Source organism: Hylobates moloch, unplaced genomic scaffold (assembly GCF_009828535.3).
Source record: "Hylobates moloch isolate HMO894 unplaced genomic scaffold, HMol_V3 SCAFFOLD_12, whole genome shotgun sequence".
NCBI classification, from domain to species: domain Eukaryota; kingdom Metazoa; phylum Chordata; class Mammalia; order Primates; family Hylobatidae; genus Hylobates; species Hylobates moloch.
The window spans coordinates 8,925,838-9,068,271 of NW_026652287.1; the positions used below are offsets into that span (position 1 = coordinate 8,925,838).

The following is a 142,434-nucleotide window of genomic DNA, read 5'->3' on the forward strand; positions in this document are numbered from 1 at the left end:
GACAACCTATACAATGAAATAAACTTTTTGTAAATCATGTATCTGATAAGAAACTAGGGTCTGGACCAGTGGCTCACACCTGTAATCTGAATACTTTGGGAGACCGAAATGGGAAGATAGCTTGAGCCCAGGAGTTTGAGACCAGCCCTGACAACATTGCAAGACCCCATCTCTATTAAAAAAAAATTTTTTTCTTAAGTAGCTAGGCATGATGGTACATGCCTGTAGTTCCAGCAACTTGGTAGGCTGAGGTGGGAGGATAGCTTGAGCCTGGGAGGTCGAAGCTGCCATGAACCATGATTGTGCCACTGTACTCCAACCTGGGAGACAGAGTGAGATCTTGTCTCAATTTAAAAAACAAAAATAAGGCCGGGAACAGTGGCTCGCGCCTGTAATATCAGCACTTTGGGAGGCTGAGGCAGGCGGATCACCTGAGGCCAGGAGTTCGAGACCAGCCCGGCCAACATGGCTAAACCCCGTCTCTACTGAAAATACAAAAAAAAGAAAAAAAAATTAGCCAGGCATGGTGGCGGGCACCTGTAATCCCACCTACTCCGGAGGCTGAGGCAGGAGAATCCCTTGAACCTGGGAGGCGGAGGCTGCAGTGAGCCGAGATCACACCATTGCCCTCCAGCCTAGGCAACAAGAGCGAAACTCCGTCTCAAAAAATAAATAAACAAAAAAAAGAAACTAGGATCCAGAATATATAGTGAACCCTCTTACAATTCAGGAAAAAGCCCAATTGAAAACATGAGTGAAGGGTATAAACAGACATTTCTCCAAAGAAGATATACAAATATCCCATAAGCACATGAAAAGATCTTCTACATCATTTGCCACTAGAGAAATACAAATCAAAATCACAGTGAGGGTGGGTCATGGTGGCTCAGGCCTATAATCCCTGCACTTTAGGAGGCTGAGGCCAGAGGATTGCTTGAGCCCAGGAATTCTAGACCAGCCTAGGCCACACAGCAAGACCCCACCTTCACAAAAAAACACAAAAATTAGCTGAGTGTGGTGGTGTGCACCTGTGGTTCCTGCTACTTGGGAAGCTGAGGTGTGAGGATCACTTGAGCCTGGGAGGTTGAGGCTGCAGTGAGCTGTGATTGCACCACTGCATTCTATCCTGTGCGACAGAACAAGACCCTGTCTCAAAAATTTAAAGAAAAAAACAAAGAAGGAAATCATGAAGAAATACCAGTTCACAATTACTTGCATGGCTATAACCAAACAGACAAATATAACAACTGTTGGTGAGGATATAGAGAAAGTATAACCCACATACATTGCTGATGGGAATTTAAAATGGTGCAACTGCTTCAGAAACTAGTTCCTCAAAAGGTTAAACATACAGTAATAACGCAACCCAGCAACTCCACTATATATATCCCCAAGAGAAATGGAAACATATGTTCACACAAAAACCTGTCCACAAATATTCACAGCGGCACTATTCATAATAGCCAAAAAACAGAAACAACTCACATGTCCATTAGCCAATAAATAGATAAGAAATACGTGATATAGGCCAGGCATGGTGGCTCATGCCTGTAATCCCAGCACTTTGGGAGGCTGAGGCAGGCGGATCACAAGGTCAGGAGCTCAGGACCATCCTAACCAACATGGTGAAACCCCGTCTCTACTAAAAATACAAAAATTAGCCGGGCATGCTGGTGTGAGCCTGTAATCTCAGCTACTTGGGAGGCTGAGGCGGGAGCATTGCTTGAACCTGGGAGGCGGAGGTTGCGGTGAGCTGAGATCGTGCCATTGCACTCCAGCCTGGGCAATAAGAGCGAAACTCTGTCTCAAAAAAAAAAAAAAAGAAATACGTGATATATCCATACAATGGAATAGGATTCAACCACCAAAAATGAATGAAGTGGTAACAGCTGCTACAAGGTAAAAGAACCTTAAAAGCATCATGCTAAGTGCAAGAAGAAAGTCACTGAAGATCACATATTGCATGATTCCATATATGTGCAATGTCCAAAATGGGCAAATTCATGGAGACAGAGGCAGATTCACGGAGGCCTTGGATGAGGGATGGAGATAGCAATGGCTACCGGGACACACGATTTCTTGCTGGGGTGGTAGAAATGTTCTGATGACAGATTGTGGTGATGGTTGTACAATTGTGTAAATTTACTAAAAATCACTGAAAAACTGTGTTTTTTTTTTTTTTTTTTTTTTTTGAGAGAGTCTTGCTCTGTCGTCTAGGCTGACATGCAGTGGCGTGATCACAGCTCACTCCAGCCTTGACTTCCTGGGCTCAGGCGATCCTCTCAGCTCAGCCTCCCGAGCTGGCACTACAGGCCTGCACTATCGTGCTCAGCTAATTTTTGTAGAGATGGGGTTTTGCCATGTTGCTCAGGCTGGTATCCAACTCCTGAACTCAAGCGATCCACCCACGTCAGCCTCCCAAAGTGCTGGGATTATAGGCGTGAGCTGCTTCGCCAGGCCTGTTCTTTCTTATTCTTTTTTTTATATTTCTTAAAGGCTTCTAAATAAATAATATTAAAACCATCCCCTCTGTATGATCTTCACAATCATGTTTCTATCCAAAGAGATGCTCTTTCCTTCTTCCAAAGACTAGACTGACTCTGCTAGATGAGAAAATACTCAATTTGGGCCCAGTGCGGCGGCTCACGCCTGTAATCCCTGCACTGTGGGAGGCCGAGGTGGGCAGATCACCTGAGGTCAGGAGTTTGAGACCAGCCTGGCCAACATGGTGAAACCCCGTCTCTACTAAAAGTACAAAAATTAGCCGGGTGTGGTGGCGCACACCTGTAGTTCCAGCTACTCGGGAGGCTGAGGCACAAGAATCACTTGAATCCAGGAGGTGGAGGCTGCAGTGACCCGAGATCGTGTCACTGCACTCCGGCCTGGGCAACAGAGCGAGACCCTGTCTCAAAAAAAAAAAAAAGAAAGAAGAAAAAGAAAATAGAGTTTATATGTTGTACCTGCTCTAAGCCTAAAAGAAAAAAAATAAGGCTGGGCGTGGTGGCTCACACCTGTAAACCCAGCACTTTGGGAGGCCGTCTAAAAAAAAAAAATGTACTCAAAAGTTGTGTGATCTTTTTTTTTTTTTTGAAACAGAGTTTTGCCCTTGTTGCCCAGGCTGGAGTGCAGTGGCACAATCTCGGCTCACTGCAACCTCCGCCTCCCTGGTTCAAGCGATTCTCCTGCCTCAGCCTCCCAAGTAGCTGGGATTACAGGTGCCCACCAACACGCCTGGCTAATTTTGTATTTTTAGTAGAGACGGGGTTTCTCCATGTTGGTCAGGCTGGTCTCAAACTCTGGACCTCAGGTGATCTGCCTGCCTTGGCCTCCCAAAGTGCTAGGATTACAGGCGTGCACCACCGTGCCATCAAAATTTTAAAATTTAAAAAAATACTCAATTTGGGCTGGGCACGGTGGCTCACGCCTGTAATCCCTGCACTTTGGGAGGCCGAGGTGGGTGGATCACGAGGTCAGGTGATCAAGACCATCCTGGCTAACACGGTGAAACCCCGTCTCTACTAAAAATACAAAAAAAAAAAAATTAGCCAGGCGTGGTGGCGGGCGCCTGTAGTCCCAGCTACTAGGAAGGCTGAGGCAGGAGAATGGCGTGAACCCAGAAGGCGGAGCTTGCAGTGAGCTGAGATCGTGCCACTGCACTCCAGGCTGGGTGACAGAGCGTGACTCCGTCTCAAAAAAAAAAAAAAAAAAAACCTCAATTTGAAACAATTTGCAATAGAAAACATAAGCCCAGTTTTGGAAGACCATCCCTTAAAAAGCTGCTGGGGCAAGGCACGGTGGCTCACACCTGTAATCCCAACATTTTAGGAGGCCAAGGTAGGAGGACTATTTGATCCCAGGAATTTGAGACCAGCCTGAGCAACACGGCAAAATCCCAACTCCACAAAAGATACAAAACGATTAGCTGGGTGTGATGGTGCCTGCCTGTGGCCCCAGCTACTCAGGAGGCTGAGGTGAGAGAATCGCTTGAGCCCGGGAGGCCGAGGCTGTGGCGAGCCATCATTGCATCGCCAAACTCCAGCCTGGGGGACAGAGCAAGACCCCATCTCAAGAAATAAAAAATAAAAAAAGCTGTTGGTGGAACTGCTGGTGTTCTCACAGGTAGCATAACTTTTGTGCCCAATAACCAAAGAACATACCTGGTCACAGCAGCAGCGAACATCACAGGCTCCAGCTGTTAAATTACAAGGACAAAGGCCAAGGGGCTGATACACCTGGTTAGGAATGACAGTCACGTTCTCTGGAAAGTACACACAACAGAAAAATTCAGCTAAGAAACATTCCGACAAAGCACGGTCACATTTTTGACATTCAAAAGAAAGCTGTGGCCGGACGCGGTGGCTCACGCCTGTAATCCCAGCACTTTGGGTGGCCGAGGCGGGTGGATCACGAGGTCAGAGATCGAGACCATTCTGGCTAACACGGTGAAACCCCGTCTCTACCAAAAATACAAAAAATTAGCTGGGTGTGGTGGCAGGCGCCTGTAGTCCCAGCTACTCGGGAGGCTGAGACAGGATAGTGGCATGAACCTGGGAGGCGGAGCTTGCAGTGAGCCCAGATCGTGCCACTATACTCTAGCCTGGGTGACAGAGTGAGACTCCGTGTCAAAAAAAAAAAAAAAAAAAAAAAGAAAGCTGAATTATCTTGTTTTGTAAATCATTATTAGCAAATATTCGACATTAAGGAATACACGAAATATCCACGAAATATATGAGGCCTGCATCTACCACTCCAACAAAAACCCAAATATAAGAAAACACACCAATTACAATGAACCAAAGAAGTCATAGTTGATCTAGAAGATAATCAATTGACTAAGAGTCACAAGTTAGTATATACACAATGTACTGATTTTAGGCTGGACGGGGTGGCTCACACCTGTAAACCCAGCACTTTGGGAGGCCAAGGTGGGTGGATCACCTGAGGTGAGGAGTTCAAGACCAGCCTGGCCAACATAGTGAAACCCTGTCTCTAATAAAAATACAAAAAGTAGCCCAGGCTACAAAAAAGAAACAGATAAAATTAACTTAATATATTTTACTGAACCCAACATATCCAAAATAATATCATTGCAACAGGCAATCAATGTAAAAATTATGAATGAGCTATTCCACATTCTTTGTTTCACATTAAGTCCTCAAAAACTGGTGGCTGTTTAACAGTTACGGCACATCTCAATTAAGACCCATCCCCTTTCAACTGTCCAGTGTCCAGACATGGTTCGTGGCTGTGGTACTCAATAGTGCAGGTGGGACAAATGTGGTCTGACCACGAGAGTATGGGGGGCTGGGTTATGCAGGGATGATACAGTGAGACACCGCAGCTTCCCTGAGGGACTCGCACTCTCAGAGGGAGAAGACAGGTAAAGAGATCATGTGACCATAAAGGGTAAACACTGAAATGGATCTGTCATGGGAACCCAGGGAGGGCACGTGGCTTAGGCTGGGCGTCAGGAAGACTTGCAGAGAGAGAGAATGCGCTGAGCCTGAAACACACGTAAGAGTTTGTACAGGCAGCCAGGCGCGGTGGCTCACGCCCGTAATCCCAGCACTTTGGGAGGCCAAGGCGGGGGGATCACCTGAGGTCAGGAGTTCAAGGCCAGCCTGACCAACATGGAGAAACCCCATCTCTACTTTAAAAAAAAAAAAAAAAGAGTTTGTACAGGTAAGAGGGGCTACTGGAGAGCTGTAGGTGGAAGACAGAGGGGGCAGATGAATAGGGGGAACACTGTGGTGCAGGGGAGAAGGTGGTGGGTGTGAATGGGACAAGGCCAGAGAAAGCAGCTCAGGAGAAATGCTAAAGAGGTAAACATTGGCAGGGCCCGTTGTTTATAACTCTTCAGGATATTACAGGTTTCCGAACTTGTTTTCCTCTTTGAAGAGGAATATGTTACACGACATTTCAGCCTCCTAATTCAGAATCCAGTGACATTAATACTTTGGGTTTCTCTCCAATCATTTATCAGATAAAAGTTTCATTCTGCTGAATTTTACTTTTGCATTTGGTACACGTTAGAAAACCATGCAGGAACTATTTGTTTAAACCCCACATAGTAGTTCACTGTAATGACACAATAGGTGAAGTATCTAAAGAACAACTAATGATCTGTTCTATGCTATAACATAGCAGAAGGTCAATGATACATCAATGGTATCCGGAACAAGGAGAAGGTCCACATCGCAGACCACGTTACGTGGGTAAGGGTCTGACCCTCAGTGTTATCAAACCCATGTGACACAAGCAAGGCACTTTATTAATTGATTTTTTTTTGAGACAGGGTCTCACTCTGCTGCCCAGGCTGAAGTGTGAAGTGGCACAATCACAGCTCACTGTAGCCCCAACCTCCCAGGGCTCAAGTGATCCTCCCACCTCAGCCTCCCAAGTAGCTGGGACCACAGGTGTGCGCCATCATGCTCAGCTAACGTTCATATTTTCTGTAAAGACAGGGTCTCACTATGTTGTCCATGCTGGTCTCAAACTCCTGGGCTCGAGTGATCCTCCCACCTTGGCCTCCCAAAGTGCTGGAATTACAGGCATAGTATACATGAGCCACCCACCCCCAGCCACGAGGCACTTCAGAATAGGGTAATGTGTTATACAAATAGATGTTTGTGTGTTGATTTATGTTTTCTACATTGTTCACTGGCTTCATTGTTACTGGGTATGACACATACCTCCTGTCTGTGCTTCCATTCTTTTCCTAGTTTTAATCACTGGCTAGCTGAGTAAAAAATTTTTCATGCCTTCATTGGGTCAGAGGGGACAACTCAATCACTCATATACAAAGATGTTCAATTTTCTAAGTTTGGTATTCTAAAATATTAAAATATTACCTAAATATACTCAAGCATATTTTCCTTTTTTTTTTTTTTTGAGATGGAGTCTCGCTCTGTCGCCCAGGCTGGAGTGCAGGTTCACGCCTCCCAGGTTCACGCCATTCTCCCGCCTCAGCCTCTCGAGCAGCTGGAACTCCAGGCACCCGCCACCACACCCGGCTAATTTTTTGTATTTTTAGTAGAGACGGGATTTTACCGTGTTAGCCAGAATGGTCTCGATCTCCTGACCTCGTGATCCGCCCACCTCAGCCTCTCAAAGTGCTGGGATTACAGGCATGAGCCACCACACCTGGTCTTTTTGGGACAAGGTCTTGCTCTGTCGACCAGGCTGGAGTACATGGAGCAATCTTGGCTCACTGCAACCTCCACCTCCTGGGCTCAAGCGATCCCCTGACTTCAGCCTCCCTCGTAGCTGGGGCTACAGCCACCCACTACCACACACAGCTAATTGTCGTATTTGTTTGTAGAGACAGGGTTTTGCCACGTTGCCCAGGATGGTCTTGAACTCCTAGGCTCAAGTGGTCCGCTCGCCTCAGCCTCTAAAAGTGTTGGGATTACAGGCATGAGCCACCATCCGGCCTCAAGCATATTTCTCAAAGGAAAAAAAGTCAGTGCTTTGAATGGTACAGCTATCATGAAGCCCTTCTGTTGTTTTGGGGGGATTTTTTTTTCATGATTGAATACGGTTTTTTTGGCTTTGTTTTGAATTTTAAGCCATAGAAAAATTTAAAACTTTTAAGTAGGTAACACATTTGCATGGTTCCAAAAAATCAAAAGCATATTAAAAAAGTCCTCACTGTCAGCCCTTTCCTGTTCCCACATCATCCTCCAACTTGGTAGCACATTATTAGCTTCTCCAACATCCTTCCAGAATTTCTTTATGCAAATGTTTTCATTTCTGCCTCCTTTATGCAAAAGATAGCACACTGTAGGCAGCCATCTGCACTTGCTTTTTTCACTTCATTCATCATGGAGGCCTTCCCATGCAAGTACACTGAGGGCACAGTAGTCTGCTGAAAGGAGCTGTCAAAACTCGTCTTATCATCCTAAACTTCCAGAAGCACAAGGAGGACCACAGTTTGGGATGTAATAAGGGAAGCGGCAGTAAAGGAGTCTCCAGGTAACAGACTTTTGCTACTAAAGTCTGGAACTCTTCTCCTCCATGCCACGTGGCCATAAAGGCAAGAGATGTCAGAGTTCGCCACAGGGGACGGGGACATGGCAGTAGCACTCATCACAGCAGAGCCCTCTACATCGGCACATCTAGTTGAAAGCTCTTTTGGTTTAAGAACACTAACATCATATGAGACGGAGATGAACACAAAACCATTTTCTCATGTCCAAAGATTCATGTACATGGGCATAATGATCTTTGCTGTAGCATCAAAAGCTGGGAACAGACCAGGTGCAGCGGCTCATGCCTGTAATATCAGTACTTCAGGAGGCCATGGTGGGAGGATCACCTGGGCCCAGGAGTTCAAAACCAGCCTGGCTAACATAGTGAGACCCTGTCTCTACAAAAAATGTAAAAACTAGCCAGGTGTGGTGGTGCACACCAGTAGCCCTAGCTACTATGGAGGCTGTGGCAGGAGGATCGCCTGAACCAGGAAGGTTGAGGCTGCAGTGAGCCAGGATCGTGCCCTTGCACTCTAGCTCCAGCCTGGGTAACAGAGTGAGACCCCATCTCTAAAAAAATGAAAATAAAAATAAACTTTAAAAAAAGCTGGAAACGATGTAAACTTCATCAGCCTCAAACTCCCACACTCAAGCGATCCTCCCACCTCAGCATCCCTAGTAGCTAGGACTACAGGCAGGCACTATCATGCCCAGCTAACTTTTTACAATTTTTTATAGAGACAGTATCTGCTGCTTTGCCCAGGTTGGTCTCGAACTCCTGGGCTCAAGAAAGTCCCCCGCCTTGGCCTCCCAAAGCACTTACAGGGTGGGAGCCACTGCATCTGGCCACCCTTCCTTTCTTCTTCTTAAGACGCAGTCATGAGAATCAATGCACGTGCCGAGCACAGTTGCTCACGCCTGTAATCCCAGCACTCTGGGAGGCCGAGGCAGGCGGATCACAAGGTCAGGAGATCAAGACCATCCCAGCCAACATGGTGAAACCCCATCTCTACTAAAAGTACAAAATTAGCTGAGCGTGGTGGTATGAGCCTGTAGTCCCAGCTACTCGGGAGGCTGAGGCAGGAGAATCACTTAAGCCCAGGAAGTGGAGGTTGCAGTGAGCCGAGATCACAACACTGCACTCCAGCCTGGTGACACAGTGAGACTCCATCTCAAAAAAAAAAAAAAAAAAGAATCAATGTACATAAACAAATTTCACCTTCTCCCAAAAAGGATTCAAGGTGGCTTACAAAGATGCAAATAGTAGAGCAAGATCAAATAAATGTTAAATAAAATAGTACAAAATGAAATTTTTTAAAAGAAAACTAAACAAAAGAAAAATCAGTTTAGAAAAGCAAGACAGACTCAAGTGAAGTATACTTTACAAATTGCATGGCATACACTTATAATCAAACAGGTAAGCTTGACACAAATTTTTCTTTTTTTGTTTTTGTTTTTTTTGAGACAGGGTCCCGCTCTGTCGCCCTGGCTGGAACGCAGTGGCGCGATCACAGCTCATTTGTAGCATCAACCTCCTGGGCTCAAGCAATCCTCCTGCCTCTTCCTCCTAAGTAGCTGAGAACAACATGAAAGTTTTGACAGTCAAAGACTTTACTTGCCTGAAGCATTATGGGTCAGAGAAGAGTTGGCATAAATTTCCACTTGAATGAGTAGATGTGCTAAACAGGATGAATTACGAGATGCTGAAACCAGAAGGGTCTGGAGGATACAGGGGGACTCTGAGAAGGAATCTGTCTCATTGGAGGAACACCAGTCCAGACCTCTCTTCCACCTTACTGTCACTTCCAACACCTTCTGAAAGGAAAAGATTGCTGTATTTTTAAAGTGACTCAAAACAGGGTCTATAAGAATACATAATAGAAAACACAATAAAAGCACACATCAGCCTCTGTTCATTTTATAAAAGGGAAACGTATACAAAGATGACACAGTTATCTTCAGTTCCACCCCATAAACCTACGGTAACAAGCAAGCCCTGATTCCTCTTCCTTACCATAAAAGCAAACAACTTTGGGATACTTAGAGAAAGCTAAACACAGATCTGATAAATAAACTCAGTTTATTGTACACCTTTTTAGTTTCTTGATCATCCTATCAGTGGAAGAGTAAATACACAAAAAAGTCAATGAAAACAATCCTCAGTTTATCCCAGAATGACTTTATAGACATGTACATGTTCATTCCTGGGGTACAAGCAGAGTTTGTCTTTCTCATCCTTTTATCTCCAGAATTGATGTTGCATACACTAGGTACCCAATAAACACTTATTAAATAGAAGATGCTTAGTCTCTCCATGTTTGAGTATCCTTACACATAAGCTCAGAGTTGGGCAAGATCAGTGGTTATGAAGCTTTTTTTTTTTTTGAGACGGAGTCTCGCTTGTCACCCAAGCTGGAGTGCAGTGGCGTGATCTCGGCTCACTGCAATCTCTGCCTCCCGGGTTCTAGTGATTTTCCTGCCTCAGCCCTCCAAAGTAGCTGAGATTACAGGCACCCGCCATCACGCCCAGCTAATTTTTGTATTTTTAGTAGAGATGGGTTTTGGCCAGACTGGTCTTGAACTCCCGACCTCAGATGATCCGCCCTCCTCGGCCTCCCAAAGTGCTAGGATTACAGGCGTGAGTCACTGCGCCTGGCCAGCTTTTTCTTTTTTTTTAAGAGACAGGGTCTTGCTCTGTTGCCCAGGCTGGATGAAGTGCAGTGGTGCGATCATAGCTCTCTGCAGCCCTGAACTCCTGGGCTCAAATAATCCTCCTGCCTCAGCTCCCCTACCCCCCTCCAAGTACCTGGGACTATAGGTGTGCGTCACCCAGCTAATTTTTTTTTTTAATTGTTTTGTAGAGACGGGGTCTCGCTATGTTACAGGCTGGTCTGGAACTCCTGGGCTCAAGCAATCCTCCCGCCTCAATCTCCCAAAGTGCTATGAGTACAGGCTTGAGCCACGATGCCTGGCATAAAGCTTTTTTGAATCACTGACCCATTTGATGATCGGAAGGAAACTGGTGACCCTCTCGTCAGAAAAATGCACATACACACAGAACTTTACACACAATTTCACAGAGTTCACAGACCCCCCTGAAATGCATCCAAGGACTCCTAACCCCAGGGTAAGGAACCCTTGGGCTGGGTAAGTGTCTACCAGATCCAACACCCCACAATTTCATGATTGTTGAGAGCATGGAGAAAGCCATGCCTTGTTAAATAAAGAGATCACTGCAGAAACCCTAGCTGGGGGCCTCTTCACAGGCTACAGAGAAGGTTTACTTCTGGCCTTACCGCACCGGGGGTCACAGTCACACTCCAGTCTTCCGTCTCATTGCTCAGCACTCCACACGTCAGAACTGGCAATATTCCTAAGGAAGAGAAGACCAGCATGCAAAGGCAGCAAGGCCCAGCAGCTCAGGGGGTGCACTGAGTCAGACTGCCTAGGATGGACTCACATTACAGCCTAAGATTGGGCCCTTTATAAGCTGCTTGACACTGGGGCAGTGACAACCTCTCTGAACTTGTTTCTTCATTGGTCAAAAGAGATGAAAAGATATTACTGTTCTTACTAGGAAAATGGGATGACGCACGATGTTAGCTTAATGAATGCTAGCCATTATTATTTCAAGCTTTCTTCGAACCTGTCCGTCTGTCCTCTTTGGCCTACAGCAGCCGCCCGATCCTTTTCTCCCCATGCGACTTTGCAGAGAACAGAGGCAGGGGTCCAAAGGATGCCACCTCTCCAGGCTCCTTGGGAGGTCTGGATCCAGTCCAACCCCCACCCTCCCCAAAAGAAGGGCCTGACTTTACCCGCCTCGTCCTGCAGCACTGCCAGGGACACGGTCACACCCTCGGTATCTCCGACCAGGGACGCGCCGACCGCAGGGCCGGACATTCGGATGAAAGGAGGGATGAAAGCTAGGCGGGAAGGAAAGGGGACAAGGAGGGGTTAGCAGTGGAAGAGTCACCGCCTAAGGTGTGTGTGGCGGCTTGCTTTGGAGGTCTCGACTATCGAAGCTCCCGGGGGAGTCCAAGTCTGGCCCTTTTAACGCCCAGTCCCCTCAGCCCCGGCCCACCGAGGTCCCTGCCGCGCCGTACACACCCAGGTCCCCCCACAGCAGCCTCAGGACGCCCTGCAGAAGGAGAAGCCTCAAAAGAAGAGCGGCCGGAGGCTGGAAGCCCATGCCTTAGACCTCGGGGGCCGGGCGCAGCAGAACTGCGCCCGCCTTAGAACCCGGGAAGGACTCAGACACGAAAACTCGGCAGCCACCGCCCCGCCGCCGCCATCTTGTCAAGCGAACGCCCGGAGCTATGGCAACCACCAATCGGCGGCCGGCCAGGAGGAACGCCGCGCTGTGATTGGACCAGTGGCAAGAGCGGGCACCCCGGCCCCGCCCACAAGGCCTCGTATTTTTGCTGCTCGACTCTGGTGGGGAGAGTGAGGGCCGAAAAACTACCTATCCGGTGCTCCACTTAGTACCTGGGTGACGAAACAATCTGTGCACCCGAACCCCCGTGACACGCAATTTACCTATATAGCAACCTGTACATGGACCCCTGGGCCTAAAAGTTGAAAACATCAAAATTAAAAAGGTCCTGAAAAGCAGGAGTGCGTGTCCAGCTCAAAAACTGGAGTTTTCTCCTACCCTGGAATTAATCCAACAACAGCCAAGAACGAGCCTGTAGACACTGGCTTCAAATAAAAAGGGTGGGATTTGCTCCTTAATAAACGTGATTTTTATAGGTATTTTTAGGGGGTGAGTACAAAAAAGGGGATGGGGCTGCCGCGCTGTTATTATTATCTTTACTATCATTTATGAGGTATTATTTATATTTTATATTTTTACAAAATATATATACTTTGTTTTATAAATATCAGATATACATACTTGATATATATATATCAGATATACATACTGATAGATATATATCAGATATACATACTTGATATATATAAAATACATATAGGCCGGGTCTGGCGGCTCATGTCTGTAATCTCAGCAATTTGGGAGGCCGAGGAGGGCGGATCACGATGTCAGGAGTTTGAGACCAGCCTGATCAACATGGTGAAACCCCGTCTCTACTAAAAATACAAAAAATTAGCCGGGCTTGGTGACACGCGCCTATAATCCCAGCTACTCAGGAGGTTGAGGCAGGAGAATCGCTTGAATCTGGGAAGCGGAGGTTGCAGTGAGCCCCGATTGCGCCACTGCACTCAAACCTGGGTGACAGAGCCAGACTCCATCTCAAAAATATATTTATTTATTTATCTTATAAAATATATGTGTATTTATATTTTATCTTATATATGTTTATCTTTTATATAAATATAAGTATATATTTTGTAAATTTTGTACTTATATTTTGTAATTTTTTTATTATACTTTAGGTTTTAGGGTACATGTGCACAATGTGCAGGTTTGTTACATATGTATCCATGTGCCGTGTTGTTTTGCTGCACCCGTTAACTTGTCATTTAGTCTTTGACAAACCTTATATTTTATAATTTTATAAAATTTATATTTCTATAATTCTTATCATTATTATCATTTATTATCACTATTGCTTTTATTATCATTCTCCTAGGTTTTTGAAGGATTTTCTCCCCCACACAGAGCTCTCAGCACTCTGAAAGCAGATCCAATCACAAAACACACAAGAGGTTTTGCCCAGCAATAGGACAGATGTGAAAGAATCAAAATTCTGTCTGGAAAAAAAATTGTTTTTCTTATATCAGTAGCCTCAGAACATTTCAAGCATTGTCACGGCTTGGGGACTGGAGTGCAGGCTCTGAGGTCAGGCTGCCTGGCGTGGGATTTCGCCTTCCCTCTACAGATATTCTCAGCTATTAAGTGACTTTGGGCAAGTCACCTCTCTAAGCTTCAGCTTCCTCATCTATAAAAAAGGGATAGTAATAATCCTTCCCTGGGGATTGTGTGAGGATGAAATGAGGTAACATATCTAATGAGGTTAAACCAATGGCTGGCATATAGTAAGCACTCAGTTAATGATCAGTTACTTGTTAACTATCAGAGGTGTGGTGTGTCCTTTAGCTGAGACAATCATGGTGTTCAGCATTGTGGCTGACTGACGGTAAATGCCAAGTAAATATTTGCAATTATTACTCTTTTTTTTTTTTCTTTTTGAGACAGGGTCTCATTCTGTCACACAGGCTGGAATGGTGCAGTGGCACAATCATAGCTCACTGCATCCTCCCACCTCAGCCTCCCAAGTAGCTGGGAATACGCCACTACGCCCGGCTAATTTTTATATTTTTTGTAGAGAAGGGGTTTCACCATGTTGCGCAGGCTGGTCTCAAACTCCTGGGCTCAAGTGATCCTCCTGCCTTGGCCTCCAAAAGTGCTGGAATTACAGGTATGGGCCACCGTACCCAGCCCCATTATTACTCTTAATGTTCAGTTATATATTCATTGATCAGCAAATCTAACATTGTGAAAGGATTCTCAAAGTTGAGGCTTTATAAGGGCCTGACACTGGACGTTATCTTTTTCTTACACTCCTTCAAAAATTGTGGGTTGCTACAGTTGTAACATGAGCATGAAACTTTCCCGTGTACCTCAGCTCCTCTCTGGAAGACTGCAAAATGTTTATCTCTCTTGATATCTTGGAATGAAGCCTAGGAGAACGTTACTAAGAGGAAGCTGTCAAACACTTAAATATTTCTGTTATTCCCCATCTGTCTTTGGGGGGAATTAATTTGCAAATTAAGTTGGCAAGGCCAAGCGGTAAAGATTAGGAGATAAATCCTCCCAAAAGAAAAAACTTCTGGGCCAGGCTTGGTGGCTTATGCCTGTAATCCTTGCACTTTGGGTGGCGAAGGCAGACGGATCACTTGAGGCCAGGAGTTCAAGACCAACCTGGGCAACACAGAGAAACCCATCTCTACCAAAAAATACAAAAATTAGCTGGGCATGGTGGCACGTGCCTGTACTCCCAGCTACTCGGGAGGCTGAGGCAAGAGAATCGCTTGAACCCAGGGGTCGGATGTTGCAGTGAGCCGAGATCGTGCTACTGCACTCCAGCCTGGGCAACAGCGTGAGACTTTATCTCAAAAAAAAAAAAAGATAGAAAACACTTGAAGCTGGTGATCAGCAGCTTCCCAATAAGATCTCAGGAGCTGGGCAAGCAGGCTCACGCATACATAGTAAGAGGCAAGATGGCAGATTTTAACTGGTATATAACCTTCCTCTGGGAACACGCGACTGTTAAAGGAAAATGCCTCAAATGAGCATGCGCACAACTTCAATAAACACACTGCACATGCGGCCCCTCCCAAGTGCTGGCAGGCCACTGACATGCAGACAGCCCACCCCAAGGAAAAGCCAAGGGAGGTCACAAACCTCAGAACCATGCTAATGTATAGAAACCCCAAGTGAAGGGTCGGACGGGGCACTTAAATCTCTCAAGTCGCCCACTTGGCCCTCTTCCAAGTGTACTTTACTTCCTTTCGTTCCTGCTGTAAAACTTTTTAATAAGCGTTTACCCCTGCTCTAAACTTTGCCTTGGTCTCTCACTCTGCCTTATGCTGCTTGGCCAAATTCTTTCCTCTGAGGAGGCAAGAATCGGTTGCTGCAGACCTGTACAGACTCGTCACTGCTAACGGTGATCCGGGGAATTCTCCAAGATCGTACCCAAGATCACCAAGGTGGTACCTCTGCAAATATGTAAACTGTTCATACCTTGAGTAGTAGACTAAAAGGCAAACCTATCAAAAATAATAACTACAGCTTTTTAAGACATAGTATAATAAGATATAAATATTATAGGAACAATAAAAAGTTAAAAATCAGAGGGATGAAGTTAAAGTATACAGTATTAGTTTTCTCTGCTTGTTTTTGCAGAGTTGTCATCACTTTAAAATAGTAGGTTATAAGATGGTATTTGCAAGCCTCATGATAAACTCATGTCAAAAAGCCTACAACAGATACACAAAAATATCAAGCAAGAAATTAAAACATACCACCAGAGAAAATCACTTTCATAAAAGGGAAGATCAGAAAACAAATAACAAAATGGCAGTAGTAAGTCCTTACTTATCAATAACATTGAATGTAAATGGACTAAACTCTCCAATCAAAAGACACAGAGTGGCTGAATGGATAAAAAAAAAAAAAAAAGACCTAATGATTAGCTGCCTATAAAAAACTCTTCACCTAGAAAGACACACATAGACTGGCCGGGCGCGGTGGCTCACGCTTGTAATCCCGGCACTTTGGGAGGCCGAGGGGGGGGCGGATCACGAGGTCAGGAGATCGAGACCACAGTGAAACCCCGTCTCTACTAAAAATACAAAAAAAAATTAGCCGGGCGTGGTGGCGGGCACCTGTAGTCCCAGCTACTCGGAAAGGCTGAGGCAGGAGAATGGCGTGAACCCGGGAGGCGGAGCTTGCAGTGAGCCGAGATTGCACCACTGCACTCCAGCCTGGGTGACAGAGCAAGACTCCGTCTCAAAAAAACAAAAGAAACAAAAACAACAACAAAACAAACAAACAAAAAAAGACACACATAGACTAAAAATAAAGGGATGGAAAAAGATATTCTAATGGAAACCAAAAAAGAGCAAAAGTAGCTATATACTTATATCAGATAAAATAGATTTTAAGACTGGATGCAGTGGCTCACACCTGTAATCCCAACACTTTGGGAGGCCGAGGCAAGAGGAATCCAGGAGTTGCTTGAGCCCAGGAGTTCAAGACCAGCCTGGACAATATAGCAAGATGCTATCTCCACAGAAAAAGAAAAAAAAGAGGCCAAGCGCAGTAGCTCACGCCTGCAATCCGAGCACTTCGGGAGGCCAAGGTGAGTGGATCATCTGAGGTCAGGAGTTCAAGACAAGCCTAGCCAACATGGCGAAAACCCATCTCTATTAAAAATACAAAAATTAGGCTGGGCTTGGTGGCTCATGCCTGTAATCCCAGCACTTTGGGAGGCCGAGGTGGGAGGATCACGAGGTCAGGAGACTGAGACCATCCTGGCTTACATGGTGAAACCTCATCTTACTAAAAATACAAAAAAATTAGCTGGGCATGGTGGCAGGCGCCTGTAGTCCCAGCTACTAGGGAGGCTGAGGCAGGAGAATGGCGTGAACCCGGGAGGTGGAGCTTGCAGTGAGCTGAGACCACACCACTGCACTCCAGCCTGGGCGACAGAGCGAGACTCTGCCTCAAAAAAAAAAAAAAAAAATTAGCTGGGCTTGGTGGCAGATGCCTGCAATCCCAGCTACTCAGGAGACTGAGGTGGGAGAATCACTTGAACCCGGGAGGTGGAGGTTGCAATGAGCCGAGATCACGCCACTGCACTCCAGCCTGGGTGACGGAGTGAGACTCTGTCTCAAAAAAAAAAAAAAAAAAAAGTGGTAAAGAAGGTCATTATATAATAAGAGGCTCAGCAAGAGAATATAACTATTGTAAACATATATGCACCCAATACTGAAGCATTCAGATATATAAAGCAAATATTATTAGGGCTAAAGAGATAGACCCCAGTACAATAACAGTTGGAGACTTCAACCTCCCACTTTCAGCACTGGACAGATTATCCAGACAGAAAATCAACAAGGAAATGTCAGACCTAATTTGCACTATAGACCAAATGGACCTAATAGATATTTATGGAACATTTCATCTAACAGCTATAGAATACATTCTTCTAAGCACATGAATCATTGTCAAGAATAGATCATATGTTAGGTCACAAGTCTTTACAAAAAAAAAAAATAATAATAACAAGCATCTCTCTCTCTCTTTTTTTTTTTCTTGAGATAGAGTCTCACTCTTGTCCCCCAGGCTGGAGTCCAATGGCACGGTCTTGGCTCACTGCAACCTCCACCTCCCAGGTTCAAGCGACTCTCCTGCCTCAGCCTCCTGAGTAGCTAGGATTACATGTGTGCACCACCACGCCCAGCTAATTTTTATATTTTTAGTAGAGACAGGGTTTCACCATGTTGGGCAGGCTGGTCTCGAACTCCTGACCTCAGGTGATCCACCCACCTCAGTTTCCCAAAGTGCAGGGATTACAGGCATGAGCCACCATGCCCAGCCCCAGATCAAGCATCTTCTCTGATCATAATGGAATAAAATCAGAAATCAGTAACAAGAGGAACTTTGGAAAGTATACAAACACAAGGAAACTAAACAGCATGCTGCTGAATGATCAGTGGGTCAATGAAGAAATTAAGAGTTGTTTTGTTTTGTTTTGTTTGAGACAGAGTCTTGCTCTGTCACCAGGCTGGAGTGCAGTGGCGCGATCTCAGCTCACTGCAAACTCTGCCTCCCGGGTTCAAGCGATTCTCCTGCTTCAGCCTCCTGAGTAGCTGGGACTACAGGCACCCGCCACCACACCCAGCTAATTTTTTGTATTTTTACTAGAGACAGGGTTTCACCATGTTGGCCAGGATGGTCTCATTTTCTTGACCTCGTGATCTGCCCACCTCGACCTCCCGAAGTGCTGGGATTACAGGCATGAGCCACTGCGCCCGGCCATTAAGAGGGAAAATTTAAAAACTCCTTGAAACACACGAAAATGGAAAAACAACATACCAAAACCTATAGAATACAGCAAAAGCAGTACTAAGAGGAGAGCTTATAGCAGTAAGTATCTTTATCAAAAAAGTAGAAAAACTTCAAATAAACAACCTAATGATGCTTCTTAAAGAACTAGAAAAGTAAGAGCAAACCAAACCCAAAGTTAATATTAGAAAAGAAGTAATATGGTGGCTCACGTCTATAATCCCAGCACTTTGGGAGGCCGAGGCAGGTGGACCACCTGAGATCAGGAGTTCATAACCAGCCTGGCCAACATGGTGAAACCCCATCTCTACTAAAAATACAAAAATTAGCCAGGCATGGTGGCGCATGCCTGTAGTTCCAGCTACTTGGGAGGCTGAGGCAGGAGAATCGCTTGAACCCGGGAGGCAGAGGTTGCAGTGAGCCGAGATCGCGCCACTGCACTCCAGCCTGGGGGACAGAGCAAGACTCCGTCTCAAAAAAAAAGAAAAGAAAGAATAAAGAGCAAGAGCAGAAATAAATGAAACTATAATTTAAAAAATTCAGAAGATCAACAAAATGAAAAGTTGGTTTTTTGAAAAGAACAAAATTGACAAACCTTTAGCCAGACTAAGAAAAAAAAGACCCAAATAAGTAAAATCAGAGATGAAAAAGACATTACAACTGATATCACAGAAATTCAAAAGATCATTAGAGACTACTATGAGCAACTATATGCCAATAAATTGGAAAACCAGCTGGGTGCAGTGGCTCACACCTGTAATCCTGACACTTTGGGAGGCTGAGGCAGTGGAGACTTGAGGTCAGGAGTTCAGACCAGCCTGGCCAACATGGCAAAACCCTGTCTCTACTAAAAATACAAAAATTAGCTGGGTGTGGTGGCGCATGCTTGTACTCCCAACTACTTGGGAGGCTGAGGCAGGAGGATCACTTGAACCTGGGAGGCAGAGGTTATGGTGAGCAGAGATCGTGCCACTGTACTCCAGCCTGGGTAATAGAGTAAGACTCCGTCTCAAAAAAAAAAAACAAAAACACTACAGGCCAATATCTCCGATGAACATTGATGCAAAATACCAGCAAACCAAATTCAACAACACATTAAAAAGATCATTCAGGCCAGGGATGGTGGCTCTCACCTGTAATCCCAGCACTTTGGGAGGCCGAGGTGGGTGGATCACTTGAGGTCAGAAGTTCGAGACCAGCATGACCAACATGGTGAAACTCTGTCTCTACTAATAATACAACAAAATTAGCTGGGCATGGTGGCGCACACCTGTAATCCCAGATACACAGGAGGCTGAGGCATGAGAATCGCTTGAACCCAGGTGGCAGAGGTTGCAGTGAACCATGATCAGGCCACTGCACTCCAGTGTGAGTGACAGAGCAAGACTCTGTCTCAATACAAAAAAAAAAGCCGGTAATTCAATCAGGTGTGGTGGCTCACATGTGTAATCCCAGCAGTTGTGGAGGCCAAGGGGGTGGATCACCTGAGGTCAGAAGTTCAAGACCAGCCTGGCCAACATGGTGAAACCCAGTCTCTACTAAAAATCCAAAAAAATTAGCTGGGCATGGTGGTGGGCACCTGTAATCCCAGCTACTTGGGAGGCTGAGGCAGGGAAATCGCTTGAACTCAGGAGGCAGAGATTGCAGTGAGCTGATATCACACCATTGCACACCAGCCTGGGCGACAAGAGTGAAACTCCATCTCAAAAAAAAAAAAAAATCGTTCATCATGACCCGGTAGGATTTGTCCCAGGGATGCAAGGATGGTTCAACAGGATGGTTCAACATAGGCAAATCAATCAATGTGATACATCGTGTCAACCAAAGGAAGAACAAAAGCCATCTGATCATTTCAATGGATGCTTAAAAAGCATTTGATAAAATTCAACATCCTTTCATGATAAAAACCCTCAAAAAACTAGGTATAGAAGGAAGATACTTCAACACACACACACAAAAGCCACATGTAACAGACCCACAGCTAGTATCATACTGAACAGGGAAAAAACTGAAAACCTTTCCTCTGAAATCTGGAACACGATAAGGATGCCCACTTTCACCAGTGGTATTCAACATAGTGCTGAAAGTACTAGCTAGAGCAATCAGTCCTGAGAAAGAGATAAAAGGTATTCAAATTAAAAAGGAAAAAGTAAAATTATCCTTGTTTGCAGATGATACGATCTTACATCCAAAAAAACCTAGACGCCTCCAAAAACCTATTAGAACTGATGAAATTAGTAAAGTGGCAGGATACAAAATCAACATACAAAAACCAGTAGCATTTATTTAGAGACAGGGTCTCACTCTGTCACCCAGGCTGGAGTTCAGTGGCATGATCATGACTCATTGTAACTTGCGCCTCTTGGGCTCAAGCAATCCTCCCACCTTAGCCTCAAGACTAGCTGGGACTACAGGCATGCACCACCTCACCTGGCTAATTTTTATACTTTTTTTTAGAGACGGGATTTTGCCATGCTGCCCAGGCTGGTCTTGAACTCCTAGGCTTAAGTGATCCTCCTGCCTCAGCCTCCCAAAGTGTTAGGATTACAGGCGTGAGCCACTGCACGCAGACCAAGATTTGAAATTAAAGTTCTTCAGAGTTGAATAAAAAATTGTCTGGCATTTGACCAAATGCAGTTTAAAAGTACACATTTGAAGAAGAGTTGAATGAGCATGAGATAAACAATGAATGAAAGGAAATAATTCAACCAAATATGAAAATCAAATTATTTTATTGTAAAAATTTATATAAAATAACTCATAAGGACAACAGTTAAAAACAAGTTAAACAGAACTAACCAAATATATAAGACATTTCAAATTAAAAAGTAATAATAAAAGCCTTGCTAGCTTGTCTGAAAGTATATCTCTTTTAGATATATAATACTTTATTTCCTAGACTTAAAATTGTGATTTCCATTACACTTAATTAGTATACAAAATATTAAGTATTATTTTTAAAAGACAGGTTCTCAAACTCAAGGATTAACAAATATTTGCAAAGTGATCACCAAAGTCTTTGTATATTTGTTAACAAAAATACAAATCCAGAATATAAAATCTATCTGAAATTATCTAAGCAAACATCAAATTATTTAAATATGACTCAGCTCGTATAAAGAGAAAATTAAAATCTTATTTACATACAAAGTTTTGTACACAATGGGTTTTGTCAGTACACATCTTTTTTTCTTTTTTTTTTTTGAGACAGAGTTTCGTTCTTGTCGCCCAGGCTGGAGTGCAATGGCGCAATCTTGATCTTGGCTCACTGCAACCTCCACCTCCTGCCTCAGCCTCCCGAGTCGCTGGGATTACAGGCACCTGCCACCACGCCCAGCTAATTTTTGTATTTTTAGTAGAGACAGGGTTTCACCATGTTGGGCAGGATGGTCTCGAACTTCAGCCTCCCAGGTTCAGTAGAGTAGTAGTCCCAGCTACTTGGGAGGCTGAGGCAGGAGAATGACATGAACCCAGAGACGGAGCTTGCAGAGAGCCGAGATTGCGCCACTGCACCCCAGCCTGGGTGACAGGGCGAGACTCTGTCTCAAAAAACAAAACAAAACAAAACAAAAAACCCATCCTGACCACTCCTGACCTCGTGATCCGCCCGCCTCGGCCTCCCAAAGTGCTAGGATTACAGGCGTGAGCCACCGTGCCAGGCCTTTTTTTTTTTTTTTGATACAGAGTCTTGCTCTGTCACCCAGGCTGGAGTACAGAGGCGCTATCTTGGCTCACTGCAACCTCTGCCTCCCGGATTCAAGCAATTCTCCTGCCTCAGCCTCCCGAGTAGCTGGAACTACAGGTGCCTGCTACTTTGCACGGCTAATTTTTGTATTTTTAGTAGAGACAGGGTTTCACCATACTGGCCAGGCTGATCTTGAACTCCTGACCTTGTGATCTGCCCGCCTCAGCCTCCCAAAGTGCTGGGATTACAGGGGTGAGCCACCATGCCCAGGCTCGTCAGTAAACATTTTTAAAAAACAAACCAAACCAGCCACCATTCCTTAAACTCTTTGTACAAATGTGCTAGAAGCTAAAAGGACTTTTAATAAATTCAAGATTACATAGAGAAATACAATTTTTGTTTGTTGAAATTGCAAACACTTTTGCTTTTGAACTTATAAACATTTTTGGGATTCAGTCCAAAGCTTCTAGAGAACAGTTTCGATAAATATATTTAAATTTTTAGTAGAGATGGGGTCTTACTTTGTTGCCCAGGCTGCTCTCGAACTCCTGGGCTCAAGCAATCCTCTGGCCTCAGCCTCCCAAAGTGCTGGGATTACAGGTGCAGTTTCAATATTAATGTGGATTTTTTTTTTTCCCCATTAAAAAAGGAAAGAATTCTATCTGAAAACCATACTTAACACAGTCCATTTTCCCCAGTAAGTTCTCCCTCAAAACCAGTCATAAGCTTTTACATACAAGCTCTTCCCACAACTATTTTGAAGAAAATTTGCTTCTGCACATGTTCTCTTTACTCATTTAAAATGAGATTTTGGGCTGGGTGCAGTGGCTCACGCCTGTAATCCCAGCACTTTGGGAGGCCGAGGCGGGCGGATCACGAGGTCAGGAGATCAAGACCATCCTGGCTAACACGATGAAACCCCGTCTCTACTAAAAACACAAAAAATTAGCCGGGCGTGGTGGCGGGCCCCTGTAGTCCCAGCTACTCGGGAGGCTGAGGCAGGAGAATAGCGTGAACCTGGGAGGCAGAGCTTGCAGTGAGCCGAGATCACGCCACTGCACTCTAGCCTGGGTGACAGAGCGAGACTCGGTCTCAAAAAAAAAAAAGAGAGAGATTTTGTAGTTATTTGGTGACAAACTATTATTTAGATGACTTTGTCCAAACATACTGATATCAGACAAAAAGTAAATATCTGCAAATATCTGAGGCTGTCGCAATTTAGACAGTAAGAATTTTATTTACATGACTATTGAAGTTAACTATTGATTCAAATAAGACGTTCTATGTTGATTAATGCCATTACTCCACAAATAGTCCCTTTTTCCAAAGCTACATTCAAATTTCACATGGCATGCATTTCACAATGAGGACCTGGATTCAGGTAGTGGGTTAGAAAGCCTATGATCAGTCATGACAAGCTGACTTTGACTAATAGTCATCCCATTAGAAAAATGAAAGCCACAAACATGTGCTTTCTTGCCCCTTTCTGGACAGAAACCAGTCATAGAATATTTTAGGATTTTAGGATATATTGCATAGAATGACTCCCTCAAACAAATCAGTCCTCCAGAAGCACAGGAGGAAAAGGATGTTTGGGAAATACTTTCTGTAAGGTCACCACATTAAAAATTATCCTATACCTATCTTTATTTTTTTCAGTCTTCCCAACAAAAAATCTGCTATATAGGCCGGGCGTGGTGGCTCAAGCCTGTAATCCCAGCACTTTGGGAGGCCGAGGCGGGTGGATCACAAGGTCAGGAGATCGAGACCATCCTGGCTAACACGGTGAAACCCTGTCTCTACTAAAAATACAAAAAATTAGCCGGGCGTGGTGGCGGGCGCCTGTAGTCCCAGCTACTCGGGAGACTGAGGCAGGAGAATGGCGTGAACCCAGGAGGCGGAGCTTGCAGTGAGCCGAGATCGTGCCACTGCACTCCAGCCTGGGGGACAGAGCGAGACTCCGTCTCAAAAAAAAAAAAAAAAAAAAATCTGCTATATAATTCCTATTAACAGCTCTGAAAGATGGGGAAAGTATTTTATCCTCAGGCAGACACTTTCAGTTTCTTTTTCTTGGCTTTCAGTACCGGAGGCAGAGAAATTTTAAAGGCTGTCCTGAAATTACAGAGAGGAAAACATTTTTTAATGTTCTACAGCTGTGAAGTATTAGCCACCCACACAATCTCAAAGATACTTACTCGCACGTAGTACAAATGGGGCTGAAATTGCAGAATACTGTAAATTTAAAAAAAAAGAAAAGAAACAATAGGGTGGCTGAAAAACAACACAGTTGAGAAACTGTCTTCCTGACCCCCAACATAGAAAAAAAAGAAAAACTAGGGACATCAACTTACTTGACAAACACACAGAACAGACATAACCAATTTCAATGAGATTTCGATGACAGAAGCAAGCAGCTCTGTAGTCAACATGAACTGGGGGTGGGAGGATTAACTGAGATCTCTGATCTTGATCGGGAAGAAACACCCACTATAAAACAAACAAACAAAAGAAACTTTTATTTAAAACATGGGAAAAAAATAACGTGAAGCCCACACTTCTAGGCCTTGGAACTCCAAGCCTCCATTTATTCCTTCCCGAGTACTAGCACCAGCCATCTTGCTTCCATTCCTTTCCCAGGACACAGAGGTCAGTCATCCTTCCCTCCAGGCATCAGGGTCGCGGCTGCTGTCTCCTTACCAGCAAATACTGCAGAAGGGAGGGCATCTGAGGCACCTTCAGGTACAGTCCTCCCGTGATGTCACAAGCCTGCAAGACACACAGGGCTTGCTGCCAAACTCACACTTACCGAGGGTTTCCAGAGGAATGAGATTCTCACCAGCAATGCCTCAGGTCTACAAAATCAGAGGAGGATGTGACACTGCAAATTATTATTATTATTATTATTTTAATTATTTTGACAGAGTCTTGCTCTGTCGCCCAGGCTGGAGTGCAGTGGCACAATCTCGGCTCACTCCAACCTCTGCCTCCTGGGTTCAAGAGATTCTCCTGCCTTAGCCTCCTGAGTAACTGGGATTGCAGGCATGCGCCACCATGCCTGGCTAATTTTTGTATTTTTAGTAGAGATGGGGTTTCCCCAGTCACATGGTACTTCTATGCTTAACTTTTCGAGGAAGTTCTGAGCTGTTTCCTGAAGTGGCTATACCATTTTACACTTCCAGCAGCAATGTAGGAGGGGTCCAATTTCTCTATATCCTCACCAATATTTATTATTAGCTGACTTTTCCATTACATTTGCCCTAGTGGAGTGAAGTAACAGCTCATTGTGGTTTTGATTTGCACTTCCCTGGTCGGTAATGATATTCAGCATCTTTTCATGTGCTTCTTGGCCATTTGCAGATCTTTGGAGAAATATCTGTTCAATCCTTGGCCCACTTTGAAATGAGTTATTTGTCTTATTTTTGAATTTTAAGAGTTCTTCATATAATCAGAATACTAGTTCCTTTATCAGATACGTCATTTGCAAATATCTCTCCCAGTTGTCTTTTTACTTTCTTGACGGTGCCCTTGGAAGCACAAAAATTTTTAATTTTTATGAGATTTGTTTTCACTGTATTTTGTTAATTTTCTTACGTAAAAAGAAACGTGAGATGGCTTTATTCTGTTCTCTTTAAGAAATAACACTTTTTTGTCTAGGTGCAGTGGCTCATGCCTGTAATCCCAGCACTTTGGGAGGCCAAGGCTTCAGGATTGTTTGAGCCCAGGAATTCAAGACCAGCCTGAGCAATACAGTGAAACCCCATCTCTACAACAAATTTAAAAAATTAGGCCAGGCGTGGTGGCTCATGCCTATAATCGCAGATCACTTGAGGTCAGGAGTTCGATACCAGCCTGGCCAACAGGGTCAAACCCTGTCTCTACTAAAAATACAAAAATTAGTTGGGCGTAGTGGCGGGCACCTGTAATCCCAGCCGCGTGGGAGGCTGAGGCAGGAGAATCGCTTGAACCCAGGAGTTGGGGTTTCGGTGCACCGAGATCGCACCATTGCACTCCAGCCTGGGCAACAAGAGAGAAACTCCGTCTCAAAAAATTAAAAAATTAGCCAGGCATTGTAGTGCATGCCAGTGGACCCAGATACTTGGGAGACTGAGTGGGAGGATCATTTGAGCTGGGGAGGATGAGGCTGCAGTGAGCCATGATCATGCCACTGCATTCCAGCCTGGGCAAGAGCAAGACTCTGTCTCAAAGTAAAATAAAATAAAAATAAAACTCTTTTGAATTTGGTCCTCTTTTTCTAAACTTTTGCTATCTTCAGAGTTTTCCAAAGACACAAAACACTCAAGTTCTCCTGGTTGCTGACACTAAGGTTTCCTGTCCATGTTAATGGTTTTTCCCAACAATCATGCATCTATTCATTTCATAAACACAGCTTTCTCACTTTGACACAGCAGTGCTTCCATTTACACTGAGAACCCTAGCTCTGATCCTAGGACCTTGAGGCTCCTCTGGTAGTACAGTCTTGGTTCAGTTGGTCCGTTAGATTCATTTACACATTTAACAACTGTTTTAGAGCACTGTGCAGGGTTACAGCAGTAAACATCACAGTGTCCATCCTCGTGAAGTTAAGGTTCTAGTGGAGAAGGCAGAGAGTAAATCAGGTAAGTAAATGCAAAAATAATGTTATAGGTTATGATCATTTCCATGAAGAAAAACAAAGTAGGCTAAGGCGAGAGGGAGTAACACTAACAATGGTGGTCAGGGAAGGCTTCTCTGAGGAGGTGGCACAGAAGTAGAGACCCGAAGGCAGGCAGGGAGTAGGCCACGCAAACACCTGCGGGAAGAGCTTGCGAGCAGAGAGAACAGCAAGTGCAGTGCCCTCTGGCCGGAGCAGGCCTGTTTCAGGCAATAGCAAGGGGGCAGTGGGGCCGGACTGAAGAGGGAGAGTGTGGAAGATGCGGGGCAAAAGGTTCCCAGGAGCCTCAGCAAGCAGCATCTAGAAGGCCCTGGCAGGCCCTGACTCTGGGTTTTAGTCGACGTGTGATGCTAGGCCATGGGAGGGTTTTAAGCAAGTGAGCAACAGGTTCTAATTCATATTAGGTTGGTGCAAAAGTAATTGCGGTGTTTACTGTTAAAAAAAAGGCAAAAATCGCAATTACTTTTGCACCAATCTTGTATTTTGAAAGCTTCATTCTGACAGCTGTTCTGAGAACCAACTTTCAACATTTTTTTTTTCTTAAAGAGGGAGACAGGGTTTCCCTAGAGTGCAGTGGCATGATCGTAGCTGACTGCAGCTTCGAACTCCTGGCTCAAGCAATCCTCCTGCCTCCACCTCCCGAACAGCTGAGACTGCAGGTGTGCACCACCATGATAGGCTAATTTTTTTGTATTGTTTATAGAGATGGTGTCTCGCCATGTTGCCCAGGCTGGTCTCAAACTCCTCAGCTCAAGCCATCCACCCACCTGAGCCTCCCAAGTGCTGAGATTATAGGTATGAGCCACTGAGCTCAGCCAGGATATAATTTAAAGGCACAATCAACAGGATTTGCTCATGGTTATGAAAGGAAGGAAGAGAAGAGACAAGGAAGAGTCAGGTTTTTGCTTGAGTTGCTGAGTGAACTGCACTGCCACTTAGGGAGATGTGGCTACCCGTGGGGCAGGAAGAGGCTGAGAGGACAAACCAAGAGCTCTCTGCTTTGGACACATGACGCTGAAGACGCCTGCCAGGCGTCCAAGAGGAGGTACTACGTACACGGCTGATTCTGCAAGTCTGGAACTCAGGAGAGTCTGGGAGTGGACTAGAGAAATGAATGTGAGGGCCGAGGAGGTAGAGCTGGTATGTGAATTCATGGCAGAGACAAGATCGTCTTGGAGTTAACAGACAATGTGTAGACTGAAATGTGTTGCTAATAAATGAATTCAAACTTTTTGAATTTTTACTACTGAAATATAATATGTACAAGAGTCTGTATACATAATGTGTAAGTATGGTTTAAATAATAAGATGAACATCATATACCTACGATCAAGCTGAAGAAACAGTACAATCTCAGAACCTTTGAAGCCTGTGAATTTTCCCATTGGACCTTGCTCTCCCCATCCTTCATCCCCAGCACTAACCTAAATTCAGGGTTTGTCATAGTTTTGTGCTTGTAACTGATCCTTTAGGAAGCAACATTTGTGGCCAAAAAACATCTAACAAAAACTCAGTAATTTCTTCAAACTTACTTTAGGGTTTTGTTTCCCTTTTGGGTTAAAGTAACATTCAGTTTTTGTCCTTTAGTGCTGCCCAACGGAAATACAAGGCAAGCAATATGTAATTTAAAATTTTCTAGTAGCTCCATACGTAAGGGGGAAATAAATAGATAAAATTAGGTTCAATAACATATTTTATTTAACCCAATATACCCAAACCACTTTCATTTTAAATTGTAATCAATATAAAAATCACTAATTGTCATAACCACAAACACAAAGCATGGTTTTAAAACATACCTGTTGGAGGAGCCCTGAGTCGGAGTCTAAAACACAGGCATCAATCAAAATATTCTAAAAGAAACATTTTGAAAATATTACAGGAATAATAACAATAATGATTATCCTATACTGAGAACCTACTACATGCCATACTCTATGCTTAAAATAGCTCACTCAATATGCAACGTGACTCTGCACAGCAGATATTTGCATTTGGCAGCTGAAGCACCCAGGACATGGCTGGGCTGTGGTCACAGAGCCAGCAGATGGGAAAGCTGTCACCCCACTCGGCATGTCTCCAAAGTCCAGGCTCTTTTCACTACATCATGCTGCCACTCCACAACAGAGAACATTATGCATGGCTATAGCAGCATTTTACGTTAAACCTGAAGTTTTAAGGAGGTTTTCTTTCTTTATAAATACATCAAAGAAAAAAATGTATTATACTTCATCTGAACATTTCAGCTCTTTGCAAAGTAAAAATACTGAATTTTTACAGCTTCACCACAGCAAAAAGATAAAGAAATTGAGGCAAGGTTTATACAGCAAACTGTCAAACCAGGGATTCTTGGCATGGGGTCCAAGGATGGGCTAAAGGTTACCTGAATACCATGAAACTCTATGCAAAACTAGTTGAGTGCACATTGTTTTGGGAATGCATCATTCTCAAGTGGTCCAGGACCCAAAATAGAGAAAAGACTAGAACATAATACAGATTCTGGATTCCTCGCCCATTCATAAGGCTACATAGTCAGAATACCTCAGAGTAGAGCATTCAAAAAATGAAATTGAATTCTTTGTTATGAAACAAATACTTTAAATGGCAGCCTCTCAGTTCACCTGCTTCTGTGCTGCGAAGATGACATTCATGAAGTTCATATACTGCAACGCACTGTCTTCTGCAGCCTTAATCACCTAAAAATCACAGTCATGTTAATTCCGCCCAGGCACATCCCAGTCCTCTCACACCAGTGTCACACGATATACTGCGAACCACAACCAACATTACTCCAGTTTGTCTTCCCATTTATCATTGTTAAATGATACCTAAAGTATAAAGATGACAGTAACATTTCCCCCCAAATCCTGCCACCCACGGACAGTCCACGTAAGGGTTTGATGAACTCATTCTGGAGAGCACCTACGTGGGCAGGTATATACATGCACACCCAAAACACAAACACACACATACACAAAATACACACACACACACACACACCCAAAATACACACACCCCCCCCAAAATACACACACCTACCCACCCAAAATACACACACACTCCCAAAATACACACATCTACCCACCGAAAATACACACATGCCCCCAAAATACACACCTACCCACCCAAAATATACACATGCACCCCCAAAATACACACACACCCAAAAATACACACCCCAAAATACACAGCCAAAATACACCTATACCCAAAATACACACATCCCAAATACATACACATACACCCAAAACACACACACATATACAAAATACACACACATACGGCAAACAACAATACCCAAAATACACCCAAAACACACACACCCAAAACACACACACAACCAAAATACACACCCCCAAAAATACATACACCCAAAACACACACACATCCAAAATATACACACATACACACACCCAGAATACACACACATCCAAAATACACACACTCACACACATAAAACACACACAAATCCGAAATACACCCAAAACACACAAACACACCCCAAATACATACACCCAAAACACACACACATCCAAAATATACACACATACACACACCCAGAATACACACACATCCAAAATACACACACTCACACGTGTCAAGATGATTACTTAGCATTCTGCAACCTGCTTTTTCAGTCCACAATATATGTGGGAAAAAATATTCTAACGTCAAGGAATTATAATATATACTATGCTTCTTGCGGACTTCATAAATTTCCACTATTTAAGCAGTTTCCAATTCTCAGTTTTAAACAATGCTCTGATGACACCCTCATATACCCTCTGCACAGCTCTCTAACTACCTCCGGAAAACAAGCAGTGATTACTGAAGTATATGCACATTTAATTTTGATACAGATTACCAAAATGCACTCCAGAAAAATTTTTTACCAATTTATCCTCCTATCAGCAACGCATGAGAATAAGTAATCCCCAACATCACCATCAACCCTGGGAACTGCCAGCTTTTTCATTTGTGCTAAGCAACAATGAATATCTCATTACTTGACATTTATTTTATTTTATTTATTTATTTTTTTTTTTGAGACAGAGTCTCGTTCTGTTGCCCAGGCTAGAGTACAGTGGCACAATCTTGGCTCACTGCAACCTCTGCCTCCTGGATTCACGCCATTCTCCTGCCTCAGCCTCCCAAGTAGCTGGGACTACAGGCACCCGCCACATTTTTTGTATTTTTAGTAGAGACGGGGTTTCACTGTGTTAGCCAGGTTGGTTTCGATCTCCTGACCTCGTGATCCACCCGCCTTGGCCTCCCAGAGTGTTGAGATTACAGGCGTGAGCCACGGCGCCTGGCCAATTACTTGACATTTCTTTGCTTACTGGTAAGACTGAACATACTTTCAAATGCTAAAACTGACCTTTTGCAGACTGCTCATTTTCTGCCTGTTTTTCTAAAGCTTGACTTTTAACAATGAATTTATAAAAGCTGCCTTTTTTTTGTTGTTTTTTTGTGACGGAGTCTCACTCTGTCACCCAGGCTGGAGTGCAGTGGCGTAATCTCGGCTCACTGCAAGCTCCGCCTCCCAGGTTCACACCATTCTCCTGCCTCAGCCTCTCCGAGTAGCTGGGACTACAGGTGCCCGCCACCACGCCCAGCTAATTTTTTTGTATTTTTAGTAGAGACGGGGTTTCACCGTGGTCTCGATCTCCTGACCTCATGATCCGCCCCCCTCGGCCTCCCAAAGTGCTGGGATTACAAGCGTGAGCCACCGAAGAGCTGCCTTTTATTTTGGAAACATTGGATTAATTTTCTGTCAGGTAGCTCTGCTAGAAATACTTTTCCTAAAACTTTTTCCTTCATCCTTGTTTTGGGAGTTTTATATTTTTGAGATTTTAAGCTTTCCTTTGAAGTTTCACATCATGCTTAGCAAGGCACTCACCTTACCAAAGTTATTTTCTTCTAGCACTTTTTTTTTTTTTTTTTTTGAGGCACAGTCTCACTCTGTCACCCAGGCTGGAGTGCAGTGGCGTGATCTCAGCTCACTGCAACCTCTGCCTCCCGGGTTCAAGCGATTCTCCTGCCTCAGCCTCCCGAGTAGCTGGGATTACAAGTGCCTGCCACCATGCCTGGCTAATTTTTGTATTTTTAGTAGAGACGGGGTTTCGCCATGTTGGCCAGGCTGGTCTCGAACCCCCGATGACCTCCCAAAGTGCTGGGATTACAGGCGTGAGCCACTGCACCTAGCCTTCTTCTAGTACTTTTATGACTTGAACTTTTACACTGAAATGTTTGATCTTTACTAGAACATATTTAAGTGTAAGCGGTGAGACAAGGAACAAGCTCTGTTTTTCCCCAAATGGCCAATCAGTTGGCCCAGTACCTTTTACTAACAACTCATTTTCTCCCCACTAATTTGAAGTGCTTCCTCTGTGACAAGTCCAGCTCTCCCACGTGCATGGTTTGATTACTGGACTCTAGTCTTTCTTATTTGTTTGTGTGCTCTGTGCTACTACCACACAGTGACTGTCGCTCTACATTGTGTTGTAAAGACTAATGGAGCAAGTTCCTACTTATTAATCCTTTTCAGAAAGTTCCTGACTATTCTTTTAAATTTATTCTTCCAGATAAACTGTCGAATTTCTTTTTTTTTTTTTTTTTTGAGATGGAGTCTCGCTCTGTCGCCCAGGCAGGAGTGCAGTGGCGCAATCTCAGCTCACTGCAACCTCCACCTCCTAGGTTCAAGCGATTCTCATGCCTCAGCCTCTTGAGTAGCTGGGACTACAGGTGCCCACCACCACGCCCGGCTCATTTGTTGTATTTTTAGTAGAGATGGGGTTTCACCATATTGGCCAGGCTGGTCTCAAACTCCTGACCTCTTGATCTGCCCGCCTCGGCCTCCCAAAGTGCTGGGATTACAGGCGTGAGCCACCACGCTCAGTCTTGAATTTCTTTTTTAAATCTCCCCACCCTGCCAGGGAAAAAAAAAAAAACCTCCCTGATATTCTGACTGAGACTGTAAATTGAATTTACAGTGTGATTTTGGGAAAACTGACATCCAAGAACAAAATACGGCTTTCCATTTATTCTTCTATCTCTCTCAGAATTTTTAGTTTTCCTTATCATCAGTTTTACACATTGCTTGTTAAATGAATCCTGGATAGTTAATATTTTTTGCTCCTACTATAAATGGGTTTTATTTCCCATTATGTTTTCTTTTTTTTTTTTTTTTGAGACGGAGTCTCACTCTGTCACCCAGGCTAGAGTGCAGTGGCGCGATCTCGGCTCACTGCAACCTCCGCCTCCCAGGTTCAACCTATTCTCCTGCCTCGGGCTCCTGAGTAGCTGGGACTATAGGCATGCACCACCACACCCAGCTAATTTTTGTATTTTGAGTAGAGACGGGGTTTCACTATGTTGGCCAGGCTGGTCTCGAACTCCTGACCTCAAGTGATCTGCCCACCTTGGCCTCCCAAAGTGCTGGGATTACAGGTGTGAGCCACCACACCCGGCCTCCCATTATGTTTTCTAATTATCTATAGTTATCATATAAAAAAGTAATGATTTTTTTAGCTTACCAATATCCTTGATTTCATTTCCTGATTATCTATAAAGAGAAAAAAGCAGAAAAAAATTTAACTAAATCTTACTAATCATATATGGTTTCCTAACCAATTTTTAAACAATCCAGCAAAGACATACTAGTAAAATAAATAGGATTACGGTTCTCATAGAAAAACGCAGGCTCTTACCTTTAATTTCCTTGTTCATTCTATGAATGTCTTAATTTCTTAACATTAAGGAATACAACAATATTATTTTACTTCATAAATATAGTAAAAAGAAAAATAACCTCCAATTTTAAATAAACCCAGCATCTACCTAGCTAAGAAAGGAAATGCTCCACTTACCAAAATAAATACACGAGAGTGATTGGGGGTTTTCAGTTCCTAACTCTGCAGTCAACTGGGCTTTGTAGTCTAACCAAGATATAATCTCTGTCCCAAAAACTTAAAATTCCCAACACTTGACTGTCCTATTATTATCTACCGTGTCCTAAATTTGAATCCTGGGACAAATATTGATTTACAAAGATGTTCAGGCAACCCACATCAAACTCTAGGACAAAATAATCACTCAATACTGCCCCTCCCCCCAAAAAATTAATGCCATAAGACTGAGAAAACGTCACACAGATAAAATGGAAAGGTATTGCCCTATGCTACATGCAAAACAACCTGTTCACCTATGGAGAAGTGGCCACTCATTTATTAAGCTTCAGGGCTCCTAAATGGCTTTTAAAAATCAAACACTGTTCCCAAGTCAAGAAGAAAATGAAAATGTTTAAGAAGTCTGAAAAGTCTGAATTTATCAAAATAAGAAACAGGAAAGCACCCTGAAGTAGTGTTTCCTGCAGGCAGAAAGATATAATGGAGAAGCTAGAGTTTTCTCACCCTTCCTCACTTCCAGTTTTTACAGCTTGTCTTTTTTTTTTTTTTTTTGAGACGGAGTCTCGCTTTGTCGCCCAGGCTGGAGTGCAGTGGCGCGATCTCAGCTCACTGCAAGCTCCACCTCTCAGGTTCACGCCATTCTCCTGCCTCAGCCTCCCTAGTAGCTGGGACTACAGGCGCCCACCACCACGCCCGGCTAATTTTTTTGTATTTTTAGTAGAGACGGGGTTTCACTGTGTTAGCCAGGATGGTCTTGATCTCCTGACCTCATGATCCGCCCACCTCTGCCTCCCAAAGTGCTGGGATTACAGGCGTAAGCCACCGCGCCTGGCCTTTACAGCTTGTCCTAATAAACATTTCAAAGCCAGCCACGCACAGTGGCCTGTAATCCCAGCACTTTGGGAGGCCGAGGTGGGAGCATCACTTGAGGTCAGGAGTTTGAGACCAGCCTGGCTAACTTGGTGAAACTACATCTCTACTAAAAATACAAAAAAAATTAGCTGGAAGTGATGGCGGGTGCCTGTCCCAGCTACTTGGGAGGCTGAAGCAAGAGAACTGCTTGAATCTGGGAGGCGAAGGTTGCAGTGAGCCGAGATTGCGCCACTGCACTCCAACTTGGGTGACAGAGTGAGACTCTGTCTCAAAAAAAAGAAAAAAAAATTCAAAGTCAATATAAACTGTTTTTTTAAAAATTACCCTCCACTTCAGAGTACTCGCACGTCCTATTAATGAGCACCCAAGGTCCTAAGGAATGTCACAAGTTAAGATATGTTTATTACAGAAGACACCTTCTAAATGATTCAGACACCGAGGATACAGCAAAGGGCTTTGGCCAGGGATCCTGCCAGCAAAGTTTCTGTATGTTGACCCTTTATGTCACCTGCAAATAACAGAAAACATTTAAAAGGGAATTTTTAAGTACTTTCTTGAACTAAAATCATTGGTGCTTTCTTGAACTAAGTATGCTTTCAAACCAAAGCATTCTTCATAAATGAAATCAAACAAGACATTTTCAAACTAGGTTTAAAAACATAGCAATGTGTTCTTGGTAATGGTTAACTAAGCAACTTTTTAACCTTTTCTCAATGTAAAACATCCTGGTGTTTGTTCAGGGGCTAGCGGGAGGGCGGGGGGAAACAGGGAGTTAGTGTCTAACAGGTACAGAATTTCAGTTTATAAAGATGAAAAAGTTCTGGCGATGGATGGCAGTGATGATTGCAAAACAAGGCGAATATACTCAACATTACTGAACTGTACACTTAAATATTGTCAAAATGGTAAATTTTATGGTAAGTAAATTTTACATTAAAAATTCTAAAAATCGGTAAAATGGCTAATTTTGTTATTTGTATTTTACCATACATACACACACAAAAAGATCCTGTTTTTACTTGTAAAGGTTCCAGTTTATTCATGATCTATGTGGTACAAAATGTCACGCATAAGTCTAGCAGCCTGGACAGGGTACAAGGCTCTGAGGCCCCCTTGCCCTCCCTCTCCCACCATCCCCTCCTTCCCATCACTCTCTGCACTCAGCCAGTGCGGGGAAGACTGGAGAAGCTCTTTCCTCTAGCCATGAGAAGCAGGAGTTTGCCACTTGTTTGGTGCCTTGGGTGAAAAAAGTCACTCAAGATATCAAAATCCTAAAACTGCAGTTCAAGAGGGCAAGGAGCTCAGATTGACACTCCGTGCAAGCCAGCTTAGAGCTGGTCCAGGAGAACTGACACCCCATGGGTGAGGTCAGACCAGAAAAGGTCCTGAACACTATACTGTAAAGCTGAGCTGGGACTTAATCCTGGAGGCCAGTGACTCTCAAAGTGAGATTCTGGAACCAGCTATAGGGGCACCACCTGGGACTGTAATAGAAATATAAATTCTCAGGACCTCTCTAGATCCAGTGAATCAGAAACTGAGTGGGGCCTGACACTGTTTCAACAAGCCTTCCAGCTGATTTTTTAACAGATTTATAATTTACAAACCATAAATTCTGGTCTAAAAGTATTTTTAGGTATGCAATTCAATTATTTTCGGTAAATTTACAATTATGCAATCATCATCACAATCCAATTTTAAAACAGTCTCCATTACCCCAAAAGATCACTTGGGCCCATTTGCAATCACTCCCCGTCTCTGCCCAGCTCTGGGCAACCACTAACCAACTTTCTGTGTCTATAGAATTGTCTTTTCCCCCAGGTGATTCTGATTCAGGCTAAGGTTTGGAAACCATCACCTGCAGGCAGCAGGGAGCCAGGAAAGGCCTATAAGCCCAGGAATGGCAGCTCTGATTTTTAAGATGATAACTCTGGAGGCTGAGTGCAAAGACTTGACTGGGGAGACAGGAGTCAGAAAACCAGTTAGAAGCTATAACAATCATCTAGAGTAGTGGCTCTAAATGTGGGGTGAATGTGCCCTACAGAGGGCATCTGGCTATGTCTACAGACATATGTGGTTGTCACAACTGGGGGATATTATGGTGTCTAATGGCCCAAGGCCAGAAATGCTGCTAAACATCCTACAACGCATAGGACAGCTGCCACAACAAAGAATTACTCAGACCAAAATGTCAATAATGCTGAGGTTGATCAAGATGACAATAAGGGATGGGGCCTGGGTGTGGTGGCTCACACCTGTAATTCTAGCCCTTTGGAAGGCCAAGTCGGGTGGATCAACTGAGGTCAGGAGTTGGAGACAAGCCTGGCCAACATGGTGAAACCCCATCTCTACTAAAAATATTAAAAATCAGTCAGGGCCGGGCGCGGTGGCTCATGCTTGTAATCCCAGCACTTTGGGAGGCCGAGGCGGGCAGATCACGAGGTCAGGAGATCGAGACCACGGTGAAACCCCGTCTCTACTAAAAACACAAAAAATTAGCCGGGCGTGGTGGTGGGCGCCTGTAGTCCCAGCTACTCGGAGAGGCTGAGGCAGGAGAATGGTGTGAACCCGGGAGGCGGAGCTTGCAGTGGGCCGAGATTGCGCCACTGCACTCCAGCCTGGGCGACAGAGACAGACTCCATCTCAAAAAAAAAAAAAAAAAAAATCAATCGGGCGTGGTGGTACGCGCCTATAATCACAGCTACTTGGGAGGCTGAAGCAGGAGAATCGCTTGAATCCGGGAGGCGGAGGTTGCAGTGAGCTGAGATCACGTGCCATTGCACTCCAGCCTGGGCAACAAGAGCGAAACTCCATCTCAAAAAAAAGAGATGACAATAGGGATGGGGGCTGAGTGTGGTGGCTTCTGCCTGTAATCCCAGCACTTTGGGAGGCAGAGGCAGGAGGATACCTTGAGCCCAGGAGTTCAAGACCAGCCTACGCAACATAGCGAGACCCTGTCTCTATAAAAATTTAAAAAAATAAAAAATAAAAAGATGACAATAAGGAGTGGGATTCTGGAGACACTTCTGAGGCTAAACGACTAGGATTTTGTAGCTGATTAGATGTCGGATGTGAGGAGGAGTTAAAAATGAAAGCTTTAAGTTTTGAAAACTACTTGGATGGGGGCTGACAGAAATAGGGAATGGAAATGGTGGTGTGATTGAGAGCAAAGATAATGAGACTAGCCTGGGCCATGTCAAGAGACTGTGGGACGCTGAAATGGAGGCATTTGAGCGTGAAAGAAAGTCTGGGTTAGAGACAAAGTTGGAAAGTGTCCATATGTAAAAGATAATTAAAGGCAAAAGTGGATAAGAACATATAGAGGGAGAAAAGATGAAAATCATGTGCTGAATTAAAAACATATTTTAAGAGACAAGATGAAGGAAAAGCCAGAAATAGAGACTATGAAATAATGTTTCAAGAAAAGAGGAAAAACAGGTCACCGGGCATTCATAGAAGCCAAAAGTCATGTTTCAAGAAGTAAAGGCTGGTCAGCAGTGTCAAATGCTGTAGAGGCTAGGCAAACAATGAACCGACTTTGATGAAAATTATTTTTAAAAAGTGAGAACGTGCAGGCATACAACATAAAGAACCTCACATCTTTGAACTTAAAGCCTAAAAGACCTCCAAAATCAACGCTATTTGCAAAATAACAATTTTTAAAAGTTGTTACCTTTGGTCATTAGATCTTTAATCTCTTCAACAATAACTTCATTTGCTGACGTTAAAAGTTCGTATTTTCCATCTTTACTCCCAGAGGGATTAAATTCAGGAGGGTTGCCAGGGTCTCCGAAGAAGTCTCCAAGTCTGCCATTCTTTCCAGGATATAAGAATCGGCTGAAACAGCAGGGGAGAAAACCTGGTTACACCAGGCCTCACTGCCCATTCTCACTCATGATCAGAATGAAATTCAGCAGAGGCAACAAACAAAATTACAACAATGTGGGACTCCCAAGATTTCACAGTAAATTTCATTTTTTTTAAAAATGTGTAAGATAAAATTAGAAAAAGGATATAAAAACAAAGAAAAAATGTATAAACTAGGCAAATTGGCCAACATTTGTCTATCACCACAGAATGTTTTACTGGTTCCAGTGTTTTCTGAAAAGTGTGGGGAAATACAGAGGGCATTGGGTTATAATCTCCGAAATGCTGCAGAGGGGTGCCCGTGCCTTCCTTTCTCAAAGGACAACCACAACAGGTTCATACCAAATTCTAACTCACTACTAGTTTATTATTTGAGGTACACATCTATCCCAGTAATAAAAATCTGGCCTAACGGTCCCTGAAAAGATTTTCCCAGTGATTCACGACTTTTTGTTTTTTTTTTTGAGACACAGTCTCACTCTGTTGCCCAGACTGGAGTGCAGTGGTGCAGTCTCAGCTCACTGCAACCTCCACCTCCTGGGCTCAAGTGATTCTCGTGCCTCAGTCTGCCAAGTAGCTGGAATTACAGGTGTGTACCACCATGCCCAGCTAATTTTTTGTATTTTTAGTAGAGATGGGGTTTCACTATGTTGGCTGCTATGTATGGCTGGTCTCAAACTGACCTTAAGTGATCTGCCTCAGCCTCCTGAAGTGCTGGGATTACAAGCGTGAGCCACCGAGCCTGGCCTCGTGACTTTTTTTTTTTTTTTTTTTTTTGAGATGGAGTCTTGCTCTGTCGCCCAGGCTGCAGTGCAGTGGTACGACCTCAGCTCACTGCAAGCTCCACTTCCCGGGTTCATGCCATTCTCCTGCCTCAGCCTAATGAGTAGCTGATGCCCAGATAATTTTTTTTTGTATTTTTAGTAAAGATGGGATTTCACCGTGTTAGCCAGGATGGTCTCAATTTCCTGATCTAGTGATCTGCCCGCCTCGGCCTCCCAAAGTGCTGGGATTACAGGCATGAGCCACTGCGCCTGGCCATAGCCTCGTGACTTATAAGATAATCAGGTAGAGGATACCTTTGATTTAAAAAAAAAAAAAAAAAAAACTTTGACAGGTATAGTTTTTACTGTTATTTTAACCAAACTAGCATCATCTTTTCATCCAATTCTGAGAAAAAATATGCAATGAGGATGGGAGTAAGAGTATGTGTTTGGTGGCCCATGGGCTCTTTCACCCCACCAGAGGAAGCAGGCAGCCCTAAGAATCAAGAAAACCTGAGAGCTACCATATGAAATATGTTGGTAAGCAAGAGTCACTTCTTTTTTTTTTTTTGAGACGGAGTCTCGCTCTGTCGCCCAGGCTGGAGTGCAGTGGCACAATCTCGGCTCACTGCAAGCTCCGCCTCCCGGGTTCACGCCATTCTCCTGCCTCAGCCTCTCCGAGTAGCTGGGACTACAGGCGCCCACCACCATGCCCGGCTAATTTTTTTGTATTTTTAGTAGAGACGGGGTTTCACCGTAGTCTCGATCTCCTGACCTCATGATCCGCCTGCCTCGGCCTCCCAAAGTGCTGGGATTACAAGCATGAGCCACTGCACCCAGCCGAAGCAAGAGTCACTTCTATTGTAATGTGGTGATAAAGACACAGAAGAGCCAGGGGTGGTGGCTCATCCCTGCAATCCCAGCACTTTGGGAGGCTGGGGTAAAAGGATTGCTTGAGCCCAGGAGAGCAAGGCCAGCCTGGGCAACATAGTGAGACCCCATCTCTACAAAAAATACAAAAATTAGCCGAGTGTGGTGGTGCACACCTGTAGTCCCAGCTACTTGGGAGGCTGAGGCAGGAGGATCACTTATGCCCAGAAGGTCAGGTGCTACAGTGACCCATGATAGTGCCACTGCACTCTAGCCTGGGTGACAGAGCAAGATCCTGTCTCCAAAAAAAAAAAAGACATGGAAGAGCTGTGTCTTACATGGTAATTCAACTCTTCTGTCAGTGCATAATGTGAGAAGTAAATATGGCCCAAATTATTCACAAAAACTTTGCTGTATCTGAGGTCACATTTACACATCAGCTGCAGGCTATGCACCATCTTGCAGTGAGTCTAACACAGCCAGTTTTCACACTAGTGTTAGAAACGACCACTGTTTCTTCTGCCAAGCACCAGATGGAGTAGTTGGCTTGGGTTTAGAAGTCAATGTTATAAGAAAAATCCTTATTTCTAAGCACCAGGTTCACTCACAGAGCAGGGAAACAGGCCATGAGAACTACACAGAGCTAAAGGAAAACAGAATCACATCTCCCATCTCACTTGCATGCTGGGGCAGACACAAAATGGGAAGACAGGTGAGGGAAAGTAGCTGCCAGATTTGATAGCTCTCTTTCCCTTTTTGCCTAAATAATATAGTTCAATCTGTGCAAATTACATGGGCCATTGTGTAACTCTACTATCTACTAATAATAAGCTTTGCAAGTTTCATGGATATCACAGTGTACATGTACTGGCTCTTGGTGCTGTGGCTGTTCACTGGTACAGAAAACATTTTCTTTTGCAACATGGGAGTAGGAACAATACATGCCAACTGGCACAAAAAACTCATGAATATTAAGCACTGAAGAGGAACAGCAATCACAATGGTCATACCTTTCTTGGATGTGACTTGCTATCACAGCAAGTTTGTTGGAACGATTCATGAATAAGTGCGAATTTCCCAGCACCATCACAGCATCTATGCATTTGGATAAAGTGAACTGTTGAAAAAAAAAAAAGACATTAGAAAAACAAATTAGCTATCCAAATAACCATGTCAGGTCTTGACGTAATTAAGATTTCGTTTAGGCTGGGTGCAGTGGTTCAAGCCTGTAATCCCAGCACCCTGAGAGGCCAAGGTGGGAGGACTGCTTGAGTTCAGGAGTTTGAGACCAGCCTGGGCAACATAATGAAACCTTAGCTCTATAAAAAAGAAACAAAACTAGCCAGGCATGGTGGTGTGCACCTGTAGTCCTAGCTACTCTGGAGGCTGAGGTGGCAGGATCGCTTGAGCCCTGGAGAGCCAGGCTGCAGTGAGCCAAGATTGTACCACTGTACTGCAGCCTGGACAACAGAGCTGGACCCTGTAACAAACAAACAAACAAAAGACTTCATTTAAATTTTAGACAATTATTCCCTTTTAAAAATTTGCTCAGGAGCTCCCCTCCTCCAAAGCCAGAAACAAAAACACTTGAAAACTACCGTTTTCTAATTTTACTTATGTGAGATCATTTCTACATCAGTACAATATTCCACAAATATTTGCAGCGTAACATTTAAGGAATAACAAACATGTCACATGCTCTGTGATAAAATTTCCAGCAAACTATTACTATATGTGGAGTAGATAATGAATACATACTGAAAATACTGGAGACCTTTAAAAATTTTTAATTCATTTGTTCACTAAGTATACTGAGCCACTACTGTACGTCTGGTATATACTTAGTGAACAATATAGTGGTTGCTCAGTATACTTAGTGGGCAAATGAATTAAAAACTTTTTTTTTTTTTTGAAATGGAGTCTCACTCTGTCGCCAGGCTGGAGTGCAGTGGCCCGGTCTCGGCTTACTGCAACCTCCACCTCCCGGGTTCAAGCAATTCTCCTGCCTCAGCCTCCCCAGCAGCTGGGACTACAGGCCCGCGCTACCATGCCCAGCTAATTTTTGTATTTTCAGCAGAGATGGGGTTTCACCATGTTGGCAAGGATGGTCTCGATCTCTTTACCTCATGATCCACCCGCCTCGGCATCCCAAAGTGCTGGGATTACAGGGGTGAGCCACCATGCCCAGCCTAAAAACTTTTGAAGTTTGAAAAAACAAATAAAGGATATCCCTTCTTTCCTCGAGCTCACCTTCCCACAAGAACTAATATTATTAAGAAACATAAGTCAATATTTTTTTTTGGTACTCAATATGTTCAGAGAAACTTCTCTAGTAACAAACTAAACAAATGATCCTTGAAGTTTCAGTCTTCATAAGTAGATATTTTCATAATCCTGGAATAAGGCCTGTTTCTCTTAAATAAATACTTCAGGTAGAAAACAGAACACTGGTGGCCGGGCGTGGTGGCTCACGTCCCAGCACTTTGGGAGGCCGAGGCAGGCAGATCACCTGTAGTCAGGAGTTTGAGACCAGGCTGGCTTACATGGCAAAACCCCATCTCTACTTGAAATACAAAAATTAGCTGGGCATGTTGGCACGTGCCTGTAGTCCCAGCTTCTCGGGATGCCGAGGTGGGAGGACTACTTGAGCCCGGGAGGTGGAGGATGCAGTGAGCTGAGATCGTGCCACTGCATCCAGCCTGGGTAACAGAGTAAGACTCCATCTCAAAAAACAAAAAGACCAAAACACTGGTAAAGTTCACCCTACTGGAAAAAAAACTTAAATCTATTAAAATTTCTATTTGGCAAAAAGTGACAATATAAATAAAAGTGAAAGAAAACAAGTTATAAACTGGAAAAAAATAGTTGCAACACATGGCAAGTAATGGGTTAATCTTTTAATATAAAAGATTGTCCATAAATCATTACTTTTAAAAAAACCACACACCATGAATATCCAAAGAAAGAAATGGATGATGTCCCAAGAGAGAAATACAAATGGCCACGAAATACACTAAAAACAAATTGAGATTACATTGTTTTTTGTACCTCATGTTAACAAAAGATGAAACAAGGAGAATGAACATCTTGTGTTGGTACAAGAAAAAAAGAACTCTCATACAGCACTGATGAGTGCAAACCCAGCCTTTCTGGAGTAACAGGGCAGCATGCAGTGATGTGTTGGCAGATGTTTAACCATTCGCTCCCCAAAAACGAGGTACCCATGTACACAAGTACATACGGATATTACTGATACAGCAGTATTTAGCACACAATTTACAAATAACAGTGAAATGCACAATACTCTTTATAGTAAATTGCATATAGCCAATGGATTCTCACAGAATGCCTATGTTGATTTTTGCTGAATTCTTGTATCCATAGCCAATTGAAAAATGAGTATGGTTTGGCCGGGTGTGGTGGCTCACACCTGTAATCCCAGCACTTTGGGAGGCCGAGGTGGGCGGATTGCCTGAGCTCAGGAGTTTGCAACCAGCCTGGGCAACACAGTGAAACCCCCATCTCTACTAAAATACACATAAAAAAAATTAGCCAGGCATGGTGGCGCGTGCCTATTGTCCCAGCTACTTGGGAGGCTGAGGCAGAATTGCTTGAACCTGGGAGGCAGAGATTGTGGTGAGCCGAGATCGCACCACTGCACTCCAGCCTGGGCGACAGAGCAGACTCCATTTCAAAAAAAGAAAAAAGAGTATGGTTTCAGCTGAAAAATGAGTATAGTTCTGACATGAATATTGTATGATATTTTTATTTTTTGTTAACAAGAGAAAAGATGCTTATACTTGGTATAAGCAACTGTGTAAGTACCAACTATAACACTGCGTTATCAGGTTTATAACATGCGCAGGTGTAATATGTATGACAATAAGAACATGGGGAAGGGGTGGAAGTGGATCTATATTGGAGCAAAGCCTCTATATTTTACTGGAGTTAAATGAGTATTAATCTAAAGTAGACAATGGTAAGATACATACAGTAATCCCTAGAGCAACTGTTGTGGGTCAAATTATGTCCCCCAAAAAGATATGTTCAAGTCCTAACTTCTGGTACATGTGTACGTGAACTTTTTGGACACAGAATCACAAGTAAGAAGAGATCGACCAGGCGCAGTGGCTCACGCCTGTAATCCCAACACTTTGAGAGGCTGAGGTGGGCGGATCACGAGGTCAAGAGATGGAGACCAGCCTGGCCAACACGGTGAAACCCCATCTCTAATGAAAATACAAAAATTAGCTAGGTGTGGTGGTGCATGCCTGCAATCCCAGCTACTTGGGAGGCTGAGGCAGGAGAATTGCTTGAACTCGGGAGACAGAGGTTGCAGTAAGCCGAAATCATGCCACTGCACTCCAGCCTGGGCGACAGAACTAGACTCTGTCTCAAAAAAAAAAAAAAAAAAGAAAAAGAAAAAGAAAAAAACTGAAGGCTGGACACAGTGGCTCATGCCTGTAATCCTAGCACTTTGGGAGGCCAAGGCGGGACGATCACTTGAGGTCAGGAATTAGAGACCAGCCTGACCAATATGATGAAACCATGTCACTAACAAAAATACAAAAATTAGCCAGGTATGGTGGCATGCGCCTGTGATCCCAGCTACTCGGGAGGCTGAGGCAAGAGAATCGCTTGAACCAGGGAGGTGGAGGTTGCAGGGAGCCGAGATCGTGCCACTGCACTCCAGTCTTGTCGACAAGAGCAAAACTCCATCTCAAAAAACAAAACAAAAAAAGAAAAGAACTAAAAATATATAGGTCAAATCAACAGAAGAATTAATATAGTACAGTAAACAATATTTATTTAACACAAAACACAGTAAAGGAGGACAAAGAACCAAAAAATTCATGAGACATACAGAAAACAAATAACAAAATAGCAGATATGAATGCAACCACACTAATAATTATATTAAATGTGAGTACACTAACTGCTGCTATCAAAATACGGGGAAATGGGCGTGGTGGCTCATGCTTGTGATCCTAGCACTGCTCTCCAATCTGGGTGACAGAGTGAGACTCTGTCTCAAAACAAACCAACCAAACAAAAAAAAAACAAAAAACAAAAAACGGGGGCGGACACGTGTCTCATGCCTGTAACCCCAGCACTTTGGGAGGTCGAGGCAGGCAGATCACTTGAGGTCAGGACTTCAAGATTAGCCTGGCCAACATGGCGAAGCCCCGTCTCTACTAACAATACAAAAATTAGCCAGGTGTGGTGGTGCATGCCTGTGGTCCCAGCTACTTGGGAGACTGAGGCAGAAGAATCGCTTGACACGGGAGGCAGAGGTTGCAGTGAGCAGAGATCACACCACTGCACTCTGGCCTGGGTGACACAGCAAAACTCCACCTCAAAAAAAAAAAAAAAATACATAATTCAACAACAATACTTCATTTCAATATTCCATTCTCGATAATTTTTTTATTTTTTTATTTTATTTTGTTTGAGACAAGGTCTTGCTCTGTCTCCCAGGCTGGAGTGCAGTGGCACAGTCATGGCTCACTGCAGACTCAACCGCCTAGACACCAGTGATCCTCCCACCTCAGCCCCTCAAGTAGCTGGGACTACAGGTGCGCTATCAAGCAACTTAAACTAATAGACATTTATAGAACACTTCACTAGAAACAAAAGAATGCATATTCTTTTCAAATAGACATGCACATTCTCCAGAACAGACCACATAATCGGCCACAGGTCAGTAAACTTGTTTTGTGAAGGGCCAGATAGTAAATATTTTGGGCTTTTTGAGCCATGCAATCTTTATTGCTACCCAACTCTGCCTTTGTAATGCAAAAGCTGCCACAGAAAATACATAAATTTATGAGTGAGGCTTATTTATAGACCCAGAAATTTGAATTTCATATGATTTTCAAGTCACAAAAATGTTATTCTTCTGATTTTATTTTAAACCATTTAAAAGTGAAAAACAGCTAATCTGTCATTAAAAAGAACAGACACGGCCAGACACAGTGGCTCACGCCTGTAATCCCAGCACTTTGGGAGGCCGAGGTGGGCAGATCACCTGAGGTCAGGAGTTCGAGATCAGCCTGGCCAACATGGTGAAACCCCAACTCTACTAAAAATACAAAAAATTAGCTGGGCGTCGTGATGGGCACCTGTAATACCAGCTACTCGGGAGGCTGAGGCAGGAGAATCACTTGAACCCAGGAGGCGGAGGTTGCAGTGAGCTGAGATCGCGCCATTGCACCCTCACAGAGAAAAAAAAAAAAAAAAACACAAAAAAAAAAAAAAAAAAAAAAAAAAAGGCCACAAAAACCTCCCCACTATATCCTGTTTGATTCAATTTACGTGAAAAAAATCTAGAAAATCCAAACTAATCTACAGAGACACAAAGAGATCAAGAGTTGCCTGGGAGTACAGACAGGCAAAGAAGGTATGGTTGAGAGTGGGACCAGATTATGAACGAACAAACACGAAGAATCAGCCAGGTGCGGTGGCTCACTCCTATAATCCCAACACTTTAGGAGGCCAAGGTGGGCAGATCACATGAGGTCAGGAGTTTGAGACCAGCCTGGCCAACGTGGCAAAACCCCATCTCTACTAAAAATATAAACAATTAGCTGGGCGTGGTGGCATGCACCTGTAGTCCTAGCTACTCAGGAGGCTGAGGAATGAGAATCAGTTGAAACTGGGAAGTGGAGGTGCAGTGAGCCGAGATGGCACCACTGCACTCCAGCCTGGGTGACAGAGCGAGACTCCATCACAAAAACAAAAAAAGTTAACTCAAAATGAGAAAAGCTGGGCATGGTAGAGCATGCCTCTCTTATCAAGTCAGGAGGCTGAGGCAGGAGGATTTCTTGAGAACAGGAGATTGAGGCTGCAGTGAGCCATGATCACGCTACTGCACTCCAGTCCAGATGACAGAGACCCTCTCAATAAAATAAAAAATAAAAATAAAAAATAGAGACAAATACCTCCTGTTTTCACTTATATGTGGGAGCTAAAAAAAATGTGATCACATGGTGTAGAAAGTGGAAAGATAGATAACAGAGACTAGAAAGGGTGAGTGGAGGGAACGGGAGGAGGATAAAGACAAGTGGGTTACAGGGTACAAACATACAATAAAACAGAAGAAATAAATTTGGTGGGGCACAGTGGCTCACACCTGTAATCCCAGCACTTTGGGAGGCCAAGGTAGGCAGATCGCGAGGTCAGGAGTTCGAGACCAGCCTGGCCAACATGGTGAAACCCCATCTTTACTAAAAATACAAAAATTAGCTGGGCGTGGTGGTGCACACCTGTAGTCCCAGCTACTTGGGAGGCTGAGGCAGGAGAATCGCTTGAACCCAGGAGGCGGAGGTTTCGGTGAGCCAAGATGACGCCGTTGCACTCCAGGCTGGGCAACAAGAGCAAAACTCCATCTCAATTGCACCCAGGAGGCAGAGGTTGCAGTGAACCGAGATCTCGCCATTGCACTCCAGCTCTGGGTGACAGAGTAAGACTCCATCTCAGGAAAAATAAATAAATAAATTAATTAATTCAATGTTTGATAGCACAGTAGGGTGACTATACTTAAAAATTATGGGCCGGGTGTGGTGGCTCATGCCTGTAATCCCAACACTTTGGGAGGCCAAGGTGGGCGGATCACAAGGGCAGGAGATCGAGACCATCCTGGCCAACATGGTGAAACCCCGTCTCTACTAAAAATACAAAAAAAAAAAAAAAATTAGCCAGGCATGGTGGCGGGCGCCTGTAGTCCCAGCTACCTGGGAGGCTGAGGCAAGAGAATGGTGTGAGCCTGGGAGGCAGAGCTTGCAGTGAGCCGAGATCACACCACTGCACTCCAGCCTGGGCGACAGAGCAAGACTCCGTCTCAAAAAAAAAGAAAATTATGTAATGGGCTGGCATGGTGGCTCACGCCTGTAATCCCAGCACTGTGGGAGGCCAAAGTGCTGGGATTACAGGACTATTCGGGAAAACTGCTTGAGGCCAAGAGTTCAAGACCAGCCTGGGCAACACGGTGAGAACCTGTTTCTACAAAAAACACAAAAATTAGCCAGACATGGTGATGTGCACCTGTAGTACCAGCTACACTGGAGGCTGAGGCCAGAGAACTGCTTTATGCTTTAGCCCAGGAATGTGAGGCTACAATGGGCTATAGTGGCACCACTGCACTCCAGCCTGGGCAACAGGGTGGGACACTTGTCTTAAAAAAAAACAAAAAAAGGAAAAATTATTGATACAGGCAGCAACTTGGATGGATCTCAAGGGCATTATGTTGGGTAAACAAAAGCCAACCTCAAAGATTACCAACTGTATGATCTATATACAAAATACCATTATAGAAATGAAGTCCCGATTAGTATATTCGTGTTTACTAGGGGTTAGGGATGGGGACTATAGGAAGGTTCTGTAACTACTACAGAAGGGGGCTCCTTTGTAATAAAGCAACAGTTCCATATCCTGATGGTGGTGCTGATGGACACACAAATCGATCAATGTGGTAAAACTGCACAGAACCACAAACACACATACACACACATGCACACACATACTCCCAAGTGAGCGCATGTAAAACCTGCAATCTGATTAGGTCTGTAGATTGCACTGATAGTTTCAAAATTGTACTATCATTATGTAAGATGTCACCACTGAAAGAACTTGAGTGATGGCTACACAGGACCTCTCTGTATCTTTTCTGGTTTCCTGTGTCTATATTATTTAAAAATAAAATATTTCAAAATAGAAAGTATTTTTCAAGACCACACATTGTATGAAATCAATACATGAAATGTCCAGAAAAGAGAATTTAGAGATAGAGGGCAGATCAGTGGTTGCTTGCAGCTTGGAGATAGAAGCAGGGATTGACTGCAAACAGGCACGAGGGAACGTTATGCAGTCAAAGAAATGTTCTAAAGCAGAAATGCGGGGCTGGTTACACAACTTCGCAAATTTACTTTAAAAAAATCACTGAATTGTACAGTAGCTGAATATTACAGTATGTAAATTATACTTTAATAAAGGCATTTTTTAAAAAAGCAATATAAACACTCAGTTAAACCAGAATTCTCCAACGGCCTCCTCGAGCAGTCTTACCTGAGATTCCTTTAATGCTTGCTTTCCCCACCAAATTGGGTTGGCATCAACTACAATAACCAGAAGATTCAATTCATCTTCTGAAAATATTAACAAAAAATAAAATTTAAAACATTATCTCCATAAAAATGAATCAAAGCTAACATTCCCAATTCATAAATTAAATCCAGAGCACCACTATATGCCTTTAAATGTTTATCACCTTATAATTACGAGATTAACAGAAGACCTAGTTAAAGCTTTAAAGCTGGGCCAGGCGAGGTGTCGCACACCTGTAATCCCAGCACTTTCGGAGGCCAAGGCGGGCGGATCACGAGGTCAGAAGATCAAGACCATCCTGGCTGACACGGTGAAACCCCATCTCTACTAAAAATAGAAAAAATTAGCTGGGCGTGGTGGTGGGCGCCTGTAGTCCCAGCTACTCAGGAGGCTGAGCCAGAAGAATGGCGTGAACCCAGGAGGCAGAGCTTGCAGTGAGCCGAGATTGCGCCACTGCACTCCAGCCAGGGCGACAGAGCGAGACTCCATCTCAAAAAAAAAAAAAAAAAAAAAAAGCTTTAAAGCACAGTGGGCTCTTAGCAAGCTCTTGTCTACGTCCTGAACCACTATATCTCCAATGCACTAAATGTAAACTCTGTGAGGGTAGGAGTTTTTGTCTCTTTTGTTCACTGCTTATCCTCACTCCTACCACACTGCCTAGCACATTGCAGCTGCTCAATAAATATCTACTGAACAAGGGCCAGGTGTGGTGGCACAGGCCTGTAGTCCTAGCACTTTGGGAGGCCAAGACAGGCAGATGGCTTGAGCTCAGAAGTTCGCGAGACCAGCCTGGGCAATATCGCGAAACCCTTTCTCTACTAAAAATATAAAAATTAGGTCCGGGCGCGGTGGCTCATGCCTGTAATCCCAGCATTTTGGAAGGCCGAGGCAGGTGGATCACTTGAGGTCATGAGTTCGAGACCAGCCTGGCCAACATGGTGAGAAACCCCATCTCTACTAAAAATAAAAAATTAAAAAAAAAAAATAGCTGGGTTTGGTGGCAAGCGCCTGTAATCCTAGCTGCTCAGCAGGCTGAGGCAGGAGAATCACTTGAACCTGGGAGGCGGAGGCTACAGTGAGCCAAGATTGCACCACTGCACTCCAGCCTGGGTAACAGAGCAAGACTTCATCTCGGGGAAAAAAAAATAGCCAGGCATGGTGGCATATGCCTGTAGTCCCAGCTACTCAGGAGGCTGAGGAGAGAGGATCACTTGAGACCGGGAAGTCGAGGCTACAGTGAGCCATGTTCCTGCCAATGCACTCCAGCCTGGGAGACAGAATGAGACCCTGTCTGGAAAAAAAACTAAAAAACAAACAAACAAAAAACACCTACTGCATTCTGAATGCCTGGTCAAGGACAGAAGGCACTGGTTAACCAGTAGTAGGAATCCCAGTGGTAGAATTTCAGCAGCAAAAAATTAAAGGGAGGCTTAGGTGTCAATTTGGCCCGTACTCATCAAATCACGTAGCAGCAAGGCCAATTGTAATTAAGAGTCACTTTTTAAAAGGTAAAAAAACCAGGCTAGGTGCCTGTAATCCCAGCACTATGGGAGGCTGAGGTAGGCGGATCACTGAGGTCAGGAGTTCAAGACCAGCCTGGCCAATATGGCAAAACCCCGTCTCTACTAAAAATACAAAATATTAGCTGGGCATGGTGGCGCACGCCTGTAATTGCAGCTACTCGGGAGGCTGAGGCAGGAGAATAGCTTGAACCTGGGAGGTAGAGGTTGCAGTGAGCTGAGATCGCGCCACTGCACTCCAGCCTGGGTGACAGAGTGGGACTCTGTCTCAAAAAAAAAAAAAGGTTAAAAAACAGAGGGAAAAGCAATTCCTACATCAAGATTTTACTGTTAAGAGGAATTCTATTCTCTAAACTAAACAGGCTACCACAACACATTAATCATTCTTTTGGATTTTTGTTTTTTGGGTTTAAGAGATGGGGGGGGGGTCTCAATAAATTGCCCAGGCTGGTCTTGAAATCCTGGGCTTGTGATCCTCCTGCATCAGCCTCCCCGGTAGTAAGGACTACATGCACGCACCACCCCGAACACATTAATCCTTCAACAAACTTTTACACTACCAGTGTTAGGTGTTGGGGATACTGGGTCCAACCCCTCAAGGAGACTATACTCTAATTGAGGTGACAGACATACAAACCTGTGAGTACACACTGTTATGAAAGGCCCAGGATGCTCATTTATTTATGTATTTTTAAACAAATTTTTGAGACAAGATCTCAAGGTTTGAGTACAGTGCCACAAATATAGCTCACTGCAGCCTTGACCTCCTAGGCTCAAGTGATCTTCCTGTCTCAGTCTCCCACATAGCTGGGACAACAGGTGTGCACCACCACATCCAGCTAATTATTATTATTACTTTTTTTGAGACGGAGTTTTGCTCTTGTTGCCCAGGGTGGAGTGTAATGGCGCGATCTCGGCTCACTGCAACCTTCGCCTCCTGGGATCAAGCGATTCTCCTGCCTCAGCCTCCTGAGTAGCCGGGATTACCGGCATGCGCCACCATGCCCAGCTAATTTTGTATTTTTAGTAGAGACGGAGTTTCTCCAAGTTGGTCAGGCTGGTCTCGAACTCCTGCCCTCAGGTGATCTGCCCACCTTGGCCTCCCAAAGTGCTGGGATTACAGGCATGAGCCATCGCGCCCAGCCAGCTGGCTAATTTTTAAATTTTTGTAGAGACGGGGACTCACTTTGTTGCCTAGGCTGGTCTCAAACCCCTGGGCTCAAGTGATCCTCCCACCTCAGCCTCCTAAAGTGCTGGGATTACAGGCGTGAGCCACTGTGCCCAGCCACTTTTTTTTTTTTTTAATAGAAAAACAAAACAAAAAAATGTGTAAATCACACAACAAAGCACCTAGGACAGAAGCACTTAATAGAACTGTGTCTGCCAGACAGAAAAAGTGTTGCCTGTAAAGAAAGGTGTGCATCTATACACGTGCAATGTCCCTGTGAATTTCCTTCTTCAGTTCGCTACCTCATTTGTAGACAGGAGCAATGCCAGGCCTGCCTCCCTCACAGGGTTGTGGTATGGTTTCACATCAATTAAGAGAGGATGGACAATTATTACAGTTCCTGAAAGGACTCCCCTACCTCTATTCTTGCTCCCCACAGTCCATTTTCCATACAACAGCCACAGTGATCTTTTAAAATTGCAAACCAGATCATAACACTTTCTGGCTTAAAACTCTACAATGTCTTTGTATTGCACCTAAAAATAAAGCCCAACTTCTCTATCACGGCCAATAAGGTCCTGCATGACCTGAAACTGGCTGGTTCTCTGATCTCATCCCTCTAGCCTCCTTTTTCAAAACATCTGACTCCATATGTGGTAGTTTAATGTATGAATGAGTCTCCCCACCATCCTCTACCCGCAAGCTCTCCATTTCTCCCTTCTCAGCGTAACTTGGTGGCTCAATCTGCCACAGGGCCCATGCACTTAAAGTGCACTTCCCCCAGAACTTCACACAATCATTCAAGTCGGTTTCAATATCCTGCACTTTTCCTAGGTGGTCCCTATCTAAAACAGCTCCTCCTCAATCCTAGTCACAATGTACTATTGTAACTAGGACCATACTATTACATCATCTTCATAGCTCTTTTCATCCTTTGAAAAATAATTTATTTTGTACTTTTTTATTGACGAGGTCATGCCCTGTCAGCCATGCTGGGTGCAGTGTTGCGATCATAGCTCACTGAAGCCTCGAATTCCTGGGCTCAAGTGATTCTCCCGCCTCAGCCTCCCGAGTAGCTGGGACCACAGACACGCGCTACCACGCCCGGTTAATATTTCTTTTTTTTTTTTTTTTTGAGACAGAGTCTTGCTCTGTTGCCCAGGCTGGAGTGCAGTGGCGCAATCTCGGCTCACTGCAAGCTCCGCCTCCCGGGTTCACGCCATTCTCCTGCCTCAGCCTCTCCGAGTAGCTGGGACTACAGGCGCCCGCCACCACGCCCGGCTAATTTTTTGTATTTTTAGTAGAGACGGCGTCTCACCGTGGTCTCGATCTCCTGACCTCGTGATCCGCCCGCCTCGGCCTCCCAAAGTGCTGGGATTACAAGCGTGAGCCACCGCGCCCGGCCAATATTTCATTTTCTTGTAGAGATGGGGTCTAGCTGTGTTGCCCAGGCAGGTCTCGAACTCCCGGCTTCAAGCGATTCTCCCGCCTCGGCCTCCCAAAGTGCTGGGATTACAGGCCTAATCCACCAGGGTGCGACCCGGCCGAAATTATTTCTATTTATTGTCGTCTGTTTCACCCACTAGACTGTAACCTCCACTAAGGCCCCTGTCTGTCACGATCTCTGCTACAATCCAGAAAATAATGCCTGCACACAGGAGGCGATCCAAAACTATTTACTGAATGAATGACTGCCTTGGCTACTCCTCTAAAGACCAAACGGATTCTATCCAGCCCAAAAGACACACTCCATTTGGCCAGTCGTAGCCGGACCGAGACCGCCGAGCCCCGGAGTCGAAGTCCCGCCCTGCAGGGTCCTCACCGTCTGAAACCATGGCTGTCCCAGCGCAGAGCAAGCGGTGGTCAGGCAAGCGTCTCAAATCCTGCGCAGCCCAACATCCGGCGTCGCCAAGTGACGCACAAAGTGCTTTGACCCGTGCCAGCCCCCGAACCTGCGGAAGTGGAGTGCGGGCGTGCGCCGGAAGAGGGGTACGGAAGTGCGCCGGAAGTGGGGTGCGGAGGTGTGCAGCGCGCTGTCAGACTGGCTCGCAGGCGGCGCGGCCGGCGGACCCGTTCAAGACAGCGCGGGCGGGTCGGGTCCCCTGGGGCTCCGCAGCAGGAGGACGCCATGGACGACAAGGGTAAATCAGGACAGGCCAGGGCTGCTAGGCTACAGCAGCGCCGTTCAGGGGTCCCCCCAACCTCTCACATCCAGGCTGAGCTCCCGAAGAGATTTCTTTTGAATTTCAGGCTACTTCGCTGGATGTGTTTCCTCGAGTCATAACTAAATCCCCCCCGCTGCTCTTGTTTTCAGGGATGCGCCCTGGCAGTATCTGCAGGCATCCCTCCCACACATACGCTCCTTCCCAGTGCCAGTCTCCAGAAGGGCCTTCGCAGTTTCGATTTCTTTGTATGTGAAATAGGAGTAAGACTCCCTGCCTTGTTGGATCTGTCATTAAAATTAGAATGAATAAGGCATATTTGATGTGCTCATCTAGTATGGTTATTAAGTGGAAAACAACGGCAAACTAATATACTTTTCATGTAAAGAAATAAAGAGTGGGTGGAACTCCATATATAATATTTGTAACATATATGTGTATATGACTAGACTTGTATTAGCATAGACTGTCTGGAGGGGTGCAGGAGAAACTGGCAAAATGGTTGACTCTGGGATCCTCTCAGATCTTACGGCCAAGGATGCTGAAGAGAGAATGACTTTTCATCATCATTAACTTAGGCTTAATTTTTAGGCCTTGCACACCAGTAGCTTTTTCAAATAAGAAAGAGCTCTTGCAAACAGCAAAGTGGTATTTTTTCTATTCCCATCAACATTTATGGCATCCCTGAAACCAAATACCCTAAAAATAAAGTATTTTTTAAATTATTTGCTTCTTATAGTCAACAGTCATTAACAAGCTCTCTTGCCTTACATGCTGCTAAATGAATTAGATGAATCACTTTTTTCTCTTTTTCCAGAGTTAATTAAATACTTTAAGTCTCAGATGAAAGAAGATCCTGACATGGCCTCAGCAGTGGCTGCCATCCGGACGTTGCTGGAGTTCTTGAAGAGAGATAAAGGTATAGAGAGTCATCTGTTAACACTCTGGGACTTAGGAAAGTCTTTTTTTTTTTTTTTTTTTTTAAAGAGACGGAGCCTCACTCTGTCGCCCAGGCTGGAGTGCCGTGGCGAGATCTTGGCTTACTGCAAACTCTACCTCCTGGGTTCAAGCAATTCTCCTGCCTCAGCCTCCTGAGTAGCTGGGACTACAGGTGCATGCCGCCACGCCTGGCTAATGTTTTTGTATTTTAGAGACAGGGTTTCACCATGTTACCCAGGCTGATCTTGAACTCCTGAGCTTAGGCAATCTGCCCACCTTGGCTTCCCAAAGTGCTAGGATTACAGGCGTGAGCTACTGCGCCCGACCTTTCTTTTTTTGGAGGCAGAGTTTTGCTCTTGTCTCCCAGGCTGGAATGCAATAGCACAATTTTGGCTCACTGCAACCTCTGCCTCTCGACTTCAAGCAGTTCTCCTGCCTCAGCCTCAGCCTTCCGAGTAGCTGGGATTACAGGCATGCACCACCACGCCTGGCAAATTTAATTTTTTTTTTTTTTTTTTTGAGACAGAGTCTCGCTCTGTCACCCAGGCTGGAGTGCAGTGGTGCGATCTTGGCTCACTGCAAGCTCCGCCTTCCAGATTCACACCATTCTCCTGCCTCAGCCTCCCAAGTAGCTGGGACTACAGGTGCCCGCCACCACGCCCGGCTAATTTTTTGTATTTTTAGTAGAGACGGGGTTTCACTGTGTTAGCCAGGATGGCCTCGATCTCCTGACCTCATGATCCACCCGCCTCTGCCTCCCAAAGTGCTGGGATTACAGGCATGAGCCACCATGCCCGGCCAAATTTTTTTTATTTTTAGTAGAGATGGGGTTTCACCATGTTGGCCACACTGGTCTTAAACTCCTAACCTCAGGTGATCCGTCCACCTCACCCTCTCAAAGTGCTGGGATTACAGGCATGAGCCACTGTGTTTGGCCAGGAAAGTCTTCTAATGACTCTTAGAAACGTAGACAGTGAGAGATGCATGTTTACCTGCATAAAGTAATACAGCTCCAAGCTCAGCTTCTACCCTCATTTCAGACCTTTCAATCTGGAGAGAGCCCTTATGTTGTCATCAAAAGGATCCCTTTCATAAGTGAAATATACTTTGAATCAAGAGTGATTATTTTATATTGTGTTAACCATGATGCTTAAATTACAGTAGGAGTTCAGCTTTATAAGTGTTTATTAGGCCTTCACCTTGTGCCAGATTCTGTACAGATGCTACAGGGAATGCTCCAGAATAAATTCTGGTATTAGTAGTATTTATTGTGATCCCCTAATTCAGCACCCTAAATGTAAGCATCTGGGTATAGCATGAAATCTTGTATAAGTAAAATAATAATAAGGTCTTTAATCTGAAGGGCTGGCCTAGAGACACGTGTCTCTAAGGCAACCTCCAGTGTCTTCCCATTGTTCTTAAAATAACGTCCAAACAACCTTAGCCTCACCCATACCACCTTGCAGACCTCATCTGCCGCTGCTACTTAATGTCTTTCCATGCCTCGCCTCCCAAAGTGCTGGGATTACAGACGTGAGCCACCAGGCCCGGCCACCCAGCTTTATTTCTATGTGTGCTTGTTTACTATCCGCTTCCTCTATTATAATCAAAACTCCCATCAGACCAGAGCCCTACCTGTCTTGTTCACTGATGTATCCCTAGCATCTAGAACAGTGCCTGGTATATAGTATGTACCTAGTAAATATTCATTGAACGAATGAATGAATTGAAGACACAGGTCGGGGCTGTGGTCCTAATGTGAACATCACATTCTTTGTTGGATCATTCCAGGGGAGACAATCCAGGGCCTGAGGGCGAATCTCACCAGTGCCATAGAAACCCTGTGTGGTGTGGACTCCTCCGTGGCAGTGTCCTCTGGCGGGGAGCTCTTCCTCCGCTTCATCAGCCTTGCCTCCCTGGAATACTCCGTAAGGACCTGTTCTCCCTGGGGTTACCTTTCTACTTCTCTGTTTAGTGACAGACATTCTCAGCATTACCTGGATCTTCCCTGTCCCCTCAGTTTGCTCTTTTCTTCCTAGGATTACTCCAAATGTAAAAAGATCATGATTGAGCGGGGAGAACTTTTTCTCAGGAGAATATCACTGTCAAGAAACAAAATTGCAGATCTGTGCCATACTTTCATCAAAGATGGAGCGGTGAGTGGATAACTATCATGTATGGTAAGGAGGAGCAAGGGCTTCGAGTCCGACTGCCTGGGGTAAAATCTGGGCTCTGCCACTCACTTGCTGTGGGGACTTGAACAAGTTACTTAACCTCTCTGCACAGCTTTCTCATCTGTTAAATAAGGGTGACAATAGTACCTACCTCCTAGGGTTGTTGTGAGGATTAAGTGAGGCAGGACGTGTAAGGGGCAAGGGGTGTGAGGGCTCGGTATTGTGCCTGGCACTTAGTAAGTGCTGCATGAATGTAGATCTTGTTATTAGAGACGGTTGTCATTGTAAGCAGGCAGAGAGGGACAGTGGGACAGCATGTGTGATTCTTGATTTATTTTATTTATTTATTTTTTTTTTTTGAGACGGAGTCTCGCTCTGTCGCCCAGGCTGGAGTGCAGTGGCGCGATCTCGGCTCACTGCAGGCTCTGCCTCCTAGGTTCACACCATTCTCCTGCCTCAGCCTCCCAAGTAGCTGGGACTACAGGTACCCGCCACCATGCCTGGCTAATTTTTTGTATTTTTAGTAGAGACGGGGTTTCACCATGTTAGCCAGGATGGTCTCAATCTCCTGACCTCGTGATCCGCCCATCTCGGCCTCCCAAAGTGCTGGGATTATAGGCGTGAGCCACCGCGCCCGGCCCTGATTCTTGATTTAATACAGTGTTTCACTAAAGAAGTATTTTTATGATTGTGTAGGTAGTAAATCTGAATTAACAGAACAGCTCTTGTCACTGGTTAACACTGAGGACTTTCTTAGTGAAGGTTAGCAATAGAGGGAAATTGAGGGAAATGTTCTTTTTAACTTCATTTTAGATGCTATTACAGAGATGTAAAGCCACGCAGTGTTTATAAGTTAAGTGAGGAAAGACAGGAGGTGCAAGTTGAGCCATCTCCCAGCAAAGGTGTACTGAAATTTTCATAATGCCCCTCCCACCAGCATACGTCCTTTTGCCACCTAGGCCTCCCCTGACCATAAAATCATTTACTTGCATTTTGACTCTTAAATCTTGTCCTCCATTTTATTAGCCCCTTCCCAACCTTTGAAGTATGTTATTAAATAAATGGCATAATAGATGTGAGTGAAACTTGTACAAAAGCCAGTTGCAAACAAAGCCTTTTTTGGGCAAGTGGAGGCAAGGTTGTGACTTCCTCTCTCTGGGGCCTTCTCCTTCCACAGACCTGCTGTGCCGTCAGTATTGTGCAGGTTTCGTTTGCTCTAGTGTAGCGTGGTATGTGTGTACTTTACCTGCAGTCACCTACTCAGGACTGATTTAGACAAAATGTATAGCAGAGCTGCTCAGATTTGCACATGCAGAGGAGTCAGCTGGGGTCTTATTAAATGCAGATTGGGATTCAGTGGGTTTGGGCTAGGGTCCAAGAACCTCCCTTCCTACCAGGTTCTCAGGTGAGACCCAGAAAGGAGCTAGAAAGCCGGTTCTGCCCCCTTGTCTTATTCTGTCTTCTTCTGCACTCTTCCATAGAAAAGAGGTTATGGAGGCTGGGCATGGTGGCTCATGCCTGTAATCCCAGCACTTTGGAAAGCCAAGACGCGCAGATTGCTTGAGTCCAGGAGTTCAAGACCAGCCCGGGCAACATGGCAAAACTTCATCTCTACTAAAAATACAAAAACTTAGCCAGGCATGGTGGCACACTCCTGTGGTCCCAGCTACTAGGGAGGCTGAGGTGGGAGAATCACCTGAGCCCAGGAAGTTGAGGCTGCAGTGAGCTGAGATCATACCACTGCACTCCAGCCTGGGCAACTGGAGTGAGATCCTGTCTCACCAAAAAAAAAAAAAAGAGGTCGTGGACCTACTGTGGTGGCTTATGTGTGTAATCCTAGCCGGAGGTTCCCTTGAGGCCAGGAATTCCATACTAGCCTGAGCAACATAGGGAGAGAGGCCCTGTCTCTACAAAAAAATAAAATAAATTAGCTAGTCATAGTGGTGCACATCTGTAGTCCCAGCTACTGGGGTGGCTGAAGTGGGAGGATCACTTGAGCCCAGGATATCGAGGCTACAGTGAGCCATGAACACTCCACTGCACTCCTGCCTGGGCATCAGAGCAAGACCTTGGCTCAAGAAAGAAAAGAAAAGAGATTATGTATAAGTGTCTACACATTGCATCCATGCCACAGATAGGTTGTGATTACCACAAACAGTGTTTATAAATTCAAAAAAATTAGTTAGCCATCATTTCAAAATTGGATTTTTGGCCCCTCTAAGCAAAAACGTCACCTGGTCTGGCAATCATGGGGCCACATGACAACAGCTGGGGCTGAGGAGTCCTGGCCCTCCTTATTTTCTTTTTGAGACAGAGTCTCACTCTGTTGCCCAGACTAGAGTGCCCTGGCATGATTATGGCTCACTGCAGCTTCAACCTCCTAGGCTCAAGTGATCCTCCCACCTCGGCCTCCCAAGTAGCTGGGACTGTAGGCACGTGCCACTGCATCCAGCTAATTTTTTTTGTTGTTATTTTTTGTAGAGATGGGGTCTTGCTAAGTTGCCCAGACTGGTTTTGAACTCCTGGGCTCAGGCAGTCCTCCCACCTTGGCCTCCCAAAATGCTGGGATTACAGGTGTGAGCCACCACACCCAGCCTTCCGTAGCCTTTTTGCTTTGCTGATGGCCCCACCCAACCTGCTGCAGTGACTTCTGCTACCTGCCTGGTTCCTGTAGGCCTGAGTGTGCAAACCATGTCTTAGAAATAGGGAAACCAACCCAAGGGAACCTCATGGAGCCTTCAGCTATCCAGGCTTTTGTATCCTTTGGGTAACACTGTGTGGGAGCTCCATTTCTACACCTGCTATGGGATGTAAGACCTGGCAGAAACTTTTTCAGCTTGCAAATGGGATGGAAACTACCATCAGGCCTCCTTTCTGGTTGTGGTTGATTGGTGAGAAAGTGTACAGAGACGCTTAGGGTGTCGGGAACACGTGCCGCAGTGCAGAGGGTGTGAGTGAGCAGCAAGGTGCCTGCCCCTTTGACGAAGCTTTCTCGGTCCACAGACAATATTGACTCACGCCTACTCCAGAGTGGTCCTGAGAGTCCTGGAAGCAGCCGTGGCGGCCAAGAAGCGATTTAGTGTATACGTCACAGAGTCACAGCCTGATTTGTCAGGGCAAGTACCTTTCTGTTCTGTTATGTGACCAGCCATAATTTTACAGAGCAAACTGCGGATTACAGTCCAACAGGATTGGAACCAGAATGTGCCCCCAGCTTGCCAGCAGTCAGCACTGCCTTTCATTGTGCCTTTTCCTGCCTTTGGAAGAAAAATCACTGAATTTGCAGCAGACCGCAGTATATGATCTAGGGGTTTCACTTAAGTAGTTAACTCCGTGGAAGAGCAGAGATTGTATTGATTAAAGATTTTTATCAAGGAATAGGTAACTTATATCTCCCTCTCTCTAGACGATAATCAAAGCAAAACGTCCTCCTTTTTTCCTGAATTTACATCTCTTACCCAGAGTCTGTAAGAGTGTAGTTTTCCAAAAATACTTCTTTCTAAAGAACTCAAATTCTTGTTTCCTTAGTCCAAAGTATTGGGATCTGCCCCTTAACCCATTAGTATTAATGTGAGTTTCAAGCAAACATCCACTGTCCACATTAGGTGACATACATCACTGTGGTACTGTCTTGTACTTTCTCTAACGTTCTCAAAATGTCATCTTCAGTAAGAAAATGGCCAAAGCCCTCTGCCACCTCAACGTCCCTGTCACTGTGGTGCTAGATGCTGCTGTCGGGTGAGTGCCCATCTTCCCCAGCCATAATCACCTCCCCCACCCCACACTGGCTCACAGCAGGGTTTTCAGATTGAAAGTTTGAGTCCCATTCATAAAGCCATACCAGGTAGTGTCCTACTTCTTAATTAATAGCTGCCCTAAACCAGCAAGCTTGTTATGAGGTTGTGATAGCATACAAAGAAGACAGAGCTGTAGGATGTTGGGGAGAGTGGGAGTTGTGTCTATAGCTTTATGGCTGTAAGTGTTGAGTGCGTTTTTCTTTTTATTATTGTTTTTGTTTGTTTGTTTTTTGTTTTTTTGAGACAGAGTCTTGCCCTGTCGCCCAGGCTGGAGTGCAATGGGGTGATCTTAGTTCACTGCATCCACCTCCCAGGTTCAAGCGATTCTCCTGCCTCAGCCTCCCAAGTAGCTGGGATTACCGGCGCGTGCCACCATGCCACGTTAATTCTGTTGTATTTTTAGTAGAGATGGGGTTTCACCATGCTGGCCAGGCTTGTCTCGAACTCCTGACCTCAGGTGATCTGCCCGCCTCGGCCTCCCAAAGTGCTAGGATTACAGGCGTGAGCCACCACGCCTGGCCAGTGTGAATGTATTTTAAGAGCAAAGTACAAAGGTCAGTTGGGATCAGCAGAGGGTAATCAGGGCCCTGTATTTCTGTGAAGACCTGGCTGTCCTCAGTGGCATGCTGGGATGCTTTGTCTCACCTAGAAGATGCAGCTTCTGTTGCAAAGCCAAGGTCACGTGTTCCTGGGATTGTCAGTGTATTTCACAAGAGAAAACAAGAGTAATGATCTCTTGGAATGAAAACAAGATAGATGATTAAGGAAATTAGGAATGTGTTCAAAAGTAAGCATTTTGAGGAATTCTACTAATTGCTCATTTTAAAAACTAAATTGGCCTTCATCCTTCCAGAAAGATTCTTAAGGTTGGGCACAGTGGCTCATACCTGAGGCACGCGGGTCGCTAGAGTTCAGGAGTTGGAGACCAGCCTGGGCAATATGGCGAAACCCCATCTCTACAAAAAAAAATACAAAAATTAGCTGGGCATGGTGGCATATGCTGTGGTCCCAGCTACCTGGGAGGCTGAAATGGGAGGATCGCTTGAGCCTAAGAGGTAGAGGTTTGGGCTGAGATCATGCCACTGCACTCTAGCCTGGGCAACAGAGTGAGACCTGGTCTCAAAAAAAAAAAGAAAGATTTTTAACACTGCATAACACTTTTGTCCAACTTCAGATCACATCAGATTTTAAAATTTTGCTTGGTTTGTGCTGAAGTAGAACAGAAAGTAGAGGATACCACACTTGGAAGGAAGACTGCTGTGTCAGGACATTCTTGCTTCACTTACACACATATGTACGTGTGCATGCGCCAGGCGGCAGTGTGAAGTGTATGTCTCATTGTAGGGTCATGACCAGAAAACACCCCTGGTCGCAATGCCAGGGGTCTATCGCGTGTTAAGTGCGCTTTAAAAAAAAAAACAGGTAGTTATGGGAGGAACTTACCTTGATAGAAATGGAATATTGATCTTTGCAGATGATGATGCTACTCGTTAGAGCCAAGAAAATAAAGCATGAAAAGCTTTTTTTCCCCTTAGCTACATCATGGAGAAAGCAGATCTTGTCATAGTTGGTGCTGAAGGAGTTGTTGAAAACGGAGGAATTATTAACAAGGTAAGAGCATCAGTTCTCCCCAGTCCCCTGCTCAAGACTTGGAGGTGTCTTGCTGACCTAGGACACCACAGCAGTGTTGTTGATTATGGTTCCTCCTAATCCTGCTTCACTTCAGGACTTCATCATGGTATTGAGTTGTTGCCCATTTCCCATAAGTCATAGCAATGGGCAGTCCAGTTTTGGTCAAATCTTTCTTCTTTTAGATTGATCTACATAAATGAAGACAATGTAATTTGGTCAGGTGTGATGGCTTATACCTGTAATCCTAGCAATTTGAGAGGCCAGGGTGGGAGGGTCACTCGAGGCCTTGAGTTCAAGACCAGCCTGGGCAACATAGTGAAACCCTGTCTCTACAAAAAATTAGAAAATTTAGCTGGGCGTGGTGGTGCTTGCCTGTAGTTCCAGCTGCTCAGGAAGCTGAGCCAGGAGTATCACGTGAGCCCAGGAATTTGAGGTTGCAGTAAGTTATGATCACTACTGCATTCCAGCCTGGGCAATGGTGAGACCCTGTCTCAGTAAAAAAAAAAAAAAGTGTAATTTATATTTATACAAAATTGGCTTGAACTGGAATTGGGGTTTGTCTGGTTTTTGTTTTTTTTAATTTATGTGTATATGTATGTTTTATTTATGTATGCATTATATATACACACATAAAAATATATATACACAAATATTTTTAAAATATGTATTTACATATAAAGTATGTATGTATAAAATATGTGTATTTATATATAAATATTATATATATTTTTAAATAGAGACACATTCACTCTGTTGCCCAGGCTGTAGTGTAGTACAGTGATCATAGCTTACTGCAGTCTTGAACTCCTAGCCTGAAGCAATCCTTCCACTTCCCAAAGTGCTAGGATTACAGGCATGAGCCACTGTGGCCGGCCTGTCATATGTTTTCATTTTAATTGAGCACATTTGACCTCAATTTTTTATTACAATTTCTCTCTCCATTATTTAATTTAGAAAGGCTTCATGAAAGCTTTTTTTAGTTAAAATATATGTAACATAAGGCCGGGCGTGGTAGCTCACGCCTATAATGCCAGCACTTTGGGAGGCTGAGGCAGGTGGATCACCTGAGGTCAGGAGTTCGAGACCAGCCTGGCCAACATGGTGAAACCCCATATCTACTAAAAATACCAAAAATTAGCTGGGCATGGTGGCAGGTGCCTGTAATCCCAGCTACTTGGCAGGCTGAGGCAGGAGAATCGCTTGAACCTGGGAGATGGAGGTCTGCAGGCAGAGTCTTGAATCACATGGTAAATGTATATTTAACTTTGAGAAACTAATGATTTTCCACAGCAGCTGCACTACTTTACATTCCCACCAGCAAAGCACAAAGGTTCCAATTTCTCTACATCCCTGCCAACACTTGTTTTTTTAAATTTTTTTATTTTTTGAGATGGAGTTTCACTCTTGCTGCCCAGGCTGGAGTGCAATGGCACAGTCTTGGCTCACTGCAACCTCCGGTGCCCGGGTTCAAGCGAGTCTCCTGCCTCAGCCTCCCTAGTAGCTGGGATTACAGGCGTCCCCCCATCCCACCATGCCCAGCTAATTTTTTGTATTTTTAGTAGAGACAGGGTTTCCCTATATTGGCCAGCTGGTCTCAAACTCCTGACCTCAGGTGATCCACCCACCTCAGCCTCCCAAAGTGCTGGGATTACAGGCGTGAGCCACCACATCCAGCCTCTAGTGGCTATTTCTATATCCTTTGAGAAACATTTATTTTTTTGATTCCGAAGTCAGAATTAGATATATCTAATATATGTATTAGATATATGTATATTATATACGTAACTTTCTATTGCTGTTTTTTAATTGTTCCTTTATTGTAATTGAGACGAGGTCTCACCATGTTGCCCAGGCTGGTCCCGAACTCATGGGCTCAGGTAATCCACCCACCTCAGCCTCCCAAAACGCTGGGATACAGGCGTGCACCACTGTGCCCGGCCCGCTTTTCTGTGGCTTCTACTTCAGGTGCACTCTAGAGCTCATCCATTCCATTTTCTGCCTTCCCAGATTGGAACCAACCAGATGGCCGTGTGTGCCAAAGCACAGAACAAACCTTTCTATGTGGTTGCAGAAAGTTTCAAGTTTGTCCGGCTCTTTCCACTAAACCAGCAAGACGTCCCAGATAAGTTTAAGGCAAGAGTTTTACATATTTGAAGGGGTACTAAAGTCTAAACTGAAACCTTTGGAAATTGTAGTCCTAAGAATGTTCCAGTAATTTTTTCACTTCCTATTGCTACTTTCCCCAACACCTGGAATACAAAGATAAATTGGTGATTGGACTCACACATTTGTCCCTAGAATTTCAGTCTTTCAGTCTCTTTAAGTAGCACCATAGATGGGTGGAGAGGAAGCCAGCAGCTGATGGGTAAGTCCCAGCTTTGGGCTCAACTGAGCTCAGCTCCCATCACCACAACTTACAAACTGTGCAAGTTGAGGCAAGTCTTTTCATTTCAACCTCTGAACCGGTTTTCTTGTCTGTAAAATGGCATAGCAGTATCTGACAGGGTCATGAGGATTCTAAGATCATCTTAGCACAGTCCCTGGCACGCTGCAAGCTCTCTATTGTGACTCTCAGTCTCCCTTGAGAGGTCTGGAGAAGTTAATCCGGCATAAGAATGAGGGGACATGGGATATAAGCTTGTTACACTACAGCTGTCAGCCAGCACACCGCCACGATCTGGCTCATGGCCACAACTCTGCCCTCCTCTCTAGTGTCCTGCATAGCTTAGCTTCTCCCCTTTTCAGAGAGCAGTCTCAGGAAGTAGCACACTGATCACTCACGCCAAGGCCCTACCAGGTCAGAGCACTAAATATTCAGTGACGACTAATGTGTACTTCTCTCCTCAGTATAAGGCAGATACCCTCAAGGTCGCGCAGACTGGACAAGACCTCAAAGAGGAGCATCCGTGGGTCGACTACACTGCCCCTTCCTTAATCACACTGCTGTTTACAGACCTGGGCGTGCTGACACCCTCAGCAGTCAGCGATGAGCTCATCAAGCTCTATCTGTAACCTGTGAGCCCTTTCCTGCCAAGGTGCAGCTTACGTAGTTGAGGCAGGATGAGTAGCTGCTTGACACCCCAGTGAGTCAGGTCAGAACTGAGATGTGTTTAATGAAGATTTATGGAGTAAGGACTTAAAATCATACATTTTGGAGAACCTTTCTTACTTATTTCAGTCCCATCTAAAAATGTGTCAGCTATTCTAAATCCCAACTTAAATTGTTCTTACGGTTTCTAGAAACTTTCCTTTTCAGTTTCCAGAAGTACAAGTTAGATAATTGGCTACTTAACTGATGAAAGATGAGCCCGAGTCCACCTGTCTTCATCCTCCCCTGCACTCCAGACTGATCTGCCAAAAGCATGCGAGATGCAGGCGAAAAGCAGCCACACCCCTCTGCCACAAACGACCAACAGCTGGTCAGGCCGTTACATGTGGTGCCTTGTAAGAGGCAAGAAACACTTGCCGAATCTACATCCGGCTTTCAGTGGTAAGCACATTCCTCAGCAGGATCAAGCCAAACAGTAAAAACTACCAGGAGAACACGAGGAAGGCAGAAACATTTAGCAACAGTATTCTGCATGGCTCACCGCTTAAGAAAATGCCTTCTGGAATATTTGTAAACTGAAATTCTGTATGTGTAAGAGATGTTTAAATATGTTTGGGTCCCAAACAGCTTTTTAAAATTATACTTGGGAAGAAATTCAGCATCTTTTCAAATAAACTCTATGAAAGACGCTGATGTGGTGTTGCATCAATACTGCAAGCTGACCAGGCCATCTAGGGGAAAACACTGTCCAGCTACATTTACACACTTAAGACCCAGGCAATCAGGACACCATTTATTCAACAGGAGGCATAAAAACTGTAATTCTCTTTCCCGGAATATGACTTAATGTTTTTCAGCTATTCACCAATAAAACATTACTGGGACTATTCTTAACACAGAAAAACCCCAGCACATTAGCCACCTCTGCAGGGCATCAAAGGATAACTAACTGAAGCCCAGGGCCAAGGACATTCAGGAGGTCAGATGCCTGAAGATACTGAGGAATGGTTTTGAAAATCAGAAGTCAAGAATACTTCAGTATCTTTATGTTTAAAATAACTATAAAATAGCCTCAGAAAAAAGCTTATATATATATATAATATGTACATATGTCTATATATGTGACCCATCGTGATAAATACTGACATCTATTATTTACACTCAAATAATTTTACATTTTCTTCTGTTAGACTACTTCAAGACTGGAATTGTTTTGTTTTGTTGTTTTTAATGAGAGGGTCTTGCTGTGTTCCCAGGCTGGTCTTGAACTCCTGGGCTCAAGTGATCCTCCTGCCTCAGCCTCCCAAAGTGCTGGGATTATAGGCAGAAGCCACCGCACCCGGCCAAGACTGGAATGTTTTTAGTAAAATATTCCCAAGTGTGAAATCCTTCATTTCTCCCTCGTCTGAAAGGACAGTTTTCAGAGACATGATTCTTCTCAGATGTCTCCTGAAGTTGTGATTTCCATTAAAAGCAAACTGGAGCCATCCACCAAGTTAGGGAACAGCTATGTCCTTGTGGGTTCATCTGTGGCGCTAGAATCATCAGTCATCTTCCAAATTTGAGATCCCTAAATCTGCTGTCTTGATTGTTCTTTTGCCAGTTGTCAACAAGCCCTTCTCAAATTCTTCTTCAGTTATTTTGCCTTTCTTAAGTTTTTTCAAGAGTCTTGTGTCATTAAGAAGTTCTTCCATGTCCTCATCTTCAATATCAGAACCCTAAGTGCAGAAGAAACCAATAAACTAAATTTTTCAGCAATAGTGTTCTAGTGAAACCAGCAGTTTTGTTTTGTGTGTTTTTTTTTTTTTTTTTGAGACGGAGTCTCGCTCTGTCGCCCAGGCTGGAGTGCAGTGGCGCGATCTCGGCTCACTGCAAGCTCCACCTCCCGGGTTCACGCCATTCTCCTGCCTCAGCCTCTCCGAGTAGCTGGGACTACAGGTGCCCGCCACCACGCCCGGCTAATTTTTTTTTGTATTTTTAGTAGAGACGGGGTTTCACCGTGGTCTTGATCTCCTGACCTCGTGATCCGCCCGCCTCGGCCTCCCAAAGTGCTGGGATTACAAGCGTTAGCCACCGCGCCCGGCCAACCAGCAGTTTTAACTCAGGAACTATAAACTCTCAGATTGGCTTCTGCAAATAAAGCAAATTCCCCATCCTAGTCGCCAACATAACAGAAATCTGACGGCCCCACACAATTCCTATTTAAAGAACTACTACAGTAATATTTGTTCAAGATTCTAAGTTAATGTAAGTAAAACTAAACTTTACCTCTTCCCTTTTCCTTTTCTCATTCATTTTTTTCTTCTTTTCTTTTTTGGCCTTCTGCTTCGACCAAGCTTTATTTTTTATGAATTTTCTTCTCCCTTCATTTTCTGTTTTCTCTCTTCTTTGTTGCTCCAGGAGTTTCTGCCTCTGCTTTTCTCTGATTTTATCTTTAAATGGAATCGTGTCGGTATTAACGTCCATGGGCACAAAATCTGGAAACTGCTTTCCTCTCAATTCTGGCATCTTGGGCATCCTCAGCAGGGCAAAACCTCGAGCAAGGCTGGCAAAATCAAGATCTGATTCAATCAGAAAATCAGAGTTAGCGCACTCAACAGGATTAGAACAATCAGTAATGGCTTACAATATAATTTTTTCTAACCAAAGGGTTTAATGCATTCATTTTAATTAGAATGAAAATCATTGAGGCTGGGTGCAGTGGCTCACGCCTTGTAATCCCAGCACTTTGTGAGGCCGAGGCGGGCGGATCACGAGGTCAGGAGGTCGAGACCACGGTGAAACCCCATCTCTACTAAAAAATACAAAAAATTAGCTAGGCCTTGTGGCGGGCGCCTATAGTCCCAGCTACTCGGGAGGCTGAGACAGGAGAATGGCGTGAACCTGGGAGGCGGAGCTTGCAGTGAGCGGAGATCACGCCACTGCACTCCAGCCTGGGCGACAAAGCGAGAATCCGTCTCAAAAAAAAAAAAAAATTACATTTTTACAAAGTTAAAAGGAATACTCAGCAGCCAGGGGCCAGTTTATTCTGTGTCTACTCAAAACCTGGAACACTTCCTTTTATGAGACAAAGCAATCTCATACTTGTAAGACCACCACATCGTTAAGATGGAGACATTATCACATGAAGAAGTTCAACTTACCCTTTAATCTGAAAATCAGGTTGCATTCATGCTTTGCATAAGCCTGGACATACGACACAAAAGCTTTCATGCCCTTTTCAAACACAGCTCTGTCGGCCAGGGCCATGGACTTGAGTTTTGGCAGAAGGTCCGCTGTGTTTCTCTGGAGCTTCATCTCCTGCAGGGGGCACTACACACACACACACACACCACATTCTCACCTTCCCTTGCTGGCATCACATCCCCAGGGCTCCATCACAACCAAGAAAAACAAAAGCGAAACAATTCCTTTTCACCTTTTGAGGTCTGAAGCCCAACTCTAACCCAAATATTTCACATGCTCTGAAAAGTATGTTAAATTTTTAAAAGAAAATTTAAAAATTAGATTTCACGTGACAATCCTAATCTGGTAGCAAAAGTATGGCAACACTGGGTCTCTATTCACAAGTAACCCTTGCCTGGGTCCCAGCAGGGCCTGCTACCACACAGGAGACTTGGTCACTCCATGACCGAGGTGCCTCCACAGCCTTAAAGTCCACCAGGGTGGCCAGGCACGGTGGCTCACACCTGTCATTCCAGCACTTTGGGAGGCTGAGGTGGGCGGATCACCTGAGGTCGGGAGTTCAAGACCAGCCTGACCAACATGGAGAAACCCTGTCTCTACTAAAAATACAAAATTAGCTGGGGTGGTGGCGCATGCCTGTAATCCCAGCTACTTGGGAGGCTGAGGCAGGAGAATCCATTGAACCCGGGAGGCGGAGGTTGTGGTGAACCGAGATAGCACCATTGCACTCCAGCCTGGGCAACAAGAGCGAAACTCCATCTCAAAAAAAAAAAAAAAAAAACCCCACCAGGGCCCCCCACTGCCACCACCAGCCCAGCCCCAGTGAGTTTGCAATTCGTAATTTCAGTTGCTGACCACATGCTGAGAAGAACTTTTCCAGCTACCCAGTCACTAGGCATTCTATCTGAAAAGGGACGGCAGCTTACTTTTTGGTTAATTGCAAGGAAATTGATGTATGACTCTTCCATGGGCAGGAGGAACACCAGAGCGCTGCCCCCGTGGCCAATGCGGGCTGTGCGACCGCAGCGATGCACGAAGGCACTGTGAGAACACAGGATGGAAATGGGTACCCAGGTGATGACAGCTGAACAGAGCTCAGGCTCCAGCCACATGGCTGCTGCAGCTAAAATGCTATGGGGAGCCTCTAGCCTCCACAGCTCAGTGTGGACTCGGCCACTTACTAGTGTGAGAAATAGAACTGGCAATTAAACCAACACTGCAGACAGATAAGATCCTGTAAGGAACATTTAATGTGAACTCTAAGTAAAACTTGTATCTTTCTCTCTGATCATACAGGTGGGACATAGTCCCCAGTGGAAAATCTGGGAAACAATGAAAAATACAAAGAATAAAATGAAAATGGCCAATAATCTCAGGAGTAATCATCAACACTTGGGGGTTTATAGGCATTTTCCTATGCGTGGAAGCATGTATTAGGAATATATGCTGACTTTGGAGAAAGTAATTGTAATTTTCATATGTGGTGTTATGTATTGCTTTTTTTCATTTAGACATTCTATTGTGTTTCTGCAAGAACTGATAATATTTGAAAGTACTTTTAATTGCTGCCAATACAGTATCACTATTTCACCATGAATGGGTTATTCATCCATTTGCCTATTTTTGCTACTTAAAACAATGGGTTTTTGTTTTGAGACAGAGTCTCACACTGTTGCCCAGGCTGGAGTGAAGTGGCACAATCCATTGCCACCTCTGCCTCCTGCACTCAAGCGATTCTCCTGCCTCAACCTCTCAAGTAGCTGGGACTACAGGCACACACGCCTGGCTAATCTGTATATATTTTTTTGTACAGACGGGGTTTTGTCCTGTTGCCCAAGCTGGTGAATTCCTGGGCTCAAACGATTCACTTGCCTAGGCCTCCCAAAGTACTGGAATTACAGGCGCGAGCCACTGTGCCCAGCCTCAAATAATGTTTTGTTGTTGTTGTTTGTTTTCTCTCATTGTCTCAAATTTCTATAACCTTGCTCTACATGGAGCAGGGCAAGGCCTCAAACCATTTCAAAACTGTTCTGGCAAGCACTGTAGGAATGCACGGGGTCACTGCAGACCCAAGCACGCTGGAGGCTTGCAATAAAATGTTTCAGTGAACATCATTATCTGTTTATCTTCTTCAGGATTCCTTATTAGGCTAAATTTATCAACAGAGAGTGAGTGGCAGCCTCGTACCATACCTTGCATTGCTGGGAGGGTCATACTGCAAAACCCAGTTGACTTCAGGAATATCAATTCCCCGGGCCATCACATCAGTGCACACTAAAATCCCACTAGAAAATGAGAAAACAGCATTCTGAGTAAGGAGGCCACCATCTTCATCACCATCAAACAGCCTACTGATCTGGATGACAGTGACACACAGGTGCTGGCGCTTCTCACAGAAGCAAATGCTTAAGGTAATATTTTGATTTTTTCTTCTTTCTACAAATCTCTAGGACTTCATAAATTCCAATAAAAATTGGAGGGAGGTGAGAGACAGCAAAGGGATTTTAAAAATTACAACATTGCCATTTGAAAACCAAAACCGTATGGGTCTAATCCTTTGTAGCCATCTGAAAAACAAGGGACAATTCACTCCATAACTGAGGCCTAGAAGTCAGGTATATCACTTTGTCCAAAAGAGGACTTTTAATATAGCCAGATGTTCAATGATTAAGAAAAACAGAAAACTGGGGCGGTGGCGGCGGCGGCGGCTACGTAGCTGCCGTCGGCCGCGGCCGGGCGGGCGGATATGGGGCTTAAATGCCGCCCGCGTCGGGGCCTAGAGGCTGAAGAGCTGGTCATCCTAAAAACTTGTGGATGTCGCGCACGGTTATCCGGACGCAGGCCCGCCCCTCGGGGAACCGCGAGCTTCTCGCAGCTGGGTGGGAACCGTCCTCGCAGTGGCGGCCTTCACCCTGGCTTCTCGCTTAGCCAGGGCTTCTGGAAGGCTCATAAAGTGTCTGTTGATGGAAGAAGCCGGGCCCTGACTGGCGCGACGGATTCGCCCAGCCGCTCAGCAGAGCGTCTGTAGGTCGGAAGTGGGGGTTATATTGGAATATGCTTTTTGTCTAATGATGTTAGATAAAAAGCAAATTGGAGCGGTTTTCTTATTCGAGTTCAAAATGGGTCATAAAGCAGCAAAGACAACTCAAAACATCAGTAACACATTTGGCCCAGGAACTGCTCACAAACATACAGTGCAGTGGTGGCTTAAGAAGTTTTGCAAAGAAGAGAGTCTTGAAGATAAGGAACGTGATACGGGCCATGGGAAGTTGACAACGACCAATTGAGAGCAATCATTGAACTGTATGAAAAATTACAGAAGAACTCAGCGTTGACTATTCTACGGTCATTAGGGTCGTTCAGCATTTGAAGCAAATTGGAAAGGTGAAAAAGCTTGGTAAGTGGGTGCCTCATGAGCTGAGCGGAAATCAAAACTACCGTTTTGAGGTGTAGTCTTCTTTTATCCTACACAACAACAAACCATTTCTCAATCGGATTGTGACATGTAATGAAAAGTGGATTTTATACAACAACCAGCTCAGTGGTTGGACCAAGAAGCAGCTCCAAAGCAGTTCCCAAAGCCAAACTTGCACCAAAAAAAGGTCATGGTCACTGTTTGGTGGTCTGCTGCCGATCTGATCCACTACAGTTTTCTGAATCCTGGCAAAACCATTACTTCTGAGAAGTATGCTCAGCAAATTGATAAGATGCACCGAAAACTGCAATGCCTGCAGCCGGCATTGGTCAACAGAAAGGGCCCAATTCTTCTCCACGACAACGCCTGACTGCATGTCGCACAACCAATGCTTCAAAAGTTGAAGGAATTGAGCTACGAAGTTTTGCCTCATCCACCATATTCACCTGACCTTTCGCCAACTGATTACCACTTCTTCTAGCATCTTGACAACTTTTGGCAGGGAAAACACTTCAGCAGGATGCAGAAAATGCTTTCCAAGAGTTCGTCAAATCCTGAAGCACGGATTTTTATGCTACAGGAATAAATAAACATTTCTCATTGGCAAAAATGCGTTGATTGTAACGGTTCCTGTTTTGATTAATAGAATATGTTTTAGCGTAGTTACAGTGATTTAAAATTCGCAGTCTGGAAATTTAACTTTTGCACCAACCTAATATTTCGATGGTAAATCCTTGCAAGCATGGGAACAATGCATCTGGCCCAGTGCTTTGTGGTTGTGTACTCTTTTTCTTTCTTTTTTTAATAGATGGCGTTGGCCGGGCATGGTGGCTCACACCTGTAATCCCAGCACTTTGGGAGGGTGAAGTGGGTGGATCACCTGAGGTCAGGAGTTCAAGACCAGCCTGGCCAACGTGGTAAAACCCCATCTGTACTAAAAATACAAACAAATTAGCTAGGCGTAGTGGCGGGCATCTGTAATTCCAGCTAGTTAATGAGGCTGCGACAGGAGAATCATTTGAACCCGGGAGGCGGAGGTTGCATTGAGCCAAGATCATGCCATTGCATCCAGCCTGGGCGATGAGTGAAACTCTGTCTCAAAAAAAATAGCTGGGGTCTCACTGTGTTGACCAGGCTGGTCTCGAACTCCTGGCCTCAAGTGATCTTCCCATCTTGGCCTCCCAAAGTGTTGGGATTACAGGCGTGAGCCACCGCACCCTGCCTGGTTGTGTACTCTTTCAAATATTAAGTTTTTAATGTTAAATGCTGCTTCTAGATACACTGTAAAAATTCACCTATAAATGAGTTTTTTTTATTAAAAACATTGCAATTGTACTAGACTTTAAATACTAAGCAATAATTCAGGCTTCGATGTTGGTTTATAGTTTTCTCATTTCTTTCATTTAAAAGCTCTTTAAAATGAAGCAGTTACTTCTATTTTCTCGAGGTGCAGGAACTGCGGCCCAGATAGGTGTCCTGCACAACGTTACAGGTCCAATAAGTGAGACTGGGGCTCTGATCTAATCCCTTTGACATTAAAGTTTGTGCAGTAAACCAGCTATGTCAGTTTGCCACATTTGTAATAGTGTTCAATAAATTTTCACTTAAAGGTTTAATATTAAAAAAAAAAGAAAAACAGAAAACTATTATTTGTCAGCACAAACAGATACAACTTATGGTCATTGGTAGACACAAGTTCCCTGCGGTGTAGTCACAAGCCTGATAAGCCACAGACAGTTGGTTTTTTTTTTTTTTTTTTTTTTTGAGATGGAGTCTCGCTCTGTTGCCCAGGCTGGAGTGCAGTGGCGCAATCTCGGCTCACTGCAAGCTCCGCCTCCCGGGTTCACACCATTCTCCTGCCTCAGCCTCCGGAGTAGCTGGGACTACAGGCGCCCACCACCATGTCCGACTATTTTTTGTTTTTAGTAGAGACAGGGTTTCACCATGTTAGCCAGGATGGTTTTGATCTCCTGACCTCACGATCCACCCGCCTCGGCCTCCCAAAGTGCTAGGATTACAGGCGTGAGCCACTGTGCCCGGCCTTAAGCCACACACAGTTTCTACCCAGACAGGACAAATGGATTTGCTCCTTGCTGCTTGACAGTCACCACAACCCTTCCCTGGACCAGGCACAGGGCAATCTGGGAGTGAAGACAATACACAGGACTCCTGTGTCACAGAGCCTGCTGTCTAGCACAGAAGTTCAGTAACTAGGGAAATGACATAGCAAAAGGCAAAGCAATTAGAACAAGGCAGTGGAGGCTCTGGGCGTTTACAGAGATGTGATAACCAGATTAGAGAGGGAAGAGGGTTCCAGGCAGGAAAAACAACACATGCGGACAGTACAGGCTACTGGAGATTGGGGCGTTTGGGGACCTGAAAGAGCAGTGTGGCAGGAGAGCTTCTACCTCCAATGAAGCCCACCCACCTTTGCAATTTGCGGAACTCCATGAAGATCTTATTGCGTTTATATTTCATCTTTCCATGAATGCACATAATCTTCACGCCCTTCACCAGCGCCTCCAGAGCCTTCCCATAGTATTCCACACAGGCACAGGTGCTGCAGGAGGGACAGAGGGCTTAGAGTCATTGGCCACCTTGGTCCTTCTACAACTGGGAGAGGGGAACAGTGAGCAATAACTGCAGTAGACACAACCTAACTACGAGCCCTCCCTAGGGGAATGACAAGGAGAATGGCAGTGGAAATCATCCACAACTGAGTTCTCAATCTGTAATCCTCTCAGCCAATGAAAGGCCAATCTTTTGACAAAATCCCTTAAACATGAGTTAAAACCCCCAAGGAGGTATCCTACTGTCTAAAGATGTTCTAATGGGAAATCTCCCTGACCCCGAGAAAGGAATTAAAGTGAAACAGTCATTCAGAACAAAAGCAATGACATCTTAGCCACAAATAGTGTTACAAGATTTAAAAACATTCCTGCTTTTCCTTTAGGGAACTGCTTCTTCTCCAATTAGCAGGATTCCCAAGGCCTCAGCAAATAACCCAAGCTAGGCCAATCAGATCCCTTCTCCCAGATATTTGGGACATGGAGCTGAGTCATCCAAGGACAAAAAGGGGGTTGGCAGTCATCCCAATAAAGATACGCCCTAAACAGATGGCCCAGGAACTCCTGCCAGGGAGCCTCCTTCCCTGGGAGCTGGACACTCAACATTCTCTGAATCTGTGAGCTCCTTACCCAGCACCCTTCTAATAAAGTTCACCCTGGACCCTTTTCCTTAACTAGAAGCATTCCCAAGTGATTTCCCATCCTTTTGCAGATGAGGGAATTGAAACTTACCAGAGACACAGAGTAAGTGGCAGAACCAGAACCCAGGTCTAATGCTCCTCCCACTATACCAGACTACTGCATTCCAGTTTGGGCTAACTCTTGTCTACTTCAGTTCCTCCGCCTATGCTGTGACTGCTACCAGACTGGTCGCTCTTTTCCACCTTGAGTCACATAGTATGTAATGAAGTGGTGTTTCACACACTAAGCCTCACAACCCACAGATCTGGTGGGTTCTGAAATCAATTTAGTGGGTCTCGACCAACATTTTTTAAAAATTAACAGCTGGAGTAGGACAGAATAGAAAACATCCCACCTAGCAGGGTGCAGTTTCATGAAAACCTTTGTTTTATTGTCTTGTTTGGGTGTGTACCAAATTGTACTTCTTACTGTGGGTCATGGTCAATATTGCATTTTATTTGTAGGATAACAGACAGAAAAGAAATAATCAATATAAATAAATATATAAATAAATATAAAATTATTTTTTATGTACTACTAAAGATCAACACATTTATCTCTGGAGAAAAGGGGAAAAGAACCAACCAGTCCAAAGAACATATGCATCTGTCCCTACGCTGCCTTCTGACCACAGGACAAAACCCCACTGTGGCGAACTCCATGGGTGGCTGATAAACACTATTCCCAACCACTTCTTGCTTCGCTGGCCACTACTACAGAGGCAGAAAAGCTGCGCACTCATTTTCTCTGCTGCTCTTGAAATGAGAGGCCACCACATGACCCACTTTTGGCCCCTAAGATGAATTCACAGCTGAAGTCAACCAGGGCAGAGGGGTTTCTGAGGAAGCTCTTTGCTTTCCTCAATAAAAGGCATGGATATAGCTAACATTGCCATAAGCCCCCTCTGCCTTTCCCCCCTTATCTTTCTTCCGTGCAGACATGACAGGGTGTAATAGTGGTCATCCAGAATCCATGAAGTGACACATAGGAAGAGAAGACCAATCACATCAACATTGACCTTGACATGACTGACACATGAAACCCATGTGAGAAACTGCCTGCCTTTGGACTCCTTTTTACAGGAGAAAAATAAAGCCAACCTTGTTCGGACCACGAACGTTGGGTTTTCAGTTACTTGCAGCCAAAAGCATTCCGGAGAGAACCATGCTAGGTGGAATCCAAAACCCAAAGGCCGCATGCACCTGCACATTCTGGCTGAATCCCTGACGCCCCTACCACAGAGACCAGAGGACTACCTGAAGAAGACCAGATGTTTCTCCTGCTTATGATTGCGAAGAAAATGGACCAGCTGATTAAATTTCTCATCTGCCTTGCATACCTGCAAAATAAAAAGGGAAACTAATAAAAAACATATTTGGCAATAATAATCCCCGTGGCTATTTTCAGTTTCAGCATTAAATTTTAAGGAATGTCATTTCCCTCATGGGTAGGACAGACTTTAGTCGGAATGTTAACTGGTCTACCTAGCTCAGAATAAATATCAACGTGTGCTGCTGCCTGTAAAAGTTAATTTGTATGTCACAAAATCATATAGCTCAGAGAAACAGTCATGCAACAGGCAACAGATCCCAACTCCCAATCCCAATATACATGCCAGCCGTTACACCATCTCCAGGGTAGATTTTTATTTACCTTTTTTTTTCTTTTTTTTGTTTTTAAGAGACAGACTCTCAATATGTTGCCCAGACTGGTCTCGAACTCCTGGCCTGGCATCCGGCTACCCTCCCACCTCAACTCTAAAGTGCTGGGATTACAGGCGTGAGCCACCTCGCCCAGCCAAAGGATAGATTTTTTTAATGCAGACTCTTGGGTACGACATACAGATTCTGATTCAGTAGCTCTGAGATTGAACCTAAGAATCCATATTATTTAAGAGTTCCCCCAGGAAATTCTGATGCCAAGTTCAGAAGTCACTGCTCTAAGGTGAATAATGATTTCCAGAAAGCAATGTACATAATTATTTAAAAAGCCTCCATGCACACAGACCCCACTGCTTTTCTTCATAATGCAATCAAGTCCTCCATTCAAACTCCCAAGTTAGAGACATTAAATTCACCTGAATGCATTCATCCTATTTTTACCAAAACCAAATCCCCAGTTTGGAATTTTTTCTCATGTACTCAGCCATCTCTAAATGCATAATAACAGAATGCAACAGTAGCCACAGTGTGTCCAAAGCTAACTTTAGTACAAGTATCCCTACCCTAAGTGTTTTTTGGCTTTTGAATTTTTTCAGATTTTGGAATAGCTGCACTATACTTACCAGCTGAGCATCCCTAATCTAGAAATCTGAAATCCTGAATGCTCCGAGTATTTCCTTTCAGCATCATGTTGGCACTCAAAAGGCTTCAGATTTTGGAGGATTTTGGATTTCGGAATTTCAAGTTAGGAATGCTCAACCCATACTTATTGTGTACTAAGCACTATCATGAACATTTTTGCATGGATTAATTAATCCTCCAGCAAGCCTACGAAGCTGTATACTACTGTGGCCCCCATTTGACAAGTAAGGACCTCTAAGTTCATCGGTTAAATTTGGTAGGGGCCAAAGCCAAGATATGCACCAGGCAGTCCTGCTCTAGCGCCCATGCTCTCCACACTACCCTATGCAGAGTCCTTCCCTCTGCTTGGGAAGAGCTAGCCTCCTCCCTCACCCAGCCCGGCCTCAGTCAGAAACATCAATGGCAACTACAACTCCCACTTCTGATGAGCCTGTCTGATTTTGACAACATTCTTCAGTTACACTAGGTGCAGTTTCTCATTTGCAAACTCATTCTACCTTTAATCTGCCTATAAATTGACACAAACCAGAGAGCAGCCTCGACAACCTCACAGTCTACAGCAATAGGAACTCTGGTTTCGAGACCAGCCTCCTTCATTTTGAACAGCAGACATGTTCAGGAGCTAGGGAACCCCTCCAGGCCTAAGGAAAAATTTAACCTGAGAAAGCTTATTGCAAAAAAGAAAGAAAAGCCCCAGCCCCAGGCTAGTGGGCCAATGTACTGTCAGCAGTGGCACTGGCCTGTGGGTTCCTCCTTGCCCTGATGGTGCTGCCTCCCCTGCAGCCTGTGCTGTCTACACTTGTGCCTCGTGGCCCATCCCAGCAATGGGACAGAACAGAACAGGGGTGAGGAGTGGCCTCATTACTAAACAATCAAGTTGCCAAAAGCCCATCTACTACTTTGTGAAGAAACTACAGAAGCCAGCAGCCAGTATTTACTACTAGAAATTCAGCATATTTGGGCCAGGCACAATGGCTCATGCCTGTAATCCCAGCACTTTGGGAGGCTGAGGCAGGAGGATCATGAGGTCAGGAGTTCAAGACCAGCCTGGCCAATGTGGTGAAACCCCCACCTCTACTAAAGATACAAAAAATTAGCCGGGCATGGTGGCACATGCCTGTAATCCCAGCTACTCGGGAGGCTGAGGCAGGAGAATTGCTTGAACCCGGGAGGCAGAGGTTGTAGTGAGCCGAGATCGTGCCATTGCACTCCAGCCTGGGTGACAGGGCGAGACTCCATCTCAAAACAAACAAAACAAAACAAACAACAAAAAAAAATGGCCGGGTGTGGTGGCTCACGCCTGTAATCTCAGCACTTTGGGAGGCTGGGGTGAGTGGATCACCAGGTCAGAAGATCGAGACCATCCTGGCTAACAGGGCTAATAAAAACTAGCCGGGCATGGTGGCAGGCGCCTGTAATCCCAGCTACTCAGGAGGCTGAGGCAGGAGAATGGCGTGAACCCAGGAGGCGGAGCTTGCAGTGAGCTGAGATCGCCACTGCACTCCAGCCTGGGCAACAGAGCAAGACTCCGTCTCAACAAAAAAAAGAAAAAGAAAAAGAAAAAGAAATTCAGCATATTTGATGCAGGTCAAAAATACACAACATTTACAGAGCAGAACATTTCCACCCCACAAAGTCTCCTTAGGAGTGAGTCTGTCATTTGATTTTCTATGTTCCACCTGCACATCTAACTATGCCCTTCTCTGTGACACAGGCTGTTCTGACGGGCCCAGGAACTACAGAGGTTAGTCATGCCTGCACCCAGCACACCCCAAGCATGTAAAATAGAAACATTTGGTCACTTGAGGGTAGGAGGTTCAGAGACACTGTCCTTAGAGACTGTGCTTAAAATATAGTTATGTCCAATTTAACTTACTTATTCATTCAATGAGTAGGACCACTCAGACCATTTGCCCTAGCTGTCCCCAAATGCATTTCATATGTGCTACAGGGTCTCACATATTTATTCTACCAGTACAATTTCCATAAAATGAGCACTGGTCATTATCGCTGAGTAAGAAGCAAGCCCAGGCGCTTACCATGTAGTAGTTTTCCAGGCGAGAGGGGGTCTTCTGGGCACTGCTGGCTGCCACGCCCTTCTCCTTCACTGAGACCCGGACAGGGTTCCGGAGGCCCGCTCTCACCAGGTTCTCCACTTCCTGCGTCTGAGTGGCAGAGAAAAGGCCTGTTCTCCTCTGCTTTGGCAAAAACTCCAGGATGGTGTTGATGCTGATAAAAAGAGGGCTCACACTTAACCGCTCACTTGCCAGCAGAATCAACACACAGTGCTTCATGATACTAAACAGGTATTCAAAAAGACTGAAAGTGAAGCCATCAAAATATTTATAGCACATACACTGGGAGTGAGATTATGGGTGATTCTTTGTTTCTTCTTTATACTTTCATTTTTCCAAGGTTCCTCAAATTTTAGCATACAATTATACAATTATAATGATATGTGAATTATATCCCATAAATCTGTTTATTAAAAAACAACAAAACTGCCAGGTGTGATGGCTCATGCTTGTAATCACAGCACTTTGGGAGGCTAGGATGGGAAGATCTCTTGAGCTCAGGATTTTGAGACCAACCTGGGCAACATAATGGAATCTTGTCTCTGCCAAAAATTAAAAAAAAAAAAAAGCATGATGGCATGCGCCTGTAGTCCCAGATACTCAGGAGGCTGAGATGGGAGGATCACTTAAGCCCAGGAAGTAAAGGTCGCAATGACCCGAAATCATGCCACTGCATTCTAGCCTGGATGTCAGAGTGAGACCCTGTCTCAAAAAAAAAATACTTGAAGGAAAGTGCATTTTAAGATCAAAGATAGAACTGGAATAAAAATCACGTGGTAGAATTTGAAAGCTCAAACTACTTAATGATTTGAAATTAAAATGTGGTTAATAAAAATACTTAGGCCAGGCATGGTGGCTGGCGCCTGTAATCCTAGCACTTTGGGAACCCTAGGTAGGAGGATCACTTAAGCCCAGGAGTTTGAGAACAGACTGGGCAACGTGGCAAAACCTCACCTGCAAAAAATAAAAAAAACATCCAGGCATGGTGGTGTGTGCCTGTAATCCCAGCTACTCGGGAGGCTGATGCAGGAGGGTCACCTGAGCCCGAGAGGTTGAGGCTGCAGTGAACATAATCACGCCACTGCACTCCAGCCTGAGTGACAGCACAAGACCCTGTCTCTAAAAAACAAATAAATAAAAAATAAATAAAAATGAAAATAAAAAATAAAAATACCTAATCATAAAGCAGTAAACTCCATTTTGCTCTCCTTTTGTATTAGTATCATCTGCCCACTCAAGCCAGTGAAGTCCAAAGTCCAGTACCTTGCCTCAAACCCCATGTCCAGAAGTCTGTCTGCCTCATCCAACACCAGGACATCCAGGGATCGCACACAGCTGGCCAGATCCAAGCCTTCCGCCTTCCTCCGGAACATGTCCTCCAAGCGGCCTGGAGTGGCCACAATGATGTTCCCACTTTGGAAAGAAAGTTAACATTTACCAAACTCTCTGGATCTTGGGAATGTGGTTGATGATTACCAAAATACCAAGTTTTATATCCCCCCAAAGTCATTTAAGCCCTAGTGAAGAGAACGAAGAGCATGAGAGTGGAAGAGTGCTGCAGGGTAGAAAGAGTGAGGGCTGCAGCGAGACGGGATCTGGGCTCTGGGCTATGACCCAGACAAGATTGGCAAACTCCAGCTCCTGGACCAAACCTGGGCTGCTGCCTGTCCTTGCCAAGTATTTTATTGGCAGAAAACCACGCCCATTTATTCACGTGTTGTCTATCGCTGCCTTCACACTACAACAGCAGTTGAGTAACTGAGATGGAGACCATATGGTTCACAAAGCCGAAAACATTTACCATCTGCTCCTTTACAAAAAAAGCTTACCAACCTCTGACCTACGCAAGTTACTCAACCATGGTAGGCCCCAGGTAACTCACATGTAAGATGGAAATGTTGACAGAATTAAGAGAATCCTATGTAAAGATCACAGACTGGCAGACTCAGGGCCAGATGTGGCTCCCTCAGACTGGCTCACCTACAAGATGTGTTTTTCAAATGTGGATTACATGCCAACAGTTAAAAATCAGGAGATTACACACACAAATCTGGAATTCCATCTTCTTTTTAAAAAACTCAAAGCCTGGCACTACTGAGCCGAGTCCCCCCAGGCAACTACCAGCTGGAGCTGAGTATTCAAGGCAGCTACTGGCCAGTTCCTCACCATTCCCCAGCCCCGCACTCATCTATCCTGACCACTCATTTATCTTCACATCGTTCTCTTGACCTCTGTAAGAACCTGAGTTTGTGAAGTGCTCATCAGGGCCTTATGGGAAGGAGCCAGCAAAGCGCAATGGGAAGCTGGCCTGGAGAAAACACCTTTTTGTAGGGGGAGGAGGCTGCTGAAAGGGGGACCCACAGTTAGGCTGAGATCACACATCGATTCTTAGGTTCAATGCCAAAAGCGAGCAAAGAAACGAGCAGACACGAGCAAACTTACCCTTGTTGCTTAAACCTCTCAACATCTTCTCCAGGATTCCTGCCTCCGATCCAAAGAATCTGACTACAAGAAGAAAACAGCCTTTGATTAAGTTGGACAAAACAACAGCCCATGGCTAACAGGGACACTGCATCCAATTCACCTGAACTCAGGGAAGTGCTTCGTGAAATGCGACAGGACCTCGTCTATTTGAATGGCCAGCTCTCGAGTGGGGGTGATGATTATGGCCCCAACCTACCCACGTGGAAGGAAGGGACACAGTCAGCAGCGCAAGGGACTCCCAGAGAGGAACTCATAGGCCCTCCGCCCTCCACCACACAAAGGAAAGTTCCAGAGAAACAGTAGTTCCCAGACTTTCTCAGCAGCATCTCTGAGCACATTATCAGCTACTTTGAATTCTGGTTACTCGTCATCATACACTGCAGTTATGCTCTTTCAAGTCACTAAGAACAGTGAATTAGTGAATGCTGAACCACTGCTCACAGGGGAAACACAGGGTTAGGTTCCTGCCAGTCTCTGGGCATGACATTTTTGTCAACCAATCAATACATAACCCTATTTTATGTCTGTTTGTGCTTAAAAGACTCTATTTAATAAATACTATTGATTCATTCCCATTGAACTCGTGGCCAACAGCACATTAACTCATGCTTGAGCTTGTGCTTCTCTAGCGTGGAGATTTTCTCTGCATGTCATAACCTTCTTGCACCCAGGAACACTAGACTGCATTACATCACGGGGCCATTTCAAAAACGAAAATCACCACCATAAAGCACAAAAATGTGCAAAATGGCCGGGCGCAGTAGTTCACACCTGTAATCCCAGCACTTTGGGAGGCCGAGGCGGAAGGATCCCTTGAGCCCAAGAGTTTGAGATCAGCCTGGGTAACATGTCAAAACCCCATCTCCTCAAAAAATACAAAAAATGACCCAGACATGATGGTCCACACCTGTAGTCCCAGCTACTTGGAAGGCTGAGGCAGGAGGACAGCTTAAGCCTGGGAGGTGGAGGTTGCAGTGAGATGAGATCACACCACTGCACTCCAGCCTGGGTGACAGAGCAAAACCCTGTCTCAGGGAAAAAAGAAAAAAAAAAAAAAGGTAAAAAACATGGCACTAAATAGATGACGAAAAGGACACTGTTTACACCTGAGCAGTAAAACAAAAGGCAGCTCTGCTCACGCCCATGACCACAGAAGCACCAAGGATCCACTGGGGTGTTCTAAATTTTAACGAGCAGGCAAATTCACAAATACAGAATCCACAAATAATGAGGATTAATTGTCTTTTTTTTCAAGTTTCATTCATTCATTCATTATTTGTAGAGATGAAGTCTCACTGCGTTGCCCAGGCTGGTCTCAAACTGCTGGACTCCAGTGATCCTCCAGACTCAGCCTCCCAAAGTGCTGGGATTACAGGCGTAAGCCACGGCTTCTGGCCTATTTTTTCACATTTGTGGCCAGCTTCTTAATCCAATATGAACTCTCTGATGACTAGGTGAAAATAAATCACTTTTGTTGTCCTCACCTGACTCTTTTTTAACTTCTCTTCTCTTCTCAGAAGAATTTCCAGGATGGGGATGACAAAAGCGAGTGTTTTGCCACTACCTGTGACCTGCAAACAGAGAGTTTTGGTTTCCCTTTCTTCCTCAGAGTTCATTTGAGGGAGAACACGAGGACAGGCTGCACATACCCGAGGCACTCACCGCTTCTGCAGCGACATCTTTGTTTCGCACGAACAGAGGGATGGTTGCGGACTAAAGGGAGAGATTGCAAAGCACGGGTTAAAGGATGCCATCAATTCACAGGTGAGACCAGAAGCCCTAGGAACATAATGGGCGGCTAAGGTCACAGTAGGTCCCACCACAAAAGGGGCTCTGAGTAACCAAGTCACCATAGAGAAGTTGAATCAAACGTGGCAACTGTGTCTACATGGACGGCGTGTGGGGACAGTGAGCTGAGCTGGGAGGTGGGAGTCCTGAATTCTAGCCCTGTCGCTCCTACTTTCCTTCTGAACCAGGAAGGGGTTGAAGACATTGGGTTTTAGGGTCCCTTCCAGCTCTAGTATCACAGAATCATGATTCAAATAAACCCTCTCATTTTAAGCACTGTACAGGTCGCCAGACTTTACAAGAAACCTGGTTTTAGCAATCAAAAAAGCTAAACCTCAATTAGATTCAGGCCTTGGCCTCGAGGCTGCTCCCTCCAGGATTCAGCCCTGGTCCCCAGGGCCTGAGCTCACTTAAATCACAGCAGGTGTAATATTATTCCAACTGCCTCTACACAGTGATCTCTATCCCCCTGCTCAACCCCTGAGGGAACATTTGGCAACGGAAGGAGACACTTTTGGTTGTCAAAACCCAGGGTGGGCCAGGCGTGGTGGCTCACATCTATAATCACAGCACTTTGGGAGGCCCAGGTGGGTAGATCCCTTAAGGCCAGGAGTTCCAGACCAGCCAGGCAACACAGGGAGACTCTGTCTCTACAAAGAAAATTTTTTTAATTATGTGGGTGTGGTGGTGCATGCCTGTAACCCCAGCTACTCGGAAGGCTGAGATGGGAGAATCGCTTGAACCCGGGAGGCAGAAGTTGCAGTGAGCCGAGATCGTGTCATTGCACTCCAACCTGGGCAACAGAGCAAGATTCTGTCTCAGAAAAGTTAAAAACAAACAAACAAACAAAAAAACAAAAAAAGAACTCTTGACTTTCCCTCTGAACCCTGATACACACTCCAGTCATTCTCAGGAAATGGTAACACCATTCACTCAGCTCCTAATAAAAATCGGACGGGTGCGGTGGCTCAGCCTGTAATCCCAGCACTTTGGGAGGCCGAGGCGGGTGGATCACGAGGTCAGGAGTTCAAGACCAACCTGGCCAAGATGGTGAAACCCCGTATCTACTAAAAATACATAAAATTAGCCGGGCGTGGTGGCAGGCACCTGTAATCTCAGCTACTTGGAAGGTTCAGGCAGAGAACTGCTTTAACCCGGGAGGCGGAGGTTGCAGTGAGCCAAGATCGTGCCACTGCACTCCAGCCTGGGCAACAGAGCAAGACTCCATCTAAAAAAAAAAAGAAAGAATAAAAACCTCAGGTCCTTGTAGAGTCTTCTTTCCTAACCTCCACTTCCAGTCCCTTAGCAACCTTAAAGCTATCCCAAATGTGACTTCAATATCCACTGGTTCCACCCTACTCCAAGTCACCATCATTTCTTACCTGAAAATGGCCTCCTAAGCGACCTGCCTGCTTCATCTCTTATGCCTGGAAAGGCCACTCTACAGAGAAATCACAGCCCTTCCCTTCCTAAACATCTTCCCAGATAAGATGGCTTCCCACTACATTTAGAATGAAATCCAAGCGCCTACAAGACCCTGCACAATCCATCTCTTACATTACTCTTGATGTTCAGCCACAAAGGCCTCCTTTCTGCTGCTCAAACCATCTGCAGCCTGCCCCAGGGCATTTATGTGCACTGGTATTTCTCTCCACTGGAATAATCTCCCCCTAGTCACCGCAGAGCCAGCTCCTCCTCAATCACTGAGGTCTCATCTCAGCTCAATGCACCTCCTCAGAGAGGCCTTCCTTAACACCGTCTCACCTCCTTTCCAGTCCTCGCGCGACACTATCACAGCCGTCTTAGTTCTTTCATAACACTTACCAGCAGCTGAAATTATCCTTTCTCTAGCTCTTGCACTTGAAAGTAAGGCTATGAGCAGATGCCAATACTGCAAACTCTCTAGAGCCTAGAAGAGTTCCTGACACATAGCAGGTCCTCAAGAAATATTCTTGAAGAGATGCATAACAACGGTAACCCTTACTGAGCTCCTATAGTGTGCCGACTGGTTTATTTAGTCCCCACAGCAACCCCATAAGGAGGGTGTTATTTTTTCGTCATTTCACAGAGAAGGAAAATGAAGCACGGAGAGGTTAAGCCATTTGCCCGAGGTCTCGCAACTACAGCGAGCAGGGCCAGGATGAGAACCAGGCTTGAGACCCCAGCACCCGAGGGCGGGGTGGGTCGCGGCCCCTCTGCCGGCTCGCTGGCCAAGCAGCTCCGCATCCCGCCAGTCTGGGCAGCCTGGAGACGAGGCAAGAACCCCAGCTGGAGGGATGAGCGCCCCAGGGCTCAGATCTGTCCGATCACCTCCCGTGGGTCCGATGCAGCGGGTGCCTGCCCCTCTCCCAGCCTCACTCCCCCCCAGGGAACGATACCTGCACCGGCGTCATGTACGGGAAGCCCAACTCCCGCAGCGCGCCCAGCACCTGCGGGTGCAGCGGCACTGGCAGCGACTCCCAGGAGCCCTCCGTCACATGCTCCATGGCGCGCTCCTTCGCCGCCTCGGTAGCCGCTGCTCGAACGCGCCCTGTGCACCCCCAACGAGCACTTCCGCTTCCGGCAGCTCCGGCGGCCGGCCGGGAACTTCGCCGGAGCAGTAGAGTTCCGGAGCGCGGCGAAGCCTCCCACGCTGCGGGAGGGAGGAAAGGCGCCCGCAGGACGGTGGAGGCAGGCGGCGGGGCAGGCCTGAGGAGTTATGCCCGCCCCGCACAGCCCCCTGGGCTCCGGGCGCCTCTCCGCACCGGGCAGGGGTTTTGGCGGGAGGAGTCTGGCCCGGCCCTCCCACTTCTGCACCTCGGAGGCAGGTGGCAGCACAGGACCGCGTCCAGGCCGAAGGACAGCGGGGCTGGCTGCCGTGGGCAAAGAAACGTGTCGGGGACCCGGGTTAGCAGCCCTGCAAAACAGTCAGCCGCTGATGGCGGGGGTCCGATGGCCGGTACGTCCCGAATGTTGGTTTACTTTCCCGGAAGTTAGGGTCAAGAGTCCTAACTAAGAACACTGTCCCATTCCTCTGTTCACTGTTGGCCTGGGCCATTCATGTCCACATACCTTCACTCAGCAAGCTTTTTTTTTTTCTTTTTTTGAGACGGAGTCTCGCTCTGTTGCCCAGGCCGGAGGCTGGGTGCGATCTCGGCTCACTGCAAGCTCCGCCTCCCGGGTTCACGCCATTCTCCTGCCTCAGCCTCCCGAGTAGCTGAGACTATAGGCGCCCGCCACCACGCCCGGCTAATTTTTTGTATTTTTAGTAGAGATGGGGTTTCACCGTGTTAACCAGGATGGTCTCGATCTCCTGACCTCGTGATCCGCCCGCCTCGGCCTCCCAAAGTGCTGGGATTACAGGCATGAGCCACCGCACCCGGCCTTCACTCAGCAAACTTTTATTGACCACTCATTGTGTGCCCTCTATGAGGGCCTATCTCCTCCACCTATGTACATGGCTTGCTCCTGTTGAGGCTCTGAAAACGAAACTCCAAAATGAAGGCCCCAGAGGCAGCCTCAGAAGCAAGTTTCTCTCTGACCTTCTGCCCCCTCTCTGATCTCTGATTCTCTGAGGCTAGCCATAGAAACTCAAGAATCCCTCTTGCCCATGACGGAGCATAGAAACGGGAATCCCTTTTCTCCAAAGTCAGCCATAAAACCTAAAAATATTACTCTTTCTCCACCTTTCTGTGAAAAAAGTGGCCATAAAGAAATTACCGGCCAGGCACGGTGGCTCACGCCTGTAATCCCAGCACTTTGGGAGGCCAAGGCGGGCAGATCGCAAGGTCAGGAGTTCAAGACCAGCCTGGCCAATATGGTGAAACCCCGTCTCTACTAAAAATACAGAAATTAGCCGGGCGTGGTGGCGCATGCCTGTAGTCCCAGCTACTCGGGAGCCTGAGGCAGAAGAATCGCTTGAACCAGGGAGGTGGAGGCTGCGCTACTGCACTCCAGCCTGGGTGACAGAGTGAGACTCAATCTCAAAAAAAGAAAAAGAAAAAAATTATCTGGGCTAGGCGCGGTGGCTCGTGCCTGTAATCCCAGCACTTTGGGAGGCCGAGGCAGGCGGATCATCTAAGGTCAGGAGTTTGAGACCAGCCTGGCCAACGTGGTGAAACCCCGTCTCTACTAAAAATACAAAAAATTAGCCAGGTGTGGTGACAGGTGCCTGCAGCTACTCCAGAGGCTGAGCTACGAGCATCGCTTGAACCTGAGAAGTGGAGGCTGCAGTGATCCTAGATCGCACCACTGCATTCCAGCCTGGGCAACAGAGTGAGACTCAAGTCTCAAAAAAAAAAAAAAAAAAAAAAAACGCTAGACACGGTGGCTCACGCCTGTAATCCTATAACCCTAGCACTTTCGGATGCCGAGGCGGGCAGATTGCCTGAGCTCAGGAGTTCGAGACCAGACAGTGAAATCCCGTCTCTACTAAAAATACAAAAAAAATTAGCCAGATGTGGCAGTGTGCGCCTGTATTCCCAGCTACTTGGGAGGCTGAGGCAGGAGAATGGCGTGAACCCAGGAGGCGGAGGCTGCAGTGAGCCAAGATCGCGCCACCACACTCCAGCCTGGGCGACAGAGATAGACTGTCTCCAAAAAAAAAAAAAAAAAAAATTATCTGACCTCCTTTGTTTTGCTTGTAGTTCTAAGACCCCATTCCAGGAAGGGTTCTTTCCCCTACCCAGAAGGAAAGAATGCTGCACAGAGAGGCTGAAAAGAATCCAGACAGGCCTTGTTGGGCTTCCCCACTCAGTCTATGAGCATTAGATCATGCCCTTCTTGTCCAGTCCTATTTCTACTCAGCTGTGCATATTTTGTTGAGCCTAAGCATAAAAATAGTTTTCCCTGTAACTTTGGGTCTTAATTCTGAAGGTTCCTTTGTCATGTAAAAGCATAACCGAATAAATTTGTATCACTTTTCTCCTATTAATCTGCCTTTTTTCAGTTGAATTTTTAGAGAAAACTGAGAGCAAAGGGGAAGTTTTCCCTTACACTCCCTTACATTCCACTTGGACTTTTGAAATCACCTTCTCAGTGTTACCTTCCTTTCTGCATCACTGAAACTCCTACCCTGATTTATGTTCCCTTCTTAGCATTTACCATTATCTCCTTCTCGACACACACACACACACACAACTTATCAGGTTCATCTCTGCCACCAAAATGTAAAACCCACACTACCAGGGTCTTTTCTCTATCTTCTTTATCCCAGGGACTATCACCGTAGCACACAGCAATCACTCAAACATTTGTGGGATTAATAAATGGGAATACAACTCATGCAGACTGCAGTCATCTCAAATTAAGTAAAAGACAACAGCCTGAAGCCACATTTTCAATGAAATGATCATCACATTCTCAAAACACCTTTGACAACTTTTATAAAATGGGACTTCGGCCAGGCACGGTGGCTCATGTCTGCAATCCCAACCCTTTGGGAGGCTGAGGCAGGAGGATCACTTGAGCCCAGGAGAATGAGGCCAGCCTGGGCAACATACAGGAGACTCTGCCTCTACAGAAATAATTTTTTAATTAGCTAGGCGTGGTGGTGCATGCCTGTGGTCCCAGCTACTTGGCAGGCTCAGATGAGAGGATCACTTGAGAGGTTAAGGCTCCAGTGAGCCATGTTTGTGCCACTGCGCTCCAGTCCAGGTAACAAAGCAAGACCCTGTCTTTAACAAACAAAAAATGTAGTCCCAGCTACTTGGAGAGCTGAGGTGGTAGGATCACTTGAGCCCGGGAGGTTGAGGCTTCAGTGAGCAGAGATCAAGCCAACCTGGGAACAGAGTGAGATCCTGTCTCCAAAAAAAGAAAAGGTGGGGGACTTCACAGACAGTTCTGAAAGCAAAGGCACAGGGAAATTACATATCTGTGTGTGTCTTCTGGGCTCTACTACCTACTAGTTTTCTGACCTTACGACCCTTTCCAAGCCTGTTTTCCTCTTCACTTCCAAAATGATTTTACCCAAGGTAATGGCAGTTTTGAAGCATGAATAAGACAGACCAAGTAAAGTGCTTAGTACTAGATGGAGACATTACACAGTACTCAATAAATGGTAGCTGCTTTTATTACCAGCAGGCCGTTAGTCTCACAGAGGAAGAACAGTTTCTACACGTGGTGATCTAGTCTCTGCTTCCACCTTTCACTCTCTTATCTGTGGCCTTGGGCAAATCATTTAATCTGTCTTTAAAGCTATTTCCCACATTCATAAACCACGCGGGCAAGTGAAAATAATTCAACCCTTTTTTCCCAAACAGAAAAATACTTGAGATTTTAGCACTGATCCATCAGAGAAGCCACACTGGAAAACCTATGCAGAAAACCTTGGTACCATTCACTATCCTCAAGTTTATAGTATTAAAAAGTAACAGACATAATAGGCATAAATACTCAGAAAACATGGACATGTCTCATGTCAAATAAGAACAGAAAGTTGGTGTGTAAAAACTGTGGATTAGCTATCAATATATAAAACACAGAATACTGTTTTTAAAAAGAATTGTTTATTTACCGAACCTGGGGCATATTAGATACAACCAATTTTAGATTTACATCTTTTAAATCAATTTTGAAGTGTTTCACACACAAAAAAAAACTTGGCATGCAACAGTTGTCCTAAGGTGAAAGTCACCTCATTAATAAACTGTTGCAAGTGTTCTCACCCAAGGTGGAAAAATGGTTTATCCTGAACATGAAAACCTGTAACAAATTTAAATTAATTATATAAAACTCGTACTTGTAGTTTTCCCCTTGCAAAGATCCAAAAAAAAAATGTACAAGTAACTAATATGTATCAGTCACAACATAATCCTGGATCATCCCCATACCAAAACCAGATGCTCTTTTAATTTTAAACCCATCATCAGAGAACAAGAGAAAGTAATTTCATTTTACTCAGAACAAGATTCACATGTGCCAAAAAAGAAAGAACCAAAAGAAACAAAAACCCTAATGCTGACACTGATGTTCAGTACCCTACACAGTGGCCCAAAGGCCACTGATCAAAAATAAAATAGTGGCTGTATATCACTGAAATGAAATCCAAGAGGCTTTAACCCTTTGGCATCAGAAATCCGGACTTTTCCAATTGTGTAAATGCTTATTTCTTACATGCCAAGAGTGGGAGAATGTGCCAGTGTGGAAAGAAAAAAAGCCACCACTCACTGGGACACCCAGAGAATTGGCTTTAACAGACAATTAGAGGGTTAGGCAGAAACCCAAAAATGGTTATTAGCTGCTTGTGTCATCAATTTAAGTGGAGATGATTGAGTCCTAAGCTACTTGTAAAAATGTATGCAGGAAAATGTAAGCTGAGTCATAGTTTTAAAGCAAAACAAGAAAACAAAGTATGAAAGTACCCAGCCTGGCAGCATATGCCCAAGTCAGAGAGCTCTGCCATTAGGACAGGCAGAAACCGTCAAGATTCAAACTGCTGTTTCTCATAAGGACTCAACAAAAATGAATCTTTACTGACTTGAACCACAGACTGAGGGAATCCAAAGAATGCAGTCATTTTAGTAAAGTACTATCAGGCTTTGTGCTGATTTCCTGAACAAACTGCATTATATTATGAAAACAAAAGGAAAAGAAGAAATAATAAAAACTATACTCCCATATTTCATTTACAGTGTTTGAGTTCCTGGAAGGACCTATATAATGGAGGCAGCATTCAAACAAGAAGTTATGCCAATCAACTGTCAAATTTTCACTATAATTTTCCTAAAAAGGCGTTTTCCCCCCAATATCTATTAATCACAAAGAAACATAAGTTGTGAATGTACAGTTCAGAAAATAAAAATGGAGAAACTAATGACATTATGACCAAGGTGTTTGGTAAACAGTGAATTCTGAGTTGGGATCATCAGGAAGAGGCTTTTTAAACAACCCTCCGGACTTCAAAAAATCTCTTCAGATAGTAGATCTGTCCCAATGTCATGGCAACTAGAACAAGAGCTTCAAAGAAGGACCACAGGACCACTCTGCTGTTTGTGTTGTCGTTGACTGTTGAGGACAAAACAAACAAACAAAATTTAACAATTCTCCCCCCAAAAAACATAGGCATCATAAATATTCTAGTCTTCACTCTGTGTGAAAGTAATATTGTGTACACCACTCATAGATGTTCCTCAACTTAACGATGGGGTTACAGCCCAATAAACCCAGCTTATGTTGAAAATACATAAGTCAAAAATATATTTAATACACCTAACCTAGCAAACATCATAGCTTAGCCTAGCCTACCTAAAACATGATCAAAACATTTACATTAGCCTACAGTTGAGCAAAAGCATCTAACAACAAAGATTATTTTATAATAAAGTGTTGTATATCTCATATAAGTTAAACTGCATTTTATTATTATTTTATATTTTATTTATCAAGTTAGTGAACACTGCACTGAAAGTAAAAAACAGAATGGTTGCATGGGTACTTGATGCTCAGTTTCTTCTGAATGCACATCACTTTTGCACCATCATAAAGCTGGAAATTTCTAAGTGAAGTCATTGTAACCTATGGGTCACCTATTCTCTAAATACTTTTGTCTCCAAGCAACTCAACATACTCCAAAGCAAAGACTTTTTTGTTTGCTCTGTTGCCCAGGCTGGAATGCCATGACACAATCATAGTTCACTGCAACCTTGAACTGGACTCAAGCAATCCTGCCACCTCAGCCTCCTGAGTAGCTGGGAGTACAGGTATGCACCAGCCCATCTGACTAATTTTTTCTGTTTTTGTAGAGAAAGGATCTTGCTATGTTGCCAAAGTTGGTCTTGAACTCCTGGCCTCAACTGACCCTTCTGCCTCAGCCTCCCAAAGTAGAAGCAAAGATTTTTAAAAGAAATCTTAAAGATTCACTGGGTACAGCCAAGTCCATTCTGCTTGTATATGGGGAGCAGAGAAGAAAAGGTGACTTGCCCAAGGTCATAATTCTAGGGTTAAAACCCAGTCCAACCATCTTTCTCCCTCACCATTGAAACGTCCTGTATTAGTATCCAATTTGCTGAATCAGAAAACTGACTTCTAAAAAAAATTAAGGAATTATTTCAAAATCACCGTTATCCAAAATGCAATTATTTACAACGTCAAAATATGGCAGTCTGAGTGTCTTTTTCCCAAAATATGTTACAAATATTTGTTGAGCACCTATGTACTTGGCAATTGTTCTCAATGGAAGAGGTTACTCAGTTATATGGATCAATACTGACAGTTACTACCAGACCATCAAATACAAGACAAACTATGCTCATCTGTCCTGCTGTCAAACTAAGGATTTGATCCTTAAAGTAAAATCCACACCTACTCTATATTTACTATACTCAATTTGTTACATTCAAGTTTCTGATCAAATTCTTTTTATTTACGTATTTTTTTTTCAGTCAGAAAAAAAAATTTTACATTCACTGTCACCCAGGCTGGAGGGCAGTGGCGCGACCTCAGCTCACTGCAACCTCCGCCTCCTGGGTTCAAGTGATTCTCCTGTCTCAGACTCCTGAGTAGCTGGGATTACAGGAGCACACCACCATGCCCGGCTAATTTTTGTATTTTTAGTAGAGATAGGGCTTCACCATGTTGGCCAGGCTGGTCTTGAACTCCTAACCTCAGGTGATCTGCCTGCCTCGGCCTCCCAAAGTGCTGGGATTATAGGCAGGAGCCACCACGCCTGGCCAAATTCTTTTTATTTTTATTTATTTATTTATTTATTTTTTGAGACGGAGTCTTGCTCTGTCACCCAGGCTGGAGTGCAGTGGCACGATCTCGGCTCACTGCACGCTCCGCCTCACGGGTTCACGCCATTCTCCTGCCTCAGCCTCCCTCCCCAGCAGCTGGGACTACAGGCGCACGCCGCGACGCCCAGCTAATTTTTTTGTATTTTTAGTAGAGACAGGGTTTCACCGTTAGCCAGTATGGTCTCGATCTCCTGACCTCGTGATCCGTCCGCCTCGGCCTCCCAAAGTGCTGGGATTACAGGCACGAGCCACCGCGCCCAGCTCCAAATTCTTTTTATTTTTAAATGTATTTTATTTTATTTTTTTTATGTTTTGAGACAGTTTCACTCTTGTTGCCCAGGCTGGAGTGCAATGACGTGATCTCAGCTCACTGCAACCTCCACCTCCTGGGTTCAAGCGATTCTCCTGCCTCAGCCTCTCAAGTAGCTGGGCTTACAGGCATGTACCACCACACCCGACTAATTCTGTATTTTTAGTAGAGATGCAGTTTCTCCATGTTAGTCAGGCTGGTCTCGAACTCCCGACCTCAGGTGATCCACCCACCTTGGCCTCCCAAAGTGCTGGGATTATAGGCATGAGCCATCACGCCTGGCCAATTTATTTTATTTTTTTAAAAAACAGTCTCGTGTTGCCCAGGTTGGTCTCAAGCTCCTGACCTCAAACAATCCTCCTGCCTCAGCCTCTGAAGCAGCTAAGACTACAGGCACAAGCCATTGTGTCCAACTCTCCAGTCAAATTCTATAGCCTTAGCTTTTAATTACTATGTAGGCCGGGCACAGTGGCTCATGCCTGTAATCCCAGCACTCTGTGAGATCGAGGCAGGTGGATCACGAGGTCAGGAGATCGAGACCATCCTGGCTAACATGGTGAAACCCCGTCTCTACTAAAAATAAAAAAAATTACCCAGGTGTGGTGGCGGGCACCTGTAGTCCCAACTACTCGAGAGGCTGAGGCAGGAGATGGCGTGAACCTGGGAGGCGGAGCTTGCAGTGAGCCGAGTTTGCACCACTGCACTCCTGCCTGGGCAACAGAGCAAGACTCCATCTCAAAAAAAAAAAAAAAATTCTATGTAGTGTTTTTTCTGCAAATGGCCAACATTAAAAACAATTACACTATAATCCCAGGACTTTGGGAGGCCGAGACGGGAGGACTGCTTTAGCTCAGGAGTCAGAGGCCAACCCTGGGCAATATGGAGAAACTCAGTCTCTACAATACCAAAAAAAAAAAAAAAAAAATTAGCCAGGTGTAGTGGCACATGCCTGTAGTTCCAGCTACTTGGGAGGTTGAGGCGGGAGGATCACTGGAGCCCGGGAGGTTGAGGCTGCAGTGAGCTATACTGTCACCACAGCACTACAGGCTGGGCAACCGAGTAAGACCCTGTGTCTCGAAAAAGAAAATAGGGCTGTGCGCGGTGGCTCACGCCTGTAATCCCAGCACTTTGGGAGGCCGAGGCGGGTGGATCACAAGGTGAAGAGATCGAAACCATCCTGGCCAACATGGTGAAACCCCGTCTACTAAAAATACAAAAATTAGCTGGACTTAAAGATTCACTGGGTACAGCCAAGTCCATTCCGCTTGTATACGGGGAGCAGAGAAGAAAAGGTGACTTGCCCAAGGTCATAATTCTAGGGTTAAAACCCAGTCCAACCATCTTTCTCCCTCACCATTGAAACGTCCTGTATTACTATCCATTTTGCTGAATCAGAAAACTGACTTCTAAAAAAATTAAGGAATTATTTCAAAATCACAGTTATCCAAAATGCAATTATTTACAACGTCAAAATTTGGTGGTAGCGTGTGCCTGTAGTCTCAGCTACTCAGGAGGCTGAGGCAGGAGAATCGCTTGAACCCAGGAGGTGGAGACTGCAGTGGGCTGAGATAGCACCACTGCACTCCAGCCTGGGCAACAGAGCAAGACTCCATCTAAAAAAAAAAAAAACCAGAGAGTCTGATAACAAGAAAATAGGCCAGGCACAGTGGTTCATGCCTGTAATCCCAGCACTTTGAAAGGCAGAGGCAGGTGGATCACTCGAGCCCACGAGTTCAAGACCAGCCTAGGCAACTCCTGGGTTGAAGTGATCTCAGCCTCCCAAGCAGCTGGGATTACATGTGCCTGGCTAATTTTTGTATTTTTAGTAGAGATGGGGTTGCACCATATTGGCCAGGCTGTTCTCTTGGCCAGGCTGGTCTCGAACTACTGACCTTGTGATTCGCCTGCCTCGTCCTCCCAAAGTGCTGGGATTACAAGCATGAGCCACTGAGCTCGGCGTAATTTTTGCATTTTTAGTAGAGACCGGGTTTCACCATGTTGGCCAGGCTGGTCTCAAACTCCTGACCTCAGGTGATCCACTGCCTTGGCCTCCCAAAGAAAAATGCACCTTTAAGTTTAAATAGAACACATTGAAGCACAATAACATCAGAATATATAGTGATCTGGGACACTGTCCCCATGCCACTCATATATCAGCCTGATCTAGAAGCAACACATTATTATTACAACACTGTAGTGAAAGGGTCTCATTATGTTCACTGCTGAGAAGTGGGTCCTACAGGAAGACTCACAAAAACAAAACATGATGGGAACCATTTGCTTTGTAAATTTAAACTGAATACCTATTAATTCAATTCTAGAAATTGCTAACACTTTTAAATATGAACACATAGCTCACTATTTGTGAAACAAATACAGGAGTATCTCCACTCAAATCATGGGTGAGAGAACAAGGTTGGACACCCTAAAGACTGGAAGACATGTGCTTCCTCTGGCCACTGTGTTCCCAAGAACTTCTATAACTTGAAAGCCATCTGGTCTGAACCAGTTAAAATTGCAAAGTAGAGGAACTTGCCCTCTGAGTTAGTTCAGTGACCTTCCAACTCCAGAATGGGCTGTTCCCCATCTGGGAACAAGGTAACCAATGCATGGGTCCCAACAAGGTAAGAGAGAAAAAGTGAAGATCCCAGTTGGTGAGATTAAGAGTGGAGGCAAGGAGAAAAACCGTGAGGCAAGAGGCTGTAGTACTTGTAAACAAGCCTTGGTCCATAACATGCGCCACTCCACTCCTAAAACAAGTGGAGATGAGGGGAGATCTCTAGGCTATTACATTTACACACCTTCCTGCCAACACAAGCTGATGTCTGTGCTCTAGATCCTGAAGATTTGTTTCCATAAGTAGCAAGAACAGATTTAAGGGTGGGAAAAACAGAAACCACATCTGGAAGAAATTCAAGCTGTGCTTATCTCTTTGAGTCACTCTTCACTTCCTACTCCAGTCTCAGAACAAAGATTCCTGACATAAAATCACTGCCCTTAAGACAAGAGCTTGCTCCCAAGCAATCCCCTGCCTCAGCCTCCTGAGTAGCTGGGACTACAGAGATGTGTCACTACGCCTTGCTCTTTTTCCTTTTTTTTTTTTGAGATGGAGTCTCGCTCTGTCGCCAGGCCAGAGTGCAATGGCATGATATCAGCTCACTGCAACCTCCGCCTCCCGGGTTCAAGCAATTCTCCTGCCTCAGCCTCCTGAGTAGCTGGGACTACAGACGCGTGCCACCATGCCCAGCTAATTTTTGTAGTTTTAGTAGAGACGGGATTTCACCATGTTGGCCAGGATGGTCTCAATCTCTTGACCTTGTGATCCGCCCACCTCAGCCTCCCAAAGTGCTAGGATTACAGGCGTGAGCCACTGCCCCCAGCCACCTTGCTCTTTTCATCTCCCCAAGAACTACCTGGAGGATGAAAACACTGAACAATGGTGTGGCCCTGAACCTAATCAATGGAATTGGTCTGTCTGTCAATATAGTACCTCTTAATTTTAAATGCAAAAGCCAGTTTTTAATGCTCTATCCAGTTCTAAACAGACTTTTCCAACCAAACACAAGATTTCAATCATCACTGTTTCCACAGAAAAATACATTCCAAGTTCCCAACTTACAAACTTGAGGACCCAAACTGATCTTCACCTGGTGACTTGCCTGTACTCATGTTTTGGTGTTTTCTATTCTAACTATATTAAGCTTTACATTTTAGTAAAAAGGTTAAATCTCAGCATCTAGTATTAATCCCACTGGCACATAAATTTCAGGTATGTGATTAAAAACCAATGCAATACGCATTTTACAACATTTTTCCCTTCTGATTTAAGAAAACAATTAGCTTACACCTTAGCTCACCATATATTTTTAAAAACACAAACTTTTTTTTTTTTCCCCTGAGACAGAGTCTAGCTCCGTTGCCCGGGCTGGAGTGCAGTGGCCCAATCTCAGCTCACTGCAACCTCTGCCTCCTGGGTTCAAGTGATTCTCATGCCTCAGCCTCCCGAGTAGCTGGGACTATAGGTGCACGCCACCACACCCAGCTAATTTTTTATTTTTTGTAGAGATGAGGTTTCACCATGTCAGCCAGGCTGGTCTCAAACTCCCAACCTCAGGTGATCCGCCTGCCTCAGCCTCCTAAAGTGCTGGGATTACAGGCATGAGCCACCACGCCCGGCCAGAAAACCAAACTCTTAAAAACTTGTACTAAATCGTAATAGCATTTTCTGGTTTAGAATGAATGTCCCAATAATAAACTACAAAGCTCCACACACGTGTATGCTCAAAAAGTATCTCGTGTAGGTACACTTTTAAAGCCAATGCTTTCACATAAAATTTGCAAAGTTTCCAAATGAGGAAAATACAAGCAAGCTGTTGAGTAAAACAACCTTCACCATCAGACACTGCTGCAAAGTGACGGCATTCACTTACTGGCTCTGTGTATCCTCTCCCGGACTTCCATGTATTCCTGTTCGTGCTTTACAGCTGTCATCGCCACTGCTAGCTCATTGATCATTTCTTCTAGCTTGTTCTGGTGAGCTACAGAAGGATTTGAAAACAAAACACATTTGTCAATGTCTTTTTTTTTTTTTTTTTTTTGAGACAGAGTCTCGCTCTGTTGCTCAGGCTGGAGTGCAGTGGCGCTCAATCTCAACTCACTGCAACCTCTGCCTCCCAGGTTGAAGCGATTCTCCTGCCTCAGCCTCCGGAGTAGCTGGGATTACAGGCACACGCTGCCACACCCAGCTAATCTTTGTATTTTCAGTAGAGACGGGGTTTCACCATGTTGGTCAGGCTGGTCTCAAACTCCTGACCTCGGGTGATCCACCTGCTTCGGCCTCCCAAAATGCTGGAACTACAGGCGTGAGCCACTGCACCCAGCCATCTTTTTTTTTTTTTTTTCACGACAGGATCTCACTCTATCACCCAGGCTTAAGTACAGTGGTGCAATTATAGCTCACTGTAACCTCAAATTCCTGGGCTCAAGCAATCCCCTGCCTCAGCCTCCTGAGTAGCTGGGACTACAGGGGTGCGTCACTATGCCTGACTACCATTTTATTTTTATTTTTATTTTTATTTTTTTTGAGACAGAGTCTTGCTCTGTCACCCAGGCTGGAGTGCAGTGGCACGATCTCGGCTCACTGCAAGCTCCGCCTCCCGGGTTCACGCCATTCTCCTGCCTCAGCCTCTCCGAGTAGCTGGGACTACAGGCGCCCGCCACTACGCCCGGCTAATTTTTTGTATTTTTAGTAGAGACGGGGTTTCACCGTGGTCTCGATCTCCTGACCTCGTGATCCGCCCGCCTCGGCCTCCCAAAGTGCTGGGATTACAAGCGTGAGCCACCGCACCCGGCCTTATTTTTATTTTTTAGAGACAGGGTCTCGCTATGTTGCCTAGGCTGAAGCAATCTCTTTTTGAAAAATACTTATAAAATATAAAATAATATAAAATAACTTTTCAAAATCCTCAGAGAAGGCCTGCAAAAGAAGCTACTTTTGAAATGGTTCAAACATCAATTTGGACCACTGATATGAATCATGTCAATTTAATTCTCAAAGCATTTTTAAAAGTCCCTTCCCAGTAGAGAGACCTCTTTCAGGGTAGGAAACATACTATATAATGCTTACTAAGGAAAGGAAAACAACCCCAGGAAATTTCTTCTAATGAAATGTTGTTATGTGAAGTTCACTATACTGACTATTAACTACAGAAAAGTAGTAAAACACTGAGGAGAGGGGACTAAGAGCACAAAATAAATACGTGTATTTTTAAAATGTAATCCTACAAATAATAAAATCTAAGAGTCATGTAACTCTAATATTAATTAAGGAGCAGCACCAAAACAGACTTTTAATCTCTATGAAGCTGAGCAGAGAAAAACATTAAAACGCTCTTAGGAAAATCCATATCAACTCAAACATTCTTCTTTGACAAAGTAATGGTTTCACTATAGTGGGGAACAACAGGCAATGTAAGTAGAGAGACAAACCCTTAGCGCCACAAGTTTTCAACCAGGCATCCTCTTGAACAAAAATACACACAAGGCACTGTTCTGAAGAGTAAGCATGTGCATCTAGGTAGTGCCACGTTATGAGAATGAACAGACAAGCAGGAGAGAAACAGCACCAGGAAACATTCCTGGGAAAGGGGGATCTCTTCATCCCTGCCCAAGACTGGGTCTCTTCTGGGATTCCAGATTCTCGCAGACAACCCCAAGTTTCTTAGGAGAAACCAAGGACCTCTACGATTGAAGGCAGCTGAATTGGAATGTCAAACCGTCCCTCACTCGAAATTTCCCTTTGGAAGCCCCATGCACCACATGGAACTGATACAACAGGGTTTCTCAGCAGTGGCATTGTCTCCATTTTGGACCAAATGCTGTTCTATGCCGTGGGGCACTGTCTGATGCACTGTAGGGTATTTAGCAGCCTCCATGGCCTCCAGCCCTAGATGCCTGTAGCACCTACCCCCCCAGTCTTCTGAATAAAAAAATGCCTCCAAGGCCGGGCGCGGTGGCTCAAGCCTGTAATCCCAGCACTTCGGGAGGCCGAGGCAGGCGGATCACGAGGTCAGGAGATCGAGACCATCCTGGCTAACATGGTGAAACCCCGTCTCTACTAAAAATACAAAAAATTAACCAGGCGTGTTGGCGGGCGCCTGTAGTCCCAGCTACTCGGGAGGCTGAGGCAGAAGAATGGCGTGAACCCGGGAGCCGGAGCTTGCAGTGAGCCGAGATCGCGCCACTGCACTCCAGCCTGGGCGCGACAGAGCGAGACTCCATCTCAAAAAAACAAACAAAAAAAAAAAGCCTCCAGATATTGCCAAATATCCTGTAGGCATCCTCACTTGAGAACCACTGCTTTAGAGGAAGGCTTGATTTGACAGCTGCCATTCAGTGACATTAACAAGCAAAAGCAAGAATTTTGGATATATGTTAAAAAATTATCTAAGAAGTTCAATATTCACATTCATCAACCAACATTTTCAAACTATTTAAGTAGGATCAATCTCCAGAAAATAAACCAAAAAAGCCTTTCAGAACTCCTCATTCTCCCTGAAAATTAGTCAAGTCCTACCCTATAAGTGGCCCTGAAAAATGAGCGCAGGAATTACTAAGTAGTAGGACTCTCTAAATTCTATAGATTTCAAAATCTAACCAAACAATTCAGCTTCTTTATGATGTTAACACTCTACTAATACTCAGTATCTGGGACAAATGTTACCATGCTAATAGTATACTATGAAATGTGTGAAACAATGACTAGCTTCAGAAACTCTGGCATGCACTGTGGGGGAAAAAAAAAACAAAACACCACCAAATGTGCTGGCTCCCGGTAAGCAATTTATTCAGAACCACCATGAACCAATCAGGGTTTATTACTGGTAACCTGAGCAATGAACAATCTAACTGCAACATATGGCTAAAAGAACTCTTGTCTTCATAGCAACATATGGCTCCTAGAACTGCATTTCATATCCAACGAAGCTTCAGGTTAGGAAGTCTACAAAATGACTTTCTACAAAGTCAAAGGCACCATTTGCTATGAGCTATGTTTAATTGGGACTTTTGTCCCTTTATCATTGAATTTCTACTCTTTAGCATTCATCTTATAGAACAAAGATGTTACTACTAAAATGGCAACTGTGTTTTCAATGCTATTAGTTTAAAATAACCTAACCTATACCTCCTGTCAACTAAATAAAAAACCACCAAAAAAAATAATCAATCCAATTAGTTGTAGGGGTTTTTTAAGAGAAAAAAACACTCTCATGCCAACAAACTGAGGTTAGAAAAAAGAAAGCAGAAATTAGACATTAGCAAACAAAAAGATGCAAAAAGGATGCTGTCAAAATGCAATCCACATACCATCCCAGGTATCTCCACCACCTAAAGAAAAGTTAAGATATCTCAACACAAAAAGAACCAACAAAAAGTTTAGCTAAACTAGTCATGTATACAAATGAGCAAATAAAGTATATGCCAGGATTAGCAAATAAACAGAAAAAATAACCAAAGACACATGGAACCTACATGCTCACAAGAGCACAAAATGACTAAGAAAACCTGTTAGAAGAGACAAATGTAAAGAACAAAAAAATCCCAGCACTTCAGGAGGCCGAGGTGGGTGGATCACCTGAAGTCAGGAGTTTGAGACCACTCTGGCCAACATAGCGAAACCCCGTCTCTACCAAAAATACAAAAATTAGCTGGGCATGGTGGCGTACACCTGACGCTACTTGGGAGGCTGAGGCAGAGGAATCGCTTGAACCCAGGAGGCGGAGATTGCAGTGAGCCAAGATCACGCTACTGCACTCCAGCCTGGGCGAAAGAGCGAGACTCCATCTCAAAATAAATAAATAAAAGAAAAAAGAAGAACGAAAAAAAAAACACTAGCCTCAAGAAACTTTTTTATTAATTAGGAGACTTGCAAAAAATAAAAAGCATATTTCACAAAAAGGTTCTGGTTAAGAAATTAAAAAAAGTACTCCACTCAGACAGGTAAAAATGTATAGGACTAAAATTAGCTCTTGGAATGTGATATAAATCTTCTGAATGTTCATCTCACCTTCTGTTTCCATGTCTTGTCCTTTTGGAGCCTCCCCAATATCAATGGTGAACATCACTATTTTTGGAGTCATAGTGGACATCCGGTTACTAAAACAAAATTTGTATGTTCCATCCATGTGAGCAGCAAATGTGTATTTCCCACTGGATTCTCTGTCTCCTTTGTAAATTCCTTTGTTATCTGGTCCTGTAATCTGGAGGCAAGAGAGAAATGCATAAAATGTCACAAAAGATTAAGTCATAGATTTTATAAGTAATGTCTAACGGCATTAAGAAATTCACCAAGAATATAGCTGGGCATGGTGGCTCACGCCTGTAATCCCAGCACTTTGAGAGGCCAAGGCAGGCAGATCACTTGAGATCAGGAGTTCAAGACCAGCCTGGCCAACATGGTAAAACTCCGTCTCTACTAAAAATACGAAATTAGCCGGGCATGGTGGCGCACGCCTGTATTCCCAGCTACTCAGGAGGCTGAGACAGAAGAATCGCTTGAAGCTGGGAGGCAGAGGTTGCAGTGAGTCAAGATCGTGCCACTGCACTCCAGCCTGGGCGACCGAGCCAGACTTCGTCCAAAAAAAAAAAAAAAAAAAAAAGAAATTCACCAAGAATATGTAACTTTCACTTAGCTTCACTTCGGTAAGTGATAATAACCATTTTGGGCTGCAATTCTCCCACTTTATAAAATAAGGGTTGATTTAATGGCTCTCTAAAACACCTTTAGGTCCTGACATTTATGTCTTATTTATCCTTATTAAACCCCTCAGAAACAGAAAGCTCACCTTAAATGTGGTCTCTAACTGGCCTAATATCACCAACAAACATGCAACTGTGACTGACAGCAAAACTCAAGAAAAAAGAAATCTCTTTAAAATGAAGAATTTCTGCATCCCTGGTTGACATCTTGATTGCAACCTCATGAGATACTCCAAGCCAGAACCACCCAGCTAAGCCTCTCCATAATTCCTGGCCACACAAACCATGAGAATTAATAAACGTTTGTGGTTTTTAAAAATATAAACAAAATGAATTTTTATCAAATTTCAAGGTTTTCCAGATTACTGCCAAACAGTGAAGGAATTCTGCTTTATCTGAGATGTCTGAAGGCTTAGGGTAAAGGACTAGCCTGGAAATGATAAGACCCAAACTCTCATCCCAGTCTGCTACAAATCAGCTGTTAGGCTGTGATCAAGTCAGTAGCTCTTTCAAAGTACATGTCACCTGCGTAACTTCGAGACTGGAATAGTTGATCGCTAAATTCTTAGTTAAGTCTAAGAGTCTCTCCCTTCCGTTATCCTCTTATTTTTGGATTTCACTTGTATTGTGTAACTTGTACCCAGCCCTACTGAGTACACTGTCAAATGGAAACTCCTTAGACCCAATTAATCATGCTAGCAGGTGAATTAAAATAAAAACTAGCGACACATCATTCTTTTGGTTTACAAAACATGGGTGGAGATTTAGGGACTGGTGGTTTCTTAAATTCCCGTCTTCTCCTGGTACTTCACTGCACTGCTTACTCCTAAAACGCATGACCCAACTCCCCATCTCTCCTAGGCAGAGGAGACTAAACGAGGTAGCTGGAGGCGTAAGAGTAGTACCTGAAGGTTGCTTCTGTGAAAAATAAACACAACGCGAAAGTATGCCTAGCATTCAATAGGTTTTTAAATCCTCAATCGATTTTAATCTATTTTTTGGAAAAGTTTAAGTGCCACGTTCCAGCATTAATCCGTAACACGAAGGAAGGCAGGTGCTAACTGGATCGAGACCCGCCACCAGCTAATCGCGACTAAGAAGCGCCTTTGGGGCCCGGCCTGACGCGGCGCCTGATTCACAAAGCTCGGCGAGAGGTTCCAACAGGAACCCGTTGTTCAAGGAGACAACCCAAAGCAACCACGCATGCCGAAGGAGCCCCCAAGGGATCCCGGAATCCGGGCAAGTCGCGGGAAAAGGGGCCGTTAGGAGGTCGCCGTGGCCGGGGCGGGGGGGTGGTGGCCTGGGCTTCTCCAGAACTCGGACAGCGACTTCCAAGCCCACTCCCCACACAGGCCCCAGGTGCCACCAATCCCCGAGCGGCCACGCGACCAAGCCTCAGCCGCGGGCAGCTAGCCCGCACCTCCACGTCGATGTCCAGGAAGCCGCCCTCCGCCACCTCGAAGATGAGGCCCATCTTGGTGCCCGAGGTGACCCGCTCAAAGAAGCACTCCTCAGCATGCGCGTCGATGCTAACGAAATAGCCCGAGACCGTGGCCAGGAGAGCGGCCAAGAGCACCAGCAGTTCAGCAAGCGTCACCATGGTGGGGCTGAGGCCGAAGCCAGGACCCGGACTGCGGCCTCCAGAGCCGCTGCCGCCGCCGCCGCCCCGCTGCCTTCTCAGCCACCGCCGCCTAAGCTCCGCCCCTTCCGCCTGCGCCACCAGTGGGGGCTGATGCGGGCGCAGTGGATTGGCGGGCTCCCGCAGCTGCCACGTAAAGGAGGCACGGCAGCCGCCGAGGGACAAGCGACTCTGCGCAGCCCGAGCCTGGACGGCGGCTCCGAAGGACCAAAAGTTTTTCCCAAGTCCTTTCTCGTCCAAGCTACAGTTCACGTGGACTTCCGAGGAAAACGACGGTGTCCGGAAGCCCCTGCAATGATCTCTTAGGATTGTCCAAAAAGATGGCGAAAGATTTGCAGGCAGCGATAGAAGTTGAGGGAATGTGCGGGCTGAAACTAAGGTTTTTTTCTTTTGTTTCGTTTTTGAGTCAGAGTCTCGCTCTGTCGCCCAGGCTGGAGTCCAGTGGCGCGATCTCGGCTCACTGCAACCTCTGTCTCCCGGGTTCAAGAAATTCTCGTGCCTCAGCCTCCCGGGTAGCTGGGATTACAGGCGTGAGCCACCACGCTTGGTTAATTTTTGTTTTTTGTTTGTTTGTTTGTTTGTTTGTTTGTTTGTTTGTTTTTTGAGACGGAGTCTCGTTCTGTCGCCCAGGAGTGCAGTGGCGCGATCTCGGCTCACTGCAACCTCCGCCTCCTGAGCTCAAGCGATTCTCCTGCCTCAGCCTTCTGAGTAACCGGGATTACAGGCGCCCGCCACCACGCCCGGCTAATTTTTTGTATTTTCAGTAGAGACAGGGTTTCACCATGTTGCTCAGGCTGGTCTTGAATTCTTGACCGCGTGATCCGCCCGCCTCGGCCTCCCAAAGTGCTGGAATTACAGGTGTGAGCCACCGCGCCCGGCCAATTTTTTTTATTTTTTAGTAGAGACGGGGTTTCGCCATGTTGGCCAGGCTGGTCTGGAACTCCTGACCTCAAGTGATCCGCCCTCCTCGGCCTCCCAAAGTGCTGAGATTACAGAAGTAAGCTACCGCGCCAGGCCTGAAGCCATGGGTTTTGGGGGGTGTTTATTTGTTTGTTTGCTTAGAGACGGGGTCTTGATCTGTCGCCCAGGCTGGAGTGCAGTGGCACGATCATAGCTCACTGCAGCCTCCAACTCCTGGGCAAGTGATCCTTCTGCCTCAGCCAACCCAATAGCTGGGATTACAGGCGCGAACCCCACTGGTTTTTAGGTTTCATGTTGCTTCTCCCACCCCCTCTCCTTCCCGGGGACTGGGGAACGGTGGAGGCTCATAAAGACCTGAAAGGGGCACGAGGGATCCTCCCAGGTTGCCGGAATCTCTAGTATCTTTACCTAGGTGGTAGATACGTGGATGTCTACATTTAGACTATTACATTTTTATTTTATTTTATTTTATTTACATTTTTATTTTTTATTTTATTTACATTTTTATTTTAATTTATTTTATTCTGAGACAGCTTTTCACTCTTGTCACCCAGGCTGGAGCGCAATGGCACAATCTCAGCTCACGGCAACCTCCGCCTCCGGGTTTCAAGCTATTCTTCTCCCTTAGCCTCCCAAGTAGCTAGGATTACAGGCGCCTGCCACCACACCCAGGTAATTTTTGCATTTTTAGTAGAGACGGGTTTTCACCATGTTGGTCAGGCTGGTCTCAAACTGCTGACCTTCAGATGATCCACCTGCCTCGGCCTCCCAAAGTACTGGGATTACAGGCCTGAGCCTCCGCACCCAGCAACTATTGCATTTTATTTTACTGTATGCATGTAATACCTTAACCACACACAAAAAATTACCTTGTTCAAATTTTCCAGAGCTAGAATTCTACCAGTTCCCCAAAGTCTTGCTGTTTCTCCATGCCCCTTAGCCCTTACCAGCTGCTGGAGCTGTCTTTTCATCCTTTGCACCCTGGCATGCTCCTACTCATCCCTCAGAACCCAAATGTCACCTCTTATCTCTAAAATGTTCCTTGACATCCTTCTGCCAAATACTAGCCCCTTCCTCTCTGTTTACAATGCAGATTTGGTCCTAGTGAATTGCAGTTATTTTCTACTCTGCCTCACTCGTGAAGGCACAAGACTTGATTTACGTATGCTGTCCTCTTCAGGCCCTGCCACAGGGCCACAGAAGGACCTCACACATTTCATGTCAATTGAGGTCACTGGACTGACCTGGGAATGAGGAGCTGGGGTTGTTACTCCACTTTTGCACATAGCTGTGTGACCTTGATGATTTTCCACCACTCCTGGCCTCTGTTTCCTTATCTGTAAAAAGGGAATGACACCACAGGCCTTGCAAAATTGAAGGGATTATTGCTTTGAAGACCAACAGGCGATAGGGGGCAGTAGTGTCCCAGGATCCACTTTCCCACTTCAGGTTTCAAGAAACAGGAGCAGCTGCAGTGATGAAGGTTTCCCAACTATGACAGTGTACAGTTGACCTTGAACAACATGGGGGTTTGGGGCACCGACCCCTGCACAGTCCAAAATCCTGGGGTCTTTTTTTTTTTTTTTTTGACATAGAGTCTCCCTCTGTCGCCAAGGCTGGAGTGCAGTGGCACGATCTCAGCTCACTGCAACCTCTGCCTCCTGGGTTCAAGCAATTCTCCTGCCTCAGCCGCCCAAGTAGCTGGGATTACGGGCGCCCGCCACCATGCCCGGCTAATTTTTGTATTTTTAGTAGAGACGGGGTTTCACCAGGTTGGCCAAGCTGGTCTCGAACTCCTGACCTCAGGTGATCCACCCGCCTCGGCCTCCCAAAGTGCTGGGATTACAGGCGTGAGCCACTGCGCCTGGCCTCATTTTTGACTCCCCAAAAACAACTTTTTTATTTTTTGTTTTTTGAGAGGGAGTTTTGCTCTTGTCGCCCAGGCTGGAATGCAATGGCACGATCTTGGCTCCCTGCAACCTCCACTTCCCAGTTCAAGCAGTTCTCCTGCCTCAGCTTCCTGAGTAGCTGGGATTACAGGTGCCCGCCACCCCGCCCAGCTAATTTTTATATTTTTAGTAGAAACAGGGTTTCACCATGTTGGCCAGGCTAGTCTCGACTCCTGACCTCAGGTGATCTACCCGCTTTGGCCTCCGAAAGTGCTGGGATTACAGGTGTGAGCCACCGTGCCCAACCCAAAAACTTAACTATTAACAGCATACTGTTGACCAGAAGCCTTACCAATGACAGTTATTAGCATTTTGTTTGTTTGTTTTTCATTTTTGTTTTGAGATGGAATCTCGCTCTGTTGCCCAGGCTGGAGTGCAGTGATGTGATCGGTTCACAGTAACCTCTGCCTCCTGGGTTCAAGTGATTCTCCTGCCTCAACCTCCCAAGTAGCTGGGACCACAGGCGCCCGCCACCACGCCAGGCTAATTTTTGTATTTTTAATAAAGATGGGGTTTCACCATGTTGGCCAGGGTGGTCTCGAACTCCTGGCCTCAAGTGATCCACCCACCCCGGCCTTCCAAAGGGCTGGGATTACAGGCATCAGCCACCGTGCCCGGCCAATGACAGTTGATTAGCATATTTTGTATGTTATATATATTACATGCTGTATTCTTACAATAAAGTAAACCAAAGAAAAGAAATTGTTATTAAGAAAATAATAAGGACAAGAAAATATATTTACTCTTCATGTAGTGGAAGTGACTCATGGTAAAGCTCTTCATCCTTGTCGTCTTTATGTTGAGTAGGCTGAAGAGGAGGGGAGGAGGAGGGGTTGGTCTTGCTGTCTCGGGGGTGGCAGAAATGGAAGAAGTGGTGGAGGTGGAAAGAGAGGCATGAGAGGCAGGCATATTTGGTGTAAGTTTTATTTATTTATTTATTTAGGGAATTTATTTTTATTGAGATGGAGTCTCGCTCTGTCACCCTGGCTGGAGTACAGTGGCTCAACCTCGGCTCACTGCAACCTCTGGCTCCCAGGCTCAAGAGACTCTCCTGCCTCAGCCTCCCAAGTGGCTGGGATTACAGGCGCCAGCCACCACGCCCGGCTAATTTTTGAATTTTTAGCAGAGACAGGGTTTTACCATGTTGGCCAGACTGGTCTCAAACTCCTGGCCTCAACTGATCTGCCTGCCTCAGCCTCCCAAAGTGCCGGGATTACCGACGTGAGCCACGGTGCCTGGCTAGGTGAAAAAAATCCATATATAAGTGGACCCGTGCATTTCAAACCTGCGTTATTCAAGGGTTAACTGTATTGTTGAACTCAAGCGTTCTACTGGTGATCCCCTACTTCCCCATCTTCCAGACTGGCAGACATCCTGCTTTCCCTGGCATGTCAGTTCTGTAATGTGACTCCAGTGCCTTCAGTGGAGGGAGACAGCCTAGAGGCTCTTCCTCCATCCTTATCAACACATTGATACGCCTGTTTCCCGCATGTCTCTTTCTACTGATAATATCTTTTTTTTTTTTTTTTTTTTTTTGAGACAGAGTCTTGCTCTGTCACCCAGGCTGGAGTGCAGTGGCGCCATCTCCGCTCACTGCAAGCTCTGCCTCCTGGGTTCATGCCATTCTCCTGCCTCAGCCTCCCGAGTAGCTGGGACTACAGGTGCCCGCCACCAGGCCCGGCTAATTTTTTGTATTTTTAGTAGAGACGGGGTTTCGCCGTGTTAGCCAGGATGGTCTTGTGGTCTTGATCTGACGTCGTGATCCACCCACCTTGGCCTCCCAAAGTGCTGGGATTACAGGCATGAGCCACCGCGCCCAGGCTTTTTTTTTCTTTTTTCTTGAGATGGAGTCTCACTCTGTCTCCCAGGCTGGAGTGCAGTGGCGTGATCTCAGCTCACTGCAACCTCCGCCTCCCGGGTTCAAGCAATTCTCCTGCCTCAGCCTCCCGAGTAGCTGGGATTACAGGTGCATGCCATCATGCCCAGCTAATTTTGTTTTTGTATTTTTTAGTAGAGACAGGGTTTCGCCGTGTTGGCCAGGCTGGTCTCGAACTCTTGACCTCAGGTGATCTGCCCACCTCAGCCTCCCAGAGTGCTGGGATTACAGGTGTGAGCTACTGTGCCTGGCCTCTGCTGATAACATCTACAGAGGTTTCCTCTTAAACCAATGGATGCAGCCCCTTTTGTTTTCTATTTTTGTTTGTTTCCTTTGAGACAAGGTCTGGCTCTGTCACCCAAGCTGGAGTGCAGTGGCACGAACACGGCTCACTGCAGCCTCACATTCCTGAGCTCAAGCAATCCTCCCACCTCAGGCTCTGCAGTAGCTGAGACCACAGGCACATGCATCTACACCCAGCTAATTTTTTTGTTTGTTTGTTTGTAATTATTTGTAGAGATGGAGGTCTCCCTCTGTTACCCAGGCTGGTCTCGAATTCCTGGGCTCAAGCAATCCCAAAGTGCTGGGATTACAGGCATCAACCACCACTCCTGGCTTTTTTTTTTTTTTTTTTTTGATACAACGCTTTTTGACTTCCCAAGCAACCCAACTGCAGAAGAATGCCAAGAACAATTTTGATTTTATCTAGAAATTCAATGTTAATTTTTGGCTCTGAACTGATTAAATAATAGTTCTAAGTCCACCTATCAAGGAATGAAAATGCAGGGCTGGGCGCAGTGCCTCATGCTTGTAATCTCAGCACTTTGGGAGGCCAAATGGGGCGGATTGCTTGAGTCCAAGAGTTCGAGACCAGCCAGGGCAGCATAGCAAGACCCCATCTCTACAAAAAATACAAAAAAAAATTAGCCAGGCGTGGTGGCACGTGCCTGTAGTCTCAGCTACTTGGGAGGCTGAGGTGGGAGGATCACCCAAGCCTGGGAGATCAAGACTGCAGTGAGCTGAGCTGTGATGGTGCCACTGCACTCCAGCCTGGGTGACAGAGTGAGACCCTGTCTCCAATAAATAAATAAATAAATAAATAGTGGACATTTTTAGGATCTCAATGGAACACAGTGAATTGTATATTGTAGGGTTTTATTATATAAATCAGGGCACTCAGATTCAAATGCCTTCAGGAATCAGGCAGTTTATATGAATCAGAGATGGCACTGGCATAGGCAATAGGAGCGGGGAGGATTGTGGCAAACTGGATCATAGGATGTCATACCTAAATACATTCAATTCCAATGTCTGAAAACACACTGGTAGCCAAACCAAAGGTGCATCCAGAAGTCACTATGTTTATGGTTTACGTTATAAATGTAATTGACTATGTTATCTGAAATCAGAAAAGAGACAAAGGTAACTAATCACAGTGCTGTAAAATGATGACTATCAACTGCTTGACATATTTCTTTTGACGGCTCTAGTTTTTTGCTGGTTGGTTTTTTGGTTAGCATTGTTGTAGTCATATTTACTCATCAGGTGTTTTTCAACATTACTGTTTCAGGATCTCAAGTCAAATTTACCCAGAGGATCACAGGCTCTTAGGACTTGACAGGTCACCCACAGTAAAGGTGCCTTTTTTTTTTTTTTTTTTTAGACAGAGTCTCACTCTGACACTCAGGCTGGAGTGCAGGGGCGCGACCTTGGCTTACGGCAACCTCTGCCTCCGGGTTCAAGTAATTCTCGTACCTCAGCCTCCCAAGTAGCTGGGATTACAGGTGCAGGCCACCATGCCCAGCTAATTTTTGTATTTTTAGTAGAGATGGGGTTTCACCATGTCGGCCAGGCTAACTCCTGGCCTCAAGTGATCCACCTGCCTTGGCCTCCCAAAGTGCTGGGATTACAGGTGTGAGCCACCATGCCCAGCCTTAAATGTGCATTTTTTTTTTTTTTTTTTTTTTTTTGAGATGGAGTTTTGCTCTTGTCACCCAGGCTGGAGTGCAATGGCGCAATCTCAGCTCACTGCAACCTCTGTCTCCTGAGTTAAAGCGATTCTCCTGCCTCTGCCTCCCGAGTAGCTGGGACTACAGGCGCCTACCACCACGTCCGGCTAATTTTTTGTATTTTTAGTAGAGACGTGGTTTCACTATGTTGGCCAGGCTGGTCTCGAACTCTTGACCTCAGGCGATCCACCCACCTCAGCCTCTCAAAGTGCTGGGATTACAGGCATGAGCCACTGCACCTGGCCAAATGTGCATTTTAAGGTTATCAGCACAGATTGATTGGCATGAGCTCATGTGCCATCAGGTGCATGAATACATTCAACAGGACAAACAGCTGGCACATGGTGGGTACTCCATACATATCTGATGGATAATGAATGAACCTCTTAACTGCCGTCTGGCCCAGAACCGACCAGGTGGTAATCAGCGGTCAGTGAGGTACAACATGAACTGGGCCCTCTCTGCTTCCCTCCCTTTTCATCCTGCCTTATTGAGATACAATTCATATACCATAAAATCCATCCTTTTAAAGTGTTATACGGCAGGTGCGGTGGCTCGTGCCTGTAATCCCAGCATTTTGGGAGGCCGAGGCAGACAGATTGCTTGAGGTCAGGAGTTCGAGACCAGCCTGGCCAACATGGTGAAACCCCATCTCTTCTAAAAATACAAAAAAAAAAAAAAAATTAGCCAGGCGTGGTGGTGTATGCCTGTAGTCCTAGCTACTCAGGAGGCTGAGGCAGGAGAATCACTTGAACCTAGGAGGTGGAGGTGGTAGTGAGCCGAGATTTCATCACTGTACTCCATCCTGGGCAACAGAGCGAGACGCCATCTCAAAATAAATAAATAAAGTGTTACACTTCAGTGGTTTCTGGTATATTCTCAGAGTTGTTCAAATATCACCACTATCTAATTTCTTTTTTTTTTTTTTTTTTTGAGACAGAGTCTCACTCTGTCGCCCAGGCTGGAGTGCAGTGGCGCAATCTCGGCTCACTGCAAGCTCCGCCTCCCGGGTTCACGCCATTCTCCTGCCTCAGCCTCTCCGAGTAGCTGGGACTACAGGCACCCGCCACCACGCCCGGCTAATTTTTTTGTATTTTTAGTAGAGACGGGGTTTCACTGTGGTCTCGATCTCCTGACCTCGTGATCCGCCTGCCTCGGCCTCCCAAAGTGCTGGGATTACAAGCGTGAGCCACCGCGCCCGGCCACCACTATCCAATTTCAAAACATCTCATTGCCCCAAAAAAGAATCCCTGTACCCATTAACATTGGATTCCCCAATCCCTCCTCTGCCCAGCCCTGGCAACCACTATCTACTTTCTGTTCTATGGATTTGGAGTGGAATCATACAATATGTGGCCTCTTGTGGCATGATGTTTCAAGGTTCATCTACATTGTAGTATGTGTCAGGATTTCATTTCTTTTTGTGGCTGAATTGTATTCCATGGTATGCATGCACCACATTTTGTCTATGGATATTTGAGTTGTTTCCACATTTTGGCTATTATTAATGCTGCTGTACACATTTGGCAGAGTGCAGTAGCTCACGCCTATAATCCTAGTGCTTTGGGAGGCTGAGGCAGATGGATCAATTGAGGCCAAGAGTTTGAGACCAGCCTGGCCAACGTGGCAAAACCCTGTCTCTACTAAAAATATATAGCCAAGCATGGTGGTGCATATCTGTAATCCCAGCTGTTCAGGAGGCTAATGCACGAGAATCGCTTGAATCCAAGAGGCAGAGCTTGCAGTGAGCCAAGATCGCGCCACTGCACTGACAGTGTTTCACTATGTTGGCCAGGATGGTTTCAAACTCCTGACCTCAAGTGAGCTGCCCACCTTGTTCTCTCAAAGTGCTGAGATTACAGGCATGAGCCCCTGCGCCCAGCCTGTATCACTTTTTTTAAAAGGCATTGTTGCCTTGTTCCCTTGAATCACTTTCTCTGGGAAACTAGCTATCAGGTCATGAGGACACTCAAGCAGCTCTGGGAGAGACCCCATGTGGCAAGAAGCTGTGGATTCTCACCAACAGCCATGCAAGATTCCCCAGCCCCAGTTGAGCCTTCAGATGACTACAGCCCCAGCTGATATCTTGACTGCAATATCATGAAAAACCATGTATCAGAACTGCTCAGCCATGTTGCTCCCAAATTCTGGATCTGCAGAAACCATGAAAGACAATAAATGATTATTGTTGCTTTAGGTCACTATGTTTTGAGCTAACTTCTTACACAGCAATAGATACTAATGCATATTTTAACCAGTTTCCTACATTAAAACCTTTCTGTTGGAAAGACCTGGAGTGTGTTTTATTTTTCTGACTGATGCAAATTCCTGTCCTGAATTGTAAACCAAGAGTGAAAAAGTAAGAAAAAAGAGTAAAGAAGATGGAGTATCTAAATACTTTTTTTTTTTTCTTTTTTTTTTTCTTTTTTTTTTTTTTTTTTTGAGACAGAGTCTCGCTCTGTCGCCCAGGCTGGAGTGCAGTGGCACAATCTCGGCTCACTGCAAGCTCCGCCTCCCGGGTTCACGCTATTCTCCTGCCTCAGCCTCTCCGAGTAGCTGGGACTACAGGCGCCCGCCACCACGCCCGGCTAATTTTTTTGTATTTTTAGTAGAGACGGGGTTTCACCGTGGTCTCGATCTCTTGACCTCGTGATCCGCCCGCCTCGGCCTCCCAAAGTGCTGGGATTACAAGCGTGAGCCACCGCGCCCGGCCGAGTATCTAAATACAGTCATGTGTTACTTGATGGCAGCAATACATTCTGAGAAACGTATGGGTGGCAATTTTGTGGTTGTGCGAACATCACAGCGTCTACTTACACAAAACTAGACGGTAGTGTCTACTGCACACCTAGGCTATAGGGTACAGCCTATTGTTCCTAGGCTACAAACCTGCACAGCATGTGACTGTACTGAATACTGTAGGCAATTGTGACACACAGGCATTTGTGTATCTAAACATAGAAAAGGTACAGTAAAAATATTGTATTATCATTTCAAGAGACCACTGTTGTATAGGTGGTCCATCGTTGACTGAAATATTGTCATGCGGTGCACGACAGTATTATAAGGATGACTTGTAAGTGAATGTTGGAGAATGTGGCTTATAGATGTAGCCAAATATGGTTGCACAGAATACTGAAGCACAGACTTACACATACCGAGACGGTTTTGTGATGTACCCTCACAGATACTTCAGGATGAGGGTGGGCTTCTGTGGGCAAAGCCTGATCATATAAAACTATGGTAGAAGGGGGCAGAAGAACTGGTTCCCAAGAGAAAGGGGAGGGGAAGTGGCTGGGTAAAGCATGCCCAGTTTGTCCTTCCAAACTGAGCATTCAGATTAAGCTAATTCTGCTTCCAAAGGAGGAGTGAGCAAGGCCATGGGAAGATATCATGAGAGTTATCCTAGGAGAGCTCAGCCTGGCTTAAGCTAAAAAGGACTAGATGTTCAGGTATGGCTGAATCCAGGGGCTTAAAGGATGTTATGGGGCTCAGTGTGGTGGCTCACGCCTGTAATCCCAGCACTCTGGGAGGCCAAGTCAGGTGGATCACCTGAGGTCAGGAGTTGGAGACCAGCCTGGCCAACATAATGAAACCCTGGCTCTACTAAAAAATACAAAAAATTAGCCCGGCATGGTGGCGCACCTTTAATCCCAGCTACTTAGGAGGCTGAAGCAGGAGAATCGCTTGAACTCGGGAGGCAGAAGTTGCAGTGAGCCAAGATCACACCACTGCACTCCAGCATGGATGACAGAATAAGACTCCATCTCAAAAAAAAAAAAAAGGATGCTATAATCTCTCTCTCTCTCTCTCTCTCTTGATTTCATTCTCAGGAAGCAATTTCCCCTGTAGTGGCAGGACGGATGACAATGACTTGTTTTTATTATTATTTTTTTTTTAATACAGAGTCTTGTTCTGTTACCAGGCTGGGGCGCAGTGGCATGATCTTGGCTCACTGCAACCTCCACCTCCTGGGTTCAAGCAATTCTTCTGCCTCAGCCTCCCAAGTAGCTGGGACTACAGGCACGCACCACCACGCCCAGCTAATTTTTGTATTTTTAGAGACGGGGGTTTCACCATGTTGGCCAGGATGGTCTTGATCTCTTGACCTTGTGATCCACCCACCTCGGCCTCCCAAAGTGCTGGGATTACAGGCATGAGCCACCGTGCCCAGCCAATGATTTACATCTTACACCTTATGTCCCAGCAGCCTAGTAATCCCAGTTGAAAGAGAGCACATTTTTCCTAATATTTATCACAAAAAGTCCTGGGATTGGCCTCCTTGGGCCGGTTTGGGTCACATGCCACCTCTAATCACTGTGACCAGAGGAGAAACATGCCAACCCTGCAGTACTGGGAACAAGTTTGCAGATGGCAAGAGCACCCAAAGCAGATGGCTTGAGTGGGAGAGAGGTGACTCTGCAAAGCAAAGTCAGGATGCAGTTAACAGCTGGAAAGAAACAAAAATACAACGTGCACTACAGGTGGCAATGAGCTGATGCTGAAAGATAATTGGATTTCAGCAAACAATGACAGATGATGGAGAGGGATTTGCAGTCAGGAGGCACGGTGCAAGTGAAAGTAAGGGAACAGGCAGTTTAGGAGTGATTGGGGAAGGCAGGGCATTCCAAGGTACTGGAGCACAGAGTGCCCAGGAGGAGGGAAGTAGAGTAAAATGTACAATTAGAAAAATTGCACAGCCGAGCGTGGTGACCGGAGCCTGTAATCCCAACTACTCGGGAGGCTGAAGCAGGAGAATTGCTTAAACCCGGGAGGTAGAGGTTGCAGTGAGCCAAGATTGCACCATTGCACTACAGCCTGGGTGACAGAGCAAGACTCCGTCTCGAAAAAAAAAAAAAAAGGAAAGGAAAAATTGCAGCCAGACATAAGGTCTTCTTTTTGTTGTTGTTTTGGTTTTTTTGAGATGGAATCTCACTCCGTCGCCCAGACTGGAGTGCAGTGGCTCAATCTCGGCTCACTGTAACCTCTGCCTCTCAGGCTCAAGCGATCCTTCCTGCCTCAGCCTCCCGAGTAGCTGGGACTACAGGCATGCACCACCACACCTGGGTAATTTTTATATTTTTAAGTAGAGACAGGGTTTTGCTATGTTGGCCAGGATGGTCTCCAACTACTGACCTCAGGTAATCAGCCCACCTCGGCCTCCCAAAGTGCTGGGATTATAGGTGTGAGCCACCACACCCTACCGACATATGGTCTTCTATGCCACAGTAAGTTTCACTTTATTCTGGAGACCACAGGTCACCAATGACTTTTTTGTCAATAAAGGTTTATCGGAACACAACCATATCCATGTGTCTACCTATTGTCTGTAGCTGCTTTCATGATACAACAGCAGAGTGAGTAACCACCAGAGACCACACAAAACATAAAATACTTACAGAAAATGTTTACTGACTCCAGCTGCAGACAACAGGAAGCCATCAAGAGATTTTTAGCAAAAAAGTGACATGATCAGAACTCTGACTTAGAACATTTTTGCTAACAATGCTTATGAGGTATTGATAGACTTCTCTGATGGCAAGCAACAGAAATCAACTCTGGCTAAATAAGGAAAATAAATAATATTCTAAAAGGTGATTCTGCTCACAGAATCAAAGGAAAGTTGACCAACCCAACTTAGGATAGGGGAGGAATGAGGTGATGAGTGAAACTCTGGAAGGTATAGACATGAGGTAATGTTTAATCTCTTGGGTTTGGCAAATTAGCTCCAAATAACGCTCCCATCCTTGATCAACCTGCTCAAGTCCCAAACTCCCATGAGAGAATCTGATTAGTCAATTGTAAGTCATGTGCCTACATCTAAGACAGCAATGTGCAGGGCACATTGATTGACAGCAACTAAGGTGGTAAGGGAGGGATATTTCTTCCAAGGAAAACTGAGGTGCTTTTCCCAGAGGAAGGGGAAATGGATGCTGGGCTGGCCAAAACAGCCAACATCTGTTACAGGGAGGAAGAAGAGAGGCTGCTCCAGTAGAAGTAACACCTGCTTTAGGGACCATTTGTCAGGACAGTCATTAGAGCTTCTCAGTGGTTCCTCGTCTCCTTCCAAACACAGGGGAATCAGAACTTCCAGATTCAATAGGGCCATGTGATGAGGTCTTGTCAATCTGTTGAGCATGGAAGTAATATGTGTCACTCCTAGGACAAAGCATTTAATTTCCAGTGTTTTACTCTAACCTTTCTCTTTTCCCAACTTGTTTTGTTTTGTTTTGTTTTTAATTGAGACAAGAGTGTTGCTCTGTCACCCAAGCTGCAGTGCAGTGGCACAATCTCCACTCATTGCAACCTCCACCTCCTAGGTTCGAGCAACTCTCCTGCCTCAGCCTCCTGAGTAGCTGGGATTACAGGCACCTGTCACCATGCCCATCTAATTTTTTGTATTTTTAGTGCAGACAAGAGTCTCACCATGTTGCCCAGGCTGGTCTCAAACTCCTGGCCTCAAGTGATCTGCCCACTTCGGCCTCCCAAAGTGCTGGGATTACAGGCGTGAGCAACCACACCCAGCCCCCAACTTGGTGCCTTTGAAGCATGTGTCAAAATAGAGACTCACTCAGCCTGGGTCCCTGAATGACCGTGAAGAACACAGACAAAATGGAATAGTAAATCTTTATTGTTTTCAGGTTTTGAGGGTAGGCTGTTACTAAGGCATATTCTAGCCTTAGCCTGACTAATACTTAGGCGAGCTGCTATAACCATGACCTCAGCATTTCAGTGGCTCAGCATAATAAAAGCTCATTTCTGGCTTGCACCACAGTCCCATGCACAGTCGACCTTAAGCCTTTCTCACAGTGATTCAGTAGCTCCACTATTCCTTAAGGGAGAATTTCAGTGTTCTCCATTAGAGCCATTGCATCCCTCTGGCAAATGAGGAATGAAAGAGAGTAGAAGAACATATAAGAGTGTTTTCGGGGGGCCAGACCTAGAAGTGGTGCATATTCCATCTGCCCACATTCCACTGATCAGAACTCAATCACATGACTGTCCGTAGCAGCAAAGTACGCTGGGAAATGTAGTCCAGCATGTGCTCAGAAGGAAAGAGCTACAGTTTAGGGGAATAGAACCACTCAGGATTTATAAGAAAGGGAATAGAGTCTCTTAAAATGGAAGATGGTGGCTGGGAGCGGTGGCTCATGCCTATAATCCCAGCGCTTTGGGAGGCCAAAGTGGGAGAATCGCTTGAACCCAGGAGTCTGAAACCTGGGCAACATAGTGAAACCCTGTCTCTACAAAAAATACAAAAATTAGCTGGGCGTGGTGGTGAGTGCCTGTGATCCCAGCTACTCAGGAGGCTGAGTGTGGGGGCCTCTGAGCCACTGAGGTAGGGGAATTGCTTGAGCCCAGGAGGTTAAGGCTGCAATGAGCTGTGTTTGTGCCACTGCACTCCAGCCTGAGCCACAGAATGAGACCCCAGGCATAGTGGCTCACACCTGTAATCCCAGCACTTTGGGAGGCCAGGACAGGTGGATTGCTTGAGCACAGGAGTTTGAGACCAGCCTGGGCAACATGACGAGTCTTTGTCTCTGCAAAAACACAAATTAGCCTGATGTGGTGGCGCGTGTCTATAGTCCCAGCTACTAGGGAGGCTGAGGCGGGAGGATCGCTTGAGCTGGGGAGCTCAAGACTGCAGTGACCCGTGATCATGCCACTGCACTCCAGCCTGGGTGACAGAATGAGACCCTGTCTCAAAAAAAAAAAAATAGAAAAGAAAAAAATTAGATCCAGTTATAGATACATATAACATGAAATTAAGATGTATGGATGTGCGACACATCAAAGAAATGACTTTCTGTTAAAACTCTGCAGGTGACAGGAAACATCAGCACCAGCTGATGACTCATGCCTGTAATCCTGGCACTTTGGGAGGCCAAGGCAGGCAGATTGCTTGAGTCCCAGAGTTCGTGATCAGCCTCGGCAACACAGTGAAACCCTGCCTCTATGAAAAGGAGAAAGAAGAAAAAAAGAAAAGAAGAAGAAGGAGGAGAAGGAGGAGGAGAAGAAAGAAAAGAAATCACATTTCTTCATCCATGTAATTGGCAAGAACTTAAACCTCTAATAATATCCAGTGATGGGAGTGGGGGAAACAGGTACTTTCATACCCAATCGGTGGGGGAATGCATTAGAAATCATTAGAGGCTTTTAGGTAATATCTATTAAGATTTTAACCAGCAAATTCCATTATTCTAGGAGTCTATTACAAAGAAATACAGTAAAATATGCTCAAAGGTATACGGGCAGGAGGGTTCATAGCAGCATTTTTTTTTTTTCGGAGACAGAGTTTCACTCTTGTCATCCAGGCTGGAGTGCAATGGCGTGATCTCGGCTCACCGCAACGTCTGCCTCCATGGTTCAAGCGATTCTCCTGCCTCAGCCTCTGGAGTAGCTGGGATTACAGGCATGTGCCACCATGACTAACTAATTTTTGTATTATTAGTAGAGATGGGGTTTTACCACATTGGCCAGGCTGGTCTCCAACTCCTGACCTCAGGTGATCCACCCACCCTGGCATCCCAAAGTGTTAGTGTTGGGATTACAGGCGTGAGCCACCGCCCCCAGACAGCATTTTTTTTTTTTTTTAAAGAGACAGAGTCTCACTCTGTCACCCTGGCTGGAGTGCAGTGGTGAAATCATAGTCCACTGCAGCCTCGAAATCCTGGCCCAAGCAGTCCTCCACCCCGGCTTCCCAAAGTGCTAGGATTATAGGCATGAGCTCCTTACCCCTGGTCCATAGCAGCATTTTTTATGACAATTAAAAAATGGAAACAATTAAATTACCATCAATTGGGATCTGATGAAATTAACACTTTTTGTTTTATTTTATTTTATTTTATTCTATTGAGACAAGGTTTTGCCATGTTGCCCAGGCTGGTCTTGAACGCCTGAGCTCAAGCAATCCACCTACTTCAGCCTCCCAAAGTGCTAGGATTACAGGTATGAGCCATGCCCAGCCTAGATTAACATTTTTAACACTAAAACGCAATACAGTGTAACCGTGCTAGTCACAAGATAATTATGAGATTTCTGGAAAATGTTAATTCATAGGAAGTATGGTCTGGTAAGGGAACACAGATTTAAACGTGACATCACTACTTTCTTTCAATATCAACAGTGGGGAGTCTGTTACTATCTGTAACAGTGAAAGGTCTAAATATGAGGCATTTACTGAAGGTAAAGGCAGGTTCGCAGGATCCCCAGGCCTCTGGGATGGGCTCTGAGCTGGGAAGTAACGAACACAGACTGAATGGTGTAATCCAGATAGAAAATGCTACAGGAGGGCGGGGGCGCGGGGGCTCATGCCTGTAATCCCAGCACTTTGGGACGCCAAGGCAGGCGAATCATCTGAGGTCAGGAGTTCAAGACCAGCCTGGTAGCCGGGTGTGGTGTGTGCGCCTGTAATCCCAGCTGCTCGGGAGGCTGAGGCACGAGAATCGCTTGAACTCGGGAGGCAGAGGTTGCACTGAGCCAAGATCACACCACTGCACTCCAGCCCGGGAGACAGAGCAAGACAACGTCTCAAAAAAAAAAAAAAAAAAGGGAGAGAGAGAAAATGCTACGGGAGTAGTGAAGGGAGGCATTCTTTATTATTATTATTATTATTAATTTTTTTGAGACAGGGTCTCACCCTGTTGCCCAGGCTGGAGTTCAGTGCCATGATCACAGCTCACTACAGCCTCAACCTCCCAGGCTCAAGCTATCCTCTCACCTCAGCCTCCTGAGTAGCTGGGATTATGGGTGCAAGCCATCATGCCCAGATAATTTTCTATTTTTTTGTGTGTGGAGATAGGATCTCCTTATGTTGCCTAGGCTGGTCTTGACCTCCTGGGCTCAAGTGATCCTCCCGCCTCCATCTTCCAAAGTGTTAAGATTACAGGTGCAAGTCACTTCGCCCAGCCAAGGGGGGTATTCTTTTTTTTTTTTTTTTTTGAGACGGAGTCTCGCTCTGTCACCGAGGCTGGCGTGCAATGGCTCCAGTGATCTCAGCTCACCACAACCTATGCCTCCCGGGTTCAATCAATTCTTCTGCCTCAGCCTCCTGAGTAGCTGGAATTACAGGCATGTGCCACCACGCCCGGCTAATTTTTGTATTTTTAATAGAGATGAGGTTTCACCATATTGGCCAGGCTGGTCTCGAACTCCTGACCTTGTGATCTGCCTGCCTCGGACTCCCAAAGTGCTGGGATTACAGGCGTGAGCCACCACATCTGGCATCTGGCCTGTTGTTGTATTTTTTTTTTTTTTTTTTTTGAGACGGAGTCTCACTCTGTTGCCCAGGCTGAAGTGCAGTGGCACGATCTTGGCTCACCGCAACCTCTGGAAGTGGGCCTTCTTGATACTGGATCCACAGGAGAGAATATTAGTGAAGAGGGAGAAACAATACTTACAGAAAGATTTAGGACATTAAAGTGAAAAGAAAAGGATAGTCCAGAACATGAAGATAAAATTGAAGTATAATAAGAAAAGATTTTTCTTTTTTTTTTCTGAGACAGAGTCTCACTCTGTCACCCAGACTGGAGTGCAGTGGCGCCATCTCAGCTCACTGCAACCTCCGCCTCCCGGGTTCAAGCGATTCTCCTGCCTCAGCCTCCCAAGTAGCTGGGATTATAGGCATGCGCCAACATGTCTAGCTAATTTTTTTGTATTTTTAGTAGTGATGGGGTTTCACCATGTTGGCCAGTCTGGTCTCAAACTCCTGACCTCAAGTGATTCACCCACCTTGGCTTCCTAAAGTGCTGGGATTATAGGCGTGAGCCACTGCACCTAGCCTCTGAGAAAAGTTTTTAATGTTGGGTTGATTACATGTCCATATTTCTTCAGTGTGGGCAAACACTACAAGCTTTCTGGTCTCAAACTAAATATTGATTTAATTAACTTACTTATTTTGTGTCTGATCAACATCCATTCTCCCCTGTGGCAGAGCACTCTGATTTCCTATTGAGCATCCACCTCCCTTCTATCTTATCCCATGTCATTCAGGTGGATGGCCCCCACCAACTGACTCAAAGCCTGGCCAATCAGTAACTTCCATCTCCCCAAGCACAGTGACTGATCCAGGGGTGGGCGCATGTCCCCAGCTGAGCAAATGGTATGCAATGAAAGTTCACTGAATTTGGTCAGATGTGGTGGCTCACGCCTGTAATCCCAGCACTTTGGGAGGCTGAGGCGGGTGGATCACCTGAGGTCAGCAGTTCAAGACCAGTCTGACCAACGTGGAGAAACCCTGTCTCTACTAAAAATACAAAATTAGCCTGGCATGGTGGAACATGCCTGTAATCCCAGCTATTTAAGAGGCTGAGGCAGGATAATTGCTTGAACTCGGGAGGTGGAAGTTGAGGTAAGCCGAGATCATGCCATTGCACTCCAGCCTGGGCAACAAGAGCAAAACTCTGTCTCAAAAAAAAAAAAAAAAAAAATTAAGTTCACTGAATTTTCTGAAGTTATTGAACTGGTAAAATGTAACCCTAGAGGTCCTGAAGGCCATCTTTGCCACTATATGAAGAGAGCCTGCTTGAGAATGACATGAACATTGTGAAAACTGGGAGCTGAGGGGCATAGAATAACAAAAGTCAGATGATATCACTGAGCTCCTGGATCAAGCTTTGCCTGAAGTCCATAACCTGGAATTTTTTTTTTGTTTGTTTTTGTTTTGTTTTGTTTTGTTTACTTATATAACTGTTTTGCTGAAGTCAGTTTGAGTTGTGGAAGAGTTTTGGTAAATTACGGAAATCCAGGTTGGGCTCGGTGGCTCATGCCTGTAATCCTAGCACTTTGGGAGGCCAAGGCGGGTGGATCACCTGAGGTCAGGAGTTCGAGACCAGTCTGGCCAACATGGCAAAACCCCATCTCTACTAAAAATTAAAAAATTAGCCAGATATGGTGGCAGGTGTCTATAATCACAGCTACTCAGGAGGCTGAGGCAGGAGAATTGCTTGAACCCGGAGGGCGGAGGTTTCAGTGTCTCAAAAAAAAAATAAATAAGTAAAAACTTTAAAAAAATTATGGAAATCCAAAACAAAAGGTGTTACAACTACGGAGACATTCCCCATGTCTGGTGATGCTCATGACTACAGAAGCACGGCCAGGCTAGGAGATAAGCAGGGTTCATGCTTTAAAGAATATATGTTTTAAAATAATTTAGATCAATTAATAGGTGGCAAGGTTTAGACATGTTCACAGGGCACGAGAGACTGTGTTTTCAAAGACTGGATCTTGGCTAGAAAGTACTAATCACTGCTGGGCATGGTGGCTCATGTCTGTAATCCCAGCAATCCCAGCACTTTGGGAGGCCAAAAAAGGAAGACTGATTGAGCCCAGGAGTTTGAGACCAGCCTGGGCAACATAATGAGAACCCATCTCTACAAAAAATTTTTTAATTAGCCAGGTGTGGTGGTGTGTGCCTGTAGTCCCAACTACTCCAGAGGCTGAAATGGGAGGATCCCTTGAGCCCAGGAGATTGGGGCTGCAGGAAGTCATGATCACTGCCCTCCAGCCTGGGCAGCAGAGCAAGACCCTGTCTCTCTAAAGAAAAAAAAAAAAGACCTATTCTCATGCTTTAAGCAGATTTCTGCTCAAATGTCACCTCCCATATGGCAAGCTGCCCAATTCTATTACCCTCTATGCCAGTGTTGCTCAAACTTGGGTGAGCAGTGGAATCACCCAGAGACATTGCTGAAAGTACAAATACAAAGGCCTGGGCCTGTTCTACTTCATCACTGCTAGAGGAATGTAAAACAGCACAATCACTTTGGAAAACCATTCAGCAGCTTCTTTTTTTTTTGAGATGCAGTCTCACTCTGTCGCCCAGGCTGGAGTGCAGTGGCCCGATCTCAGCTCACTGCAACCTCCGCCTCCCAGGTTCAAGCGATTCTCCTGTCTCAGCCTCCTGAGTAGCTGGGATTACAGGCACACACTGCCATGCCTGGCTAATTTTTTGTGTTTTAGTTCAGACGGGGTTTCGCCATGTTGCCCAGGCTGGTCTTGAACTCCTGAGCTCAGGCGATCTACCCGCCTCGGCCTCCCAAAGTGCTGGGATTATAGGCATGACCCACTGCACCTGGCCGTAGTCACCAAGCCTGGCCCAGCAACTTCTTATACAGTTAAACATACGGCCGGGTGTAGTGGCTCATGCCTGTAATCCCAGCACTTTGGGAGGCTGAGGCGGCCGGATCGCCTGAGGTCAGGAGTTCGAGACCAGCCTGACCAACACGAAAAAACCCTGTCTCTACTAAATAAATACAAAATTTGCCAGGCGTGGTGGCACATGCCTGTAATCCCAGCTACTCAGGAAGCTGAGGCAGGAGAATCGCTTGAACCCAGGAGGCGGAGGTTTCGGTGAGTCGAGATCACATCATTGCACTCCAGCCTGGGTAACAAGAGCAAAACTCTGCCTTAAAAAAAAAAAAAGTTAAACATACATAATTCCAGCACTTTGGGAGGCCAAGATGGGCAGATCACAAGGTCAGGGGTTCGAGATCTGCCTGGCCAATATGGTGAAACCCTGTCTCTACTAAAAATATAAAAATTAGCCAGGCGAGGTGGCGGGCGCCTGTAGTCCCAGCTACTTGGAAGGCTGAGGCAGGAGAATCACTTGAACCCGGGAGGCAGAGGTTGCAGTGAGCCAAGATGGCGCCACTGCACTCCAGCATGGGCAACAAAAGAAGACTCCGTCTCAAAAAAAAGTTAAACAGACAATTACTATGTAACCCAGACATTCCACTCCTAGTTATTTACCCAAAAGAAAGAAGAGCCCAAGCCCATACAAAGACGTATATGTGAATATTCACAGCACTTGGGGAGACCAGACAAAAACTGGAAATGACCCAAATGTTCAACAACAAGTGAACGGATGAAACAATTGTGATATATCCATACAACGGAATACTACTCAGCAATAAAAAAGAATGAGCGGCCGGGCGCGGTGCCTCACACCTATACTCCCAACATTCTGGCAGGCCAAGGAGGGAGGATCACTTGAGCCCAGGAGTTGGAGATCAGCCTGGGCAACATGGTGAGACCCTCTGTCTACAAAAACATAAAAAAAATTAGCTGGGCATGGTGGCACGGTGCCTGCAGTCCCAGCTACTCAGGAGGCCAAGGCAGGAGGATCGCTTGAGCCCGGGAGATTGAGGCTACAGTGAGCCATGACCAGGCCAGTGTACTCCAAGCTAGGTGACAGAGCGAGACACTATCAAAAACAAAACAAAAAAGCTATTTATACATACAACAATTTGAATACATTTTTAAATCATTATGCTGAGACTGAGTGTGGTAGTCCACACCTGTCATCCCAGCATGTTGGGAGGCTGAGGCGAGCGGATCACTTGAGATTAGAAGTTCGAGACCAGCCTGGCCAACATGGGGAAACCCTATTTTACTAAAAATACAAAAATTAATTAGCCAGGCATGGTGGCAGGTGCCTGTAATCCGAGCTACTCGGGAGGCTGAGGCAGGAGAATCGCTTGAACCCAGGAGGCAGAGGTTGCAGAGTTGGCACCACTGCACTCCAGCCTGGGCAATAGAGCGAGACTCCATCTGAAAAAAAGAAAAAAAAATCATTATGTCGAGTGAAAGAAGCAGGACCAGAAAAAGTACATACTTTTTCTTTTCTTTTCTTTTCTTTTTTTTTTGAGGCGGAGTCTCGCTCTGTCGCCCAGGCTGGAGTGCAGTGGCGCGATCTCAGCTCACTGCAAGCTCCGCCTCCCAGGTTCACGCCATTCTCCTGCCTCAGCCTCCCGAGTAAAAAGTAGCTGGGACTACAGGCACCCGCCACTACACCCAGCTAATTTTTTGTATTTTTAGTAAAGACAGGGTTTCACCGTGTTAGCCAGGATGATCTCAATCTCCTGACCTCATGATCCAACCGCCTTGGCCTCCCAAAGTGCTGGGATTACAGACGTGAGCCACTGCGCCCGGCCAAAAGTACATACTTTTTCTGACTGACTCCATTTATTAAAAAATTCTAGAAAACACAACTAATCTATAGTGACAGAAAGGAGATCAGTGGTTGCCTGGGTGTGCTGTGGTAGGGAGGGGTTGGAGGGAGGCACGAGGACATTCTGGGGCATGACGGAAATGTTTGCTATCTTGATTGTGGTGATAGTTTCACAGGTGTGTACGTGCTCGATGTTAATGAATCAACAACATATATTAAACAAGGTGTCTTTAAACAGAAACACACATAAAACAAGGTTATGTATTGATCAGTTGATAAGAATCCTTGTGACCGGAGGCTCCCAGGAACCTAACCCTGTATTTTCCCTAGAAGCCATGGTTCCATATTTGATAATTCAATGTTTACAGTGTCTTTTAAAACATAACTACTGCAAATAATTAAGATAGACCCTCATATATATGTGTGTGTATACACACACACACACACCACATAGAGGGAGACAGTGCACAAGAGCGAACAAGTCCAGTTTCAACCCTCCTGAATAAAAATTATTCAAGGACAGAGACTATATTTCCAGTGCCCAGAACAATGTCTGGCACTTGGGAAGTCCTCAGTAAATATTTGTTTAATGAATGACTGGTACCTACCTTACAGGGTTGTTGTGAGAATTGATAGCTCATAAAAAGCATTTAGCATAGTGCCTGGCCCGTAGTAACTGTTTATTTATTTTTTGAGATGGAGTCTTGCTCTGTCACCCAGGCTGGAGTGCAATGGCATGATCTCAGCTCACTGCAACCTCCGCCTCCTGGATTCAAGCAATTCTCATACCTCAGCCTCCCAAATAGCTGGGATTACAGGATTACAGGCCTGCACCACTATGCCTGGCTAATCTTTGTATTTTTAGTAGAGTTAGAATTTCGCCATGTTGGCCAGGCTGGTCTCAATCGCCTGATCTTAGGTGATCAGCCCACCTCGGCCTCCCAAAGTGTTGGGATTACAGGCATGAGCCACCAGGCCCAGCCCCATAGTAACTGTCTGGTAAATGTTAGCTGATACTAATTGTCTTGTAGCACTTAATATATGCTAGGTACTATGAATGTAGGTGCTACATATATTCATTCATTTTTATTTTTATTTTTGAGACGGAGTTTTGCTCTTGTAGCCCAGGCTGGAGTGCAATGGCACGACCTCGGCTCACTGCAACCTCTGCCTCCCGGGTTCAAGCGATTCGCCTACCTCAGCCTTCTGAGCAGCTGCGATTACAGGCACCTGCCACCACGTCCGACTAATTTTTTGTATTTTTAGTAGACATGGGCTTTCACCATGTTGGCCAGGCTGGTCTCAAACTCCTGACTTCAGGTGATCCGCTGCCTCCGCCTCCCAAAGTGCTGGGATTACAGGCGTGAGTCCCTGAGCCCAGCCATATTCATTTATTTAAACTGCACAATATCCCGTGACACTAGTACTATCACAGTCCCCGTTTTACAGATGAGGAAATGAGGCATAGAGAATTTAGCGAAGTGAGGGTGATTTGAATACAAGGAGTCTAGCTCCAAATTCCACAGGCTGAGGTGGAGTTCAGTCACTCCCCTACCTCTTTCTCAACTCCTATTGGCAGTATTCTCCGTGACCTCGACTTGTTAGCTGTTAGTAGTTCCTGCTAGTATCACAGCTGCTTATTATAGCTAAGTCTGCAACACTACTCAAACTTAGGGGTCCTGAGGGTAATTCTAAGAGTATTAATATAGAGTTCCCCATGATATATTTACCAGTAAGCCAAATACAACTTGAATTAGCTGGCTCAATGAGTGATACGCATCTGTTGGAAAAAATATTTAAAGTAGTAAAAGTCTTCACCAGACCCTGTTCTAGATGGGGAAAGATACAGCAGCAAACAAGACAAAGAGCCCACCATTGAGCTAACAGTGTAATCAATGGGGACACAGCCATTTGACAGTTAAGACCTTTGGTCACAAACTTGACCCAAACTAGCATAAATAAAAAGGAATAAATATATTGGCTCAAAGTACTGAAAACTCAAGGAATACATCCTGAGCTATCCCTCAGTTCTGCTCTTCTCCCAACGAGCTTCATCCTCAGCCTCCACTTGAGGGCAAGAGGATTGCCAGCCAGTCCAGTTTTTGATCTCCAAGTTAAAAAACGAACCTGTAGAAGAAAGGACCCAGAAAAAAAATGGCTCATGGGGTCTCCTTGGCTCTGATTGGGTCATCTGCCCATCCCCAGGACCAATCATATTGTGCAGAGGAATCCACTGCTCTGATTGGCCAGGCTGGGGGGGCGGCGCCAAGTCATCGGAAACATGTGGACCGAACACACAGAAGGGAGTGGTTTCTCAGAGGATAATCGAGATAATTAACCAGAAGAAGGGTGAATGGTTGCTGGTAGGAGAAAACAGATTAATAAATCACATTTACAGAGATTACCAAATCATCACAGAAATAACACCAACCATAACTTCAGTTATTTAGTTATGAAGGAAAAGTCCTGAATACTATAATAGCACTTAATGGGTAATCTAATCTAGAATGGGGGCTAGAGAAGGTTTCCTTAGGAAAGTGACATTTCAGGCGAGGCCCAAAGGATTTGATGAAGCTAAAAAAGAATGGAATGGGAAAGAAAAGGAACTCTCCTGACGCTCAGAACTGAAGGGTGAAACCCCCAAAGATGGGAGAGACATCGGTACTTTTTATGTTATTTTATTTTACTTTAATTCACACTTTCATTGAGCCATAACTCAGATATAAAAAAGAGCATAAATCTTAATTTACAGCAAAATGAATTTTTATTTTTATTTTTGAGACAGAGTCTAACTCTGTTGCCCAGGCTAGAATGCAGTGGCACGATTTCAGCTCACTGCAACCTCCACCTCCCGAGTTCAAGCGATTCTCCTGCCTCAGCCTCCAGCAGCTGGGATTACAGGCGCCCCCCACCACCCCCAGCTAATTTTTGTATTTTTAGTAGAGATGAGGTTTCACCATGTTAGCTAGGCTGGTCTTGAACTCCTGACCTCAAGTGATCCGCCTTCTTCTGACTCCCAAAGTGTTGGGATTACAGGAGTGAGCCACTGCACCTGGCCAAAATGAATTTTTCCATATGCACAAATCCATGAATCCACCATCCAGATCAAGATATGAAAGACTGGCAGAACTCCAAGAAGGCTCCACCTGCCTCTTCACAATCAACAGATTTGCAAAGTAACCACTCTTCTGACAACTAGCAGTAGACTGGTTTGCATGCTTTTAACAAATCAACTTCATTGAGGTATACTTTACATAATAAAATGCACCCATTTGCAATGCACAATTTAATGTATTTATTTTTAATTTTTTTTATATTTTGTTGAGATGACGTCTCCCTCTGTTGCCTAGGCTGGAGTGCAGTGGCACAATCTTGGCTCACTGCAACCTCCTGGGCTCAGGAGATCTTTCCATCTCAGCCTCTCAAGTTGCTGGGACCACAGGCGTGCAGCATCATACCCAGCTAATTTTTTTTTTCTTTTTTTTGTATTTTTAGTAGAGACGGGGTTTCACCATGTTGCCCAGGCTGGTCTCAAATTCCTGACCTCAAATGATCCACCCACCTCGGCCTCCCAAAGTGCTAAGATTACAGGCATGAACCAACACACCTGGCCAGATTAATTGCATTTTAAGAAATACATGTGTATGGCCAGGCATGGTGGCTCATGCCTGTAATCCCAGCACTTTGGGAGGCCAAGGCGGGTGGATCACTTGAGGTCAGGAGTTTGAGACCAGCCTGGCCAACATGGAGAAACTCTGTCTCTACTAAAAATACAAAAATTAACCGGGTGTGGTTGCAGGCACCTGTAATCCCAGCCACTTGGGAGGCTGAGGCAGGAGAATCACTTGAACCCGGGTGGTGGAGGCTGCAGTGAGCTGAGATCACACCACTGCACTCCAGCCTGGGAGACAGAGCGAGACTCCACCTCAAAACAACAACAACAAAAACAAAAAATACAGGTGTGTAACCACAATTCCAATCAAGATAGAATCATTTCCTTCACTCTAGAAAGGCTTCCCCCTTGTGCCTCCTTGCAGTCAGTCCCCGCTCCCACTTCCTGCACCAGGCAACCACTACTCTGCTTTCAATCCCTTGAACTTAGTTTTGCCTGTCCAGAAATTTCATACAAAAGGAGCCATACAGGCCGGGCGCGGTGGCTCAAGCCTGTAATCCCAGCACTTTGGGAGGCCGAGGCAGGTGGATCACGAGGTCAGGAGATCGAGACCATCCTGGCTAACACGGTGAAACCCCGTCTCTACTAAAAATACAAAAAATTAGCCGGACGTGTTGGCGGGCGCCTGTAGTCCCAGCTACTCGGGAGGCTGAGGCAGGAGAATGGCCTGAACCCGGGAGGCGGAGCTTGCAGTGAGCTGAGATCGCGCCACTGCACTCCAGCCTGGGGGACAGAGCAAGACTCCGTCTCAAAAAAAAAAAAAAAAAAAAGGAGCCATACAGTGTGGACTCCTTTGTGCCTGATTAATTTCTTACAACGTTATAGCTGCGAGAGTCATTCCTACTGTTGCATCGGGAATCGCTTGTTACTTTTCGTTGCTGCGTAACATTTCGCTGTAAGAATTTATTTATCCATTCTATTGCTGACGGACATTCCCCTTATTTCCTGTTTTGGATGATTTTGAGCAAAGTTGTTGTGCGCATTATTTTCCAATTTCTGCTGGGTTTAAACCTAGCAATAGAATTGCAGGGTGATAGGGGAGGTGTATGCTTAGACTTAGTAGATACTGCCAGTGTCAACCTAAGTAACAGTCTTTTTTTTTTTTTTTCTTGAGACAGAGTCTCACTCTGTCGCCCAGGCTGGAGTACAGTAGCGCAATCTCGGCTCACTGCAAGCTCCGCCTCCTGGGTTCACGCCATTCTCCTGCCTCAGCCTCCTGAGTAGCTGGGATTACAGGCTCCCGCCACCACGCCCGGCTAATTTTTTGTATTTTTAGTAGAGACGTAACAGAGTCTTTCTAAAAGAAGATGATGGTTATTCAGGAATAGGGCGTTGCAATGGGAATACGTGTGCCATACTAAAGTGTATGTGTATTCAAGGAAATAAAGGAAGACAAAGGTTTTTAAAGGAAAAATGAGGAGAACTACATAATTGTTTTGAGATAATTATCTTTGGCTACAAAGATCAATAACAAAAGTGCACCAGTCCAAGTTTGGATAGGCAGTTGCTGGGCAGATGTCTTCAAAGAAGTATTTTTAACATAAGATTGTGATGGCCTTTTTGCAAGGTTGTGGGTTTTGCAGTCTTTTGTGATAGTTTTTGTTATCCGGCATTCATGCATGAGAATCCCCCCTTCATCGGCTTCCCTTGCTCTGCTCATCAAGGCGTTTTTGTTTTCTGTTTTGTAACACAGATGACTCCATTTTGATTCTGACAACTTTCATACCAGTTTTCCAAAGTGGTTTGACCAATTGCACTCCTAGTAGCATTGTATGAGGGTACTGACATTGACAAGTTGGAAGACTGAAAAAGGGCTAGTGTGGGGCCGGGCGTGGTGGCTCACGCCTATAATCCCAGCATCTTGGGAGGCCCAGGTGGGTGAATCACCTGAGGTCAGGAGTTCAAGAACAGCCTGGCCAACGTGGCAAAACCCCATCGCTACTAAAAATACAAAAATTGGCCGGGTGTGGTGGTGCACGCCTGTAATCTCAGCTACTCGGGAGGCTCAGGCAGGAGAATCACTTGAACCCGGGAGGTTGCAATGGGCCCAGATCGCTCCACTGCACTCTAGCCTGGGAGAGGGAGCGAGAGTCCATCTCAAAAAAAAAAATTTTTTTTACACAAAGATGCGCCAGGTGCAGTAGCTCACACCTGTAATCCCAGCACTTTGGGAGGCCGAGGCAGGCGGATCACAAGGTCAGGAGATCAAGACCATCCTGGCTAACATGGTGAAACCCCATCTCTACTAAAAATACAAAAATTAGCTGGGCGTGGTGGCGGGCGCCTGTAGTCCCAGCTACTAGGGAGGCTGAGACAGGAGAATGGCGGGAACCTGGGAGGCAGAGCTTGCAGTGAGCCGAGATCGCACCACTGCACTCCAGCCTGGGCGACAGAGGGAGACTCCATTTCAAAAAAAAAAAAAGAAAAACAAAGATGCATGGCTGCAGGGTGGGGCCCCCAGCATGCTCTGGGCTTTCCTCTCAGCCCAGGTGAGCTGTTGCCTTTAGCCTTTCTCCTCTGTGGCCAATTTATAGGCAGGAACCAAGGCACTGAGCAGATGAGTACGTAACATGTTTTGGCCACTTTTCAAGAAGTTGAGAGGACCAAAAATTAACTGTAAAGTTGCATTGCAACATTGTTTAAAATAGTCCAAACCAGAAAACAGAGTGAATGACCACCAAGGGAACAATGATCAAGCAAATTGCAATACATCCATAAAACAAAAGACTGCACAATTATTTAAAAGAATGATGAAGTGGACAGATCACCTGAGGTCAAGAGTTTGAGACCAGCCTGGACAACATGGTGAAACCCTGTCTCTAATAAAATACAAAATTAGGCCGGGCATGGTGGCTCATGCCTGTAATTCCAGCACTTTGGGAGGCCGAGGCGGGTGGATCACCTGAGGTAGGGAGTTCGAGACCAGCCTGGACAACATGGTGAAACCCCGTTAGCTGGGCACGGTGGCAGGAGCCTGTAATCCCAGCTACTCGGGAGGCTGAGGCAGGAGAATCACTTGAACCCGGGAAGCAGAGGTTGCAGTGGGCCGAGATCACGCCACTGTACTCCAGCCTGGGCGACAGAGTGAGACTCCGTCTCAAAAAAAAAAAAAAAAAAATTAGCTGCATGTGGTGGCACCTGCCTGTAGTCCCAGCTACTCAGGAAGCCGAGGCACAAGAATCACTTGAACCTATGAGGCAGAGGTTGCAGTGAGCCAAGATTGCACCACTGCACTCCAGCCTGGGCAACAAGAGTGAAACTCTGTCTCAAAATAAAAAAAAATAAAAACTAAAAGAATGAAAACAGGAATTATCTATTTTTAAAAAACAAGGTAGGTCTATATGTGCTGAGCTGGAAAAATGATTATAGAGTATTATTAAGTGAAAAAAGCAAACTGCTTTTTTTGTATGTTTGTATGTCATGTTTCCATTTTAAAACTAAGTGTATGTTTAGACATACAGTGTGTACAGATATGCAAATATTTATATTATCAGGAAAAGCATGGACCAAACTGTCAACAGTAGTTACCTAGGAGTAGAAATTAGATGGGAAGGATTTCTTTTAAATACATTATTTTTTCTCCATTTTCACTCCAGCCTGTGTCTCCCAAGCTGGAGTGCAGTAATGCAATCATGGCTCACTACAGCCTCGACTTCCTGGGCTCAAGCAATCCTCCTGCCTCAGCCTCCCAAGTAGCTGGGATTACAGGTGCACACTACCATGCCCAGCTAATTTTTGTATCTTTTGTAGAGACGGGGTCTCACAATATTGTTCAGGCTGGTCTCAAACTCCTGGGCTCAAGTGATTCTCCCGCCTTGGCCTCCCAAAGTGCTGGAATTACAGCCGTGAGCCACCATGCCTTTCTTTTTGTTTTTAGACAGGGTCTCAAAAAAAAAAAAAAAAAAAAAAACAAGACAGGGTCTCCCTCTGTCACCCAGGCTGGAGTGCAGTGACCTGATCACAGCTCACTGCAGCCTCAAACTCCTGGGTTCCTACTCACCTCAGCCTCTAGAGTAGCTGGGACTACTGGTGTGCACCACCACGCCCAGCTTAAATACATAATTTTTCTCATGTTGGATTATGGAAATGGCAAACCCGAATCCATTCACCCCACCTGCGCGCCCCCCCCCCCCCCAACCCCCCCCCCCCCCCCTCTCTCTGGCGCAGACAGCATCAGCCATGGCTCACACTGTTCCATGGTTATAAAGCTCTGCCCAGTGCCACAGTCATTTCAGCTCCTAACATTTCTGATTGTCTCTAAAGTTCAGGGGCAAAGAATTGCAGCCACCTCTGCACCCAAGAGCAACACTCCCCAAGAGGGGCTCCACCTGCAAATGGGGGGAGGCTAATGCCCCAGGGGGAGGACAAATGAGGACATGAAGGAGCTGGCGGATAAATTGTTCACTTCCCTCCCCATACCCACCACACACTTCCCATTGCTACACTCTGCACTAACAGAACATTCTGAGATTCACGGCTTTCCTATATCTTCTCTAGAGACACCTCAGAAGACCAGCAACTGGCTGAGTGCTGGTGTGAAGTTGGGGCTGCCTCCGGGCTGCTCTGTGATGAACTTACGCTACCTCCTTTTTTTTTTTTTGAGACGGATTCTCTCTCTGTTGCCCAGGCTGGAGTGCAGTGATATGATCTCAGCTCACTGCAACCTGTCTCCCAGGTTCAAGGGATTCTCCTGCCTCAGCCTCCCGAGTGACTGGGACTACAGGCGCTTGCCACCACACCCGGCTAATTGCTTTTATTTTTAATAGAGACGGGGTTTCACCATGTTGGTCAGGATGGTCTCGATCTCCTGACCTCGTGATCCATCTGCCTTAGCCTCCCAAAGTGCTGGGATTACAGGCGTGAGCCACCGCGCCCGGCCTGCTCTCCCTCCTTTTGTGCCTCCTTCCCTTTCTCCCTCACCCTCACCTCCCTGGCATTCTCCTCTCCAATAAAGCATTAGCTCCTAATTTTCACCTCAGGCCCTGTTTTCTAGGGAACCAAAACAAAGGCATGGGTGATTTCTACTTTTTAAATATTTCTCTTTAAATGTTTTTTCTTGGCCAGGTGCAATGGCTCACACCTGTAATCCCAGCACTTTTGGAGGCCAAGGCAGGCAGATCACTTGAGGTCAGGAGTTCGAGACCAGCCTGGCCAACATGGTGAAACCCCGTCTCTACGAAAAATACAAAAATTAGCCAGGCGTGGTGGTGGGCACCTGTAATCCCAGCTACTCGGGAGGCTGAGGCAGGAGAATCACTTGAACCCAGGAGGCAGAGGTTATAGTGAGCTGAGATCACGTGCCACTGCACTCCAGCCTGGGCAACAGAGCGAGACTCTGTCTCAAAAAATAAGTAAGAAACTAAGTAAATAAATAAATAAATATATATATATAATAAGTAAGTAAATAAATTTATTTACTTACTTATTTTATATATATTTATATTTTTTCTTTATGTATTAAATATGTATATATTAAATATATATTTATTTATTTACTTATTTTTATATATATATATATATTTATTTATTTACTTACTTACTTACTTAGTCTCTCTCTGTTGCCCAGGCTGGAGTGCAGTGGCTCAAACTCGACTCACTGCATCCTCTGCCTCCAAGGTTCAAGCAATTCTCCTGCCTCAGCCTCCCGAGTAGCGGAAACTACAGGCCCCCACCACCATGTCCAGCTAATTTTTGTATCTTTAATAGAGACGGGGTTTCGCCATGCTGGCCAGGCTGGTCTTGAACTGCTGACCTCAAGTGATCTGCCCACCTCGGCCTCTCAAAATGCTGGGATTACAGGCGTAAGTCACTGCACCTGGCCAATATTTGTTTAAATTAAGAACTCAACTATTGGCCTGGCGTGGTGGCTCACGCCTGTAATCCCAGCAGTTTGGCAGGTTGAGACGGATGGCTCACTTGAACTCACAAGTTCGATACCAACCTGGGCAAAATGGTGAAACCCTGTCTCTACTAAAAATACAAAAATTATCTGGGTGTGGTAGCATGCACCTGTAGTCCCAGCTACTCGGGAGGCTGAGGTGAGGAGGATGGATTGAGCCCAAGAAGTGGTTGCAGTGAGCAAAAATCACACCACTGCACTTCCGCCTGAGTGACAGAGCCAGACCCTGCCTTAAAAAAAAAAAAAAAAAAAAAAGAACTCAACCATTAAGGGATGAGATTCTTGAAGCACAGAAGCACAGGTTGCATTAACCAGGTTAATGCAACTGTTATGGAAAAATCTACACAAATGTAGCATTAGCATTTACTGGTAATCTCTCTTCAGAAAGAAGCAGACATTGAAATTCAGCAAGTGTGCCCAGTGCAGGTAAAATCCGGTTGCTAAGTTTCTTGTTTCCCAAGATGGATTTTGGGGAGTCTGATCATATCTCTCACACAGTGTCCTTGGGGATGGAGTCTGGCAACGAAGCAGAAGGCAGTGCAGAACAGACCGTGAGTGCTAAATGACATTTTTGGTGCTTAAAGATGCCGTGATGGCTGGACGCGGTTGCTCACACCTGTAATCCCTGCACTTTGGGAGGCGAAGGCAGAAGGATTGCTTCAGCCCTGGAGTTCCAGACCAGCCTGGGCGACATAGTGAGACCCTGTCCCTATGAAAAATTTTTAAAAATTAAAAAACAATGCAGCCAGGCATGGTGGCTCACGCCTGAATCCCAGCATCTTGGGAGGCCGAGGCGGGTGGATCACTTGAGGTTAGGAGTTCGAGACCAGCCTGGCCAACAAGGTGAAACCCCATCTCTACCAAAAATACAAAAATTAGCTGGGCATAGTGGTGCGTGCCAATAATCCCAGCTACTCGGGAGGCTGAGGCAGGAGAAGCACTTGAACCCCGGAGGTGGAGGTTGCAGTGAGCTGAGATTGTGCCACTACACTCCAGCCTAGGTGACAAAGTGAGACTCTGTCTGAAAAAAAACAAAAAAGAAAAAAACACAATGCAATGAGGACATCCCAAGACTGCCAAAGTGAAGGAGGAAAAGGAGGAGGAGATGGAAGAGAATAAATGAAGAGCCACCGCAGCAACTGTGGAAAGTCACGAAGAAGTGTGCAGGTAGGCAGCTATTTCAGATTGCCAGGCCTTCTAATCTAGCCCTGGGACAGGACAGGTAAGGCAGGTGGCCTGATGACTGCTCAGACTCCTGAGAAATGTTGGTGCTCATGACAGTCCCCTGGCCAGGTGCAGTAGCTCCCGCCAGTAATCCCAGCACTTTGGGAGGCCGAAGAGGGAGGATCGCTTGACCCCAGGAGTTTGAGCCCAACCTGGGCAACAAAGCGAGACCCTGTCTCTACAAAAAATCTAAAAATTAGTTGGGTGTGGTGGCACGTGCCTGTAGTCCCAGCTACTCAGGAGGCTGAGGCGGGAGGATCGCTTGAACCCAGGACTTTGAAGCTGCAGAGTCATGATCACCACCACGCCCCAGCCTGGGAGACAGAGTAAGACCCTGTCTCAAATAAATAAATAAATACATAAATTTTAAACAAAAAAAGAGGCTAGGCACAGTGGCTCACTCCTGTAATCCCAGCACTTTGGGAGGCCAAGGCGGGCAGACCACTTGAGGCCAGGAGTTCAAGATCAGCCTGGCCAACATGGTGAAACCCCATCTCCACTAAAAATACAAAAATTAGGCAGGCATGGTGGCACATGCCTGTAGTCCCAGCTACTTGGGAGGCTGAGGCAGGGAAAATCAGTTGAACCCAGGGGGTGGAGGCTGCAGTGAGCTAAGATCATGCCACTGCACTCCAGCCAGGGCAACAGAGCGAGACTCCATCTCAAAAAAATAAAAATAAAACAACAAGAATAAAGAGTCCACAGGCGACAGCACAGGCAAGCTACACTCAAGTACTCGCCGTCATCTTTCTATTCCTAATGTGGTTTCGCAGGCCCCTGTGGCCTGATTTTCCAGGAAGCAGTGACTTCTCCTTCCACAGAATCACTGCTTCTCTCTGCCACATGCCCTGCCCCAGTGCCTCACAGAGGGAGGAACCATCTGTCATCTGTCCACAGCTCTTCCTCCTGCCCCTAACCACGGTGGTCCCCTGCATCCAGCCCTGAGATCCCCAGTGCTGTCTCTTAGAGCTCATTTTTTTCTCCAAATCTGTTGGTGGCATGAAATCTTCTCTGTTGGTGGCATCAAATCTTCTCTCTCTTTTCTTTCTTTCTTTTTTTTTTTTTTTTTTGTCTCACTCTGTTACTCAGGCCGGAATGCAGTGGTGATCATAGCTCACTTCCGGGCTCAAGCAATTCCCCAACCCCATCTCAACCTCCTGAATAGCTGGGACTACAGGCGCTTGTCACCACACCCAGATAGATCTTTCTTCTTTTATCCATGGCTGAAGTAAGACTTGTGGTCATTCCAGATATGCTAACACTTTGTCACTCCTTCAAGTCCATAGTTTTTGTTTGTTTGTTTTGACGGAGTCTTGCTCTGTCGCCCAGGCTAGAGTGCAATGGTGCAATCTTGGCTTGCTGCAACCTCTGCCTCCCAGGCTCAAGCAATTCTCCTGACTCAGCCTCCTGAGTAGCTGGGATTACAGGCATGTGCCACCACACCTGGCTAATTTTTGTGTTTTTAGTAGAGTTGGGGGTTTCACTATATTGGTCAGGCTGGTCTCGAACTGCTGACCTCAGGCGTTCCACCCACCTCAGCTGCCCGAAGTGCTGGGATTACAGGTGTGAGCCACACGCCCGGCCCCCAGTAGACTATTTTAAAGTAATTCCCAGACATTATATTATTATATTTAGAAATATTTTAGTAAGCCCACAGTCTTTACCTAGTTGTTACAGGTTATTTAGAGGGGAGGTTGAGTACTAGTGTTACCAGCAGGTCTTTGTTCTTAGAGCTCCCGAGATGGTGACGGACCACTCCCAAGATGGCGGCAAGCCTTTTGTTCTCTGACCTGGGGTTCTCGGCCTCACAGATTCCAAGGAATGGAACCTTGGGCCACGCAGTGAGTGTTATAGCTCTATTAGAAGCCATGGGTCATGGAAGAGAACCGTGGAACCCAGCAACTAGTGTTCAGCTCGATTAGGATGAACCCAGGCACTTAGCTGCACAGGAACAATGGCGAGCCACTAGCCCAGTCAGGAGCGGCAATGGGTGCCCCGCTGGATCAGAAGCATAGCAGACACCCTGCTGGATCCGGAGGGGTGGAAGTCAGCGGCGGGTCTACGATGGCGGCGATCAGCAGTGGTGGACTGCGAGTGAAAGCTCAGCTTGAGCCGGAACAAACATAGACCAGAAGAATGTGCAGTTGCAAGATTTAATAGAGTGAAAACAGAGCTCCCATGCAACGGGAGGGGACCCAAAGGGGGTTCTCACTGCCGGCTCGAATGCCTGGGTTTATATGCCGATCATTGTCCCTCCCTCTATGCTCTCAGGTGATAGATGATCGACTGTTTCTTTACCTCCTACTTTTAGCCTAATTGGTATTTTAGTGAGCTCTCTTTACTACCTGATTGGTTGGGTGTGAGCTGAGTTACAAGCCCCAGGTTTAAAGGTGGGTGCGGTCACCTTCCCCAGCTAGGCTTAAGAATTCTAAGTCGGCCTAGGAAATCCAGCTAGTCCTGTCTCTCAGTCCCCCCGCTCAACAGGAAAACCCAAGTGCTGTTGGGGAGGTTGGCCGGTCTGCGGTAGATCTTAGTCATGGACTGCATCTGGGGCTCCATTTGTAGTTTTACAGCTTCAATTCTGGAAGAGACAAACTTAACAAGGAGGTTAAAGATAAAGGGATTGAAATATATGGCCTGAGTGCAGGGGGAGGCACATCCAACCGTTAGTAGGGTTTTGGGCCGAGGCTTCATGGAGCCCAGTGAGGGTGGTATTAAATAGGCTTACCAGGTGAGTATGGGTATGGAGGGTTTCATGTAGCTTTGAGAGGTCTAGTCCTTTGTAGGGGATAGGGGTGCTATGTACCTGCGTCAGTTGGGAGATTACTTCTTTTACGTGTTTTTTTGTTTGTTTGTTTTGTTTTTTTTGAGACGGAGTCATGCTCTGTCCCCCAGGCTGGAGTGCAATGGCGCGATCTCAGCTCACTGCAAGCTCCGCCTCCTGGGTTCACACCATTCTCCTGCCTCAGCCTCCCGAGTAGCTGGGACTACAGGCGCCCGCCAACACGTCCGGCTAATTTTTTGTATTTTTAGTAGAGACGGGGTTTCACCGTGTTAGCCAGGATGGTCTCGATCTCCTGACCTCGTGATCCGCCCGCCTCGGCCTCCCAAAGTGCTGGGATTACAGGCTTGAGCCACCGCGCCTGGCCTCTTTTACGTGTTTTTCTCTTGCTTGATCTTCAACGCCACCCCCATCAGACATACCAGTATGGGTGAAGTAAGTCCAACAGACAGTGGCTCCAAACCCTCCAGGACAACTAGGATTAATTATTTTCCCTCTCTAATAATGAGTATTTGCATGCATGCAAAGAGTGGCAGAGTTATAGCAGTTGTGGGGCATACAGGTGTGGGCAGTGAAAGTGGGGTTTCCTTTAGAAAAAATCCTATACCATGGGGCATCAATATTTCTGGGAAGCCACATTCTTCACAGAAGCTCTTGGTAAGGGGAGCTACTGGTAGTACAGCGGCATGGATAAGGTGCAGTGAGAGTGAAAGGGGGTAAGAGAACAGTAAAGAGAAAAATATGACAAGGGAGGGCCATGGGGATCTACGATTCTAGTTACTTTCCTCATGGTTGTCTCTTGAAGAACAGGTGCAGATCCTCTAGAGGTTCACAGAAATAGCTAGCATTGTCTCCTGGATTTTTGAGTTCCTCTGGCAGTATCCAGGGTTTGACTCGAGTGTGATGTATCCAAGATTCCAATCCAGCCACTTTAACCACGGTTGGGGTAGATAAAATGACTGGGTAGTGTCCTTCCCAGGATGTATCTAGGGATGGGGAATTAGAGGAAAGGGAGTTGACTAATACCATGTCACCAGGGTGGAATAATTCCTGTCCCTCCTCTCCAGGACAGGTTCCCTGTAATGTGGTTTTTTTTTTTTTTGAGATGATGTCTCGCTCTTGTCCCCCAGTCTGGCATGCAGAGGTGCGATCTCGGCTCACTGCAACCTCCACCTCCCGGGTTCAAGTGATTCTCCTGCCTCAGCCTCCTGAGCACCTGGGATTACAGGTGCATACCACCACACCCAGCTAATTTTTTGTATTTTAAGTACCCTAAGGCACAGGCCGCAGGGTGCCACTGTTGCTCCTTAATCTTTATTCCTCCTTCCAGCAGATTCTCAATACATCTTTGTTGCCTTCAGGGCAAAGTTGCCCAATTTGGGTATTTACTATTTATTCTTTCATTCACCACAGGCACACACTGGGTTCAACTCCCTGCTTTATCCCTTCCTGCTGTGGGACAAGTTACTAATCCTTCTGTAGTGGATTGAATGGTGAACCCCTACCCCAGCCAAAAAAACAGGTACATCCTTGTCATAATTCCTAGAACCTGTGACTGTGACCTCATTTGAAAAATGGGTCTTTAGGCCGGGCATGGTGGCTCACCCCTGTAATCCCAGCACTTTGGGAAGGCTGAGGCAGGCAGATCATGAGGTCAGGAGATCGAGACCCTTCTGGACAATATGGTGAAACCCCACCTCTACTAAAAATACAAAAATTAGCTGGGCGTGGTGGCACGTGCCTGTAATCCCAGCTACTCAGAGGCTGAGGCAGGAGAATCACTTGAACCAGGGAGTCGGAGGTTCCAGTGAGCCAAGATCATGCCACTGCACTCCAGTCTGGTGACAAAGAGAGACTCCGTCTCAAAAAAAAAAAAGCAAGACTTCATTTGAAAAAAGAAAAAAAAGTGTCTTTGTAGATGTGATTAAATTAAGGATCTCCAGATTAGGGGATCATCTTGAATTATCTGTGTAGGCCCTAAATCCAATGACACGTGTCCTTATATGAGACACAGAGGAGAAGACACACATAGCAAAGGAAATGTGAAAACAGGCAGGAGAAGTCTGGGTAACA

The 142,434-nt window shown here is 45.4% G+C and overlaps 5 protein-coding genes and 1 non-coding gene across 15 annotated transcripts in view; 1 reads left to right on the forward strand and 5 right to left on the reverse strand.

Annotated features, from left to right (window-relative positions):
* TCTN2 (tectonic family member 2) overlaps window positions 1-14,635 on the reverse strand; it is a 41,435-nt gene extending 26,800 nt beyond the window's left edge. For 2 of the 5 annotated variants that reach the window (XM_032168362.2, XM_032168363.2), the window contains exons 1-5: window positions 12,078-12,278; window positions 11,786-11,893; window positions 11,267-11,343; window positions 9,590-9,785; window positions 4,158-4,258 (exon numbers count right to left, since the gene is read on the reverse strand). In XM_032168362.2, coding sequence (XP_032024253.1) covers window positions 4,158-4,258; window positions 9,590-9,785; window positions 11,267-11,343; window positions 11,786-11,893; window positions 12,078-12,159 — 564 coding nt within the window. In that variant the 5' untranslated portion in view covers window positions 12,160-12,278. Of the gene's footprint in view, window positions 1-4,157; window positions 4,259-9,589; window positions 9,786-11,266; window positions 11,344-11,785; window positions 11,894-12,077; window positions 12,289-14,552 lie in introns of those variants that run through there. The other 3 variants (XM_058425702.1, XM_032168361.2, XM_032168360.2) reach the window with 3 other exon arrangements.
* A 9,368-nt stretch (window positions 14,636-24,003) lies between these two features.
* Window positions 24,004-53,844, reverse strand: GTF2H3 (general transcription factor IIH subunit 3). 3 transcript variants are annotated; one of them, XM_032168367.2, is made up of 13 exons: window positions 53,735-53,834; window positions 49,186-49,265; window positions 41,133-41,239; window positions 38,295-38,458; window positions 35,067-35,129; window positions 33,551-33,580; window positions 33,377-33,405; window positions 29,462-29,536; window positions 28,640-28,693; window positions 24,887-24,955; window positions 24,541-24,676; window positions 24,385-24,421; window positions 24,005-24,301 (listed from the first exon to the last, which is right to left on the reverse strand). In XM_032168367.2, exons 1-13 carry the CDS (start codon window positions 53,745-53,747, stop codon window positions 24,232-24,234), a joined length of 927 nt encoding a protein of 308 aa, XP_032024258.1. In that variant the 5' UTR covers window positions 53,748-53,834; the 3' UTR covers window positions 24,005-24,231. The 3 variants fall into 3 exon arrangements, with proteins under 3 accessions (XP_058281513.1, XP_032024258.1, XP_032024259.1); XM_032168368.2 differs by lacking the exon at window positions 49,186-49,265 and having other exon boundaries at window positions 53,735-53,844; XM_058425530.1 differs by lacking the exons at window positions 28,640-28,693; window positions 29,462-29,536 and having other exon boundaries at window positions 24,004-24,301.
* A 54-nt stretch (window positions 53,845-53,898) lies between these two features.
* On the forward strand, window positions 53,899-66,353 carry EIF2B1 (eukaryotic translation initiation factor 2B subunit alpha). The gene is made up of 9 exons (XM_058424912.1): window positions 53,899-54,053; window positions 54,892-54,993; window positions 56,805-56,941; window positions 57,053-57,169; window positions 60,191-60,307; window positions 60,861-60,925; window positions 62,520-62,595; window positions 64,624-64,749; window positions 65,464-66,353. The coding sequence occupies exons 1-9, from the start codon at window positions 54,041-54,043 to the stop codon at window positions 65,626-65,628; spliced, it is 918 nt and encodes a 305-aa protein (XP_058280895.1). The 5' UTR covers window positions 53,899-54,040; the 3' UTR covers window positions 65,629-66,353.
* Window positions 66,354-66,414: 61 nt separating this feature from the next.
* DDX55 (DEAD-box helicase 55) lies at window positions 66,415-86,687 on the reverse strand. 4 transcript variants are annotated; one of them, XM_032168364.2, is made up of 14 exons: window positions 86,543-86,687; window positions 84,039-84,089; window positions 83,861-83,947; window positions 82,477-82,568; window positions 82,335-82,397; window positions 81,156-81,305; window positions 79,857-80,046; window positions 76,771-76,853; window positions 74,695-74,826; window positions 71,044-71,136; window positions 69,778-69,892; window positions 68,809-68,977; window positions 67,934-68,226; window positions 66,415-67,383 (listed from the first exon to the last, which is right to left on the reverse strand). In XM_032168364.2, exons 1-14 carry the CDS (start codon window positions 86,648-86,650, stop codon window positions 67,210-67,212), a joined length of 1,800 nt encoding a protein of 599 aa, XP_032024255.1. In that variant the 5' UTR covers window positions 86,651-86,687; the 3' UTR covers window positions 66,415-67,209. The 4 variants fall into 4 exon arrangements, with proteins under 4 accessions (XP_032024255.1, XP_058280893.1, XP_032024256.1 ...); XM_032168365.2 differs by lacking the exon at window positions 66,415-67,383 and having other exon boundaries at window positions 68,083-68,210; XM_058424910.1 differs by lacking the exons at window positions 68,809-68,977; window positions 69,778-69,892 and having other exon boundaries at window positions 67,934-68,210.
* Window positions 70,811-70,943, reverse strand: LOC116479788 (small nucleolar RNA SNORA9). Its single transcript, XR_004251094.1, has one exon. It is a non-coding gene; the product is annotated as a small nucleolar RNA SNORA9 (small nucleolar RNA).
* A 3,943-nt stretch (window positions 86,688-90,630) lies between the features above and the next one.
* On the reverse strand, window positions 90,631-105,137 carry TMED2 (transmembrane p24 trafficking protein 2). Its single transcript, XM_032168371.2, has 4 exons — window positions 104,863-105,137; window positions 102,751-102,943; window positions 98,615-98,722; window positions 90,631-92,147 (listed from the first exon to the last, which is right to left on the reverse strand). The coding sequence occupies exons 1-4, from the start codon at window positions 105,040-105,042 to the stop codon at window positions 92,023-92,025; spliced, it is 606 nt and encodes a 201-aa protein (XP_032024262.1). The 5' UTR covers window positions 105,043-105,137; the 3' UTR covers window positions 90,631-92,022.
* Window positions 105,138-142,434: the final 37,297 nt, after the last annotated feature.

What these genes read in the sequence shown, in the direction of transcription:
- TMED2 (XM_032168371.2), bottom strand. Translation starts at nt 105,042, where the DNA reads ATGGTGACGCTTGCTGAACTGCTGGTGCTCTTGGCCGCTCTCCTGGCC. An exon ending in TCCTGGACATCGACGTGGAG is followed by an intron (nt 102,944 to 104,862) that starts GTGCGGGCTAGC and finishes TCTTGCCTCCAG; the next exon opens with ATTACAGGACCAGATAACAA. An exon ending in GGAGAGGATACACAGAGCCA is followed by an intron (nt 92,148 to 98,614) that starts GTAAGTGAATGC and finishes TGTCCTCAACAG; the next exon opens with TCAACGACAACACAAACAGC.
- EIF2B1 (XM_058424912.1), top strand. An exon ending in GTTCTTGAAGAGAGATAAAG is followed by an intron (nt 54,994 to 56,804) that starts GTATAGAGAGTC and finishes GGATCATTCCAG; the next exon opens with GGGAGACAATCCAGGGCCTG. An exon ending in TTGCCTCCCTGGAATACTCC is followed by an intron (nt 56,942 to 57,052) that starts GTAAGGACCTGT and finishes TTTTCTTCCTAG; the next exon opens with GATTACTCCAAATGTAAAAA.
- DDX55 (XM_032168364.2), bottom strand. Translation starts at nt 86,650, where the DNA reads ATGGAGCATGTGACGGAGGGCTCCTGGGAGTCGCTGCCAGTGCCGCTG. An exon ending in AAACATCTGGTCTTCTTCAG is followed by an intron (nt 74,827 to 76,770) that starts GTAGTCCTCTGG and finishes TCCCTCCTGCAG; the next exon opens with CACCTGTGCCTGTGTGGAAT. An exon ending in TCCTTGCAATTAACCAAAAA is followed by an intron (nt 68,978 to 69,777) that starts GTAAGCTGCCGT and finishes GTGTGTGTGTAG; the next exon opens with TGCCCCCTGCAGGAGATGAA.
- GTF2H3 (XM_032168367.2), bottom strand. An exon ending in TAAAGATCTAATGACCAAAG is followed by an intron (nt 35,130 to 38,294) that starts GTAACAACTTTT and finishes TGTTATTTGCAG; the next exon opens with GTGACATAAAGGGTCAACAT. An exon ending in CCTGGCCAAAGCCCTTTGCT is followed by an intron (nt 33,581 to 35,066) that starts GTATCCTCGGTG and finishes TAAGAAATTAAG; the next exon opens with ACATTCATAGAATGAACAAG.